Source organism: Dermacentor silvarum, chromosome 1, assembly GCF_013339745.2.
Source record: "Dermacentor silvarum isolate Dsil-2018 chromosome 1, BIME_Dsil_1.4, whole genome shotgun sequence".
In the NCBI taxonomy this organism is placed as follows: Eukaryota; Metazoa; Arthropoda; class Arachnida; order Ixodida; family Ixodidae; genus Dermacentor; species Dermacentor silvarum.
Window position 1 is genome coordinate 53142495 of NC_051154.1, and position 144179 is coordinate 53286673.

At 45.9% G+C, this 144179-nt stretch overlaps 3 protein-coding genes and 1 long non-coding RNA gene across 4 annotated transcripts in view; 2 read left to right on the forward strand and 2 right to left on the reverse strand.

Moving 5' to 3' along the window:
- The window catches only part of LOC119438598 (low-density lipoprotein receptor-related protein 6), a 79737-nt gene extending 39794 nt beyond the window's left edge, over positions 1–39943 (reverse strand). The window contains exons 1-3 of the mRNA XM_049661083.1: positions 39629–39943; positions 38276–38410; positions 14060–14263 (exon numbers count right to left, since the gene is read on the reverse strand). Coding sequence (XP_049517040.1) covers positions 14060–14263; positions 38276–38410; positions 39629–39716 — 427 coding nt within the window. The 5' untranslated portion in view covers positions 39717–39943. The remainder of the gene's footprint in view (positions 1–14059; positions 14264–38275; positions 38411–39628) is intronic.
- Positions 39944–57250: 17307 nt separating this feature from the next.
- Positions 57251–112811, reverse strand: LOC119463304 (non-structural maintenance of chromosomes element 4 homolog A-like). Its single transcript, XM_037724125.2, has 2 exons — positions 111285–112811; positions 57251–59261 (listed from the first exon to the last, which is right to left on the reverse strand). Exons 1-2 carry the CDS (start codon positions 111345–111347, stop codon positions 58902–58904), a joined length of 423 nt encoding a protein of 140 aa, XP_037580053.1. The 5' UTR covers positions 111348–112811; the 3' UTR covers positions 57251–58901.
- A 15128-nt stretch (positions 112812–127939) lies between these two features.
- LOC119438757 (E3 ubiquitin-protein ligase Topors) overlaps positions 127940–144179 on the forward strand; it is a 17401-nt gene continuing 1161 nt past the window's right edge. The window contains exons 1-3 of the mRNA XM_049668148.1: positions 127940–128202; positions 137916–138196; positions 143706–144179. The exon at positions 143706–144179 is cut by the window's right edge and continues 1161 nt beyond it. Coding sequence (XP_049524105.1) covers positions 127957–128202; positions 137916–138196; positions 143706–144179 — 1001 coding nt within the window. The 5' untranslated portion in view covers positions 127940–127956. The remainder of the gene's footprint in view (positions 128203–137915; positions 138197–143705) is intronic.
- On the forward strand, positions 129998–132090 carry LOC125945843 (uncharacterized). Its single transcript, XR_007467157.1, has 2 exons — positions 129998–131494; positions 131946–132090. It is a non-coding gene; the product is annotated as an uncharacterized LOC125945843 (long non-coding RNA).

The following is a 144179-nucleotide window of genomic DNA, read 5'->3' on the forward strand; positions in this document are numbered from 1 at the left end:
TTTCCCACGTGGCAACTGTGTCTAACCGGCTGCTTTGCTTTCCTCTGCTGCTGATGGGCGACATAAGTCTATGCGTTGGAAGCAGCTGGCAACTTCGCATAATTTTTTTTCTTAAAAACGAAGCTAATGATAGTACTGCTAAGTGTTGTATTGAACCATCCGTACAATAAAATGCGATCTTTCTGCAAAGTTCCAATCCAGTAAGAACAGAGCAGAGGTAAGTCCAAAAAATGCACGAGCACTTCACGGACAGCGTTCCGCCACGAGCTACAGCTGAGGAAGACTATAGCAGCGAAGCCTGCGTAGCGGCACAATACGGTAGTCCCGGAACGTGAAAAAGAACAAGCAGCACGGTCTGCTTGATGCATCGTTGGCAAAAGCACGCGACGCAAATGTTTTGGCTTCAAATGAGCAGAAAACAACCCACGTTGATGTAGAAAACCGTGCCGTGCTGCAGGGTGCTGCACGGTGCGGTTGATTGCCCGCACGAACTTAAAATTCAATATAAACGTGTTTAAAGCTACACGCACTATTAATATTTTGAAGATATGTGCGTGTTCAGAGAAATCGCCCTTAAAATTTATTTTGACTTCAAAATTGTGTGTCGGTACTTAAAGAAAGCTGAAATGAGCATCTGGAACAAAACAATGATGCCCCCCCCCCCCCGCATGCTTTCACACTGAAAAAAACTCAGACTTGGCAGCTGAACCGTCTCGCATTGTATGGTGGTCTGTAAACTAGTCAGCATTGCAGAGATGGCATTATTCATTTACGCCTGAACAATTTAATGCAGCCGCACGAGTTCCTTGGAGTACGTGATCACTTTCGTTCCAAGCAGCACGCGTAAAGTGCTCTTTTTCGAGTCAGATATGGCAACATGCCGACGCATTTTTGCTGATGATGTCCAAATGACTATTTCTGGCGCATAAAGGTCCCGTTTGGATTTACGAGCTAAGGGCCACTACAATGTAGAGATGCCACTTCCCGATGCCAATGCCTTTCGGCACTTTTCGCGTTCGTGACATATAGATATTGTGGTTAAGAAAAGGAAGAGGCGCTTGCTATTTGTTCGTGAGTGCTCAAGCAATACGGCGCATCAATGTGTACCTCCTCCCCCGCTGAGGAGGACATCGTGGCACCCTAGGCCACTCGTGAAAGCGAAAAGTGCCAAAAACCATTAGCATAGAAAAAGGCATCGCTACCAAATAGCGGTTCAGATCCAGTATGTCAGGAAATCAAGCTAGAAGAGGTAAAAAATATATAAAAACAATTTCATATGAAACGCCACTTTCTGTAAAAACTTTACTTGGAAATATCTTGATGCTTTTGTTTAAATTCTCGCGCAGGGAGTGGCGTGCGCTGTCACATAGGCTCCCTCAATGTTTCACGCCATGCACAGGCTTTTTTTTTTTTTCTAATTTCGCATCTTTTGGATTTAGCGATGCGGGCTTGCATGGCTATTGCATAAATGCAGGTGCCAAAGCCGCCCGTCAGCAAAACCAATATGTTAATACCAACTTTGACATCATCTCATCTATTTGAGGGTAAAGTATGGGCGACAGTTTGTCGTCATTATCGACATCGGACGCTTGCTCTGTCATTCCCAGGAGTGCGATCATTTATAAGTTACAAGGGTTTGGAAAGCGAACCGTTCGCTTGCCGTCGCGTGATCAGTCATAATCGCGTTTTAATGATGAAAGCGCAATTCTGACCACTCACACGAAGAAACGGAGAGCGATCAATTTGCTTTCCGAACCGTTCTAAGATCGCATCCAGGCCTAACAAAAGACACCGCTTTTGCCACAAAATTGCTTTCATTTCTATGCCAGATAGAGTCCCACTACACTAAAAGTCTCACCGAGCAGAGAGAGAGAGAGAGAATCATAGAGGACGTGACCGTATAGCTGCTTTGCGTGCGTATATAATGTTTATTGACAAACTTATCCCTACCCTTCAGATGCATCATGTCGCATAGCAAAAAATTGCTTATAAAAGCGAGAGCACGCCATTTTTCCCTATATGCTTTTCTCGTGATGTCTAGCGGGCTTGAGACGCTATGTGACACTGTACCGCCATCAGCATCGTCCCCAGGTCATAACGGAACAAGTGTTTCTTCTATTGTCGGCATCTCCTTGCTGCTGTCATCATACACACGCTCGCGTCACACAATTGCTCGCCTTACATAAACATGTTGGTCCATCTGGTGACGCTTTTGCAGAACCTTAAACGATGCTGCATAGTCAACGAATAACATTGATTGCCACAGTGCGAGGGATCGTAATTTTTGTTTGACAGCCGCATATAGTCCGTACACAAACACATACAGAAAAAAGAGCGACCATTATAGCGGCCAAATTGTATGGCGTCAACTTCCATATCCAAGAAAGAAAGCTTTTTTTTTCAGACATCTTATTTGATGCCTGGAAAAATACCTATCGGTTATAGCTGACGTAGCCGAACACGATATACTTGAAATATCGAAATGTTTATAGTATGGCCGGGTGATCCCCTGCAGTGCGTAGAGTAAAAGGGAAAATTTCCAAGATGTGTGACAATGTAACTTCGAAGCATGATGCATGGGACTAGTTCCTAATTTTCTATAGTTACGTTACAGTACGAAAGGAGGACAAAGGACAAGATTACAGCGCTTGTCCTCGTAGGTTGTAATCTTGTCCTGCGTCCTACTTCCGGGCTGAAATCCTAGTACCAGTGTGATGATATCACAACTGAGATGTAGGTGACTATAGTTCTTTTTTTTTATGCTACAATACCTCACCTTCAGCAAACGACACAACAAGACAGTGTGAAAACACGAGAGAGGAAGTAGACAAAACAAGCGTTGAACCTGAGAACACAGATATACAACACCACAGCAGAGGTATACACCGTTCGACAGAAGCTCCAAACAGACCCAGTCAAGCTACAATAACCAGGAAAACATGAAACCGCACGCGCAACTTAAAAGCAGCTGCCCACCATTCTTTGAAGCCTCATGCAATACCTGCGCCAGTTCTCGGGCGGCATGCGTTCGGGCGACGAACGAGCTGCGTCGTGGGCTACAAGATAATAAGCCTTTTCGAAGAAATGCAAAGCCCCCATCTTCATTATCGCTATGATCTATATCGCGGTGATACTACACATGAAAGGAACTGGTAGCTGCGGATGCGATTTATTCGTTCCAAGATGCAAAAATAAATAAGTAAATAAATAAAATTCTGTGGTTTTACATATGTAAAACCACAGAATTTAATTGCATATATATATGCAATAACCACAACCTTTAGTTTACGAGACACTAAAGGAACTAAAAAAAAAAAAAAAGAAGAGAATCGGACAATAATGTTTCAGTGGATACCTGCAGCCACTGATATATCCCTGGAATGTTGCAGCAGACAAGGCAGCTGGACAAGTGCATGTTAACGTCACATCTGGTCTCCCTCTGACACATTGCGAATTGCGACACATACTAAGACAGATCTCAGGCCATGGTTGCAGATTGACATGGTTTGATCAGAACTCGGAATCTTAGATTTATTTCACATGGACCCTTCGCTTTAATATAAAATGCCGTAAACATTGGATACAACCAGAGCCTTTGAAACGCTCATTCCCCGTCAGCGGCTCGGTACCGCATATACAGAACACTTTCTACAAAACATTTCAAGAGCTGACAATCCGGAATGCACTTGTGGCCACGCGGGTGAGGATATACAGCATCTTCTGCTAGAATGTCCGCGACCTGACACACAAGAGACAACGTTTAGCCCTGATTTAATGAAATTGGACCGCAGGCCCTTCAGCCTCAGGAAGCGTTACGGGCCCTACGAGGATTACCGGCCCTCCAAAGATTTCTAGAAGCGAGCAATATTCTCGGCAACTATTGAGTAGTGTTCAGGCAGCATAGATTTAGAGGTGCTTCCATGAAAAATTTTGCTTTTGAGATACGAGCACATATGCGTCTCGAAAGGTTCACAAGAGTGGACGTTTTTGATGCCGAAACTTGCAAAAACATTAAAAAAAAAAAAGAAAAACACGCCCATTACCGCTTTTTGGATGTGATGCATGACCCCGAACGCGTGGCTCCTTGGCATGACCTCCGAGATGTGCCGAATATCGAAGGCGACGTGCCGGTACTTACGTCATATCTGCTAACCACCAGGTGCACGCGTCATCTGCTTAGGTGCTAAGTATGCTAATAAGAAAAATAGACAATTACTAGCCCTGCAGCTTTGCTTTCTTCTATGGTACATATTACTCACTTATTACCAATTTAGCCAAAGTGGAATTTTATTGCGGTTGGCCTTTAAATGGCAACTGCGGCGATTTTTCAAAGTCAACAGATCTCAATGAAATTTGCCGACTCAGTAAATTTCATTGGGGTTTCATTAGGAATGAATTTCATATCAGTGAGCGCGTTCTTCTGCATACTTCTGTCATATCTCGAAAAAATCAGGCTTGAGATATACGTAGATTTTTTTACAAACGACCTTCTCAGCTACTGGCCACATTGTGTTATGATGTAAAAGGTGGTACACAAAGATCGTGCTGGGAAATAATGGCAGACGACAGGGCCTAGGAGTGGGCTTAGTGTTTGGCGTGAAAAGTTGCTCTCCCGAAAAGTTACGTTCTGTGTGGACGGGCAAGAGATGGGTGGCAAGTGGTGTTGTGCTATTGGCTGCACGAACTTTAGCCCTTGGAATGGAATTGAGCATTGTGCCAGCACTTTCATCAACGCGATCTTAGCCACGAAAACACAGGCAGGGTGGACTCTGCCCTCGCCGCAGATGGTTTTCAAGATACAGCAGCGCGGGCGGACGGCCACAGCGCAGAATAGTCACAGCACAGCGTTGTGCATGACTGGAAGACTGCATACTTCCTTCCCGCTTATCACCCTTGCGTGCACGAGCCGCGATTGCCAGCTTACCGTCGCATACTTTCACTCGCACATACTGCGTACGGCGCGTGGCAATTTTATTGCCAGTGGACTTTATACGGAACCTCACGGCGGCGACGGCAGAAATGCGCCTGAAGTGTCCATATAATTGATATCTTAATAAAATGACAGTCTGGAGCAGCATGCAGCAGCATTTCTCCTTTGGAGCAGTTTGGAGCAACATTTCCATTACTGTGACTCATTATTTAGCTTCCGAGGTGCACTCTTTCTTTCATATCCCAAATGGGCAGCAGGCATAAACTGCCTCGTTCTGCTGCCAACGGTGTCAAGCAGCACGTTTAAAATCAGTGGTTAGGGCTACCCTTGGTCTTCATTTGGCAGTGCCATACACGTATCTACCTGAGGGGGGGGGGGTGCCTTGCCCCCCCCCCCCCACACACACACTTTTGAAAGCGGGCACTTTCGACAGCACACTAGGAAGTCCAACAAAACTACAGCTCAAGTTAAATTTTCTTACTAGAGTGGCCACGTAAGTGATGCTTTTCTTTATTACGTATCCCCTGCTTGAGCAACGAGGGTGGTTTTTTTGTGCCTCCTCGTGACGCGCTGTAGCGGGCGACGTGCGGGATTTGCCATACACCCTCTCACATAGCGGAGAAGGCCTGGCACTGGACAGTTCCCGTCCTATCCAACTGCCGCTTGCGCTACTTGCACCATGCCCAGTTTTCTGGGATTGCCTAAGTATATCTGAAAACGCAATCGGCTTACCATATTTAACCTGCAGGCTAGGGAATGGAGAGGTCCGGATAGAGTATTATAATCAGCCATGCCCAACGATTGGTGTGCCTTTTACGGCATGAAATCGTTGGATTATCAAATGCACGAACTATTGAATCTCCGTCCAGAGATAGTCTACATAGTGTTGCAGTCTCAGTATCTTATCACCATAAAAAATCTAATCAAACCATTTACAGGTCTAACTGTCAAATTATCAATCTCATCGCAGATATTTTCATGAAAATGACCTTGGTCGAACGTGCAGAGCCATTTCAATTCCAATAGAACACTGAACTGAAGATTTTCTAAAGGCATGCATCACTTCTGATTTTGTCGATTTCGTTTTCAGGCCGTTTCTAAGTAAGAGCTACACTATTACTCGTTTTTCAGCAGGAGCAAGAACAGCAAATTTCATATTTTGAAGAAATGAAAGCCTCTTTATGGTGACGTGTACCAAAATTTTGAACTGTGTAGGTTGCTTATGTGCTCGAAAAACAGTTACTGAATACTCGCCTTCTCCAAATTTTTATGCTTTATACATGGCATTTAGTTGTTTACCGCTGGTATCCTCGGATAAACTATACGTGGCATGGTGCTTATATTTATTCGAAGTATGAAGCATTGTTACGAGTGACGAGCGACATATGATTATTCTGTGTAGGCTCATTACAGCCTTTGTAAAAGTTTACTCATTTATGTGTTCCAGGGTGTCATACTGTCGCTAGTCGAAATGTTTCCCAGACTCCTAAAGCAACTGCACGAGATGAGGACTTGAAATTCCGTCACAATAGGCAGAATTTTAAGTGCAGTGCTTTGCGAAAGTTTACTTTTCTGCTTAGATGCAAGTGTTGCAGATAGTTACTAAGCTCTTGCCATGTGTCTGCATGCATCAGGTGAGATCCGTACTTTGTTCTAGCCGTGGAGTTCGCAAGGCGGATCCACTTGGAACGAATTCTCAGGATGACAAAAGTTTCGATATAATTATTCCCGAACTTTGTGGGTAATGGACTGGTGTTTCAGTTACTTTTGTGCTTCAATGCATAAAACGACGTTTTGGAGGTGGGGGGCCGCTATGCTCCGAGTTTGTCGAATGTAATGCCTGCATCAAGGGGTGTCGTATAGTACTCCTGCTACGCATGCCACTTTAGGGTTGCAATGCGTGCGAAGCTTATATTTTGCTAAGCTATTTGTGAAAGCTAGTATACTAGTTACTAGTATACTAGCTTTCACAAATAGCTTAGCAAAATAACTAGTATATGCACTATCTTGCAACACGCATTAAAGTGGACCAACTGGGAACTGTGTTAACGAGAAGGTGAATGAGCATAAAGGCAACCTTCGAAAAAAAAAACTTGGAACCCCTCCCCTACCGGGAACAGGGGTGCATGCGAAGCTTGTTCAACCCTAGAGGAGGCGTTCGCGAGTTTTCTGAGCGTTTCAGACACATGAAAGAGACATGGTTGTTGGTGGATGAGAAACGATGGATTCGCCCGGTGAGCACGGGCACGTTCACAGGCCCGCTCCCACTGCCGTTCCTTCAACCAGGGATGGAAGCGGCCAAGGAAGTTTTGGAGCAGCTCTGGGAGCAACAAATTTGGCACATTGAAGCAGGTTTGGAGCATGAGTTGTCCTTTTTACAGCAGTGAATATGCATTTGGGAGCAGCATGGTAAAGCTCAGAATGAGTGAAATACAGGCATATGAAGGTGTCACTAATTTGACTTTGCAGAACACTATTAGGTTATGGCAGATCAGTTCTGCAGAAGCCCGCTAGGCGAGCAATATTTATGACGGGAAAAAATTGTCATCCACCTGACTGTATAGCATGAAGCTACAACGAAAATCTATATAGGTGTCTCAGAAACCACCTTTAAATTACATACGGGAAGTGCCAACTAAATATGGCCTAGAAAAGAATAACTGAGGGCTTTCCCTGAACAATGTCCACTCTATGTTGATAGACTTGTGTTATTGCTAGTCGAGTTTCTTTTTCATTGTGAACAAGCAACTAATATTTAATTTTAATGAACTAACATTTATTACCCTACTTATTTGATAAGGTGCCAATGCAAAAGGTTGTGGAGAAATGACCAATAAGAGCATATATATGGCGACCTAGGTCTTGTGTGATCCTTTTTTTCCGAAAAAAAGAAAAAAGAAACAATAGAAAGCGAGCAAACTTTTTTTTTTTTTTAACTCCACGTGACAACATGTTTCCGCACCAGTAATATAAGGGGTCTCATATGTAAATGTCGTCATCAGTGCATTGTGTATATTACGAACGTGCTAACCTGGGGCACGGTCTTGTAACGGTTCGGAAAGCGAACTGTTATAAGATCGCGCTACTTCGCGTTTGATAGGAACCGAAGATGCACGCCATAAACTGCTGACGCCACGAGAAAAAAGCGCGGCCGGCTGCCCGTTCCCAGTATTTGACGAGGTTTGCGTAAAGATTGGTGCAATCTTTGGTGCGCAGAAGCGCTGTCACGGTCACTGCGTTTTTTTTTTTTTTTTTTCATTTTATTTAGTGACCCTCTTGTTTCTTGTGCAGCCCTTCCAGTTCACCTCCTGAGATGGCCGGGGACAAAATTCAAAATAAATCAGAAAAAAAATTGAAAAACAATAGTACAATTCATTAGTTTCATTATAGATGATATCAAAGCATAAGTTCAGTTACAAGTTGATTTACTGAAGTGTCTGTAATGATTAGAATGAATTAGAAATCACTGATTACCGCACACCAAAGCACAGAATTGTAGACTTTAGAGACCCGCCACGTCAGCACGACATTGGCGAAATTCCTGGAAACCCGGAAGTAGAAAGTGGGAGTAATGACGTCACTAATGACGTCACACACATGAAGGTGGCATGATATTTAACCAGCTAATTGATAGAAAACAGTTGCCAGGCATAGACTAAACATCTACCTAGCAGAGCAGGTGTGACGTCACTCCCTCCTCTATCGTTTCTCCTCTCCCAGCGCGCACCTGCTCGCTCGCAACAGTTGCACGCAAGTTACATGCTCTGACATCAGAGAGGGTGCATAAGGTGCACTTTGTGCGCGCTCGCTAGGGGGCTACGCCTCACGAGGCGGCGGCGTGCCAGGGGAAAGACGTTCGCTCGCTTGCTCCTCCGAGTTCGGTTCCTGCGTTGAGTTCGCCATGGAGGTGGTCAACGAGGAAGCCCCCGGGCCAAGCACAGCCTACCTACACGAAGACCTACAGATGATGGTTCTCCGTGTGTGTCGTTCTTTCAAAACATACACACACAAAGCTAACCTAAGAACACCAACGCCGAGGTGTGAGTGCCACTGAGAGACACCCAAGTCAAAGATTAGGGTCACCTATCGTTTTTTAAATTTATTTCACAGGATTTGTTTCTCGTTAAAAATGTCTTGACAAATCCTAGGCTGTTCTAAATGCTGTTATTGGTGATTTGTCAACGTCATCCACAACGTTTTCACTGATATCCCATCGATTAGCTAAATTTACAAATTCAGCTAATTAATTGTATTCATGCACAATGAACGAGAAATAGTCTCAATGGCCACCGTCAACAACACCAATCAAGGTACAGTGAACGCCGTTCGCTTAGTGCCCTCAGGCAATTTTTAATTCTTGGCGAACTTCAGTTAAGATTGCAGTAGTATACCATAGAATAAACAAGAAGTAACGTACTGCTCACTTCACATTTGCCAGTATTTCACATCGGTTGCCAATAAAAAGTTTTAAGACATTTTTTAAAACAATAAAGAGATGAAAATGCTCGCTTCCTTTCCAGTGCCGTCGACCAATATTTAGAATAAGCTTGATTATCGGGCTTATTCACGGTTCCTCCACAGGCACCATTAAGCCAGTGTAAAATGGCAACCGATATTCCGTGTGGCGAACGATGGTCAATCAAAAATGTTTTGACTCGATCTGCACAAGTCGAGTCGTTAACATCGTTGCCACGACCACAACTTCTGAGGTTTCCGCTTTCGTCGAACGTCTAATTACGACCACAATTTGGCTGCAAAGGTTGACTAAATATGAAACTTTACATCCTTGGCTTGCGTTCTGCGGTGGCAAAAGCCTAATTTTGTGTGGTGGTGCCGGGCAGAAAATAATGGAGACTGAGCGCAATATTGAGTGTCATTTGCGGCTGCCATCGGATATTTCCGACGAACAAGTTCTAACACTATCACCCCGGTAACCGGACGTGGTCCCTGTGCGAAATTGATTTAGAACGTCACACGCACGGCGTTCGCCCATTAATCAACACAGATGTACCAATAGGCATGAAATCGAGTGCTAAAATGCATAACGAAACTGATGAGCTAAACATGCACTGAGCAAACTGTATGACCTTTATTCATTCAACGCAGCTTCCCTTCCCGACTGCACCATGAAATGAGCGCTAGTTCAAATCATCCTTAGCTGGTGCACGTAAGCGCAAACGCGTAACACTTTCATAAAACACTCATAATGTATAGCATACAACGGTTTTGAATTTCTTGTGGCCTAGTTACAATTATGCCACCAAACACACTCACACTCCAATGACACCGACGCTGAAACAGATTGCTTAGGCTTGGATAGCAGGGCTAAGCGCTAGCCAACACGTCTATGGCTGTGTGGTTGTCAGTAAACCCATACATCCTGCTTAATTTGGCAATTCATTTGAAATGAGCGTTTTGGCGCAGGTTGCACAGCTCGATGGCTTGGCGCAAAATGGCACAGCACTTCCATCCCTGTTCAACGCAGCCTGCTCTTGGCATAACGAACCAAACGCGGCGTTCATGGGCCCGCTCCCGTTGTCGTTCTTTGAAGGCTGCCTCCTCTTCGGCGGAGCAGCCCAAGAGCAGCCTATCCTTAGCGCAGCTGGCCTTGAACTGGTGAGAAACGGTGCGCGCGGTGCGAGCTAACCCTCCTTTCCCTTCTCCGAAGGGAGGGAGTGCTTGTGATTGGCTGGGAGAATGGCATGATCCGGTGCGCCATTTGCGGGTGCGAAAGGCTTCTGGCGCGCCAGCTGCAGGTGAGGAGGACAGTTTTTCACGTACGACAGCCACACCGACCGTGCGAGTCAACTTCGATTGAAAAAGTCACCAGATTGGCAAGTTATTGCCAGTAGTGCGGTCATGGCCCGGATTTAAGGCGCACTCTTCAGTGGAATTGCAATCAGTTGAAAAGAGGAATCCTAATAGCAAGTGCGACTAGTCGCTTGGAGTACCGTGCGTAAGCATGACATCATTGGAACTGTTCAAAAAAAGGGTTACGGTTTATGGACATGAATGGCGTAGTGACATCGCATGATTACATCAGTCTCATTTTTTTTGTGTGTGTGCTGTTTTTATTTTCGTCGGTTCACATGTTTGCTTTTTTGGAATAGAAAAGCACTGGAAGACAGCGCTGTGTGCATCCTCTTCTGTGCCTGCCCCATGTTGCGCAGTTCTAAATTGAACAGATGTTCAATCAACAAGTTCAAATTCTCAGGTTATAAAAACTTATCATACTTTTTTTATTTATTATTGTCAGCACACACAAAAGACAAGCTGCTTCATTTGCTATGCTGAAAGCTCATGAGAATGTCGAGCATTACAAGATAATAACCCTTCAGGCACATAATTCTCATGCCTGTACATCTGCGCTTGCAAAGGTTTTGATACTATTTCCAGGAGATCATTCATAAAGCACATCGAGGACATGCGAGTGGAAGAAAAGGAATAAAGCTCAGCAGAAATTATTCTTGCGTTCTTGCAAAATTATTCTTTAATGTCCCCTCGGGACATTAAAGACATTTTGGCTCATAAATCAAAGTGATAAAATTTTGTTCCAACAACCTTTTTCATTGAACAAAATATTAAGGCAATTCGCAAGTATGTTACAATAAAGTGATATTTTTCTTTCAAAGTGAACTCTTAGCCATTCACACATACACACACGTAGACGCACTCATGGATTCCATATTATACACACTAGCATGACTACAATACAATTTCCTATCAACAAAAAAAATTATCCAGATCCCACGCACAGAGGGAATCAATGTTATGCGAAGGCTTTTGCAGGTACGCTATCCAGCATCGTTTGGGGTTCCGCAAAGCGTTACCAAGTGGGTCAACATGTTGGTTTAAGGCAAGCAGTTTTGTCTGTGATGCGAGCGTGTGTAACTACAGCAGTAAGACCACCACGACGGTGACGACAACCGTGTAGTTGAAATGGTATCATTTCTACTCCGGCTGTTTGAGGCGACTTTAGGACATGCCGGTTGCCGGGTTCTACGTTGGTACTGGACAAGCGTACACGATAGAAATACAGATAGTGAAGTGGTCCGTACGTAGCTATGCCAATGTCGTATGGTCTACGTTAAAATGACGATGGCATTTGTACTCTGAAAAGGAATGTTAAACCTGTTCGAGCTGGGCCGATCACGAAGGTGGTACAATGGCACACAGCTTCCAAGTAGCGTAAGCTGCTACGAGGAAACGAATGGGGAATGTGGGCCGATCTAGAAGGCCGTGTAGTCAGTATAACAGCGTTTCAAGGAACTGGCACGCAACACACGCGCCAAACGTCTCAGAGAGACAGTTGGCATTGACACGCGAAAGGTATGCATGCAATCGTAGTTTAACGGTTAGGCCATCAGGCTCGTGTGCTGGAAGACAGGTTCGATCCCACCATCGGTCACGCTTTCTTTTCATTGGAGAGACCTGAAACTAAGCGAGCCAGACACCTACCTACCTGCCGCAAAGCGCCTAGATTGAGGCAAATGATTTTTCAGATTAAAAAAATTCTTAAGATACTGACATGTGCGATCAGCAAGATTGATCAAAGCTACACAGCTGAATTTTGTTGCATATATAGCTTTAAAACTTACTCATAGCATCATCAAGGCTAAGCACAAAAATATTTCCAGGCCATGCTGTGAAGTGAAACACGAGATCGAGGTCCGTATATATATATAAACATCCCACAAATGAAACCAATGGTACCTTCGACGTCATCTTAAAGGGGCCCTGAAACACTTTTTATCAGTTGAAGGGCATTTGAAGTGAAACTAGGCTATTTCAGAAATACTTTGCCGCAAAAAGTACTTCAATGCGTTCAGCAGATGTGGAGTTATCGGCAATTAAAAACAACCTCCACTATGCTCCCGTTCCTTCTTCAATGTCTTGCACTGTGAAGGCAACGGAGGAGTGGGGCGTGACCACAACGCTTAGCCTTCTACATGTTACCGTGGCGTGCAGTTTAAATTTCATTTTGCATGTTAACGTAGACGCCACGTCTTCCGATTTTGGTGCCTATGGCACGCTAAAGGTAAGTCAAACATAAGCCAAACGCAGTTGTCCTCAGCAAGCCGCAGTGCGCTTAGTCAGTCGATTTGAGACGGCACCACGCGGCGGCCGCGGTATCTACGCTACGTACCGACCGCAGCTACCAATAGCAGCCGCGTATGGGAATCCACTTTATTTCGAAATAAAGCGTCCAGAAGAGGGCGAGGAATATGGCTTCTGTTGAAAATAGAGCATTTGAGAGAAAGGTGACTTCGCACTCGGCTTGCGAGCTCCACGCACCGCTTACAACAGCAAAACTTGGCTGAGATGTTCACAGCATTGTATGCTACCCACAGACTATTTTATTTCACCAAGCCCGAGGGTTGTTCAGGGCCCCTTTAAAGCCTTTCGACTGCAAAAGCTGTGCAAGACAACCAAGGTTTACTGCGAGTACGTATGAGCGGACTTCAATGTTGATAATTTAAATAAAATAATATAGCCTGCCTATCGCTATTTAGCCTGCTAACTCGTGCAGCACACATGGAATGTTGTTGACAGCTTTTTAACACTTCCGGAGTGCTGTGAATTGACTGCAATAGTTGAAGGTTCCACCACAGAAAGCAAAAAAGGGACACTAAAGAAGAATATTAAGTTCAGCTGCATTAGTGAACACACTTTTGCAACAGCCTAACGGCCAATCACTCCATGACAGAAGGCTGCGCAAGCTAGAAAAGAAGTAAAATTGGAAGAATGGTGACTATGCTGCCCAGAAGGTCCTGCACCAGCTGACTATGACGTCATGGACTTTGATACAGCGTCTGCTGGGGTCTAGAGAACTATCAAAAAGAACTACACATTACATTCTACAGGAAACAAAGAGAACTTTGGTAGTTTTGAAAACTTTCCCTGGACTGAAAAATGCCATATACAATACAGCAAAATCCATGATGTCACACTGACATAATAGCGCCGAAGTTTTGGCGTGAAATTCAAAAAAGTTTCGCCTTCATTTTCCCAAGGTTTTCAGCCAAATGAACATAGATATGGTGTTATACAAATGCTTTTAAACTGACTTGGTCTTGCTCTTTAGAGTCCCTTTAAATGGAGAATGGTAAGGACATTGAAGGCACTCACTTCCTTCCACAACTTCCCCTGCGTTGATTTGATCCGTGTTTATGTCGCTCCAAAATACAGTCGTCTTGGGGCCACTTAACAGAAAATCCACGGCCACAGCAAGAGTGTTGCTATTGTACAAGAAGTGGCTCTCACCCTTCGATTCCACAAATGACTGCTGAATACCAACACTAGTGGTTATCAAAAGGTACGATGCTAATGGATCTGCAAAACAAAAAAAGTCAGCAAATGGAGACAAGTGTCAATGTTGGGGCCTAGTGGGTCATAACATACGAACAATGGAAATAACATATGCAATAAAAGAGAGTGAAATACATTACTTTGGAGTCTTTCATTCCATTTTGAATTTATGAATGTCAAACAAATGGACAAGTGGTACAAAGAAATCACTTAGCGAAAGCACCTGACAGGGCTAGTGACGGGGACTAAACATGGGTGCCTAGGTTTTCTTATTTCGAGCTGTACAAGACACAGCACAAACATATGGTATGTTTTATGATTAGTTATGCCATAAATAACTATGTGATGTAGCTAAAGTCTAATCGCATGCAGGAATACAAGCAGTGAAAGAAAATCCAATCTTGTAAAACACACTGCCCCATGAAACTAACAAAGCGTTGAAAAAAAAGCACAATTTACATGCAACTTTTGTGTACTGGCACTTTTTCATAACTTTTCCATACTTCACTTAAAGTAAAACATTAACAGGATGGTCGGACAGCCCAAGGAGCAGGTAACAAATTTTTGAGAAAGACTTACTTCAGAGCATCATTGTAATACTAATAGAAAATAGGGGATATTCAAAATTCATAGTCATCTTCCAACACTGGCCGCGCCAGCCATCTTGCTGGCGGCGCAGTTGCGAGCACCGTGGTTACAGTGGCTAGAGTGTTGGTACCATGGCTGCGAGGTCAGCTGTATGTTGCAAGTAGGATGGCTAGAACTGGTTGCAAGGCTTGACCATCACAAGACACAACAATCGCCTTCATCGTATAGAGATTAATGAACAGTGAACCTTACTGTGCTGCCACGAATCAATGCAGCCACGCCTGCGAGTTTTTGCACCCTTGGATATCTGTCCGAGCAGCATTTACAAGTGGCATACTGCAGTGAAACTGAAACCAAAACAATGCCAGCCTCCATTTGTGCCGACATGTGCTTCAAACCTGAGCTAAGTGGCACTCAAAATCTGTCAAGCCTCTAACACAACCTGTTCTTGCAATACAATACCCCAGATTCGTTGCATTTGCAAGAAAACACGTCGCATGTGAAAAATTTGAAGATGGGGTATAATAGTGCCGTTCGTCGAAGGTGATAAGTCGCAGTTTCGCCCGAAAGGTGAAGCATTTATTGTGATAGCAAAATTATTAGCTACACACAGTAAGGTTAGTAACTTTATCAGGGGCATAAACTACTGCAAAGATTCGCTTACTAACTAAATTAACTTTTTTTTAGCGCAATAACTTGAAGGAGCGAGGACGAGGGAACGACACATGCAGGCGCTTGTCGCCTCTCATTCAAATTTTCGCACTAAAAAGTTGTATAATGGTTAACAACTAGCCCGGTATCTCACACTGCTAAATTAACAAGCACGCTGTCATGCGCGCACAGGCAAACACGAACCCATATAAATCGATGACCACGGACATGCGCTGCGAAAACGCTGGCGTGACGAGCAGCAGCAGCGGCGAGTGAATTCCCCTTAGTGCTGCCTCTTGCTTCGATGCGAACTATGCACACAAGAAAGTCCACCAAATCTACGTGGCCCGAGATTTCGAACCCGTGGCAGACTGCCTCCAAGATAGGGCCCGGGCGGCTGTGCTCAGCCGCCGCAGCTTGAGTAGGAGATGTGCACTATAGAGTCCCTTTAGCTCCCTTTTAGGGAGCTGAAGGGTGCCTATACAGTGACTCTAATGCACACTAACTGCCACCCCCCTCTCCTTGCTTGCGTTACAAGACAGCGAACCTTCCCCGCCTTCCTCTCTTGCGCGTGCGAGAAGCGACTATCCTTCTCGACTCACCCTCAAAAGCTTTCCCTCGCACCTACAGCATACGATGCGCGGTCGCGATGTCATCGCACGTGGAACCTTATGGTGATGCAGACGGCGGCAACGGAAATTCGCTTGGAGTGTCAATATAATTGCTATCTCAATAAAAAGCTCCCTGCGCCCAACTAATCATAACTGTGCTTATTTTGTTCACGTCAGATTCTCGCTTCGAGTATGCGAACTGCAATTGTGCAAGTCAGGTTGCACATGCATGTGCTGTGAAAACGGAGGAATGTCGTGATCACGAAGTTGAATGCCAGGACTGCCAGGTTCGGTGCGCTTTCTTCCGTTCCCTGCTGCATGTATAAAGTTTTTGCATGACATGGAATTGCACTTGTTTTTTCTTGCTCCCAGTCTGTGCACTGCTGAATGCTCGAACTGATCTTTTTAAGGGGAAAGCCTTAGATCTCTATGTTTCAAGGTCGCGTTGTGAGGGAGAAAAACAGAGGGTGCCAGCAAAGAGAAACAATAGCGCCGGAGGAGGGTTCCGAGAAAGGGCGACAGAGCGCAGTCGGACAGTTGAGGGAAAGGGCAACAGCAGCGCAGTAGGAGCGTGGAGAGAAAGGGCAACCTAGGCGCTGTGGAGGAGGAGGGAAATGTCAGCAACGGTGGCCGTAGAACGTTCTGGAAACGGCGGCAGCACGCTCGCGCGCCTTGTATATGTCGCCGCGTGGGCTCAGAGCTTCATTTCCCATTGCTATGGGTGACGACGCACCAGGCCCTAGTCGCGGACGAGGAAGACCGAGATCAGCAGTGCGTTCATCAGAAAGTTCAACAGACAGTTTTGTGTCTAAGTTTAGCACTTGTGTTCACAAACGCTGACTGCAAGCACAGAGCAATTGCGTGAGCAACCATGGAAGTGCGCAGTTTGGCCCACTAGTACGGCATCTGGATACCAAAGCCGAAAACAAATAAGCACAAGCTTATTAAATGCCAAAGTATGGTAAACGAACGCGCATATGATTTAACAGCACGCTGCGTAATGAAGTAGCGACAGCTAAAGGATAGATCATACGGGCCTTTCCTGTCTACCGTTGGTGTGCTGCTGTGAATAAGCGCAGTAGCAATTAATATGCACCGAAGTTGTCACTTTTCCTCCATTCTGTTCCCCCCCAGTTGGCAAAACCTGCTTTGACGAACTTTGTTGAGCTGTCTTAAATTTCGAGTAAAAAATGGCAATAATAAATGCTCCCGGTGCACACTTACACTAACGTGTCAAAGCGTTCTTTTTCACAGTAGAAATTGAAATACAATTTTCGCGAATATCGCGCTGTCTTTCCACATTTTTTTATCCTTACTGGGTCTCGAACCTATTTAAAGCAAAATGCGTGCCACAAATTTTTTATTCCTACTGCAGAAAATATTTTTAGCTGCTAAAATGCTTAAAAATTTCAAGGTGCGCTGTTATAACACAGTAGTAAAAAAAATTGTCAGGGTAGTGGCTGAACAGACATTTTTCACTTCATTGTATGGAAGCTAGCGCGGCCCTTGAACGTAAATTTAAACGAAGCTGACGTTGCAGAAAATAATTATATGTAAAGGCAACAGACAATGAAGCAAGGAAAGCTTCGGGAAAATTAGCTGTGCTTGAAACTGAAATGTAGAAAAAAATAAGGAAAGGGGAAATACATCTAAAGTGCACAAAAGTGATGTTACACACCGCTTTGAAATATACAGCTACTTTGTGTTACGACTTCTGCAAACCCTCATAAACAAAATTAATTCCACGTAATTAAAAAGTAATATAAAATTAATCCACTTTAAATATTCTATGTAAGTTACAGAACCGCGGTAACTGTTTTCGGTGCAGAAATGTGGATTTGTGAACTTCATGCTTCTATTTTTTTTTAACTTGCCAATTTTCGGTCATTTTTGTAAAAATTTTAAGGTCCTAAATAAACATTCTGCTTCCTCGATTAACTTTTTCTCTCAAATGCAACAAATACCCTTCAAATAGGTCAGCCGCTGTCACATGAATGCATTTCTGCATTTTATAGGTATTTTAATAGGGAAATACCTTCCTCTTGACCCCAAAATTTTCCTTCGGAGCGATTTCTGTTCAGGTATTCTTGAAGTGTATACTTTATACAGCGCACTTGTGCTAAGAGCACTGAACAACACTTTTTCTCAGCGGCTGCTGCGGTAAACGGAGGCAGTTGTAGCAAGTAATTCGTAGAAAATGCGTGCTAACTGTTCATTTTAAGCATTATTATAACGTCTATATTTGAATAGAACAAATAATACAAATAGAAGCTTGACGGAAGGATTGCAGGCTGTATTTATATATGCGCATTTAGAATGTTCACACAAAATGACAAGGTTGATGTTCTGCGTGAAATGTAATTTCTTTCGTGATAAAGTGAATCTTCACGGTTTGAAGAAGAAATGGTACCACACACAGAATTTGCGTCCATTCTTTTTCAACAATACGTATTGACATTCACGGTGCGACTCTGCTTCGCAAGAGCAGCAGACCCCTATAACTCTACATTCTTGTTTCCAATGTCTAAGCCTCAATTTTTCACTAGTCGCACAATTTCGAAAAAAAAAATAAAAAAAAACAGAGAGAAGAAAAACTGCACTTCAGGCCAGTGGCGTAGCCAGGTGGAACACAGTCAGCAGACCGCCAACAGTCAGCAGACCAAAATCAGTGTCGTGTCTGCCTAGTGTGAACGAGCCAAGAAGTTTGCACGGCTGCTTTCTATGCACACGTACAGTCAACCACAAAAGTTTATGGGATGCGGTTTCCCTTGCAAATGTGAATTACTGCACTGTTAAGGCATGGCACTTCTAATTTAATGAATCCCCGTATAGGTGGTGAAGGCTACTACACGCTGGAACATTTAATTTGAGGCTGTGTGACCACGCTTCGCTAGAATTCAGCTTCTTGGCAGATCCTGCGTCCCATGAACTTTTGCGGCTGACGGTACGTACGCTTCGTGTGCAGTCAGCCCACGACACTCGATGCAATGAGTGCTGAAGCGTCTTCCGATGACACAAGCCAATGACGTCGTATGTCGCCGAAATCAATTGCTGAAACTCGTGATGCAACAGCGTCGACAAATAGGAACCACGCTGATGACCACATCATTAGGTGCTGCACTTTCCCGATCCGTCACTCGCTGGAACTTCAAAATTAAATTGCGTTCTAAGCTGCATTTGAAATTGATACTTTACATAGATCTATGAGCTCGCAGCAATCGAAGCTACCAGTAATTTCTATATAACATTTTTGCGTCAGTACTCCTTTAAATGGATATACAGTTACGTGCAATTTATAGCAGCAGCATCCAATTCGCCTCGTCGTCAGCGTCCGCCACGGTTTAGCATGCGGGTTAGATTATATTCACTCATTTTGTTGTGCCCACTGGCAAAAAAAAAAAGTTACAGCCCTAGGTTGTTGCCATGGATCTATTCCTTCACTGAACCCCGAGATCTTGAAGTGGCGCCTTCTCGCGTGTGACGTCAGCGGAGAGACTCCATTGCCGGCCGCGCGTGCGCTTGCTATGTGAAGGCAACTTGAATCTGTCGACCCAAGTACTATGCTCGAGTGTTTTATGTTAGTTTGCAGGTTTGTGGAACAGTATGCAGTAAAACCTCATTAATTCGACCCTCGTTAATTCGGAAAATTGGACAATTCGAACTCGTCTTCTGGTCCCGGCAGGTATATGCATTATTTAATGCAATCAAACTCTCCTTAATTTGGACGTATACGGCCACACATCGGTTAATTCGGAAAACTCTCGGAGCTCAGCGCGCGCTACAAATGTGCGATGCAGAAGAGCAAAAACAGCGCTAGCGTCCAACCGAAACGAAGCGGCAGAGTCCGCATCGCCATAGTCATCAGCGGAAATCGTACATGACTGACAGCATTGCCGGAACGCTTCGTCCCTATGCCGAGCATGTGGCATTTGGCGTGTTTTGCGTTCAAGCCATGGGGTGTCGCCACCATCGCATCGACGACAGCATACTGCCGGCGGCGGTAATCGAACCGTGAGCTAAGTCTTTATATTGTAAACTTTATTTGTAACGCTTCAACCAATTCATACACAAAAACAATTATTTTTAAGATTTCAAACTGTTTGAAGCAAATTTCGTTTAAACGATGAAAAAGTTTTATATCGTGACAACTTCTCGAATGGGTAACCATGGTAATGGCAAGAAAGTAGGTGGTCTGGACCAGAAGACGAACAGTTGCAAAAGAATTCGCCTGTGTGAAAGCTACGTGTTTGTGCTCAAATCGAGCTGCAGTTTGTTGAATATTGTGGACGAAGCGGTGCGACATCTTCAGCTACAAAAGTGGAGGAACTTTATCAACATACCAGCCTGCGATGGCTCTATGAGGTCAGATGCATTTCTTCATTCAGGCGGAGGACAGCTTGTATTCACCAGAAATGTTTGGCGGGACTACGTAGTATCTTCTTGCACATAAACAATTATGCATATTACGCACCAGTATATCTTGTGAAACGTTATTCACGCACCTTTTATTTACTATAAACATCGATGCTGTTATAATAAAGCTGTTTTTTTGCGGCAAGTTGGTGTGATTGGCGTTGCGATTTCGCTCGGCCTATGCAGCAGTGCCAACCTTCAAAAGTTCGCGCTACTGCATAGGCCGATCTAATTCTGAGTGCCAAATAAGAAGAAAAATATATATTATGCGAGTGATATAAAACTGGGATATACCTGGCCAAAGCAAGCAGGCCAGCGCAGCAGCAATAGCAGAAGCAGACACCGCCGGCATCAGTCGTCTGCTGTGCGACAAGCGTCATTGCGCTTTCGATACACATTTAACTTTCTAAGCAACTACAAGTTATTCAGACATCGCCTGTCGTTTTTAAACTTAGATTACAAGTGAATAATATTCAAAACTAGTATTAGTAAGCAAACATTTTTCTGGTGTCAGTGCAACTCCGTTATAATCCTGGTGGCGCCAGCGTCGCCTGCGAAAACCGGCCTCATTGGCTCTATGGGAATGTCACGGGCTTGCCTAGGCTGCTGCGTCTGATGCAGCTGTCGCAGCTCGTCACGGACTACCGCTCGGATAATCTCGCGAAGCGACTCGACATCGGTCGTGAGCGCTCCTAGGCCACTGGTAGCAGAGGAGACATTCACTTTCCGATCGTATTGGTGTGAGCGCTGCTGCAGGGCCTTCTCCATGGCGACGGCGTCAGTGAGAAACTCCGCAACCGTTTTGGGCGGACTACGAACGAGTCCACCAAAAAGCTGCTCTTTCACTCCGCGCATCAAGTGACGCAGCTTCTTGTCTTCCGACATGGTAGGGTCAGCTCGCCTGAAGAGACGCACCATGTCTTCCACGTACATAGCCACACTCTCATTGTGTTTCTGAATGCGAGACTGGAGGGCCCATTCTGCTCGTTCTCGGCGATCGGAGCTGGCGTAGGTGTCCAAGAGCCTGCGGCAGAACTCATGCCATGTTGTCAGGACGCCTTCGCGGTTCTGGAACCACGTGCGAGCACCATCCAAAAGATAGAAATAAATGTTTTTGAGCTTCGCCTCGTCGGCCCATCCACTGAACTCTGCTACGCGCTCGAAGTCCGCCAGCCAGTCTTCCACATCTTCTAGAAGGTCGCCATGGAAAGGACTTGGCACACGCGGTTTTTGCAGCGTGTAATGAGGAGGTACCGGAGTAGCCGTCGAAGGGTTAGTCAAGGTAGTAGCGGATGTAGCATCCATACCTGCGGACGTTGTCCTTGTCCTCTCAGGTAGAGGCTCAAACTCAGGGGCCAATCCCTGGATTCTCCGGTTGGCACGATGTACTGGCGTGAGCTCCTATAGCGATCTAGCGTAGATAGGAGGGGTCTGGTTGCATGGGTCGAGAATACCACCCAGCACCTCCACCAGAAAAATGTCACGGTTAATGAACAGGCGACTTCTAAAAGAGGCCGTTAAGGTAAGTGCGAGTCGCCAAAAGGGCAGCGCAGCACCGACAAAAGACCAAGGCGCTAGCTCGTGAACAAGACTGTCCTCGTCTTCTTCTGGGAGCAAGTGGCACAAGCGCGTGGCAATATTATGCTTGTGGCCTTCATCATCCGTGATTTGGCATACATGCTCTGAAGTGTATTAAGTCGATAGCCACGTAGATGGAAAGGCCTGCAAAAATGGCTGCCGAAGGTGATGCCCACGAAATCGACCATGTCCATATTGAAAGTGGCGCACCAAGTGTGAACGACACATTAGCAGCCCCGAAAGACAAAAAGAAACCTGCAGGTTGGAAAGGAGGTAATGCTAAAATGCTGGGTAGTCTTATGTTGCTGTGTTGGGTGTGGCAGCAGATGCCTGCATCACCCGATTGCTTAGGTATGCAAGTTGCTAATCTTCAACAGTGACTGTTGGTGCAAATAGGTAAGACACTGTCCAATCTGCTTGCGCTTCTGGTTGTCGTTCGTTAACAGACCACTAGTGCAACGACAAAAGTGGGCAGTTTACAAGCCCACATTTATCATTTCAGCGTATCTCGACATGCAAATTTTTCTGCTGTTCTTGTACGAGATCTGTTGCAACGTCGGCGATATCAACAGCGGATTTTCTATTCTTGTCTTAATATCTCTCTCCCCTTTTCCCTTCCCCCAGTGTAGGGTAGCCAACCGGGCTCAGTCCTGGTTAACCTCCCTGCCTTTCATTAAATCATTTTCTCTCTCTCTTGTACGAGAAGGTGCACTGTTTGCCTTTGGCTTTGGAATTGATGCATTTATATAATGTATGTCCATGACCTAGCTCGTACATGACTTGGACAAACGAACAGCACTAAAAACGGGGCCAAACAAAATGAAGACAGCGCACTATTGCATGTCTTCTTGCGTGCAGGCCAGACTTGTTGCAGCCCAGGTAACAGTCGAGATAACCGTTCTTTTCCAGCTATATCTTCTAGTGAGTGGTACAGCCACAGGTACGTACGGAAGAGGGTGGGCACTATGTTGCAAGTCGCCTATCACTCAATTACGAGTGTGCTGTATTATTCTAGATTTAAAAATACAGGAATGAAGCTTTGTGCTAGAACAACTTTCTCTCACTTTCGGTGACCTGATGTCCAACTTGTTTCGAGACGGTTGGAAGCAACTTGTGGTCATGGTATTGCAGTCATTACGCGACGCATTTGTTATTTGATAACACTCAGGAAATGATGAGGCAGACAGTCTGAAGCAAGGCTGCTTCCAGTTTAGAAGCCTTTGTGAAAATTAGGGCATCCTAGTTCGCAGTAAATTAAGGGCCAGTACCTCCGAGTGATTTGAAAGTGTCGTGTCTCCTGACACCAGTCTATTCTGAAAATTGCCGAGACGTTAGGACGGACTCTTCACAGCAAGCAGAACATGTTATGACGAGGTAGGTGAGCCTCAGCTAGGCGACTGGTTACGGCCGTCTGGTGTTAAGCAATCGTGAAGTGACGACACGCTCTCCCTATGTCCATAATTATCCACCAACTTCATTTTTGGCACCTTTTATGCCCCCCCCCCCCTCCACTTCTCTCCTCATATCTATCACCCCACACCCTTTGAAATTTTTTTGCATAACTCACCGTCGCACCCGCCGACCCCTAACATTCCTATATTTCCGTTTCTGTGTGGACGCCGAGGTCATTCACCTACCTGCCCTCCAAACTGTTTGTTGTAGAGGTTCTTTAGCTTCCTTGGCCCAGCACCCCCGTCCTTAATATCTTTTTCCCTGCGCTAATCAGTGTTCTGTAGGTCTTTCTTTCTTGTCCCGTTTTTTTTGCCCTGTTTTCATTCTTAACAGTGCGTACAAACTAGCTTAACAGCAAGCTCTTCTGAAGTTTATTAACATAATGAAAGTCAGAGACAAGCGAAAGAAAACAAAACAAAACAAAATGAGGGTAGGGGGGGTGCTTATGAGTTTCCTAGACAAGCAAGTCACAATATAGTCACGGTATGATTCATCTAGAGGAGCATCGATGAAGAAGACGCTGATGATCTGGCGCACGCTCTCGGCCATATGGTTGACGCTTGATCGCCTTGTAAATATACTGTAAATACATTTTCCTGTTGTGTTTGCCTCCCCGTAACAGCGGCCGCCAAGTCACCACTCTAGGCATGTCCACCAGCGGTGAAACTGCGTCAGCGGCGGCCACCATGCCAACCGTTGTCCTGGCTCCACCCCGTGACCCTGGGACCTTTTCCGGCACTGCTGGCGACGACGTCGACAAATGGATTCGACTCTACGAATGCGTAAGCGCACATTACAGGTGGGACCCGACCATGATGTTGGCGAATGTCATATTTTATCTAAAGGGAACGGCGAAGGCTGGTTCGATAACGAGGAGGAGCTCACAAGCTGGAGCGTATGTAAGACTAAACTTCGCGAGTTGTTTGGCCAACCTGCAGGCTGCCAGCGTGCTGCCAAGCAAGAACTTGCCTCGCGTGTACAGACGCCTACCGAGTTGTACTTGACGTACATTCAGGATGTGCTGACCCTTTGCCGGAAGGTTGACACCAAGATAACAGAAGCCGATAAGGTTGCGCACCTGCTGAAAGCGATCGCGGACGATGCGTTTAACCTGATCGTGTTTAAAAACTCTTCGACAGTCAACAAGATTATTACTGAATGCACGCTTCGAAGATGCTAAAAGCCGACATATCGCCCACCAATTCGCCCGCCTTCCGAACATGGCAGCAACATCAACGTGTGAGGATGTTCGTATGCCGACTCAGCCTTCAACATCGGAGACCATCACCAGAATCCCCCTACGCGAAATTCAAGCCGCATCGCCCGCACTTTTATTGCGAGGAGAGCCCTGTGATGCCCCACCTACGATATCCCTCACGTGTTCCGATATCCCTCACGTGCCATCACGTGTTGTCAGTGTGGCCAACGGTGGTACGTCTCCCGTAGCTGGCCTTTGTACCGCACGTGTCAGTGTTGCCGGCCGTCAAACTTCTGTTTTGTTCACCGTCCTCGTCTGCTGTTCCAATGACATCATCCTCGGTCTTGACTTTTTGTCCGCACACTCCGCCCTCATCGATTGTTCCGCTGGTACTGTACAGCTTGACCTACCAAGTGTAATTGATCAACCCGAACCAATCAAGAGTCGGCTCTGTTCTGCTGAGCACGTCCGTTTGCCGCCGCAAGCCGTGACTTGTGTTGCTGTGACGCCCTCTCCACCAGCCCCCGACGGTGATTATATGCTCGCTTCCATCACCACCGTTCTATTGACGCACAGTGTTGGCTTGCCTCACACTGTTATCACTATATGGGGCAATCTTACTTGTCTTCCTGTGATTAATTTCGGACTGTGTTCTCAAGTGTTCCCACAAGGCATTTCACTCGCTATGCCGACGCCCTCCTACGATTACGTTATCTCGACCTTGTCTCCTCCTGATGCTGGTCGCTCGCACACCACCAATATCCCGTATTCTTCGCCAGATCTGTCTCCTCCCGACCTGAAGAAAACGATTGCTCCAGACCTTTCGCCCCATCACGCTGACGATCTCCTTCGCCTCCTCTTCTCTTATAGGGACGTCTTTGACCTTTGCGACCGTCCTCTGGGTCAAACCTGCGCTGTCAAGCACCGCATAAACACGGGCGATGCCCATCCGATCCAACGACAGCCATACCGCGTCTCTCCAGCTGAGCGCCGCATCATTCAAAAGGAGGTGCTTTGACAAGATGCTTGCCAAAGATATAATCGAGCTGTCCTGCAGCCCTTGGGCTTCTACTGTGGTTCTTGTTAAAAAGAAAGATTACAGTTGGCGATTTTGCGTGGACTACCGGCATCTCAACAAGATCACCAAAAAAGACGGGTACCCGCTCCCACGCATAGACGACGCCCTGGATTGCCTTCACGGCACCAAGTATTTTTCTTCAATCGACCTTCGGTCAGGGTACTGGCAGATCGCCGTTGATGACATGGACCATGAGAAGGCCGCTTTTGTTACCCCTGACGGCCTTTATCAGTTTAAACTCATGCCTTTTGGCTTATGCAACGCCCCGGCCACCTTCGAACGCATGATGGACACCCTCTTACATGGTTTTAAATGGTCCATTTGCCTATGTTATCTTGACGGCGTCATTGTATTTTCACCGAACTTTGAAACACATCTCGACCGCCTTTCTTCTATCCTTTCTGTTTTTCGCAAAGACGGCCTGCAACTTAATTCATCTAAGTGCCACTTCGGACATCAGCAACTTATCATGCTTGGTCATCTCGTCAACTCAACTGGTGTTTGCCCCGACCCTGACAAAGTTCGAGCTGTACAGCAGTTCCCCGTTCCGACTTGCACAAAGGAAGTTCGTAGCTTTCTGGGACTGTGCTCCTACTTCCGTCGTTTTGTGAAGAATTTCGCGGAAATCGCACGCCCTCTCACAAACTTACTGAAGAAAGCCGTCTCATTTTTTTCGGGCGCTGCACAGGCTGCCGCCTTCTCTACCCTCATCCCGTTGCTCACTACACCACCTGTTTCGACAGCTCCGCTCCAACAGAACTCCACACCGATGCCAGCGGCTACGGAATCGGCGCTGTTTTAGTCCAGCATCAGAATGGGCATGCCCGTGTTGTCGCCTATGCCAGCCGTCTCCTTTCCTTAGCCGAACAGAACTACTCTATTACAGAACGGAAGTGTCTTGCTCTCGTTTGGGCGGTGGGCAAATTCCGCCCCTATTTACATGGCCAGCATTTCACTGACTACCGATCACCATGCACTTTGCTGGCTTTCATCGCTTAAGGATCCCACTGGGCGTCTTGGTCGCTGGGCACTCCGGCTCCAAGAATACACTTACTCTGTTTCTTATAAATCTGGCCAATTGCACCGGGATGTTGACTGTTCGTCCCGCAATCCCGTGGATCCGCCTGAAGCCTTCGATGACATGCCTGCATGTGTACTCTCGCTCTCCGCTTTAAGCCACATCTGTGATGAACAGCGCTGTGATCCCATTTTAAGTGAGCTTATTCAGAATCTGGATTCCGCAGCGCCCGATCCTTCCCTTCGCATCTTCGTGCTTAAAGATGACACGTTATATCGCTACAACATCCACCCGGACGGACGCGAACTGTTGCTCGTCGTTCCTACGCATCTGCGCTTGAGCGTTTTCGGCCAGCTACATGCCGCCCCGACCGCTGGTCACCTTGGAGTTTCCCGGACCTACGATCGCGTTCGGCGTCGCTTCTTTTGGCCCGGTCTTTACCGCTCTGTTTGTCACTACGTAGCTGCTTGTGAACCCTGCCAACGCCGAAACAAACCACCTAAACCTCCTGCTGGCCTCCTTCAGCCCCTTGACGTCCCATCTGACCCCTTCTTCCGAGTTGGCCTTGACCTCCTCGGTTCTTTCCCGACCTCTACTTCTGGAAACAAATGGATTGCCGTTGCTACGGACCACTCCACCCGCTACGCAATTACACGCGCTCTCCTTACCAGTTGTGCTACGGACGTCGTTGATTTCCTACTACACGATGTCATCTTACATCACGGAGCCCCTTGTCAACTCCTCACTGAACATGGCCGTTACTTTCTCTCCTGAGTTATCGATGACCTGCTTCGCTCCTGCGCGACAAAACACAAATTTACGACAGCTTACCACCCGCAAACTAACAGCTTGACTGAGCGCTTCAACCGGACGCTTACTGACATGCTTTCTATGTATGTCTCATCTGACCATCAAGACTGTTGCCCTTCGTTACATTCACTTACGATTCCTCCCGTCATGATACTGCTGGTTTTTCACTCTTTTATCTTCTGTTTGGCCGCGACCCAACGTTACCTTTTGACACTATCATCCCCAATGCCGTCCATTTGCCAGCTGAGTACGCTCGTGATGCCATTTCCTGAGCTGATGAGGCACGCCAAATTGCTCGCCGTCGCCTTACTACATCGCAAGGCCACCAGAAGCACCACTACGACTCCTGTCATCTCAACTTTATCTGTACTCCGGGTGCCCTTGTGCTTCTATGGACTCCAACTCGGCGCGTTGGATTCTCAAAAAAATTGCTTTCGCGGTACTCCGGACCCTACCGTGTCTTACGCCGTGTAACAGTATGAGATTGGCCCGCTCGAGTCTTCCTTGCCAACCGTTTCATAACCTACTTACGTTGTTCATGTATCCCGCCTGAATCATAGCAAGCACCGTGACGGTGCTTGAGCAGCCGGGGGTCATGTGACGGTATGATTTATCTAGAGGAGCATCGATGAAGAAGACGCTGATGATCTGGCGCGCGCTCTCGGCAATATGGTTGACACTTGATCGCCTTGTAAATATACTGTAAATATGTTTTCCTGTTGTGTTTGCCTCCCCGTAAGAATATTTTCAGAATGCTTTGCTTCCACACAGCGTGGTCAACGATTCGGTCAAGTACCAGAAATGACAAGCTCTTCGACGACGCAAAGGCTTGGTGGGGGCAAACGCCGCCAAGCTTTATGTACACACTAGTGGAATTTTTAGCGCTGATCCCCCCTCAGCAGTTATGGTTAACACAATCCGGAATGAAGTAGAGGCGCGCCATGAATTGGGCCGCAACGTTCTGTGCATGGTTGAGGGGATCAACCCCATGACATCCCCCCCCCCCTTCGAACCGCCCCACTAGCCCTCGCCTTGCTTTCACATTAAAGCGTTCCCTTTTATCAATGTCACTCTTTAGGAGCCCACCTCCTGAAATTTCCTGTTCCATTGGAAAGAATTGAAAGGGGGGAGGGGTTTTTCTCAGAAAACTTCGAGGGGGAGTCCGACCCCCAAACCCCCCCTCTGGCTACGCCAATGCTCTTTGGTCTCCTGGCAATTAGAGCGCACCAGCTATGCGGCAGCTAAGGCACTAAGGCAATGCCCCAAAGCCAGCACAGCGCGGAGCCATATTAAATTTTTCACAAAAAAAAAAAAAAAAACAATTGCACTTCCGCTTCCTGTTAATGCACTGCCGCTTCTTATTTTCGTACTACTGTAGAAGGTACAGTTTCCCTTCTCTAAAGTTGGTTCTTTATTCTATGACTGCGTAGTCGCCATCTATGATCGTGTCGATAGTGACTATGGTTTCGTCCTCAGTTGTTGTAGCAAACGATAGCTTCGTTTTGTCTCGGTGCATGCATCAGCCACGTGCCTTCAGAAACGCAAGGTGGCTGTATATGATTGCGTCAATAGCGGCTGCGGTTTTGTCCGCGGCGGTTGTGGTACAGTAGTTTCATTTTGATTCAGTGCAAAGCTGACGAGGCTGAAGAGCACCGGCTACATCGCGATGGACGGACAATCTTTTGGCGACCAGCTTACTGGCGAAAAAGTAATTGGTATGTGCGCGCAGTAGTGAAAAACACGTCCGATGAAGACAGGCGCTGCAGAGGCGCTGGAAAGGGCGTTGCAAGGCCTTCGGCACTGTGAGCGCTAATCAGTCACGAGATGACGAGAAATGCAGCATCCGCACTGCTTTTATGCCATATGCAACAGAATTTGCCGATTCATAAAAGCACGTTGACGTAGTAAGCATTTGTTTTCTCAATACCCTTGATAATTAACATTTGGTTAATTCGGACATGGTTCCGTGAAATCTTAATTAACGGGGTTTTACGGTATACGGAATGTTCCAGAACACTATTCCATGCGAAATCGAGCGGAGTCGCCATTGTCACCACGCTTAGGGTGCTAGTCAGCAGCGTGTACACATGCTTGTATGGCAGGGGTTTATCGTCATTGCTGTCCTGTCGTCATGGCGCCCTCATAATTATTTGCTGGCCCTTTTTTTGACGATTAATTCCAGCATTTGGCCTTCGGCTACTGTGTCTGCACTGTAATACTGTGTCTGTCTAGCACTTGCGGTGTGTTCGGTCACCTGCTACATTGACCAGACAGAAATTTTGTAGTTGCCCAGCGCATTACGCATATCATGATTGACGCTTGATGCTATTCTCGGGAAATTACGTGGTCGCTGCATTGCGTTAATGCAAGCACTGCTTTAGCAGCATTGCAGCAAAATGCAGTCTGGAGCATCTGATAGCAGGGCGGACAAAATTAGTGGGGTAAATAAACAAAGTTATGTAGTCTTATGCTGCAGTGCTGACCTTCGCAAGATAACTTTAATTACATTTGGTTACCTCCACCGTGACACAGCTCGCCTTTGCATGCAAGTCAGCTCAGCGTAATCCTTTCTTTCTTTGCTCCTCCCATGGGCAGCAAGCACATTTCGTAAGCAAGGTTCGTCCAGCCATGAGAATTAATGCTATCGCATAACAAAACCAAGCGACAACCTTTGCTTAGATCATCGTTTTCAACATATTTGTTCTGTAACCGCGTCATACTTATTAGGAACTAAAACGAGAAAACTGCGAAGCTCGTGTTTACTGGTACTTGACCAAATAAGTAGGTAGAGTGCTACACACACAAAGGCACAATAAAATCGTCACCGGCTTTCCCGCATTTTTCTTTTTACAACATATCTTTATTACGCTCATAAAGTGATGTTTTTGGAATTGTTTCCGGCATTGTAAAAGTGTGCTGAACAGAAATAGCCTTTGCTAATGTAAGCAAATATAAAATTATTGTGTAGGAAAGTTGTAATGAGATTAACTAGCAAAAAAATAGTGTAAAGCATGCTTGATGATTGCGATACATAAGAGACTGTGGTACAACTAATGTTAGAGCTTGTCAGTAAAATATTGAGATTTTACTTGTCAGAAAAAATTTTCTACATGCAACACTAAGTGACTAGAATTAAGAGCGAAATCCAAAATGTGTGTTCGATGGCAATGCCACTTAGTTGACGCATAATTTTGTGAATGAGCCCTGCGATCATGCTTCATTTTCAAATGTGCGTAGACTCACTTACTCCCTTGATGCCATGTTTTATGACTGAGTCACGAGACAGTGGGCCTTGCCATGGCTGTAGTTATATAAAACAACTTATTTTTTTTACAATGAACAAAATTTACTTCAGGGATTTTAAATGTCAAACCCACCATTTTAGGCATGTTGCAGTGGAGGACTGTGGATTAATATTGAACACCTGGGTTTAACATGCATGTAGATATAACACTTAAGTGCTTTTGCATTTCGCCAACATTGAAATGTGGCCGGAGCAGGGGCTCCGGAAGTATATCTAATGTGAGTGGGGGCGAGGTCTGGGGACTCATGTCGCATCGTGTAGTTCACCCGCCTCTCTCTCTCTCTCTCTCTATATACATACATATATATATATATATATATATATAAATGAAATATGAAGAGGGAACCGAGGGGCTCGATTTTGTTAATGTTAAGAAAATAATGATTTTTTTTTTCTACATTCCAATTTCAACCACACTTTATTTCCCCGATGCTTTCTTCGGCTTCATTATCTGTTGGCTTTATGTGGTCATATATATAGAAGACGCCAACAAAGACACCAAGGACAACATAGGGAGGAAAACATGTACTTACTAATTGAGTTAAGAAAATGATCAATTGATGGAAATGAAAATGGATGGATGAAAAAAGAACTTGCCACTGGTGGGGAACGAACCCACGTCTTCGCATGAAGCGTTCGATGCTCTTACCAATTGAGCTACCGTGGCGCCGTTTTCCCTTCCACTTTCTGGGGTATTTATATTTTACAACTACTAGAACTAACCCTGGGAGGGTTAGCCAGCACCACCACTCATAAACCTTGGCAGCGGATGTGGAACATCCTTTCTACAAGCTGCGCCACAGATGTCGCCGATTTTCTTCTACACGACGTGATTTTATTACATGGAGCTGCGCAACAACTTCTCACAGACCGTGGCCGGACATTCCTCTCAAAAGTTATCGCGGACATCCTGCAGTCCTGTGCCACGAGGCAGAAGCTATCCACGTCATACCATCCGCAAACAAAAGGCCTCACGGAGCGTCTCAATCGCACTCTAACAGACCCCCCCCAAGCTCGCGAAGTATCTCTTCAGACCACACAGACTGGGACCTCGCTCTACCGTTTATCACGTTTGCATATAATTTCTCGCGCCACGACACCAGCCGGTTATTCCCCATTTTTCCTTCTGTTCGGCCGAGAACCAGCACTGCCCCTCGACACAACCCTCCCTGTTCACGCCACACTGACCAGTGATTATGCACTTGACACCATCGCCCGCGCTGCCCACACAAGCGAAATTGCCCGTGACCGCCTTCTGAACTCCCAAGAGAGTCAAAGGCGTTTGTACGACCAGTGACACCGAGACGTGCACTTCCCGCCTGGTTCTTTGGTGCTTCTATGGTCTCCGTCACGTCAGGTCGGCCTGTCAGAAAAACTGCTGTCTCGTTACACAAACCCATACCAAGTACTTCGTGCTGTGACTCCCGTCACCTACGAGATAGCCCTGACGCCTCACATCTGCTTCCCAGTCCAGTGATATTGTGCACGTTACACGACTGAAGCAGTATCACCCTCCCAAGTGATGACATTTAGACGCTTCGGGACGTCGCGTCTGCCACTGGGGGATTATGCTACACGCATGTGGTATTTGATTGTTTGAACGAGGCAAGCGGGCGCCATCACTCGAAAAAAGAGGAAGAACTAGCTGGGCTCGCGCGGTGAATCTAACCGTGCAGCGCTGCAACCGTTGTTGAAAATATAACCTGTAAATAGTTGCTCGTCTTACTGACTCGTCCCTCGCATAACAATATTATTTCCCAAAGTGTGGGACGAAATACATGGGCGTTCCAGTTACTTTTGTGCTTCAGTGTATAAAACAGCCCCATTTTGGTAAAAAAGTAAGTGGAACAACAGTGCATTTTTACGGCGAGTTTCATGGCGCATATCTCCAAATTGTTGTCATTCTGGAAATTCATTCCAAGTGGATACGCCTCTGGATACGGAAATTCATGCATATGCCGAAGACTTTCCGCCACCACTAGCCATGCTAGAAGAAAGCTCGTTGAATTCGCAAAAAGATTACCTGGGTCACCGAGCTTCCAGCTGCGGCACAACAAGCTCATTGTTAATAAACGCTACATGTACGACGCTGCCGGCAGCAGCATTAAAGAGCTAAACATGCCTACTTTCCGGTGAATCATCTAGCAGTGCATCGCAACCCTCCACGCCAAACTTGAGTGGCAAAACACCACCGTAGGAGACAGTAGCGCACCCAGGATCTCTGCCAGGGGGGGGTTGACAGTTTGCCGATACCATCTAAACAGCACTAATTTCGATTTCTTAACGGGAAATTGTAAAAAAAAATTCGCTTTTTGCGAGTGTGCAGACGATTGCGCGTCTTACATCTTAGTTGCAGTACTCAAATGCGTAAGGAAAGAAAAGGGGTTAAACAATAGGGGGGGTTAAGACGGCCTCAAGGGGGGGTTACAACCCCCGAATCCCCCCCCGTCGGTGCGCCACTGGTAGGAGAGCACAAGGGGACGTGGTGGTTTCTTGCCGGCACCCGTTGTGTCGTCTGTACTTTTGGCAAATGTCAGGAGTGTACTTAATAAGCGAGAATCACTTAAATCAATTATTGACACGTGCAATGCAGCTATCATTGCGCTCACTGAAACCTGGCTTCACCCAAACATTGCTGACAACGAAATATTTTATGATGCGCCCAGCTTCACCACTTATCGCTGTGACCACGTATCATACGTAGGAGGTGGTGTTATGTTGGCTATTTCGTGAGATATTCCATCCTCTTATATTCCTGTTCAAACTAATCTTGAAACTGTATGGGCACACGATCATATCTGTCATAAAAGCATGGTGTTTGGGGTTTGCTATCGTCCGCCCAATAAATTTTGCTGCCCATTTACATGACGCTATTGATACCATTAATACACGTCACCCTAACGCTCTCATTTTTCGCCTGGGTGACTAACTTTCCCAACATTTCCTGGTCTTCTGATCCTCCGGTTTCGAAACCATTTTCATCAAAAAGCTTTGACTTCATCAATCTTTGCTCAATATTTTCTCTTTACCAACTTGTTTCGCAACCTGCTAGACTATCAAACAATACACCAAATATGCTAGACCTTATACTATCGAACGGTCATGATATAGTCTCCGATTTATCGTATCTGCCTGGTCTAAGCAGTCATTTAGCGCACTGTTTTGAAGTAAAACATAGTCAGTCTATAAACTGGAGAGTCAAAATTCGTAATTTAACACCTTCGTAATTGCAACAAAGTCAACTTTGAAGCTATTAATAATGAACTGTCATAATAATGAACGTTTTCTTAGATAATTTCGAAAGTCTAACAACAGAAACTAACTAGAATATGCTTCTAACAAAAGTGCAAGAACTAATTGACGGGCACGTACCTATGCACACTATTTCTTGAAGCTAAACATTTCGACAGAATTACCTGTCTGGTTGGGAAAATTGATGAAGACTTAGAGATTGACTGCAACCAAATAAGGAAATTTACTAGCCCGACGTTTCGGAACCAATTCGGCTCCTTCTTCAGGGGGTATTCTTCGGAGGTGGCGGTGTGCCGCTTTTAAAAGGTCTGTCGTAACAAAGGAGAGGAAGAGGGAGAGAGCGTATTTTTCTTCGCTTTCAAAAGCACTCTGGTATAACTTGCATATAAAACGACTTTGTAACAAACAAACAAAAAAAAACGGCTGTATCGCCCCCTCAGCCAAGCATTCTCCCTCCCAGGAGCGGTGGGATGCATATGTGAAAGCGAATAATGCTAACGTCTCCACACTAAAAGGTTCTCGTAATAATTTCCTACAACACACTTTGGCAACTATGCTCAGTAATGATCCAAAAACGTTTTGGCAAAACATTAACCCCCCGACCATAACAGCAAAATCACATTACTTGACTCTTCTGGGGAAGCAATCTCTGTTGCCGACTGTCCTATTGTGTTAAATGATGTATTTTGTTGTAATTTTGTTACAAACTCGTGTACAAAATTTCCCAACGTGGAGTGTTTTGATTCTCTAACTGTGGATCCAGTAATTATTCAACCCCATGGCACTGAAAAAATTATTGAATCATTGAAAGTGTCCTCAAGCGCAAAGACTTGATCTCATCAATGCTAAATTCTTAAAAAGTACCGAAATGTATTCTAGTATTACGCTATCTAAGATATTCCAACAATCGACTGATGAATCCACACTGCCATCCGACTAGAAAGTTGGAAAGGTGGTTTCAGTTCATAAATCGGGAAGTAAAAATTCACCCTTAAACAAACACCCGATTTCATTAACTAGTATTCCGTGTAAAATCCTCAAACATGTCCTTTACACAAACAATGTTATTTTCCGTGATGCTAACTATTTTTTTTCGAAGGCTCAACATGGTTTCCAAAGATCCCTTTCTGTGAAACACAGCTGGCTTCCTTCACACACAAACTACATACAATTCTTGATCATAGTTCTATAGCAGACTGTGTTTTCCTAGATTTCACAAAAGCTTTTGAAAAAGTTTGCCACAGTTTACTTCTTTTTAAATTAAGCAAACTGAACATAGATAGGAAACTACTCTCTTGGATCAAATATTTTCTATCCGGACGCTCACAATTCGTGTCTGCTAACACTTTCAATTCCCCGTTGAGGCCAGTTCATTCTGGCGTACTCCAAGGTTCGGTACTCGGCCCTCTCCTGTTTCTCACTTATATTAATGACTTGCCCCAATGCGTGACCTCTAACATTCACTTATTTGCCAATGATTGCGTACGTAGTCTTCCGAGAAATTACTGACCGAAATGATATTAAGATTCTTCAAAACGATATCAACTCTTTATCTAACTGGTGTAAAGTCCAGTTGATGGAACTCAACACAACCAAATGTAAGGTATTACGTGTCTCCTTTCTACTTGGCCCATTTCCTACTTGCTCGAGAACTTGACTCTCGAATCCGTAACGTCCCATTGCTACCTAGGTGTTCACATAACTTCCTCTCTTACTTGGCCTCTTCATATTAGCAAAATAATTAGCAACTGCTAACTGCTTGTTAGATTACCTCTGGCGCAACTTTTCATCTGTTCCTGTTTTTTTTAAAGCTCCTCCTTTACAAAACATTAATCTGAAGTAAACTTGAACATGCCGCTTCCACCTGGGACCCCAGCACTTATATATTAGCCTCTGCCCTCGAGCTAGTCTAAAATAACTTTATTCTTGGAAACTACAGTCGTACTGCCAATATCCCTTTAATGAAAGAGTCTTTAGCTTGCGTCACTCTCCTGTCGTCACAAGTTTTCTTGCCTATGTCTCTTCCACAAAACATACTACATTCCTGCCCTGCACAATGACCTTATTCTTCCTCCATCATACATTCCCCCTCGTTTGAATCATGCACAAAAGGTGGGCATTTTGTGTTTAACGCAAATATGTTATCAATCATTTATACCCCGCACCTCACAGAACTGGAACCACCTTCTGGGATCAGTCCACGTCCACTGTTCAATATTCCCAGTTTCATAACGTTTTAAACACAAGTTAATTACTGTGTAACTAACCAAGTATATAGTTATGTTGTTTTCGGTCTATTGCTTGTATTTTTGTTGTTCCAGTTTGTAGTGCATACTTTCTCATCATTTCAGCTAACATTGTATTAACAGAACAAAGCCTGTATCGTGTTTTTTCAGTATGTTCCACTCCCCTCTGTAATGCATCTGGCCCTGAGGGTAATATAAATAATATATAAATGTGCAGAATACTTCATCTCAAGAAGTGCATAAAAGGCTTATCAAGAAGTGTATAAAAGGCTTATTGCCCAAATCCAAAAAGCACCTTGGCGACACTGTGATCATATTTGCAGTCAAAAATAATATCTTCCAGGTATAACTTCGTTAATGTCAAAATGCAGAACTTTCTAGCTATCCAAGAAAGTTTTGACTTTACCAAACACGAAACGAACCAATTAATAAAATAAAATAAAAACGCACGAGAAGGGCATTACTGACCCAACTTGCGTAGCAATGGCGTGCAATGAACACTTTTCCTGATTTTTGTGCAGTAGAAATAACGAGATTTCACTCACACCCCTAAGTATTATGTGCCCGATTTACTCATAACAAAAGAAGGTATATTCTTGCTGCCCTGCTCCACTTAGACCAAGAAATCTTCAGGACTAGACGAAATTCCAAACATATTTTCGTGTAGGTACACCAAGTGGTTTGCGAGCACATAAACCTCCTTACAAAAGTGGTGAGGAGGAAAAAAAAAATGTGTGCTTGGAGAGAATACCACCAGCTGCTATATTACAGCGTACCTGTCAACCAGACTTGTAAGAAACAAAGTAAATGTAATGAATTACTTGTAATAAATTATATTTTTGAATTAGAACCAGTTTTTTTCTGTAACATGTGCAAGCCTGCTGTCGGCTTTTCAATGCTCACGAGAGTTCTTGGCCACATAATCAATGCCACTTTCCTCCTACCTCGATAACCATCGGCTGCAGCTCACACAGGCTTCTTTTATTCACCAAAATGAAAATTTTAGATGTGGAGCTGAGCAGCTTTCCTAATCAAGCATTTCAGGAAGTGTTTCTTTCATGCAAAACTCCCGAGTTCAGAAGTTCTGCATGGAAACTTCAACAAAGTTAACCATTACAAGGCTAGTGCAAACAAATTATATTTACAAAGTTTGCCAACTTTCTGGACAGATGTTTTTTTACAAAATTATTTATTTTATTACAATTATTTTATTACAAAATTATTATTTATTACAAATTACATTTATTTTACAAAAGAAAATTAAAAGTATGACTAGAAGAGGGATGCCAAGTACAAATGATAATAAGATTGTGGCTGCTAATGCCTAGTGGTAGCACACTGCATGAAGACAGCTGACAGAACACGTGCTTTTTAAGTCCCAGTACCCATTCACAGTTCTTAAAAACCTTCAATTTGCCACAGAAGAGAGCAATGCTACAACTGTTGGTATGCTTACCAGCATAAAGACGAAACTGAAAAACAAATCTTAGTGTTCATACTCGAGACAAGGAAATCAAGCATTCAAATTAATATTCACATGAAACTGATACGAAACACTGAAAACCTGGTACTAGTTATATTAATGGGATCCTCTTAGGACCTCAAGTGCTATGTTTTATAAGCTCTGCACTACTATCACTAACTGCTTTTAATTTCAAAGTGCACAAGGATGATACAAGGGAGAATCGAGAGATGAATATTCAGGACAGAGCACAACTTCTATAATTGCCTGCTCAGTTACAAAGGCAACAGTGACAGGAGAAACTGGCAGTTAATAGAGTTAATTAAATTCAGCCTGAACATGCAATCAGCAATGCTTGTGCTATGGGTGCCTTACCTACTGGAAGACAGGAAACACGATTGGTGTCTAGGCGAAAGCCCTCAACACAACCACATTCAACAAGAGATTGATTTTTCCAATTTTGAATGCACGTCTGGGCGCAGCGTCCCCATTCATTACATGGGGATTCACCTGGAAGAAAATGGCAGGAGAAGGTTAGAAACATTACAGCCTTGATGGAAGAAAGAATGGTATTAATGAATCCTCAGTGTACAAACGTGCCCGCATAAACATTTTCCATGAAGAATTATAAGTATGAATGATCAATTAGGAAATCTTGAGATAGCGATGTGGTAATTTAAAGCACTTCGGTAGCCTAATAATATCTTTATGCAATTTCTTTCACGCAATAACACTGCACATACTCTATCATAAAGCGGCAGCGTGAATGGACCGATTTCAGGCCATCTGGGATTGTTTAGTATGCGAAAGAAATATTGCAGGTGTTTTACAGCCCTTGCATTCGAATGGTGCCGCAGCGACCGTAATGAGCGCACAGAAACAAACCAGTAGCAGAACATCTATGCCACAGCTCATGGTAGTGCATGAACTCAGAACTAAGGTTATCACCTTAATATCAATAATCTTGCTCTAAACAGTAGCCGCGCGGCTCATTCTTTTAACTGCTTTTGGTAAGGCACACTATCATTTCTTAATAAAGGTCGAAAGTTGAAACTGTCCCAGTCGGCGACAAGTGCAGTTTTGATAAGCCAAGATCCTGCCTTGCGCGAAACGTCGCCCCCCCCCCCCCCCCCCCAAAAAAAAAAAAAAATGTGTGCGTGTGTGAGTGAAGGGGAGAGTTAACGCAACTTTCCTTAAAGCTGTTTTCGCCTTACTTTCCAGCGCTCAGGCATTCACCGATTGCTCTTTTGCATACACCGTGGTAAAATACAGGCTAATATGAAATAAAAGTAAACGGTGCGAACAAGTAGATTAAGATGTGTGAGTGAGTGAGAGAGTGTGTGTGTGTGTGTGTGTGTGTGTGTGTGTGTGTGTGTGTGTGTGTGTGTGTGTGTGTGTGTGAAACTAAGTTTGCGCCGCGCATGGCCCAAGTCACGATATCACGCTACCCTTCTGTTGATATACATTAATATATATATATATAAAGTTATAAGCCGCGGTGGGAGCGAGGTTTTCGTGCTTAGAGTGGCCAAACTGTATGACAATACAAGTTGTTGGCTGCCGCCGCTAGCGAGCAGGAACACGAATGCGCGCAACTTAGTGCGTGACCCTCCATCGTCCTTCTCAGCGAGCGACGATTGCGCCAAACGCACGCCGGAAGCACATAAAACACCCTACTCATGCACTTAGGCAGTTTAAAAACGTTACCGCGACAATATTCATACTTACCATTATTGGCCTGAAGAGATTCCGCAAGGTTGAGGGCGATAGCAAATAAAGACGGGAGTAGACGCGCGAAGAAGCATGCAGAGGGCATGTCAGAGGTTAAGAAACTAAGGAGCAAAAAGCGGTGAGGTGGACTTCAAACGCTTCGGGCAAGCAGTGCAGTGCATCTATCGTCATAGTAGTTCTACAAAGGCGATGAGCCGCATTTGTAGGCGGTAAATTGGTAGCAAAGGGCTGCCGCGCACGGAGCTGATGAGACGAATAGGCAGACGAAGTCGTGTGGTCGTGCCGTGCACCGGTAAGGGACCCTTTTTCCTACAAGGGACAACATTGCGCCACCATACAGTAAAGTTCATTGGCGCTAGCTGTGCGGGTTAAATATACCACATTTTCATTTTTCGTGTATTTTACATAAACCGAAAACCAAACAGCCTTGCACAGTAGCAAATTGTGCATTGTATGCAAAAGAAGCTTCACAGCTCGGCTGAGGGCTCCACGGTGAAAAAGCATGAAAAGACATCTGCGGCTTTTGCACCATGCACGGAGGAAGCGTATTACTTCATACCTTACAACTATAATTCAGAGGCTTAGGCAATCTGTTGATCAGATAATTAGACTACATGGCAGAGTATCACACAAGAGAGGGGGCCTGCGAGAAGGACAACTTCTCCAACTCGTTCAAGCCTTCGTAATCCCTCGTGCCCTACCTCACTCTCACTAAATAGGAGATCCGCAAGGTTCACAAATTCGCCCTAGGGTTACCGATTTCTTGCCATTGGGGCAAGAAATTGCAGACTAATATAATCCACTACCGAATATGCATACTTGACAGCCTTGACATTAACCCTCCTTTCCAATTAACGTACACGCAAAATTCATCTGCGGAGTGAGCCAAATTGTATGTACCACCGCTTCCCCAGAACATGCACCCACACCACATGCGGAAAGTGGCTCGTGTGCGAGCGCTGCACCGTCACCAAAGTTTGTATGGGTGTTCTGTGCCGTCACTACGATAAACTACCCAGCACACGTCGCAGAATACCCCTAAAACCCCCATAAATTCGCCAGCTGGAGGCACAAGAGGCAGCCGGCTGCAGGGGCTCTTGCGTTGCCCAGGGGGCGCTGCAAAAATTGTGCTAAAAAGCGCCCTCAATCCGAAACTGGGTAGTACGTTTGTATGGGTGTTCTGTACGTAGTACCAAGCTCGGTCGTCTGCTTCGGGAAGCACGTTTACAATATGGACCAGCCACTTTCGGTTTTGTTGTACTACGGCTTGCAGTGAATATCGGGCGCCGAATATTTTTCCATGGGTGGCATGCTGCGTAAAGGCAAGAAATTATGCAACGCCGAATACGCGTACGCCGTTCGGCGAAGTTTTAGCGCAGTGTCAATCGCAAGGGAAGCGAGTCACGCACGTGCGAAGTTGAACTTCAGGTAAGGTTTGCACGCTGCTAGATTCAGGCGCACAAACGCGAGGGAATGCTTTCTATAAAAGAATTCACAGCAGTGATAAGCAGACATGTGTACGGAGCTGCTCGAGCGCACGATCGTACGCGCCGCGATGGCAGCGGTCTTTCGACATGCCGCGAAACGGCGGGTCTCCTGCAATCTTTGTTGACTGCATGCCGCTAGACAAGTAATTATGCCTGCGCTGTAGTAGCGGCCATCTGTCCCTTTAGCAATTGATAATTAACTGATGCAATGCATATAAGCTCGCAGTAACGTACGTACGTGCGAATCGCGCTGCAGCGCGAGCTCGTGCGCTGCACGCTTGATGTAGCTTTTAATGACAGCGCTCGAACATCGATGTGCTGTAATCAATACTACCTTGCTGTGCTGCCTCGACGTGTTGGCTTCGGGTCAACGATGAGCACATTCAACTGTGAACATTCAACCTGTTCTGCTCGTAGTGGGGTAGTGAATTGTCACCGAATCAGCCCGATCATTTGTGGTCATTTGCACACACCTGGTCACTTCACCACTTCGCACCGGTCGAATTGTTAATTGTCGCTGTGGCCGGGTCTCGAATCGTGAATCACCAGCCATGCCTGCTGCTATGTCAGTCTTCCATTTCGCTTACCCAGCACGACGAACTGCAGTTATCCAGCGCGCCCGACGCTCCACTTCGTGAGGCCTTGAAGGAAAACGGTAGAATCTGATGTTGGAATTCAGGCCTTCTTGTTCACGGCAGCCCACGAAGCAGCAGTAACGACGGTGACGCTTTTTCGAGGCTGAGCTAGTTCTCTCCGGATCGGCGTCGCCGAAGTCTTCTGCTTCCAGCATTACATCCCACGGCACACGGAGAGTCCGTTTTCGTATAACTATAGGCTGCGGCGAGCTCGCAGCCTGGTCGCCATGGTCTGTGAGAAGTGACGAGCCTTTTCGCACTCGAAACAGGGCAGAAAAAAGTGCGAATCGACGAAAAACGTGGGCTAGAAACGTGCTTCGCCACAGCCAGGGCTCAATACTGCTGGTACTACCCAGATGATGTTTTTCGACGTCACCAGGCGCCGCTACTATACCTTAAGCTCCAGCGCAAGACGCCCGAACTCCTTATGCTAACTATAACCACATACTTCTAGATCCGAGCCTGCATGGTCTGCAGGACGTCGCTAGCTGGGCCGTGGAGGTGATGGGGTTCTGCCACGAGTAGATGTCTCTGTCGCCTCCCACCCCCGCAGATCCTGCAGGGTTTTAATCCTGACAAATAAAGTTCATTCATTTCTTCATTCCTTCCACCATGGTTTGCAGCGCCATGGCCGTCACGTGCCGTTGTCAGATGGGAAGGGGACTTGGCACCCGTAGGTACCGCGCCCCAGAGCGTACATGTACTCATCAACCCAGCATCATTCGGTACATTGACCCCGGCACGCCCCCCTACCCGGGCTGACTGGGTGGGGGGTTTTGCAGGGGCGTAGCCAGAAATTTTTTCGGGGGGGGGGGGGGGGGTTCACCGGCCCGACCGGGGGGGGGGGGGGGGGGGGGGGGCACGCTTCTGCTTTCCTCTAGGTCACGTGATCGATAACAAATGTCGGTAGTTTAAGCAGACTTTATACATGTATATCAAAGACATGGGACCCCCCCTCCCCCCCCTCCTCCCCCCCCCCCTTCGCGTGTGCGTGTGAAGAAATTAAGTAAAAAGTAAAGTAAGCTCAGTAAATACAGTAAGTACGACAGGTACAGTGGGCGTTTGGAACAACGGTCTGTCATCGCGCCACTGAATGGATCAGTCTTCGAAAACGCATCATTGAGACGACCCGTGCCGTCGGAGAAGACATCATTAATTGTTCATTTCCGTTAAGCGTAGATAGCGTCGTCCTCGTCGGGGCGAAGTGCGTTTCACAAGTCAAGGACCGCTATACGCGTGAAAATGCACGTGTGACCAGGCTATACCTACTCCCATAGCAATAGCTTGTTCGCTGCGTCTTTGCGCTAGAAAACTTAAATACGCGCAAGAACGCGTAAGGCTTTTTTTTTTTTTTTTTTTTTTTCGAAGCTTTCGTCGCCCTGCTCCCTCATACGAGAGGGTTGCATTTCCTGCGGCAAGTGCATGGGCCGCTGTGTCTTCCGCTGTGTGCGAGCGTGCAGCCGTCATTTGCCTTTACGTCAACAGATTCAGAATTGTACAGAATATTTCACCGCACAGCATAGATATGGCTTGTGTACGCATTTTAAGTAGTGCGTGCAACTCACTTCTGCTTCACTTACGCCGGTGCAAACAGGAAGCGGCTTTGTACCTCACAGAATCTCGACTGATTGGTGTACTAGTGATGCAGGATTGAACTCCGGTATTGTTCAGTACATAGTGCACATAATCAATTTCTCAGGACGCGTGAACTCCGACGAGAACTGTCAGCGCCTGCAACAAGAGTTTACTTACGCTGTACTGCGCACAGCAGTAATTCATGGTTGTCGGCTGTCTGTTTCGTGCATTCTGTTGCGAGTCGGTGGAATTTCACTGCTGTCATCAACCCCTACGTGTGTACATTGCTGGTTTGGGATTCCACAACAAAACAGCAACTACCAGCCTTCCGTAATTGCTGGTTTGGGATTCAGCAACACAACAGTAATTACCAGCCTTCCGTATAGGGGCGCAATCGCAAACAAGAGACGTTTCTCGCGCAGACTAAGCCTACGTTCACACTTGGGAAGCGGCAAGCGGGCGGAAAGGCCAAAGCGGCCTGAAAATTTTTTCCGCGCCTGTCCAAGTTCACATTTGTTTTGCTACCGCCGCTGCCGTTTTCGTCCAGATCCATCTCGTCTGCGTACGTTTGTCGGCGTGGGGGCGCTCATTATCGCATTATTTCGAGCGGTATGTTCATTCTTTGACCCACGTACCGTCATCAAAAGTGATCATTTTACGCAACTTCGCGTTTCATCTGCGACCTTGGGTAAATTCCTCGTTGGCGTTCCGTAATTCTCCGCACACGGGCGCGGTAGCGCTGAGTCACAGGTTGGTGCCTAGGCGTGAGAATATTTCTTTAATAGCTTTTATTTACAAGTTGTAATAACATTTCATCATTTCGTATATTGTCGGCGCCTCCAGGACACCAAAGGGGCAACGGGAACACCACAGCTAAAACCCGGGCTGGCCCTTGTGTTGGGGCTCGCCAAAGCCAGCGCGTCCTACTTGAGACCTACGCTCTCAATCTATCGTCGCGACGAGAAAAGCACCCCGCGACTTCTGCAACATACCGTACACGTGCGAGGAGAATTATGGAGCGCCAACGAGGAATCTGCGCCTAATTATTGTCTGCCGTGCAAGAAGAAATGGCTTTTATACTTCTACCTACTTGTTTTCTAGAAATGGACAATGAATAAACGGAAGACGCGGACACCTCGGAAACGGCGGTGGTGGGTTCGCCTGGCTTTGCAAAAGCGCGAGAAGTTGGGTCACGCCAAGGCTTCGTTGCGGCACCTCCGGTCGCGCGACGTTGAATACACTATCGCGAGTATTGCTGACAGTACGTTTTAGTGCCACTCTTGTCGTAGAGCAAGGGCTGGTTCTTGATCGCGTCGATCAGCATTACAGCCTACACTTCTGGTGCCATGTTCAATTTTACGGCCGGTTGTTTACATGCTATAGAGTGTAGCTTCCAGTGAAGCAGAACAACTTTCCGCCGCGTTTCCGCTTCGCCATGGCGAAAAAATCGGCCCGAGACTGGTTTGGCTAGCAGCCTGTTTTTCTGCCTGTTTTGCCGCCTAGGCAGGCGGATTTTTGCAAGATTTTGCCGCTTCCTACAGCTTCGAGACCAAGTGTGAACGTAGCCTAAGATCCTGCACGAGCACGGCCTAACCGGCACCTGAAGGGAAGCGGCGAAAATGTATACCGGAGATTTCGACCACCTGGGGTTAAGGCGGCGGTCCCACTCCGGCGGCACGAGCACCCCGTTTTCAGTACTTTTGGAGCAACCGTGGCGGCTCTTCTACTTAAGATATGAAGTTGTCGTATAAACCATAAAAAGCTTAATTCTTGTAAATTCCAACTATATATAATATAAGAAAATTGATTGGTGTGATTTAGAAATAAATGTTCAAGAACAAGCATGAGATACATGGTTTTTGCGAACTCTGTCTCAGTTGTGACCATATTTAGAAGAAACTACCGCACTTACTGCATTGCGGCTTGCTCTGTAGCTTTAGGACATATTTATCTAGTTCCTAGACGTAGCAAATTAATTTTTAATTTTTACTTTTTGGATAATTTGCTTTTGAAAATTGCCAAATATTGCAATCTTCTGTTGTAAACAGCCAGACAACTACATGCTCAAGGAAGCTAAATTGTGGGTAAAATAGAGATCAAAGTATTTCCATTTAGGAGGCAAAATTTCATTCGTGTAACTTTATTAGTTTTCCTAATAATGCGGCTGAAAGTAAGCAATATTTAGAATTCTGGTTTTATTTTTGGGCAGTTTTGCGGGAAGGTAATAAAGCTGTGAAGCTGCGCTTTAAAACTAATAAAGTTACATGAATGAAATTTTGTGTCCTAAATGGAAATTCCTTGAACTCTACTTTACCCAACATTTAGCTTCCTTGAGCATGTAGTTGCCGGGTTGTTTACAACAAAAGATTGCAATATTTGGCAATTTTCAAAAGCAAATTATCCATAAAGTAAAAACTAAAAATTAATTTGCTACGTCTAGGAACTAGATAAATATGTCCTAAAGCTACAGAGCAAGCCGCAATGCAGTAAGTGCGGTAGCTTCTTCTAAATATGGTCACAACTGAGACACAGTTCGCAAAAACCATGTATCTCATGCTTGTTCTTGAACATATATTTCTAAATCACACCAATCAGTTTCTTTATATTATATATAGTTGGAATCTACAAGAACTAAGCTTTTTATGGTTTATACGACAACTTCATATCTTAAGTAGAAGAGCCGCCACGGTTGCTCCAAAAGTACTGAAAACGGGGGGCTCGTGCCGCCGGAGTGGGACCGCCGCCTTAACGTGCACCTAAATCACGCGTCTTGTCTGCCTCGTCCTTGTCAGTGTGTGTTAGCGCAGTTAAAAAAAATTATACCATGCTAAGTAAATGGGCCTCGAGCGTTTTCGCCATCATCTAAAATGCGGCTGCCGCATTTGTTGCTTCAGAATGCGGCCGCCACATTCTCGCCCAAAAGTTCACAGAGTGTCAAAGCCTTGACAAACACCGTGACAGTTTTTTCCATATGCAGACATGATTCGCTGTAAATTACCAACCAAATGGAAGCGCCCAGGAATGAAATTGTGATAGTAGCACCGCTTTCATGAATTATGTCAGCGCGAAGCGACGAAAACAAAGGGCGGGTAAGTGGGGGGGGGGGGGGGGGGTTGCGGAAAAAATTTCGGGGGGGGGGTTTGAACCCCCCCAACCCCCCCCCCCCCCCTGGCTACGCCCCTGGGGTTTTGGTTTGGGCCAACGGTCCTTCCCGGACAAGGGGGCCGCTGTGGAGCGGCACACACTGTGCTATTTCACGCTTCACACAAACAGCCATGTCGGTCGTCAGGGACACGAGCCCATCAGATCCCTGGATTGCCTCGACGGGTAGTAAGTGGTTCGCATGGAAAGGGTTGGCGCTATCTTCTGCAGCCCTTGAGGGAGCACGGCTCAGCGCCGATCGTTCATAGAGGAAGGGAACGAGAGAGAGAGAGAGAGAACACATTTGATTATATATACGTATTTAATTCTATGTGCGTGCATATATATATATATATATATATATATATATATACCTCTCCTCAGTTCGTTCCTGTTCCTTCCTCATTGGTCCCAATGCTTTGTACAAGCGTTTCCTTTGGTTCTTTCGCCCGTTTTCGTACAGAGGCGCCGGTGCAAAGAGCGCGTGATCTCGCACTACCGAGTCGCAGGCGCTTTCGCCGCCGATTTTCTGAGGTTTTACGTGCCGAAACCAACGTGCACCTAAAATCTAGTACGGGGGCGTGTCTGCACTTCATTGAAGAGCAGCACACACCCAGTGACCCAAGTCGGCGTCAAAGATGTTCATTGAAGAACGGCACATATAGTCTCCCTTTTGTAACTCCATTCAACCTTCTAATGCCGTTTTTTAGCCATGTATTTCTTCATATACTCGCTACATTCATTTAGTTGCCGGTAATATCGGTCGGCTCCCCAATGACTAATTTGCACAGGAGTACTTGCCTGTGCACCATTGATATGGGAAATACGTGCGTCTATGAGGACAAAATGACAGCCCACGAAACACACAAGCAGCTATTTGATGTCTAAAAGATGTTGTGAACGGATAATCCAAAAGTCTAATAGCTGTCCTGGTCAAGACATTTTCTAGCCGTGGACGTCTACAGGTACTTCAGTAAGCCCTGCTAACGTTACACTAAAAGTTGGCTAATAAACACCTCGACAAGAACAACTTCAAGAATTGTATTAGACGTCCTCAGAATTCTGTAATAATGGCTTTGGAAACATTATGCAGGCTTTTATAAAACATCTTAATTGACAAGAACAAGTTAAGAATTTTATTAGACGTTCCCAGAATTCTGCTATAAATTACAACAGAATTCTGGGGACGTCTAACAAAACTCTTAATTAAGCCTGCATATTGTTTCCGAAGTCATAACGTATAATGGCTTCAGAAACAATATACAGGCTTTCAGGGGCGTAGCCAGAAATTTTTTTCGGGGGGGGGGGGGGGGGGGGGCAAGCGTCCACTTTCCTCTACGTGACGTGATCGATAATAAATATCGGTAGTTTAAGCACCCTCTATGTATGTATATCAAAGACATGGGACCCCCCCTCCCCCCTCGCGTGTGTGTGTGCTAGAGCACTGCACGGGCTCGGGCTTACCCGAAAGCCCGGGCCCGTGGGCCGGGCCGGGCCGGGTAGAACTGTTTTTTCACGGGCTCGGGCTGGGCTCGGACACGGCGTGTGCTTTTTGACCCGGGCCCGGGCCGGGCTCAGGCTTTCTGGTGGTGTGCATGTAACGTGCAGTGAGTTATTCTCGGGCGACTCAACTCTGAAAAACATTATTTTTCGGTCTCGGGCCGGGTTCGGGCCAGTTTAGAGTCGGGCTCGGGCCAGGCTCGGGCCTAAGGTAAAGGGGTGGCCGGCCGGGCCGGGCGGGTAACGTAGATTATTTCCGGGCCCGGGCCGGGCCCGGGTCTCGCCATAAACGTTTTGATCGGGCTCGGGCGGGCCACCCAACGTAATAACGGGCCCGGGCCGGGCCCGGGCTGAAAAAATCGGCCCGTGCAGTGCTCTAGTGTGTGCTTGTGAAGAAATTAAGTAAAAAGTAATGTAAGCTCAGTAAAATACAGTAAGTACGACAGGTACAGTGGGCGTTTGGAGCAACCGTCTCTCATCGCGCCACTGAATGGACCAGTCTTCGAAAACGCATCATTGAGACGACCCGCCCGATCGGAGAAGACATCATTAATTGTTAATCTCCGTTAAGCGTGGATGGCGTCGTCCTCGTCGGGGCGAAGTGCGTTTCACAGGTCAAGGACGGCTATACATGTGAAAATGCACGTGTTACCAGGCTATACCTACTCCCATAGCAATAGCTTGTTCGCTGCGTCTTTGCGCTAGAAAACTTAAATACGCGCAAAAACGAGTAATGCTTTTTTTTTTTACGAAGCTTTCGTCGCCTTGCATTTCCTGTGGCAAGTGCATGGGCTGCTGTGTCTTCCGCTGTGTGCGAGCGTGCAGCCGTCATTTGCCTTTACGTCATGGCATGTGTACGCATTTTAAGTAGTGCGTGCGAGTCATTTCTGCTTCACTTAGGCCGGTGCAAATAGGAAGCGGCCTTGTACCTCACAGAATCTCGACTGATTGGTGTACTAGTGATGCAGGAATGAACTCCGGTCTTGTTCAGTGCATAGTGCAGATAATCAATTTCTGAGGACGCGTGAACTCCCACGAGAACTGTCAGCGCCTGCAACAAGAGTTTACTTACGCTGTACTGCGCACATGTAATCCATGCTTGTCGGCTGTCTGTTTCGTGCATTCTGTTGCGAGTCGGTGGAATTTCACTGCTGGCATCAACCCTTTGGTGGGCACATTGCTGGTTTGGGATTCCACAACACAACAGCAACTACCAGCCTTTCGCAATTGCTGGTTGGGGATTCAGCAACACAACAGTAACTACCAGCCTTCCGTAGGGGCGCAATCGCAAACGAGAGACGTTCTGCGCTGCAGACTATGGCTACGTTCACAGTTGGGAAGCGGCAAGCGGGTGGAGAGGCCAAAGCTGCCGGAAAGGCCAAAGCGGCCGCAAAATCTTTTCCGCGCATGTCCAAGTTCACATTTGTTTTGCTACCACCGCGGCCGCCGCTGCCGCTTTCGTCCACATCCATCTAGTCTGCGTACGTTTGTCGGCGTGGTGGCGCTCATTATCGCATTATTTCGAGCGGTATGTTCATTCACTGACCCACCCGTCATCAAAAGTGATCATCTTGCGCAATTTCGCGTGTCATCTGCGACCTTCGGTAAATTCCTCGTTGGCGTTCTGTAATTCTCCTCACACGGGCGCGGTAGCGCTGTGTCACAGGTTGCTGCCTGGGCGTGATTATATTTCTTTAATAGCTTTTATTTACAAGTTGTAATAACATTTCATCAATTCGTATTATATTCGGCGCCTCCAGGACACGAAAGTGGCAACGGGAACACCAAAGCTAAAACCCGGGCTGGCCCTTTGTGTTGAGGCTCGCCAAAGCCTGCGCGTCCTTCGTGAGACCTACGCTCCCAATCTATCGTCGCGACGAGAAAAGCACCCCGCGACTTCTGCAACATACCGTGCACGTGCGAGGAGAATTATGGAGCGCCAACGAGGAATCTGCCTAACTATTGTCTGTCATGGAAGTGGAAGAAGAAATGGCTTTTATACTTCTACCTACTTGTTTTCTAGAAATGGACAATGAATAAACGGAAGACAAGAAAACCTCGGAAACGGCGGTGGTGGGTTCGCCTGGCTTTGCAAAAGCGCGAGAAGTTGGGTCACGCGACTCCGTTGGCTTCGTTGCCGCGCCTCCGGTCGCGCGACGTTGAATACTATCGCGAGTATTGCTGACAGTACGTTTTAGTACTTCTCTTGTCGTAGAGCAAGGGGTGGTTCTTGATCGCGTCGATCAGCATTGCAGCCTACACTTTTGGTGCCATGTTCAATGTTACGACCTGAAGTTTACATGCTAGTGTAGCTTCCGGTCGAGCAGAACGACTTTCCGCCACGTTTCCGCTTCGCCATGGCGAAAAAATCGGTCCGAGACCAATTTGGCTCGCCGCCTGTTTTTCTGCCTGTTTTGCCGCCTAGGCGGGCGGATTTTTGCAAGATTTTGCCGCTTCCGCCAGCTTCGAGACCAAGTTCCTACGCGAACGCGGCCTAACCGGCACCTGAAGGGAAGCGGTGGAAATGTATGCCGGAAATTTCGACCACCTGGAGACTTTAACGTGCACCTAAATCTAAGTAAACGGGCCTCGAGCATTTTCGCCTTCATCTAAAATGCGGCTGCCGCATTTGTTTTGTTGCTTCATTTGTTGCGCATTTGTTGTTTCAGAATGCGGCCGCCACATTCGCGCCCAAAACCTCACAGAGTGTCAAGGCCTTGACAAACACCGTGACAGTTTTTTTCCATATGCAGATATGATTCGCTGTAAATTACCAACCCAAACGGAAGCGCCCAGGAACGAAAGTGTGAAAGTAGCACCGGTTTCTTGAAATATGTCAGCGCGAAGCGACGAGAGCAAAGGGTGGGTTAGTGGGGGGGTTTGAACCCCCCCTTGGCTACGCCACTGCAGGCTTTTATAGCTGTCTTTAAAGCTGCATTTATAGATTGTCATTCTACAGCGACGTGGTAAGTAAAATTAATGGCCACTTCTTCAGCATACCATGCATCCGTATGCTAGCTTCATAGTACACATGTTACTATATAGAACTGAAAATTAAATTGAAGCATTACATTATATTATTTATAATAACTTGCATAAAATTGTTTAACATATATCAAATGTGCAATACACATCCAAAGCAAATGAGCATAACATGCAGAAAAAAATTACCTGACCTTGTGAGAAAGCGGCTTTATTGACTAATAAATTAAAGGACATGCAGAATTATTTTACAAAATTTTTGAATACAGTAGAAAAGGTGACCACAGAAAATAAGACGTAGCCGCAGTAACCACATCAATCCAGGTCCCTTCCCTCTTGGATACCGCTGGCTGCCCACAGAAGTTTGCTCTGTAATACAACAGTGAAGAAAAAAAGTGAGTAAGCCACACTTGATTTACAATAAAGATGTGCAATTGGGTATTTCAAATAGCACCATATGTGCCGTTGTTTTGCCTCGGTCCCATTTACTTTATAAATTTAAGCAATACTTTCAAAATATTATGCTGTACGATGACGTTCAGAATTATGTTGCAGGTATGACATGAAAAATTCAACTGACAAATGGTTTGATCCACACGCGACTTGCAGTAGGTCATTAGCAGTTAGATGGTTTACAAACGAATCTTTTACAAGAGTATGCTACTTTTATTTAAGTAGTGGTCTTGGTGGGTTGTAGCAACATGTGGGCTTAGCCTGACAATCAAGGCTGGCAACTGCTCCTTCCGAGTGTCTCTTACATTATCACTGTGGTATTGTACCACATGTCAATAAAACCATTCTCTTCCTAAAGGGACCCTAAACACTTAACTAATCATAGAATGACCTCGACTATTAAAGGACGTCGTCTCACGAATCTCATGCCGCAAATAGTTTTCCAATCCTTCAACTATAAGTGAAGTTACCACACCAATACAAGACTATTTTCCTGCCTGCTAGCGTGCTGGAAGCTACACAGAGGAGAAGCCAAGAGAGCAAAGCCCCGGTATATTACGCAATGCAGCACGCTGCTAGCTGCCATCTTAAAGGCCACACGCAGCTATAGAATTTCTGTAATAATTCAACCAATTATGTGAAACTCCAGCTTTACCTCCCAGATCACAAAAGAACGTTCTGCTACATACCGTGCATGCAAATATATTCGAGTCTAAACTTCGCGCCAGCACGGGCCCGCCAAAACAAAAGTGGCGTGCAAGTTGTAGCAGGTAAACGTATACGTACCGTAAGGAACTGCACCGTATCTGCAGGCGCTGGTAAAGGCTTGAACGTGAGCAAAATTCTTGGGAAGAGAAGCATAAGCACTGGCGAGCGAACGCTTGCGAGCATGAGCACGGCCCCTTTGAATCGCTCGCGGAAACTTCAGCGCTAAAATCCCTATATAAGAAAAGTACCGTCATCTACTCTTTCCTCCGCCGCCTCCTCTCCTAAAGCGCTTGCTTTTTCTTTACTTTTCGCTTGCGAAAGCCAATTCGACGGTGGCGCACCTAGAAAGTCCACGTTGAAGCTCGGGCGCGCGCCGCCGCCGCCGCCGGCGACTGCACAGAGGACTTTCAACATGGCTCTGAGGCGGAAAAAAAGAAAATATAAAGAAGTGAAAAGCGCGCGCTATCATCGTCCAATCGGAGATACAGGAGAGAGAGAGAGAGAGAAGCGGCGTTTATCAAAGGATGGCGGTACTTTGATTTTATTCAGCGCGTCCCTATGGCGCCCCCGTGGTGCGGTCCAAGAGCAGATAGCAGTTCGCTCAAACGGAGCGCACGTTTGCGACTGCGAGATCTGTTTAGTGACGATAGCTGGTATCGCAATGCCGGCTTTTTCACCGCTTGTCACGCAAAAGGAAAGGAAGGCACGGCTCTCATACTCTGATAAGCACGCTGAACGGGCGCACACGTGTGCGCCCGGCCGTTTTCTTTTTTCTAAACTTTGACTGTCGTGACAGACTCATCGAGTGAAAAAATCGGAAAGGAATCAAATAACCCCGCAGGCTTTTTCTGCTTGTTCGCCCAAAGGGGGAAATCAGCGAAAGGCTTTATGATGCGATGTTAACGGATTGCATATGGCTTGTTAAAGTCGCACGGAATGTAACGCTGCGCGTCGGGCACGCGTATTGTAAATCTTTTTCACTTCCACGCGCACGCCCATGGCTTGTCGCACATTTTCCGACAAAAACATCTAAAAAGTTCTCGAGTTATACGCTCTCAAGACGTTCACCAAAGTATACTCCGGTGACGCCAGAGGTGGGCTGTTACCACAGCTGAAACACAATAGCATATTTGATTAACCGTACTACCTGCTACATAATGTTTCCAAGAACATCTGTTTAACGTCTTCGTGTAGACCAAGACGTCTATAGCCGTTTGTAGCCGTTCCGAGAAGTTTTCAATACGTTTTGTGTTTAGTGGGAGGTCATTGTTGTTCACCACTAAGGCATGTTGATACTCCATCAACAGCAAAATTTTTAAGAATCACATTTTTTGTCCTTTTTTTTTAAACTTTACAATTGCTACATGCACAACCCCCACAAGACCCCCATATATCTTTTTGCACATGCTGTCAGTGTGTCACGTATTTGTATAATTTCAGGCCCAAGTATTAGAACCTGGATTGTAATGGTCGTGCAGTCATTTTTTATCTAGCTTCGGATGCGCAAGAACAAATTGACGTCATCTGCATAGATTTTGCGAAGGCCTTTGATAAGGTACCGCATCGTAAATTGATTTTAAAAATTCAGAATGCAGGTATTGCTCCAGACATTGTGAACTGGATTGCAGCCTATTTGAGTGGTCGTGTGCAATCCGTCCGCATTGAAAACTGCGTGTCTCATTCACTAGGAGTCTTATCTGGGGTTCCACAAGGGTCAGTATTGGGGCCGCTATTGTTCTTGATTTACATCAATGATATTTCCAGTTTTCTGGAATCACCTGTTCAAACAAAACCTTTTGCCGACGATTGCTTAATTTATTCCACCGTGGCAGATAAAACCGATCAAAGGAAAATTAACCGATGCCTCCAAGGTTTATATGACTGGTGCATAAAATGGGAAAAGGAAATAAATTATTTGAAATCGACGTTTGCTCATATAACAAGAAAGAAAACCACTTTAACTATAAAATTGGTGACTTAACCCTTTGCTGAATGTACGTAGCTTTAAATATTTAGGGGTGATCATTCATCATGGTCTGTGCTGGCGCCTCCAGGTGGAGGAGGTCTGCTCTAGGGCTTACCAAAAACTGTGCTTCTTGAGAAAAAAGTTGCAGCATGCACCAAAAAGCTTAAAGTTAATTGCGTACAAAACATTTGTTCGCCCGGTTTTGGAGTACGCCTCCTCCGTTTGGAGCCCTCGTCAACTGTACTTGCGAGATAAACTCGAAAAAATTCAGAGAACTGCTGTGCGTTGTTTGTTCGCGTTATCGGAGAACCGATTCTGTAACAGACATGTTGAAATGTTGCGAGCTGGAACTGGTAGAAACACGGCGAGAAAAACAACGAATGAAATTGTTTTTCCAGATAACCAGAAATCAAATAAAGATAAAGAAACGTACATTCGTCCCCCTCTAAAACAAAGTGCGCCTTTAAACCACAGTGCCAGCCATACAACCTTATAAAACATGCCTTGATGGTTTCCAACACTCGTTCTTTCCCTCATGTATTGACATATGGAATGGCCTTCCAGACTGCACTGTAACAGCAGAAAATGTTAGAGTTTTATGCACAACTAGAATTGTATTACAGGCAACGGGAAACACAAGAATTGATCATGCTTTCTGTTATTTCCTGCATTTCTAACAGTCCTTACACGTGTATACCTTGTTCATTTTCCCTGTAATTTGTGTTTCACAAAGCTATATGTTGTTGTATTGTCGGTGATGATATTCATATTTTTCTTTGACAATCCCTCTCCTGTAATGGCCCTCAAGTGAGGGCTACAGTATTCCTAAATAATTTCTCTACACTCCTGCTGGTCGTCGTTAGACCAGCTCTATTCTTGTGCATTTAAGGCGTTACAAAAATATATTGGGAAAAGGATGCATGGTCAAAGAAAGACGACCAAGGAATGTGCCCCACGTGCTTGGCTCCTTTAACAACCAGATTCTCAACACCTGCTTTGGATGTGTCCTGGAACACAGGCAATCAGAATTTAAGAAAGGCTGGACTGAAGGCAGACCTACCTGAAAACTATGACCATTGGGTGATGGACAAGTTTCCAAAGGCACTGCTGCAGTTCTTGCACGATGCAGAGTTGGAAGCTTTCATTCAACATTTTTTTATTCTTTACGCCTTACGGCAAATCCCTCCAAACACACACACACACACAAAAAAAAAGGGGGGGGGGGGGGGTCCTACGTACGTCAGTATATTGAATTACATCAGCTCCTTACCGAGACTACAATAAGCTCAAGATCTTGCAAGTTAGCCATTTTCTACGCTCGTGTGGCACGGGTGTAAGCATGAGTCCCAGTCAACCAGAAACTGTAAGCTTCGGCATCTTTATGAATTTTTGTTGAATAAACATGTTCTGAGCCGAAATTGCACGTGTCGTCTTTTTGAGAGCCTGAATAAAGCTTGTGCTCCTCTTCCTGCAGTACAGTTGTACATGCAGTGTGAAAGGAAATGCTAGTGTCCACCTTGTAGTTGTTATGAGTATTAGTTTTTACTAATTAGCTAATCAATGAAAACATAAAATTTCACCTGTGTGCACAAGGCGACAGCTAACAAAACACTGTTGGTCCCATCGCCATATCTCGAAGCCCTTTTTTTTTAAACGGTATGACCCGCATTAGCTGGGACACATGGTATTTCTCGCAGACAGCATTGAGTGGGTTGGGTGTTGGACGATGGAGCTCAGTTCATTGTGTTGCAAACTTTTTATGCGCGGTTCTAAACCCTGCAGCTACAGTTGAGGTGGATAATCAAAACATAAACGTTAAAAATGGTATCGGATGTCTAAGGTACCAGAGAAGTACGTGCTGCAGTGCAACAAATGCTTGTTACATATATGACTTCTACAACACCTTACCTTGATTTTAAACTCGTTAAAACTTGCTTTGTCACGACCATGCAGTTTCTCGTACTATACTATCTAAGAGCTGTGAGCGACGTTTACGGGTGGCTGTTGCAGGAGAACGGAGACAGTATAGTAGCAAGTAACTTAATTAAGAATGCACATCTAAGTGGTAAAAATGTTCTGCAACATGGTAATTCACCCAGTTTTCCCATTTGTCGATTAAAATTCCAGCAGCAGCATGAGGACTGAACAATGGAATCGATATTCTGTTGGCGCCGTTTGGGCAACGCTTTCACTCCAGCCGTGATGCACAGAGGCGGACGGCTCCTGTTCAGCGTACTGAGGTGCTGTATCCTGTTCGACGACCTCTGCCGGCTGAGCGCTTTGAGCGGCATTTCGTCAAGCATCGTCTGCCCTTGTGCTACAACTGTGGTATCCAGGGCTACATTGTCAGGTACTGTAATGTGGCCCCACAATGCTGCCAGCCGCCGAGGTACGACCGATCAACAACATCGGGCCAGCAACGCGTTGGCCGTGCGTACACATATCCACGCAGAATGTCCAACGAGAACCTGGGAACACTGCGAAACCGTTCACCGGCCTGACACCACCTTCTGCCCCTCACGTAAGCCAGTCACCGTCTCCCCGGTGCCGCTACCCGTCTCCTTCGCCGAAAAACTAGTCAGCGCGGCCGTTGGAGGTGAGGCCGCTGGACAGTCTTCGATTATGACAGAAATACCTCCACCACTCTGTTACGGATAACTCTCTGTGAAGAGCATTATTGGGATGCAACAGAGGGTCTTGATTTCGTAGTGTTTAGACGCAACCAAGGACGGGGGGGAAACAATCAGGACAGGAAGGTCTTGAGCGCCAGCCGAGGTTGTTGTTGTTGTTGTTGCCTCAAAACATGGCTCGTACCCACGAGGGAGATCGTACCCCGAGGGGGAACCTCGGCTCGTACCGACGAGCCGACGAGCCGAGGTTCCCCCTCGGCTCGTCGGTTCCACTATTGTTCCACTATTGGTTCCACTATTGCTAGGCGAACGTCTTCTTCTGCCCTCTTACCCCTTGTCCCACTACTGCTCGCGGCACATACCCAAATCATACAAAGCTTTCACGCTTGTAACAATATTAAATGGATAAAAATCGTTGGTGACGTAAATTTTAGGCGTATTTAATAGAGGTGCTCTTCTTGGTATTTATGGTTAGAAAAAAAGAAAAATATGGCATCACATACCATTGCAATAACCTATACAGACATCGCAAGCAGGCGAAGTGGACCTTCTAGATGTTGTTTACTTTGAATTGTAAACCTATTACATTCTACAAAGAAAAGTTCTACACTGCAATAACATACAAAGAAAGGAGCCAAAGCAAACCAGTGTGAATAAAAATGAAGCAGCGGCATTCAACAATGCAATCTAGTAAATGTAATTTGCAAATTTTTCTTTTGCAACACCATCCACTGTGCCAGGGGAATCTCAAGTGCTGACAATAAGTGTTGTTTAGGATGTATGATTCTGCACGTTTCTCATGAGCAGAAAATTTTCTAAATCTTGCAGCAGTGATATATCCTGGAAGTTGTAGGACCCTCAGGACCTTAAGGGATGCCATCACGAGTTAAGGTTAAGCCTGTGTACCCATACCAAACGGACAAAACACAAGTGTTGGGGAATAGATGAATAAAATTAGCCGAGAATGGTAGATGAATTTGCCATTAACAGAACAAACGGACAGGGAGTCAGTTAACATATCAGCTGAATAGACGTGGGAAGTTCTTGCAGTGCTAGAATGGTCATCAATAACTCTACCTGGAATATCGGCGTGAAGTCAGGCAGTTGAAGAGAAAAGACCCATTTTATGGTTAAAAAATGCTTACTCCTGCCTTATCTTCACTGACAGAAGCATCTGTGGCTATCACAGCATTTATTTGAAGGCTCTCAAGGTGGTCTTCTAACAAGCCATTTAGTTATCTAATAGCAAGTTTAGCATTTTTATGAAATACATCAAATTGAACACTTACTGTAGGAGCCACTGCATTTGGGAAAACCACATCACAGATCATTATTTGTAACAGTTCCGAGAGCTTCTACATAAAAATTACCTGGGGACAGTGTAGTCGAGACCACTGATTATCAAAACATGTGGCCGGCTCACGAATGAGCACATTGAAGTAGGAGCATCTCCGGGGAGAAACAGATGTTCAGAAATGTTTGGACTATCACTATACGAAACCAAATGTAGTTCACTACAAAATTTAAACGACCAAGACAAATGTGATGCCTCGTGTTCTAACAGAAGAGGGCGCAATTAGCAAGCAGGACCCTCGGAGAATTACCTGCAACAAAACTAAAAAAATGGGGCAGACATAGGTGCAATAAATCATCACAGAGTCCCTGTGCATTCCGAAAAGACTGCTGCTGACTTTTCACAACAATCCAACAACACATGCTCCTTTTGACATGGTATACTGTGTGTGAATGCCAATTAAGCTTTTCTGTATAAATTACAGATATTTTAGCAATTCTACCTATGGAATTATCTCTTGACCGTACATTAAAGAGATTCGAATAGAAAAAGTTAAAGGAAAAACAAGGAATGCACTTTTGTTGACATTGCGAGAGATGTGTAGTCCATTAAACCACACTTAAAACTAGTTCAAAAAACTACTGCAAAGTTTCATAGAGTGAATCTATCACAGTTTCCTTTGCACTGCTTGGCGTGAACAAGTCGTATACATTTGCTTATTCCATTGCCTACTGCTGGTTTTTGGCACATGTGTGCATTATTTTCTACTTTACACTTGCTTTACTGCCATACGTTGAGAAAAATTGTTCTTTAAACATATTTCATAATTCAATGTTTCCATTAATTACAAGGAATAAACACACAACTTTATTTAAAATGTAAGTTACCAATAAATAACATCAATTCAGAATCACTGGCTTAGTGATCTTCAATGCCTCGACTGCGCCTTGCCACTTTTTGAAATCCAAGGTCATTACGAAGACATTTTCATTGGCCTCACGCTGGGTGCTAGTGTTTTTAAAGATGGGCTCCACCACCAGCAGGTTGCTCTCATCGTTTTTTATGCGGGCGTGGCCCTCGATTAAGAGCGACAGGCGAAATATATTTTCACATGTCTTGCCGAATGACTGCGGGTGAATTACGAATTCCAAATATGGTAGTGGCTGTCCAAACTGCTTGTACAAGTCGTTCAGAAGCTGGTGGATCACAATGACACGCTCTTTTGTTGTCTCTTGATTTGTCTGCTCCACGGAGCGCACCTGAAATCACAAGAAAGGAACTATTGGCCAGATGAACACTTTCAAAACAACGCCACAAAGACAAGCACATGAAAGAAGACATTTCAAATTCATGGTGGAAATATTAAAACAACCTTGCTTAGTGTAGGCTGTTTTAAAGGGACACTATAAGGAAACAGTAAATCAATTTAGACTGACAAGGTATGACAAGTCTATTTTAACTATTTTGTGGTAACAGGTTTATTGATAAAAAAGAAAATCAAGATCAAACTTAATTTTCAAATTTTGTGCAGAAGCTCCAGCACCGTGATATGTCACTGTGACATCGTGGATGTTTTGTATCTTCTGATATTTAGGCCATTGTGGCATAGTAAGTATCCTCGAAACTTGACAATTTCGGTCCTTGTATCCTTTAGAATACAACGTAGTTCACCTTTACTGATAAACACTTAATTGGGTCTGAGCAGGTACAGATACTTCAAGGCGGTGATGTCATCCGTTATTTCGTTTCTGTATCTTTGGTGGCTTGTCAAGCCTCCTCCCGTGGTAAGAGCAGCTTTTTTTTGCTGTTGCACAAAAACAATCTACTAATACAGCTTAATTTTCTTTTTCTTTTTAGTGTCCCTTTAACAATAATTTTGTTATAACCTAGAAAATCCCATGCACTAGTTCAAAAACTGGTCTCTTACATCAGCGCAAGCACACAGTGGGCTGCGGGGGTAAATATAGTCAGGGAAAAGTGGTGTGTTCGGAAACAGTAAAACAATATCACCAAAGCCTTCACACTCGACAACTTCATGTGCACACTAGTCTATGATGCCCACTCAGGTGCCTGCGTGGAATGATTTGGCTAGCATGAGAAAAGCTGGAAGTACCGGTAACATAGTTCTATCATCCTTATGAATGCCCATTCATTGAATGATGAGTAACATTTCAAAGCAACACATGGACTATTACAGACATCACAAGGACAGGACCCAGATTAATTGTAACCACCTGCAGCTCTTTACAAGATGCTCCCCAATCTTTGGAGTGCATGCATGAACACTTCTGCATTGCGCCCCCATGCGAGTGCACAGCTGGGTCCAAAAATATGCAGAATGACTTAGAAGCGAAGTGCCATATGCCTACCAATCTGCGAACCTTAAGATTTGTAAAGATCCCACAGACATGACAAGAAAACAGTGGCACTTTTTTTTTTTTTTTGGGGGGGGGGGGGGGGGGGGGCCGGGGGGTTAGGTTGGGTTTTTCTTTTAGTCTGTGCCCCCAGCATTTTGTACATGCTATATATAATGTACCATAATGCCGAAATACAATGAATGAACACGCATGTTTTGAGGAAAACAGATGCATAAACTTCGAACAGCAGACTTTTTTATATCACAGTTACTTTATCAGCGACATTACTGTTGCTGATTTGGCTTGCTTCAGGAAGTTGTCTAAATAAACTCGTTTAAAGCATGTACCTGTCTGGCATATGGTGTCTTGCACTGTTACACGAGGGCGGTGAAGGTACCTGTAGAAGTAAAAAAAAATTTCGGTTTTACGTGCCAAAACCACGATCTGATTATGAGGCGCGCCGTAGTGGGGGACTCCAGAAATTTGGACCACCTGGGGTTCTTTACCGTGCACCTAAATCTAAGTACATGGGTGTTTTCGCATTTTGCACCCATCGAAATGCGGCCGCCTTGGCATGGATTCGATCCCGTGACCTCGTGCTCAGCAGCCCAACACTATAACCACTACCTGTAGAAGTTTTACTTTATATGCTTTTTTTTTGCAATTGTGTAGGGGTGTGCAAATATGTAGCAACTTTTGAGACCGAATTGAATATGAATTGAATAGAGCCCAGAAACGAATCAACTACTTTTCGAATAGTTTTCGAATAATGAATAGCCATTATCACAATGACCCTAAAATCATGTTCACATCCCAGTTTTCTTAAAGTTAGCACGTTGCTGTCATTACATAATGCATTATGAAGCATTGTTTATTAAAAGCACAAATGGAGCATTAGGAGCAAACAAGTAGTTTCTTCATGCACAGGGCTCTTAAGATATTGCAAATGATTGCTGTACAGCCTGTAAAGTATTGCTACCTAAGTGACGCAGCTTGCTCCACTATGCAAGTTCTCATGTTTGATGCCTATAGACCCTTTTACAAACATAGGACCTGCACTGCTTCCGGTTTTGCCCACTGACGTAGCTGCTAAATGTAACTGGCAAAGAAGCTACCATGCGTTAACACATAGCAGACTGATAAGGCACATGACCGGAAGTTTCTTGGAGGAGGCACGTTCGCTGCTGTTATCGCGAGCATGAAACCGTCTATACTATGCTTGTGGAGGTAAACATTTACTATACTTCTGCTCGAACTTTATGTTTACTTGGGCGCAGTTGACTTTATGAAACGTTTGAAAACTATTCGAAAAATATTCGCATTTAGGAAAGGTGACTATTCAATTCGAAGACTTAATCGAATAAGGACACTATTTGAATCGTTATTCAAAAGTGTCAAATATTTGCACACTCCTACAATCGTGTGCCACTCCCGTCTTACACCTTTAAAACATTTTGCAAACAGAACTTTAAAAAATAAATAAATAAAACATGACGCAATATTAGTAAAATTGTGGAATGAGCCCAAATTCATAAGCTTTTAAGAAACTTTTGAGAGTTGACAGGCATGCCTATAGTACGACACCAAGTAGCTTTACGGAAGACAAACTTTTCTTTAGCAACAGCCCAAACTCCCAATTGCTTCCCACTAAATAACTTTGGCAGTAAGTGGATGCACCAAGAGAACTGTCTCACAGCCTCACCTACATGTGTGAGCTGTATTTTTATACGCTGGCTAACATGTCTTTCGTGTATCTGTACAGGTCTGCAGCATTTGAGACTTTCAGTTTATGTATGGCAAAAATCGCAATTTGGATACAGTTTACAGTGACAGCTTTAGGATAACCAATTTAGCAAGTTGGTCGAAGTTCACGATGAAAATGCTGTGCAAAGCACTTAAGTAAGAGATGAAAATAGGCATGCGGTTAGCAGAAAGAAGTACAAACACAGGTGCTGGCTACCAGCTACTAACACTTAGCAGTCAGTGCTTGTGTTAATACTTCCTCAAACCACACACCTATTTTCTTCTCGCACTTTAGTGCTCTGTGCTGCATTTACGTCATGACGCGCCAGTTTTGCATGACAAGCTGCCACAATTAAATCTGCACACAGTGCATAAATGGTGTGCTTTGAAGAGACAGACTTAAGCACGCTTAGAGTGCATGCATACTTCATCTGTCTTGCCACCATCTTCCTTCTGTACCTTAGCTTAAAGAAACCCTGAAACGATTTTGACGATTTTCCACAAACATACCGAGTCATTAGAGTAGGTCCTTCTGATCATTGACGCATCTAAGCGCTCCACGTAAAGCGTGTAATTTATTATAAGGTTTTAAAAAGGTACATCGCTACCGATCGCAGCACGCCAATTGCCTGAGTTTTGTGACCAAGTGACGCGATTTGACCACAACACGTCACTGGTCCAGCTATCCGATTGGCTGCCCAGGGCGCGTTTTTCCAACATTATGGTGAACAAATGTTCGTAATAGTTTAGATGCCAGTTAATTTGTTTCTATAAAAAGAAAATAACAGAAAGAGAATGACAAGGACATGTATCACTACACTAAAAGCACTTCCGGCCCACAGCAAGTGTCGTCTGCTTGTGTTAAAACGTGCTCCGTGTCGGCGAGAGCTGCGCTGTCGGACAGGGTCTTGTTCTTTCTTTTCGCGAGCACCACGGTTCGCCCTTGTTGCGTTGTGGGCTGCAAACGTAGCGATCGGCGACATGTCAAGCTGCGATATCGTGCCCCGCTGCAAGGCAGCAGACGAACGGAGTGGCTTCAGCGCATCGGACTGTCGGTATCCAAACGGCACCAGCATCTATGCGTTTGCGGCTGTCACTTCACGTCGAAGGATTGCCACAACATAGTGTAGCGTGTCCGGTATTCAGGTAAATGCACACACTAGTGGCCATTTTACCACGTTTTACGTGATGAAAGGAGGTGCAAACATGAACTGCTTGCACGGTGCCAGCCACCTGGTGGCACAAAGCTCAATCAAATACACAGCTAATATAGCAGTAACCAAGTTTTTTCTACTTTGCTGCTGGCTCAAATTTTTGGGAGGAGCGTAATCTTGAACACGTCTTTTTATATTTTTAAAATGTTTTACACTCGGTTACAGGAATATTAGCTCTGTATTTGGCTGGTTAAGCTCTGCGCCACCGGATGGCTGGATCGTGCATGCCGATCAGGACGCTCACGAACGTCTACGAAGTTCCCTCATCACACATGACGCCCGTGTTCCAAAAAACAATGTTCCACATCCGCCGTCAAGGCCGTGAGGTGTGGTGCTGGCTAACACTCCCAGGTTTAGTTCTAGTAGATAAACATACCTCACCTCAGAAGGTGGATGGGAAGACGGTGCTGCGGTACCTTAATTGCCAAGAGCATCACACGCATAATGCCAAGACGTGGGTTCGTGCCTCATCTGTGGCCAGTTTTTTCATCCACATTCATTTACATAATTTATCATTTTTTTATTTAAATCCATAAGTACATGTAATTTCCCCTATGCTGTCCTCGGTGTCTTTTTATGTTGGCTTCTTATGATATATATATATATATATATATACAGGGTGTTTCAGTGAACACTTTGAAAATTTATAAAAGGTTGCCTGTGGCAGATAGCCCGATTCTAGTTAATGAGCTAGTCTACTCGAAGAGGCGGACATTACTTGCGCAAGAAATTAAAATGCATAATCTAATAATTCATAAAAATCACTAATTAAGTTTTTAACTAATTACCTGATGGCCAATATTGCAATTTACAAATTGTAGCCGTGAAGTTTGCAAGGCAGCACTTGGAACGAATTCTTGGGATGACACCAGTTTCGAGATATTAACTCCCGAACTTTGCAGAGAAATGCACTGGCGTTCTAGTAAGTTTCTTAACAAAACGTCGCTTTATCCATTGAAGCACAAAATTAACTGGAATGCCAATGCCACACGCAAAGTTGCTTTGAGTGTACTGAAAAACCACAGCTTTGATTTGTGAAGTTATTTTACTGCACACACAGCACTGGAATAAAGTATGCACAATGGTGAGCAATATAAGGAATGAAAGATTACTTGTGATGTGCGAACTTGAAGAGTACATGTGAATGCATACCTAATTCACCAGTATTGTTTTCTTGTGGAACAATTTTATGTTTGGTAGAGAGGCTCAGCCACTGTGGCATCTTGACTGCAAATTTCAGTGATTTCTTTCACGGTGCTCATGGGGGTACCATTCATTTGGCTACTTGAATAGTGAATAGATTATGGAGCACACGAATCTTGTAGTTTTATGCAGAACACCTTGCACACTATTTACAAAGCTGAACCAAAGGAATTATTTGTTGGTTTGTTATGAAAATAAAAAATAGCAGTATATATTTGCTGACTTATTGTAAGGGCCTGTCTTCCACCATATGAGCCTTCATTTCATTGTCATGTGCATCTTAAAGCAGCTACTAATTAAGAAAGACAAAAACAAGACCACTTACTACATCAACCTTTTCACACCACGAGCGATCACTGAGCTCACTGCAAAGTTAAGCAACTTAATAATCTTGGTTTGCTGTCAAATAAAATACAGGTACTGGACAGCTGTTTGTTATAGTATGCATTTTTTCATTTTCCTAAAATCTGGCTGTACATCAGCTAGCTAGGTTGTTGCTACATAAATACAAAGACAATGCGCAGCCCATGCCCAACTCACTAAAATAACCTGAGTAGAGCTTACAATAGTTCACTTGTCATCTGCATCCAATATATAGAACACGCATGCATGATGCTGGTAGTATCAAACGGTCTCAAGTCGATCATCTTTGTTTGCTGCCATGGTTGAGAGAGGGAGCATGCCTATTATGGTACTGCTTAATTTTTGTGCACTTTGGTAATGTGTTTTACATTGTGGAAATGCTGAATTAGGTATAATTGCAGTATAATAGGTAATGAAAAGGCAGATGGGGCAGCCCCCAAAGGACATGATCACATAAAATTTATAAAAGTTGTCAAGGTGTTTATTGACAGGACTGAGAGGTCGAACTCGGTGCGGCAGTCAGAACCCTGCGAGCAGTCAGGACAAGCCCCGTGCGAAACAGCGCTGGTTTTGCCAGTACTGGTACAACAGTACTGGCACTTCGTCGTATTTCATACGCCGGAGATGCACCTGGCTAACTGGCACTTCTTCGTTACAAAGTGTTTTTCACTAAAAGTGAGGCTTCAGCTATAGCGAAGCAATATGTACTCAATGAACGGCGTTGAAGATGGTCTTCAGCTTTAGGAAATTGCAAGATTTTGTTCAACATCAACACTACCACAATGTTACCAAGGCATCTGGAGACCCTGTTTCACCGGCTTTGACTGAATGCTGCATACATGAACAATCTTCTTTTTCACAATGGCCAGACCACAAATCTATGTTGTCACATCTGTGGCGCCGTGCAATCTCTAGAGCTCATCTTGCTTGAGTGCCCAGCTTATAGAGACAAGCGACATCGATATAAAATGAACATGGAAAAGCTCGACCAAGGCCCCTTGACATTGACACGGATGTTGGGTTCCTGGCCTTGCCCATCAAAACAGCACAAAGCCCTCGACTTATTGCTTTAATGTATTGAGTCAATTTGTTTGCTGTCTAAACTATGACTCACACACATCGTCTCATCAAGACTGATCTTATTTTCTTTTGCATTCGCCGTCCTACCTTCATCACCTCGAACACTTACTTTACTGCTGATAACATGACACGAGCTGCATTTTTTTTTCTTCTGCTCACCCTTTTCTAGGGCCTTCTTCTTTGTCCCATTCGCTGCAGAGTAGCATGTAGGCGAAAATATGCTTGCTTGAACACACTGCATTTTCAATAAAGAGCTTTCTCTCTCTCTAAGTAGTAAAGGGGCAACAGATAGTCCACCCAGGCTGAGAAGAAAGAATGTAATTGTTTGATTTCACCCAAAATAAGTTATCTTGTCAGCAACATAAATTATTATTTGCTTTCAAAAAAATCTGCTTGAAAACATCTCATGAGTATGTATCTGCATAAGGTGACTATGCGTACATAGCTTTTATGCCAGTCATAATGAATTGTACACTTGCTGCTTAACCTTCAATTCCTTGCTGCGTCAAGTTAACCACTTATACACAACCTTTTTACACACGGTGAGAACTTCATCCATGATGGAGCAGATCTTCTAAGGTTTTGTTTTGCTTGGAAAGCTTAGAAGCAGCAAGTGTTATATTTCTAAGAGGCATGTTTCATGCCACACTTCGTATTTGGTGGTTTTATATATGCAAAAAAAAAAGGAAAAGGCATTTCATGCATCCAAGTGCTTTGCACACCATTAAAATTGACAGAGTGAAAAAACAAGCATGAACAAGCAAATGCAAGCATATCAGCAAGCTGTACTCGGAGCCTCACACGCGTGCTGAATAGTAAAGAGGGGTGTCTTGTCGACCTGTGCAGCTGTAATCCGTGACAGTTGTGCGTGTGTTATGTGTAATTGCAAACTGTCACTAGCACTACAAAAACTGCGCCACCACGCCGAACACGGGGATTTCGGTAGAATCGCTAAGCGATACTATCGCTTTCGCATAACGTTGAATGATTCGAGAGGTGTTGCTCAACCAGCCAAGGCAGCGCGCACTGAGAATGATCGTCTGAGAATACGTCCCATGTTGTGACCTGATGCGATTGCAATACATTTTTAAAAGGTGCCGCAGGTAAGATGACTGTGCGGTGCTTCGAACAAGCATGACGACGCCAATGCAACACATGCGGCTGCAGAACAGAATGGGACAGCCTAGAGTTGCATTTTCACCATGACGCGGAAACTTGAAGTCGCATCTGCAAAAATATGCCAGTTTCGTCTTCTGTCAAAGGTAGTTGCCAACCTTGACCACTTTGCTCCGCGGAATGGTTACCAGCTGTCAACAGACCGGGTCATCCAATCAGAGTGCGTGTGCAATCCGCTCGTGTGAATTCAACGTACACCGAGTTTTTCGACGCGATCCCCCTTTTGGCCGTCCACCCCAGTCTGCAAGAGGGCGGATGCGTGCGGAGCGGACGGGCGGATTGAGCGAGTATAGGCCCTAAGGAAATCTATTTCTTTTGAAATGAGGGAAACGGATGGCCTGCCTACGCACAGACTTCCCACACGCGCAATCTCAGTGGCTTTATCTCTCGTGTCATTTGGCTGCCATCTTTGCTCACAATCTTGCATTTTTCAAAGAATGGCCGACATCCGCAATCTCTACGATGTATCCCAAGGTGTCCGGCGACTGCTTTTGAAACATAATCATGCTCCTTTAATCTTTCGTTCAGACATCATTCAGTCTGTCCGATGTACTTTCTGCCGCACTTAAGCGGAACAAATATACCACTCCCTCAGTGCAGTCGACGAATTTCTTTCTGTGTTGTGTTTCACAGCCTCGTTTCTGTGTGGCACCCGGGTTTACCTTCGCACACATGCTCTGCAATTTTTCTGGTGTGGAAAACACCACTTTTACGTTGCATCTTTTACCAATTTTCCTTACACGGTGTGCGATCGAATGAATGTATGGCATCACCACTATTTTTTCATGTGTGCTTGAACCGCAGGGCTCCCTCACAGATAATGGTGCCCTGGTTCCGATTTCCTTGAGCAATTTGAGCAATGATTGTGCCACAGATACCAATACATGGAAAGGATAACCTGCCGCCGTGAGCCTGTGTGTTTGCTCCCAAAAGCTGTCAGCTATGCTATGATGGCACGATTTTTGTAACGTGTTTTTGTAGCAAGACTTAACAATGGCTTTCGAATACGCTGATTCGAATGGCAAAAGAGGTTTATTTGCACGCGGTTCGTATTGCCAACAGCAATGACTCGAGCCCAGACCTAGATTTAGGTCAAGAAACCTAATTGAAATAATAATTATTAAAAAAAAAAGTTGGGACTACACAAATTACACAATTATACCGTGTCACCCCACACATATCTACAATACCCGACGTGGTTTCTTGGTTCATATCATATTGGTTTGGTTTGGTGCATATATGCATAGCACAACCCGCTACGGGGGTTGTTCTATACAGCCTGTTCATGGTGGAACCTGTTCATGGTGGAAAAGGTTCTTTTAACGGCAGCAATTCCTACAGGAAGAAGCAGTATCTTCATTGCAGCTGATGACAAAGCAAGGAACATTCTTTCACTCTCGACCTCGCACGCAAGCATTAGCAGTGCTTTCTTTGAAGCCAGCTCTCCAAGATCCCGTCAGTAAATTCTACTCATTCCCCAGTCTAGTCAGTCAGAGCTTAACGATAACGAGAGCAATATGCCACATTGTCAACTTAACCCACTTACAGTACGAGCACAGGGGTAGTGCTCGTACTGTACGTATTGTGCATACGAGTATGTTGACTTAAAAATGGAAAAACAGAAAGACCAAACATGAATATCGCATCTCATTCACGCGCAAGCATTTACCGCGACTTCAAAGAAAAGATTCTCCGCTCCCTGCAGGTCACAGTGTAGCACAGTCGTCTGCGCGCTGAACATCAAAATTGGACTTCAAAATTAATACCCGTGTCACACGGGCGTTTGGAAGGCCTTCCAACCGATAGTCAGTTGACTCAAAGGTCAAGTTCGAGCTGCTACACGGGCGGTTTCAAAGGCTGCCGAGTCAATAGTCTATCGAGTCAACGGAGCACCCTACAAATTTATCGAAATCTCGATGGCCTTTGAGCAACGGAAGCGGAAACAGCGCGAACATGCCCTCTCGTTCAGTGTGCTCGTACTCACGGTTAAAAAGAACAAATCAAACCAATGCTCTAAAAATGATATTAAAAATAAATAAATAATTGATACTAAAAATAATATTAGTGTTATTAATTATTCAATAAAGTATTTTTGCCACTTCATATGTGCGAACTGTACATACTCTCGACAACAACGACATGCTTGTGTTCATTCCTTCCTCCATGTTGTCATAGTACACTCTCCCTCTACTCCATGTGCTGCCGGCTGCCGTCATATCGCCGTATAAACAAACATAAAAGAAATTATAGTGCTTTTAAGTGGTTTTAATGTTGTTTAACTTTTGGTGACATGAAAACGATAATAGGATCCGCAGCGCCACACAATTTTGCGAGAAACTCCTGAACCACTCAACGGCCTTTCAAAAGTGCCGTGTAGCAGCACGACAACTCCTTTGAGTCGATAGAGTTGCGGCGTTTCGAAGGCCGTCGACTGAAAGGCCTTCCAAACGTGCCCGTGTGACACGGGTATCAGGCCACGTAGCGTCCACCTCAGCAAAGAGTAAATATTTCTTAAAGCAATTAAAACAGTACAGGGGTTCAGCGTAATTTTTTTCCAGGATAAGTGCCTGTCTGAAAGGGGGGAGGGGGGTGGGGGGGTGGGGAGTGTCCAGATCCTCCTGGGGAGGTGTTAGGGGGGTGTGCATAAATCCCTGGTCAACGGCGACTGAGTCCTGTTTTCATCATTTTCCACTAGAACTAAGTAATCGTCAACAAACCTGAACACACAAGCAACCCATGAATTCATGAGGCGCTCTTCCAGGGTTCTGTCAATGTTGGCTAGGAACAAGTCGCTCAGAATTGGTGCAATAGATGAACCTATACATATTCCTTGTTTCTGAAGAAAAATGTCTCTGTTCCAAAACACGTAAGTGGTTCTTAAATACATGGACAACAACTCTAAAAAGGCACCCGCATGCATCTGTGAATCATGTTGAAAAGCAACGTTTCCGTAATTGTCAATACATTGTTCAATGCACAGCAAGAGCTCCTTGTGAGGAATAGAGTAATATAAGTCTTTGACGACAAAAGAGTAGGCCAAATACCCCTAGTCAGAAATTCCTTGAAGGAACGCAATAACTTCCTCAGAATTTTTTATGAAGAAGGGGTCATCGACTTCCAGCAATTTTAACCTGTTCTGCAGGAACGAGGCTACCGGCAACTGCCAGGTGTCTTTAGCAGTGACAATTACCCTAAGCGGGCAGTCCACTTTATGGGTCTTTGCTGTGAAAAACATTTGTAAGCTTAATTTTCTTTTTTTATTAATTGACTTATTCAGATTATCTAGTTTCCATCTGGCACACAACTTTTTAGCTTCATTTTTTACTTTAGACAAGCAGACACTGGTGCGGCAGTCCACAGTCGCTCTGATGGCTTCACCTGCTTTCGATAAATACAATTCCTTAGGTAACACCAAGAAGCCTCCTTGTTTATCCGCAGGAACTAAAGCCAGCGAATGCTCCTTTAGGAAAAACACTGCTTTGTTGCCAGGAACAACATTCTCAGGTGGTTTGCATCTCACCAACACGTCGATGCCTTCGGACAAACAGCGATCCGTTTCACTTTCCGGTGCCAACTTGGAGACGTGCGTGACGATACTCAGAGGTGGTGAGAGCTTAGGTGAATGGCAAACTTTGGTCCCCTCAAGAGAACATCCTGGATGGGTTCCGGTAGTGTCACCTCGCCTCGTATGTCGACGGGAGCCATTGAAGAGGCGGTCTTTCGCTTTATCGATGCTCTTAGCTGTGAAAGCGTCTTCATCCACATGAATTCAGCTGTCGCATCCGCCAAGGTCTGGGCTGGAGTCATTGCTTTCGGCAATACAAACAGCGCGCATTCGAAAGTCTTAAACCGAGCCATTGTTAAGTCTTCCTACAAAAACGCATTACAAAAATCGTGCCATCATAGCATTGCTGACAGCTTTTGGGAGCAAACACGAAGGATCACGGCGGCAGGTTATTCTTTCCATGTATTAGTATCTGTGGCACAATCATTGCTCAAGGAAATCGGAAACAGAGCACCATTATCTGTGAGGGAGCCCTGCGGTTCAAGCACACGTGAAAAAATAGTGATGCCATACATTCATTCGATCGCGCACCGTGTAAGAAAAATTGGTAAAAGATGCAACGTAAAAGTGGTGTTTTCCGCACCAGAAAAATTGCAGAGCATGTGTGCGAAGGTAAACCTGGGTGCCACACAGAAACAAGGCTGTGAAACACAACACAAAGTTCATCGACTGCACTGAGGGAGTGGTATATTCGTTCCACTTAAGTGTGGCAGAAAGTAGATCAGACAGACTGGACGATGACTGAACGAAAGATTTAAGGAGCATGATTACAATTTTTCAAAAGCAGTCGCCGGACACCTTGGGATACATTGTAAAGATTGCGGATGTCAGCCATTTGAAAAATGCAAGATTGTGAGCCAAGATGGCAGCCAAATGACGCGAGAGATAATTGAAGTTGCTGGGATCGCGCGTGTGGGAAGTATGTGCGTAAGCATGCCATCCGTCTCCCTCAGCGCAAAAGAAATAGATTTCCTTATGCGCTAACCTGGAATTTTGTATCCTCATTCCTTTTTTGCGATGTAGAATACAGAAGTTGATCATGTGACAAAGCCGGCTTAGTGTTGGTGGATGGCCCTGTTTATTTTTTTGTTTTTGTCGCTGATTCCCCCCCCCCCCCCCCCCCGAGTATCTTCCAGTATTTATTCCGTTGACAAGGAGATAAATCAATAGTTACAAGTAGCGCTCTGTTGTGTGTGGTTCTGTGTGTCTCGTGAAAAATGTTGTGCAATCCAACCTCTAGTATGCTATACCAACACGCCCAGTCTTCAACCTTGACTGGCAACAGCGCTGCGAAAGGCAGCTGTCAGGGCACTGGCATGTGAAGCAGACGACGGGACGAAGGCGCTCGGTGCTTCCAGTGATTGCGCACTGCGGGTTTTAAGGGCTGACGTACCGGAAAATGCATTTTCGTCTGTCTCCTTTTGAGAAAGGTCGTCGCTTGTACGAGGCAGATCACATTCGTGCTATCAAGTAGTATATAAAGCAGAAAAAGAGCGGAAATTGCGTTGCAAATGCACCACGTGAACACAGCTCACCACGACAAGCTACGACACAGAACTCCAGTAGTTATATTCCAGATGTTATTTTGCTGTGTGCATTAACATTGTCGTGTAAATCATGTAAATAGGCAAAGAACACAAAAATTATGGGGGAAAAAAGGTGACATACAACCGGCCTCAAGAAAGTTCTGTGCTGGCGAACAGGATGTGCTGGCAACAGCGCTGCAAACGGCAGCTGTCAGGGCACTGGCATGTGGAGCAGACGACGGGACGAAGGCGCTCGGTGCTTCCAGTGATTTTGCACTGCAGGTTTTAAGGGCTAACGTACCGGAAAACGCATTTTCGTGTGTCTGCTTTTGAGAATGAGCAAGGAATGAAAATATAACCTATAAAGGAAAGACTGATTGATACACTGATATGGCAAACTAACGACTATAAATCAAAGTTCCCTTTCGGTGGCCAAACTGTGTTGAAGATGGCAACCTAGTAACACTGCACTGCTATGACAAAAAGCGCGGCAATAACTCATGCATCGTTTGGGGCCGCCTCCTCTTCCAACGTCAGGCGCGACGTCGAATGTGTGCAATGTGCGCGATGCGTGTGGACGTGTTACAATGCGTATGTACATTTGGTTGGGGCTGTTGGAACGCGCTGCTAGGCTGAGCTAAGCGAGTATAAGCAACATGCGTCCCCAACAACAACTGAACTTTTATTCACTCTGAAGCTCATGAAGAAAATCCCATGGTTCCTCGTGCATGTTCTCTTGGCATTGCACACGGAAGCGTCGTTTCGCGACGCTACACTACTCCCCCTCCCTCAGTGAATGGGTGAACAATGAGCTGCGGTTTGTAAGTTCACTCGCAATGGAGGTCTTGTGCGCCGTCCACTCTGTGGAATCTTTCGACGACTGGTTGGGCCGGTTCAATCTGGTCTGCTAGTAGTTCTTGTGGCTGTAAGACTCGAGATGATGCACACATTTCACTGTTGCTGTCCACGTGCGCTGGCTTCACGCGGTCAAGCGAAACCATGTCGTGACGGCCACCTCGGTCGATCGTGATGTGCTTTTCTCCTCGTTTCACCCCCTTGAACGGCCCATCATACGTGGGCTGGAGTGGACGCTGTACGGCATCGTGCCTTACAAACACGTGAGAGCAGGAGGAGAGATCACTGTAGACATGGACAAGCCGCGGTGCTGGCAGACGCGGAGGGACAGCGCGTAGCTTGCTCATAATGTCCCAGTCACAGGGCGTAATCGTTGTTGGCCTTGGCGTTTGCGTTTTTACTGTCAGCGCCAAACTTCCCCGGAAGGCGAAGTGTTGTGCCATATACGAGTTCAGCCGAGCAGCAGCCAATGTCCGCTTTCAGAGCTGTCCTAATTCCCAATAAAACCAGGGGTAGTGCCTCTACCCAACTGTGAATTGAAGTTGCCGTCAGGGTAGTCTTCAGCTGGCGATGGAACCTTTCCACCATACCGCTGCGACAAAACGTGCGCGGCGCCCCGCCGGTGGCAAAACGCAGCTGTGGCAGGGCGCGGCCACACCAACCGGCGGCGCGCCGCTGTGGCAGTCACGTGACAGCATAGACCCCCCCCCCCCCTTCTCGGAACTAAGGAGCTGACGCGTGCAGACGATAGTGCGAAACGAGTTTTCTGCTAACACTGGAGTACATACGAAACGAGCGGTCGGGCGGATCCGCGCGCACGTCATGGAAGCGGGTCGCTCTCATTGGTCTCCTTCATCCGCGGCATGCGGCAAACCACAAGAAATCGGTCCAGGAGCGATCCCTCCCGCGGCAAGAGAAAGACCTGTTTCGCGGCGCGCGCGTTTTGCCGCTAGTGTGTACGTGCCATTAGAATCCTAGTAGGATAACGCCAGAAGTAATGCAATGAGCGATCCATGTACCGCACCGACGAGCACGCGAGCGCTCACTGAGGCCAAAACCACATCCGCAGGGGAGGCGCGCGGTAGCGCTCAACGCAAACCATTAGCGAGGTAAAAGTCCAAGCGCCCGCGTTGCAATCCTTCAAGTCCCCACAAAGATGGCGGCGAGCACTCATCGCCTCTTTTTGTCGTCTGCTAGCCAGAGAACTTCTCGAGAGCAGCGAGACCAAAATCGTTCTGGCTGGTTCTGGTAGACCGCGGATAGCCAGAAGCGTCCAGCCTGAGTAAAACGAACGCGCGGCGGAAGTGCGTCACGCATTGGGCGGAGCAACCCGGAGAAAAAAAAATGAAGCTGCTCTGGCTGGCTCTGGCAGCAAGATACGCATTTGGTGCCTCAGCACAGTGTCCCCCACCCCCCTCCTCCCCCTCCCCTCCCCTCCCCTCCCATACCCCCACGGCCTTTCGCGCGACGGAAGAAGTCGCGTTTGCTCTCCGCCATGCGGTGGTGGTAAACATTTATTGTTCGTGAGCCTTAGAACTACTTGTGAGGGGGCTCAGGAGCGCGTAGGGTGGCCGGGAGTTTGTGGCCCTCGGCGACCCTCAAAGCCCAGTCCACCAGCCGTATTTGGTCGGCTGGGTTGGAGCTAGACACCGTGGTCTTTCATCTCTCAACGTCGGTGGATGGGAGACTCAGAGGGCGGCTGGAGCTCAGGGCATATGAACATTATGTGCTGAAAGTTGGCTCTAGGTGCACTGCTGAGCGTACATTCCTGTTGATATAGGCCTGGATGAACCAGGGCAAGAAAAGTTGGAGAGAGGGAGGTTTGTGCCAGAAGCTGGCGCCAGGTAGTTTGCTGGAATTTGGTTAAGGATTTGTGTGGGGGAGTATATGTTAACCGCATTTTGCGGTAGTGGAGGGTGATCTCATGATATGCTACCAATCGGTCTCTGGCGTTATCTAGGTTACCGGATGGCGTGGCTCGGTTGACGGCTACTCGAGCGACGGAATGGGCCAACTCGTTGCCTGGATGGCCCGCGTGCGCGGGCACCCAGATGAGTAATTGGTATGAGGGGGGTCTGACGATTCAGAGTTTTCCTTGCCGGTTCATGAACTCGACCTTTGGAGTAGTTGCGGACTGCAGTTTTGGGTCGCTAAGAATAGCCCCGGCAGCAGTGGTGGATATGGCCAGGGCTATGGCAGCCTCCTCCGCCTCTAGGGACGTGCGTGCCTGTATTATGGCTGCTGTGGTGTTACGAAGCTGATGTGACACTACACTAACAGCATAGGCCGGTTTGTGTGGGTAGCTAGCGGCATCGACACACCGTGAAGCGGTCGTCGTGGTGTTGCTTGTAGAGGGTTCTTGCCCTGGCCTGCCTGCGCGCTTCGTGATGCACGGGGTGCATGTTTTTAGGCAGCGGGAGGATACTGAGGCAGTTCTGTATGTCTGATGGTAAGGAACGTGTCTTATTTTCCTCTGAGGTCGTGCTTAGTCCTAGTTTGTCCAGGATGTGCCGTCCTGTGGTGGTAGAGGTCAACCTCTCCATTTTGGGCTGTGCGGTGGGCTTCCGTGAGCTCATAAAGCGCGTTATGTACCCCCATCCGAAGGAGGCGCTTGTTTGGCGTGTGCCTGGGGAGGTTAAGTGCTGTCTTATACGCTTGGTGTATAAGGGCATCCACATTCGTTTTCGGCCCTGGTGCGTGCGTACGCTCTCCATGAAAGCGCGCGTCCCCCGCTCGATTTCACTCGCACCAGTGGCGCACCGACGGGGGGGGGTTTGGGGGTTGTAACCCCCCCTGAGGCCAACTTAACCGCCCCATTTGTTTAACTCCTTTTCTTTCCTTACGCATTTGAGTGCTGCAACTAAGATATAAGATGCGCAATCGTCTGCACACTCGCAAGAAGCGAATTTTTTTGACAATTTCCCGTGAAGAAATCGAAATTAGTGCTGTTTAGATGGTATTGGCAAACTGTCAACCGCCTCCTGGCAGAGATCCTGGGTGCGCTACTGACTCGCACATACAGCGCGCGACGACGATGTTATCGTCCTTGGACTTTATACGGAACCTCACGGCGACGGCAGAAATCCGCTTGAAGTGTCCATATAATTGCTATCGCAATAAAACTCATCCCTGACCCGATGTACCAGCGCGTGGCGACGGTGTTATCGCCCTCGGACTTTACACGGGACATCACGGCGACAGCGATGACAAAGTCCCAGTTTCGCCCGAAAGGTGAAGCATCGATTCACGGCGACAGCGATGACAAAGTCCCAGTTTCGCCCGAAAGGTGAAGCATCGATTGCGATAGCAAATTAGTAGACAGTTATAGACGGTTTCAGTGTTTACAAACAAACCTCGCTTGCCGCTGATTGGTTGCCCCATCGAAACTTCCGGCAGGAGAGGTAGAAACACTTCCGGCGATGTTGTTTGAAGGCATGCGCGACGCGAGGATGGCGTGTCGATGTTTGCACTGCTTGGTGGAATCTGTGATGAGCTGATTCTACATCGTGAATATTGTCGAGATGACGAGAGACTACTTTAAGGCGCTTAGCACCGAAGCAAAAGATAGGCATCGCCAAAAGCTGATGTTTAGAGGCAGAGAGCTGCCAAATCCGCTGGACGATGATGTCGTGCAATTTTTGTTTTCGCCGGGCTCCAAACACCTTCCCTCAGTTACAACCCCGGAGCAACAAGCGGAGCATATTAGTGAGGACATGCAATAAACGCAGACTGTTGTCTTCAAGGCGGGTAATGGGACTACCGAAAACTAGAAAAAATTTAATAGCACTTTTTTCTTCTTTCTGGGGTTTTATGTGCCAAAACCATTTCTGTTAATGAGGCTCGCCGTAGTGGAGGGTTCTGGATTAATTTTGACCACCTGGGGTTCTTTAACATGCCCTACAACAAAAGCACACGGGCGTTTTTGCATTTCGCAATGGCACTTTTATTGCTACAAGATGGAGGATGAAGTGGTAAGCTGTGCACGTGAACATGCACATGTTTTCTGCGTCATATGCCTTGCTTCTGCTTTTCAGTATGCATTCACAAATAACTGTACATTCTCAAAAGTCATTTAGTGCAAGAAGCCTAGGTCGACTGAAATGGGACTAGCTTAAATGCTCACGAATTTACTACACTTCTAACAAAATGAAACCTGTAGTGTTGGGCACGCGATTGTAATCCATAATTGGCCTCCGTTAATTCGTAAATGCTTTTCGAATGTGGCCGAAGCTTCCTATATGCATGCACGGAAATCGCTAGCTTTTCTGCGATTCTGCTCTGCGATACCGATACGAATGCTCACATGCCGTCGCGATGGCTCAGCGGTTACGGTGCTGCCCGGTTGCTGATCCGAAAGACGCCGTTTGGGCCCCGGCCATCGCATTTCGATCGAGGCGAAATGCTAGAGGTCCGCGTACTGTGCGATGTCAGTGCACGTTAAAGAACCACAGGTGGTCGAAATTATCTGGAGCCCTCCACTGCGGCGTCCGTCAATAGCCGGAGTCGCTTTAGGACGTTAAACATGACAAACCAATGCGCACATGTACCTAGGTAGTAAAGCTGCAGAAGTGCACTTGTGCCCCAGATACGACAAACATTAAAATAAAACGGCCGCAGCATGGCACCCGCTAAACAATAATTTAAACTCATGTCCGTAGCATGGCGATCCACGCCGAGGCAAGAAACTGGACGAGCGGGCAAACTCGGGGCGAGAGTCGAGCTGCTCTCGCGTGAGTTACACGACATACGGCCAGAACAACCGCTCAGTAGCACTTTTATTATTCAACATTATAGCAGTCCGGCTACTCCACGTAGTAACGTACCTTGGATGAAGTGAGCAGAGCAAATCTGGGAGCTCTTGGTAGGCTCCCAGATTTGAAAAACACCGTTGACGAGTAAACGTAATGAAAAAAGTCGATGCTCCAAGAGCTACTCGCCGTCACGCAACACACTGAATGCCACAAGTCGCACTTATGTCGATATACCCGAAAAATAACACAGAATATCAGCAGGACGAGCGCGCGAGCGAACAAATACCAGCAAAAACGAGCAAAAGGAATGGCTACCGGAAGTTTCCTAAGGGCGCCGGATGCCGGCGCACAGCGTTGCCAGAGCGCGGTGGCGCTGGATGAAACCGTCTATACAGTATATACCATAGAGGCTAGCTTTAGAGCCACTTAGAACAGCGTTTTTTCGTGTCTAAACATCCCCTCTCTAGTAGCGAACCTCGTATGGGAGCTCAGGGTGTATCAATCGATCAATCAGTCAATCGATCAATCAGCACGGTGTCACGCGCGCACAGGTAAACATGAACACATCTCACTCGATGACCGCGGAAACTGTTTAAAACGATGGAGTGAGAAAGCGCGCCAGCAGCAGCTATTCTAGGTCACTCTAGCAGCAGCAGGCAAATTGACCTTAGCGCTGGCTCTCGTCTCGCTTCAACGCGAACTAAACGTCGAAAGCACAGCGCATACGACGCTACCGGCACTCAGCGCATGCACTTTTGCACTTTGCACCCATCGCAGATCGCTGTAAAGATGAGGGCCCACGCGGGCGCACCCTTCGGCCACATAGCAGATCGCTTTCAAGATACGGTGTCCACGCGGAAGCTCCGTCAGCAGCAGCCGTACCCCTACCGTCTCCGTGCCCCGCGAGCGAACAACCATCTTCCAGCCACCTTCCTCTCTCGCGTGCACGAGATTAATCTGCGGTGCCGGCTCACCCTCGCACGCTTTCACTCGCACACACAGCGTAGTACGGCGCGCAGCGACGGTTTTATCGCCGTTGGACTTTATACGAAACCTCACGGCGACGACGACGACGGCAACAATGCGCTTGGAGTGTCCATATAATTGCTATCGCAATAAAACGCGCGAGCACGTCCCGGGCAGCATTCCGCCATGAGCGACTGCTGAGGATGACTAGCAGTGCAGCTTGCGTAGCGGCACAACACCGTAGTCCGGGGGCGAGCATAAGCACAAGCAGCACGGTCTGCTCGTAGATCGTAGGCAAAATTGCAACAAATACTCGTACCGTAAAGATGTTTTGGCTACAAATGTGTAGAAGACATCCCATGTTGATGCAGATGCGGCGGGGTGCTGTACGTTGCGGTTGATTGTCCGCACGTATTTAAAATTTTTAAATCTGTTTCAAGTTACACGCGCTATTGATATTTTGTAGATGTGTGCGTGTCCACAGAAATCGCCCTCAAGTTATTTCGACTTCGAAAACTGGTGTCAGTACTCCTTTAAAAAATCTGAAACATGCATCTGGAACAAAGTGCTTTATATCCCGCATGTTGTCACACTGAACAAACTCAACTTTGCAGGTGGAACCGTCTCGCATCGTATGGCGGTCTGTAAAACATTCAGTATTGCAGAGATGGCGTTTTTAATTTATGCGCCTGAACGTATTAATGCAGCCGCACCAGTTTCTTGGAGTGTTCACTCTCGTTCCAAGAAGCATGCGTAAAGCGTTATTTTCCGAGTCAGATATGGCGGCATGGTGGCGCATTTTATTGCGATAGCAATTATATGGACACTCCAAAGCAGATTTCTGCCGTCGGCGTCGTCGTTGCCGTCGCCATCGGCGTGAGGTTCCGAATGACGTCAACGGCGATGAAATCGTCGCCGCGCTCCGGACGCTGTGTGTGCGAGTGAAAGGGTGCGAGGGACGCGCGCTTTCACGGTGTTCGTAGCCGCTCGCGCTGAGCCGTGCTCCCTCAAGGGCTGCAGAAGATAGTGCCAACCTTTCCCTTTCCTCAAGAACCACTTACTACTCGGCTATCGCAAGGTTCCATGGATGGTGCCGTGCGAGGTGCCGAGAGGAGGAGATATCCAGGGAGATTAGAAAACTGGTTTATATACAAATATACATATGGTATTTTACAAGAAGGGCTCCATAATATTGGAGCTGTCTACGTGCTAACATCTTTGCATGTATAGTAGCGTTTACATCTCCGAGCGTTCTACATGGTCGAGCGTCCTCACAACACTCAAGTCCCGCTGTTTTATCCCTTTCGTTTCCCTCTTTCACTCGACGAGGGAATACACTTTAGTTCTTTTAGCCAATCACCATCTTGGACCAGGTCGCCATATCCCGAACATGATGTGCCATCGTTTCCCGTCGGGCTCCACCTCCAATCGTGCCTGGTCGCCCCCGAACACAGGCAGCGGTTGACACCTTGGGAACCGAACGTTGATGTGGCTCCCACGGGATTGCTAGACACTGGCCCTTTTCAAGAGTCGTCTCTCCGTAGCGGTCAGTTCGCGGAAACCACCATATCCAGGGAGGGCGGTGGCTGTTGTCTCGAAAGGGCTCCAGGTTGGCGCGTCACAGTCGGCGCCGGGCCTCGTCGTAGTCGTAGTTCGGGCGGGCGCTGGTGCTTCCCGGAAACACACCAAGGGCGACGTTGCCGTTTCAGCTACGCACGAGACCGAGGACCCAATGAAGTCTGGGGACTAATTGATCATCCATCAGTCCCAGGTGACTGACAGTGACACTTCCCGGACGCGAGAAGCAAGCGTGAAGTGCACTTGATATGTTCACGCCTGTCGATGAGTCCTTTGTCCAGACACAACGGGGAGCGAGCGCACGTCGGAGAGCAAACGCGCGTTCTCCGCCGTGCTCCCTGAAGGGCTGCGTCTCTTTCCTCCGTTACAATCACCATATATAGAGAGCAAACGCGACTTCTTCCGGGGCGCGAAATGCCGTGGGGGGACAGGAGGGAGGGAGGGGAGGCGACGTTTAGCTGCGGCACCAAATGCGTATTTATATAAAAACGTTGCGAGGCGAGAAGGTAGGTAAGATTTCCGACGCTGCTCGACGACTGTCCCATTCTGATCTCGTCGAAAACCTCTGAGCCGCCCCCACAGGCATCGACAACAGTCACCAACGCCACGCGCGTTCGGTGCGAACGCGGATAAAACGCCGACGGCGTCGACAACAGTTCTGCGCGTTGCTGGTGCTGCTGCATGTCCAAGTTTATACAGCTGATAAAACTACTATCCTTACTCCGTATAGCTCTCTACTAATTTGCTATCGCAATTGATGCTTCGCCTTTCAGGTGAAACTGCGTCAATTTTTTTGCTGATGACGTCAAAATCAGTATTTGCAGCGCTTAAGCGTGTCGTTTAAATTTACGAGATCAAGGCCACTGTTTTGTATCGATGCCATTTCCCGATGCCAATGCCTTTCGGCGCTTGTCGCGTTCGCGCGTGGTCAAGCGGCGATCCGCATCAATGTGTACCTCCTCCCCCGCTGAGGAGGACATCGTGGCACCCTAGGCCACTCATGAAAGCGAGAAGCGCCGAAAAGCATTAGCATAGAAAAAGGCATCGCTACAAAACCGCGGTCCAGATCCAGTATGTCAGAAAATCGCACTAGAAGAGGGAAAAAATATAGAAAAAAATATGAAATGCCGCTTTCTGTAAAAACCTTTATTTGGAAATATCTCGATGCGTTTAAATTCTCGCGCAGGGAGTGGCACGCGCTGTCACATGTAGGCTCCCTCAATGTTTCACGCCTTGCACAGGCTTTTTTTCTTCATTTTTTCCCCCCGATTTCGCATCTTTTGGATTCAGCGATGCGGGCTTGCATAGCTATTGCGTAACATGGTAGTACCGATGCCGCCCGACAGCAAAACAAATGTTAGCACCAACTTTCACATAATATCATCTACTTGAAATCAAAGTATTGGCGACAGTTTGCCGTCATTATAGAGATCGGCGCTTGCTCTGACATTTTCCCAGGGGTGAGATCATTTATAAGTTAGAAGGTTTGAAAAGCGAACCGTTCGCTTGCCGTCGCGGGATCGGTCCTAATCGCGTTTTTGGTGACGAAAGCATGATTCTGACCACTCACGCGAAGAAACGGAGAGCGATCAATTTGCTTTCCGAACCGTTATAAGATTGCATCCAGGCCTGACAAAAGACGCCGCTTTTGTCGCAAAATTGCTTTGATTTCTATACCAGATAGCGCCCCATTTGGCTGGCCATCGTTCACTCCACTAAAGGTCTCACCGAGCAGAGAGAGAGAGACTCATAGAGGACGTGACCGTATAGCTGCTTTGCGTGCGTATATACTGTTTATTGACAAACTTATCCCTGCCCTTCAGATGCATCACGTCGCATAGCAACAAGTTGGTTATAAAAGCGAGAGCACGTCATTTTCCCTATATGCTTCTCTCGTGATGTCTAGCGGGCTTGAGACGCTATATGTGACACTGTACCGCCATCAGGTGGTAACGGAACAGGTGTTTCTTCTATTGTCGGCATCGCCTTGCTGCTGTCGTCATACACACGCTCGCGTCACACAATTGCTCGCCTTACATAAACATGTTGGTGCATCTGGTGACGCTTTGCAGAACCTTAAACGATGCTGGATATTCAACAACCCGCAAAACGCTTCGAATAACATCGATTGCCACAGTGCGAGGAATCTGCGTAATTTTCGTTCGACAGCCGTATATAGGCCGTATACAAGCACATACGAGACAAAGAGTGACCATTGTAGCGGCCAAGCTGTATGGCGTAAACTTCCATATCCAAGAAACCCGCTTTTTCCTCCTGAACATCTTATTTGATGCCTGGAAAAATACGTGTCGGTTGTATCTGACGTAGCCGAACACGGTATACTTGAAATATCCCAGGACGGACAAGTTGGCTACTAGCTAGCTTGATGAAGCTTGAGCAGGCTAGATCTACGACAAGCTATAGACGGTTTTCAGCAGCGGCGCACGGGAGCGGCCATGTTTGATCACGTGAGTGCGCCGGCATGACTGGCCTTGGGTTGAAGGCCAGCGAAGGCGCCGTACTGCTGTAGTCGTGGGCGACGGTGCGGCAAGCGGCGTTGTTTCGGGTCCACCGATGGACAGCGGCTGGATCGACGACACAAAGCTCTGGCCCATGGTTCAACGATCATGTAAGTGAACCATTGTTTGTCATTTTAACGTTGTATGTGCTCGCGCCGGAGCGCTCTGGCGCTCGATCATCGTGCATGCGCGTCGCTCATTCGCGCCGAGCGATTCGAGCTCATGGAGGCTTCTTGTGCGGCGTTCACGTCAGTTCGCTAGTTCTTTTTCTTTTTGTGGCTAGTGCGGTGTACTTGAGCTACGATCTGAGCTGTTTGAAGTGGTTGCCTAGTCTCTCGCGCTTTGCTTGACGGCCTCGAATGTGTATGCTTGAGCGCCGAGTGAAAAATCCGTGTCCGCTGGTGTGTTGACGTCTCGCTCGCTGGTATTTAGCTTCACACATACGTTTAGGTAAACGTTTGCCTCGATACTGGTGCACTGATCTCTGCAGAATTCACCAGTGCGGCGGGCACGCAATAGTTTTGCGTAGTTGACTACAGAGCGGCAGATTCTGTTTGTTGGATGTACTAATTGAATGCCCCCGAACGGGTGTTGTTTCATAGTAAAACCCCTGTCACACGGGCACGTTCGATCGCAATTGAGCCTCGATCCGAATCCAGTCGGTCGTGATCCGCAAATCGTAATCGAATTAAGTGTCCGATTTCGATCGGAGACCGACGTAAGCAGCTTCTAGCTCAGTGTGACAGAAAACGAGGTACAACGAGAAAGAAAGAGATCCGAAGAAATAACCCTCTAAAAAGGCCGTTTTATTTTTTATGCTCGTATAATTTTGAAAATCTGTGTGCTGCGTCGACGCCATGCACGTAGTTCTGAGATTTGCAGACGATCAGAATCGGCGGACGTGGCTCGTCGTTTACCTAAAATACTGAATGAAAAAGTAATTTTTCTGAAAATTGATTTGTACGTACCTTTACTACCTATTAGGCACGTTTATTATTTGCTTCGGACTTAGTTACACTTAAAGCGTTAGAGCCCAAATAACACGATTCTGATCCTTGGACTGTGTAGTAGCGATCATTTTCGATTGCGATTGAAAGTCCGAGCCGGATCGAGGCTCGATCGCGATCGAAAGTGGCCATGTGACAGGGGCATAACTTTGGCTAGCTGTAACTCAAGCGTTTTATAAATGAGAGCTCCCGTTTGAACTTTTCGAACTCTTCATAGGAGAGCAACACCAGCTTAGTAATCAAATATGTATTAATTATTGAAACTCCAGAACTATAATTTATAAATCCAAACGATCAGTTTAATATCAGACTGTATCTGTCGTGTTATTTTAGTTATTTCAAACATCTGCAGATGTCTTGAGGAGTAAATAAAAAATCAGCTTTCTTTCGTTGCCATTATTTTTTTTCATTCCCGCAGTACATACAAATGTTTCTCCCCTATTTCAGTTGTCTACGACTACATGGTCAAGGCAATCGACCAAGATGGGAAGCCTGCACAGGACTACAGGGGGTTTACAGAGGGCATCAACCTTTTTGACAGTGGCAATGTTGGGAAAGCTTTGTGTCAATCCAAGGATGGCATGTGCAGCATAAAGCTGTGTTCCAAGCTGCAGTGTTGGGTAGGGATAGTCCTTGGTTGGACGCCCATCAACAAAGTGAATAGAACATCAGGGTGATTCATGTAATATTTACAATGGTTTGCTTTTATTTGAACGTAAGAATAAAGGAGTCCACATAAATAAAAAGCATGCACATGGGTAACGCATGCAGTTCTTATTGCAAACTGCCACAAATTTGACAAAAAAAAAGGCAATAGCACTGTGCCGCCAATGTCTTTTCCATAATCACAAATAATGTCATAATTTCATAGTGTCAAATAATGCCGCAATTTCGCAATGTCAAAAGAGGCTATGAAAATTAAAGTAAATAATATATATATTCACCATGCGCTTTTGGGGAACCCTGAAAGACACAAGGCAGAAAGAAACAGCTGATTTGTAGTTACCACTACTTTAATACGCAGCTAATCAAATAATGTCAAACTGGTGAGTTTGAAATTATTTACTTTTATTTCCATGGTTTCTCTTGACATCACGAAATTGTGACATTATTGTATATCACTTTACGATAAACACGCAACCAACGCTTCTAGCGTTGTTTGAAACAATAATTTTGTGCTACAGCGTCAACACAGCTAGCTTTCGCGCACCTGTTGCTGGCCACAAACAACGCCAGGTCTACATTCTGATCACACCGTGCATCCGATACAGCAGCGAAACCAACATATGTAAAATCAGACGCGCAGGCAGGAATTCGTCAAGCTTAACGATTTAAAAACGCGATTCAGATAGCACTTCTCCAATTTTTTCTGCAGGAGTTGTCACCGCGACAACTAGTACGCCTTAATTGGCACCGATCCCGGCGCATATACGCACGTGGCGTGTAATTTCGCTTAACGATAAACATGACAGATAGCAGGTGACTGTTCCAATACGATATCGCTAATGATTGTGTTCTGCCACGAAAACACCGCACGGTGACCTTAATGTACAGCAAGCGAAAGACGTGAAAAGTTTATACACTATTCCGCAAGCCGAGCGCGTTCGCTTATTCGGTACTGTGATCTGCCACTTACTCTTGCCGATGTGCCTTAATTGAAGTTCTTTCTCTGTAGGTTCGCTATCCAGCATTGTCGGGTGAGCTTGTTTTTCTCTCCTTGAGGAAATCGGCGCATGGAAAACGGCCTCGGGCACGGGCAGTCTTGATGCAGCTGTGGCGCGTGTATTTCACACACCGACGTGTTCCACAGCTTAATGTCGCCATCACAGTTTTTGCATCCAACCACAGCTTACGTTTTCCCTCTTAATCTCCACATAGAGCAGAATATTCGACGTTTGACAAACTGCGCTTGTTAAACGCCGCTGGCTACGCTTTCGCGACTGAGCAATTGTAGTTTCGTTTGCGCGCCCAAGGCCAGAGATGTCCAACACGCGCGGCGCTCCGGTGGCGCCATCTGATTTCAGTTGCACAAACCGGCTGCTGCAAATCGTCTATAGTTTATAGCCATCTTCAAGATGGCTAGCACTTGATGTCTCCAAGCCACACGCTTCTAGCCATTGTAAAGACAATTACTTAGAAAAAGTGTCAAAATTGCGAAGGCATTGCAAGGAGGGATCCAGGGCAGCCTCAACGAATTTGAGGGGGGGGTCGGCTCGACTATACATACGAGTGAACGGGAAAGGAGTGGGGGCGAAACGGTCAATTTTGTAAGCGCGGAAGCTGCCGGCATACTTTGGAAAAGGTGAGGAGATAGTTGCGTGGATAGGGCATATGAAACCTCTTGTAGTGCAATCAGCACCACAAATGGACCGCGCGGAAGCCGCTTCTTCATAGATTTCCTTCCGCACGTTGTGACGCGCGCACGTTCGCCCGTTCAAATCTGGCGCCACATTGATAGCCTGCTGCGACTTGCAGCCCGCAAAGGGGGGCGCGCAATTTAATATTTTCATAAAGAGAAAGTACAAAAATTAAATTCATGCTGTTAGAAAAACATAGCTGTGCATTAAAGTTGTTTTAATATAAAAATAAGTATGCATGAGAAAATATTAGCGCCAGTAGGTACGGGTGGCGCCACATGCAGCGGTGCTCGAGGCCCAATGTGTAGGGTTGCCAGATTCGGCTATTAATAGCCAAATTGGGCTACTTTTTACGCGGCTTGGCGTCGAAAATTCCGAGTTGGCTACATGGCTACATTTGGGCTATTTTCGTACTAAGGACTTCCGGATCCCGGGGACCACGTCAGCACTGACAAAATTTGGGAACGCCGGTTTTTGAAAACCCAAAGCTCATTGCTGCTAAAAAGTTATGTAGGCAATCTCGAAGGCTGTGTTTTTAGGCAATGTTGGCGCTGAATGGATGGAGTAAAGTCATCGCTGCTGTGTTTACACGGCTTTCCAGGCTAATCCCTCCTTTGTTTTGCTTTCGGCGCCATCTGCTGCCGCTTCACGCGTGGTTCATTAAGAAAACCGTCCTCAAAACTAAGCATGGGCAAGTGGGCGAAATACAGCCGTGCACATATAAGAAGGAATGGGAGAAGGACCACTCTTTCAAAGGTAAATTTTACTTTATGCGCATATTTGGTTTTAAAAGCATCTGGTGGTGCGTTGTTTCGGAATGAAGAAATTCGGCAAATTTCTTACTCTGTTACAAAATGTCCGAAATTCATTCCGCATTCGAAGGCAACTATTGCATCTGCAAAGCATAAAGCCATTCAAATTTTAAAATATTGCAGTTGAGAATGAGGATGTTTTAAGGTAGGGTCAAGAACTTGCGTGAGGCTCCCGCATGATCACGAACTTCGGCACAGGCACGAGCGCACTTTGTACTCGCTCGTCGTCTGCCGTTATTTGGAGATCGGTAGCCATGGCACAGTGCGCGTGGAGGACCGCTGGAGTTCCGTCCCCTCTTGCCCTTCTAGTCTTTGTAAACACACAGATATTGCCGGCCCACCGGCTTTATTAAACAAAGGATAATCTAATGCGCTATAGGATATTTATTGCGTTTCCTTTTTGCAGAAGCAAGAACGCACGTGCGCCATTTTCACTTAGTGTGACGTAGTGACGGTAACGGAGGGTGCGCCAGCCTGGTCGAGCGGTGTGTTGGCGAAGAACGAGTTATCAGAGTGCGCGGGCTCGTTTCCTTTACTGTTGTCTGCCCCGGCGGGCTGACCACCCGTAAAATGAGTATTTTCGGAACGTGAGAATGCTTTCACTAGGTCTAACAAAAGTGGTTGCCTATGATAAAATAACAGGTAAATGAGCAAGAGGTATTTCCTTTTATTGCGATAGCAATTATATGGGCACTCCAAGCGCATTTCTACTGTGATCGTGGTCGTCGCTGTGAGGTTGCGTCTAAGTTCAAACACGGTAACCTCGTCGCCGCGCGCGTATGTGTTCCCTAGTGGAATTACATTTTATTCTTTTCAAGTCCCACTGAAGGTAAGTTACACAGCCCCCCTCGGAAATTTGGCAACACACGCATTCGTGCCTGCATTCACAGAAACTTACGCACACGTTTTCAGATTGCACGAATCTTGCCAGGGAATCCCTGTTTAAAAATTGCACGGTTCAACGCTTCGATACTAATACCACCTGGGTTATTGCCAGTGCCGTAATCCAGGTGGCAATCGAAACTGTAAACTTTAATTCACCTCTTCTGCTACGGGCCAGCAGGTCATTCCGTTTTTGTACTATTGCAGTCACAACTATAGATATATATTCCTTCTTCGCACGAGGAAAATGCGAGAAGGTTTCTAGTTTTCTCCAGAGTCCAGTCTGTCTCTAAGCGGCAGCATTTGCTAACTCAGCGTCAAGCTGCTCTCGAGTAAAAAATACAAAATTGAGAAAGAGAGAGAGAGAGCGGCATAGAAATAACACGCTTAATTTATGAATCAAGCTTAGGAAAGGCATCACTATTCTAAAATGCATTAAGCTCGGGCCGCCTCTTGGGCACTCGATCGTGACCAGTCGACGCTGATCCTAGAGGCTGGGGCTGGCAGTATTTTGCCCGACACTTATAGAAAAATGCCTCGAGTAAAGCGAGGCATGAACTAAAGTTAGCTCACAACGTGCGGCTCAGTAAATACTGATAGCGTCATGAATCAATCGGAAACGAAGTCCTTCGGCTCGTTGTAACAATAAGTGGTGTCCAAATCCACGTCTGAGTGGCAGCTCTTACTAGAATCCTTTTCGCAGATCTTGAGGCCACTGTTGTGGTGGTTGCATGTGGCGGAAGTAATTTTAGAGCCGGAAACACGCGGTAAACCATCTGCACCATAAGACACCTGGAGAGCATAATCAAAGTTTTGGCTATGTTTTTGGCTACTTTTGGGTAACAAAAAAATTGAGTCGGGCTATCTTTGGGCTACATTTTGAGATCATTTGGCTATTTTTTGTTGGGGCCATCTGGCAACCCTACCAATGTGCGGCTTCGCGCTCTTTATGACGCAATTAGAACTTGGCCTGCGGAGACAGCAGCTTCTAATCGTGGTCGCAAGAGTAACGAGAGAGTGTCACTTCATTTCAGTTCGGTAAGTGATTTTATTATATGATTGAAGCGTTCCTAATTTGCTGGAAATCATGTACCACGATTTGAACGGCACTTTGGGCCGTTCAAATCGCCAGTTAACGTTTCGGATTGTCGCATTCATGCAGTTATCGACGGAGCTTGTTTCTGATTGCAAATTCTTTTAGGTTTGTTAACAGCATATTTTACCTTTTCCCGCTTTGCAACTTGAGTATGGTACTGGCCTTGAAACTACGACGGGAGCTGTGTAATTCCGTTACCGACTTGATATGTAGTTCACCATTATGCACTGTATTTAAACATGAGCGCGTAAATACCACCAGCAGGCTGCGACTACAGATGAAAAATAAGTGAAACCGAAAAATATCGCATGAAAGTCGCCTCAACGCCGTTCAATGACGTCTCAAATAATAAAAAAAAAAAAAAGCTAATGGCCTCGCATTCAGCTCATGGAAGTGTGTCCACTCCACGACTAGGCATGAAGGCAATGCATGTAGTACCAACGGCAGGCAGCAAACACGTGTGGTCGCCGAAGGTAACGGCCGCCTGCCGCTGAGGCCTGTTTTGTACAATGATAGTAAAGAGCAGAAATTTATTATGCTGTTTCAAGGGAAGCCACAAGGGAGTTAAAGAAAATCCTCAGTAGCTCATAACCATACATACGCAACTATTCATGAAAATTGGGCACGTATTTTGAAACGTTCCACTTCGGCGATATTTCGCTTTTGGCCTTCAGATGCGCGCTGATTGGCTGGTTGAGCAAATTTGAATGACGTTGGGCTCAACCAGCCAATCAGCTCATCCAATTTTGCTAAAACAGCCAATCAGCGCGCATCTGAAGGCGAAAAGCGAAATATTGCCGAAGTGGAAAGTTTCAGAATACGTCCCCAATTTTCATGAATAGTTACAATTACTTAAAAAAGCGTCAAAATTGCGAAGGCATTGCTAGGGAAAATCCAGGGTAGACTCATTGAATCTGAAAGGGGGGGGGGGGCTCGGGCTCGACTATCCTAGAGTGAACGGGAAAGGAGTGGGGGCGAAACGGTCAATTTTGTAAGCGCTGAAGCTGCCCGGCATGCTTCGGAAAATTGTGAGGGGATAGCTGCGTTGAGCATATGAAACCCCTTGCAGTGCAATCAGCACCACAAATGGACCGCGCGGAAGCCGGTTCTTCATAGATTTCCTACGCACGTTTTGACGCGCGCACGTTCGCCCGTTCTCATCTGGCGCCACATTGATAGCCTGCTGCGACTTGCAGCCGGCAAAGGGGGTGCGCAGTTTAATATTTTCATAAAGAGAAAGTACAAAAATAAAATTCATGCTGTTAGAAAAACATAGCTGTGCATTAAAGTTGTTTTAATATAAAAATATGTATGCATGAGAAAATATTAGCGCCAGTAGGTACGGGTGGTGCCACATGCAGCGGTGCTTACGGGCCAATGTGCCGCTTCGCGCTCTTTATGACGCATTAGGAACTTCGGCTGCGGTGACAGCAGCTTATAATCGTGTTCGTAAGAACAGCATCAAGAACATCGCTTTATTTCGGTTCGGTAAGTGATTTTATTATATGATTGAAGGGCTCCTAATTTGCTGGAAATCATGTACCACGATTTGAACGGCATATTGGGCCGTTCACATCGTTCAAATCGCCAGTTAACGTTTCGGATTGCCGCATTCATGCAGTAATCGACGGAGCTTGTTTGTGATTGGAAGTTATTTTAGGTTTGACAGCATATTTTACCTTTTCCCTCTTTGCAATTTGAATACGGTACTGGCCTTGAGACTACGACGGGAGCTGTGTAAAAAAAAAAGGGGGGGGGGGGGGTTCAAAAATCTGTCGGGCTGCTCTATATTGAGTGCAAAAAATTATCAGCTTTACATATTAGCTAAATGAAACTTGCAATTTCAAGGCTAAGTAATTTAGTACTGTGTGACATTTCCTGAGCGAAATTTATTTTTAAGTTTATAAATTGATTATTTATAAATAAATTTATTTTAAAAAATTGTTTACATAAGATACCTTTAACGTCAGTTGGCCTTCACAGTATTTTTACTCAATGGTTTATGTGCTGCACTAACCCATGTGACTGTCAAGAGAGCTGCGTCGCTTGCAGTGTTGTCATAGTAGCGTGAAGTAAATGTAGTGTGCTTTGTTTGGAGCATATGAATCTATTTATTCATTTACTTATTTTTTGAGAGCGCATGTCTTCACTTGGATGTTGTATTTTAAATTCTGAGTGAACTATCATTGTTCGTGTGACATTCTACCTTTCCCACTGCAAGAGGAAAACTTTGGATGAAGCGATTCACAGCTGTCATTGAATGTGACCATGTAGTAATGCAGGGTTAATTTGGCTGCAGAGAGAAAGCAATGATAATAAATTTGAGACAAGAAACAAGGCTAAAACAAGGTGCATTTTGTTTATTGAATAGTGAGCTATCATATTTAAACTGTTTCCTTGACATAAGCCAGTGCAGTTTAAGGCTGTTAATAGGAAATGTGCTATTATTTTGCTATTTTTATTGTGCTATTGCCATTCTAATTTAGGTAGTTTGTGCTAGCTGCATAAGCTGATCAATGTCTGAATTTTAGAGGCTGCTAGAAACAACTCAACGTGAGCTAATATGCTGTCACACTATCAAAACAGGGGCAGACCGGCTACAAAACTGCTTCTTGAGCATCATCTGCATAAGCCATCATTGTCTTCTTCATTTCACTTTCAACTCATCAATTCCCAAAGCCACTAAACAACGGAAGATTATACACAATTACAATATCGCTGACTTTGATGCCATTAACAGAGAATTAACCTCATTTCTAGACTTCCTCCCTGATTTTGACAACCGTTCAGTTCTAACTAACTGGGACCTTTTCGTGTCTAAAGTAAACAAACTAACCAACAAGCACATACTGACTCACAAAATTGTAAATCCACAAGGCCCCTGGTATGGTGTGCATATCAGGCGGCTTGCCAATCGAAACGCTTTTTTCGCTTGGCTAAAAGCTCACCCACTGAATCGAGGTGGGCTACTTATAAATTAGCATTTGATGCTTAGGTAACTGCATTGAAGGTTGCTAAGCATAAATTTTTGTTTACCACTCTTCCATCAATGCTAACAAATAATGTTAAAAATTTTGGAGAACTATCAATCCACCATCTAGTGACCACATCGCCTTGGATGACTCTTCAGGTTCCCGTCTTCCACGTGACCACATTGTTGGTCTCTTAAACGAAACCTTTGTCTAAAAATGTTCTGCCTGCCACACGTGAATATGACTATATACAAATGCCTGCAATTATTGTTGAAAGGTCTGGTGTCCTAAAACTGATAAATTCTCTCGTAATTAATTCTTCTCCTGGCTATGATTCAATTAACACAAAATTCTTAAAAAGTACTAATGTTGTTAGTTCACTTATTCTTACAAAGCTTTTTCAGCAGTCCCTAGATAAGTCAACACTACCTAAAGAATGGACGGTCGGGAAAGTGGTTCCTCTACATAAGTCAGGTAACAAACATTCACCAAATAACCGTCCCATTTCATTCACTAATACTTGTTGTAAACTACTTGAACATATCATTTTTTCTGACCTTGTTAATTTCCTCGAGTATAATTCATTCTTCACCCCAGCTCAGCACGGCTTTTGCAAAACATTTTCATGTGAAACACAACTTGTTTCATTCAGTCACGAGCTACATCAAATTTTGGATCTTTTTTTGCCAATTGTATTTTTTTTAGATTTCTCTAAAGCATTTGACAAGGTTTGCCACAGACTTCTCTTGTACAAATTAAATGAACTAAATCTACATCCTAACCCTCTCAAGTGGATTAAGTTTTTTTCTAACAAATCACACTCAGTTTGTTACAGCTAATGGTTTTAATTCTTTCAGTGATGTACATTCTAGGGTTCCCCAAGGTTCAGTTCTGGGCCCTCTCCTTTTTCTCATCTATATTAACGAGCTTCCTGCTACACTATCCTCTAACGTACACTTGTTTGCTGACGATTGTGTTATTTTTCGCGAAATAACCATGAAACCGACATTAACAAGTTGCAACTCGATCTTAATGCAATATCCAAATGGTGTGACTTGTGGTTAATGGAACTAAATACTAACAAATGTAAAGTGCTACGTGTTTCCCGTGTTTTTCACCAACAAGCCACTTACCAATTAAACAATGTTCCTTTAGAAACAGTCAACTCTTACAAGTACTTAGGTGTCCATATAACTACAAATCTGTCATGGGCAATTCACACCGAATACGTTATTAACAACGCTAACCGCAGGTTAGGCTACTTGCGCCCTAACTTCTCTAGTTCACCATCTAACCTAAAACATCTACTCTATAAAACTCGAATACGTCCTAAATTAGAATATGCTACTTCTGTATGGGATCCCTGCCATAAAACCTGAAAACGCGCTTAGAACTTGTCCAAAATAACTCGGTTCGATTTATCTTTTGTAATGATAATAGAACTGCGAGCATTCCTTCCAGGAAATCTAATCTTTGTCTTCCCTTGTTGTCTGTTCGACGTAGAATGGCACGTCTAGCACTCTTTCATAGGCTTCATCATCATCGTACACTGCACACGCAATTCTTTACAAGACCCCATTATGTATCACACCGTGTTGATCATTGTCATAAAGTCGGGGCCTATCTATGTAACACAAAGAATTTTTCCCAGTCTTATTTCCATCAAACATGTATAGATTGGAACCACCTTCCCACTGATATTGTAAATATTACTCATCACAGCCTTTTTACCTAACATTGTTTGATAATAGCCTTTTTTGTCAAACTTTACCTAACATTGTATAACCAGGAATTTATTTTTGTGACATTGCAGCATTGTGTTTTGTTCATATTAATCCCTACGTTTTGTTTACTTCCGATGTACCACATTTGTTTTTGTACCATTCCCCTCTATAATGCCTCTGGCCCTGAGGGTATTATAAATAAATAAATAAAAACTCACAAGGTGAATTCCAGTAAAACACGTTGTGGGGCTAGTTGGTGCATAGCTTTCAAAAGATGAAGCGCCAGCAGTGACAGCACACTAAGAAGGAACAAAGACAGGACAAGGCGCTACTTATAACTGTTTATTGTAGTCAAAGTGGTTGAATATATAGCCAGGGGGAGAGGGGGGGGACGAAAAAGGCAGAACACTGATTGTATGAATGCGCACGCGCGAGAACACTGAAGATATGCATGAAAGGATTCGCGAATCTAAAACTTATCTAAAAACATGCTTTCATTTGTGTATATATTCAGAGACGGGGAGAGCTGACACATGTGTCCCCTGTCTTCTTAATCTGGTTGGCTTCGAACAATTCACGCGCCACAGTCTTTACTTTAACAAGATTGTTGTATCGTGAAGCCTCGCTTCACATGCTTGTTTATTTTCATTGCCGCAGGCCTTGCGATGAAGAGGCAAGTTTGAGCCATAACCGTATTTCAATGAAAGCTTATGCTCCTGTAGGTGATCATTCATACATCGGTGGGAAAGAGTACGTCGGCCAAACTGGCCGATGTATTAATGATCGCCTTCAGGAAGGGAGTTTTATGTTGTCCTATTAGTAAGGAAAATGGCCGTTCCCTTTTGAAATTTACCATACACAATGTAAATTTGACATTCAAAATAATGACAATGAGGCTGTTTTGTCATTGTTTGTGCTAACAAGAGAGTACTTGTTTTTTTTTTTTGTATACCACAAAATTTTTGTCTAGGTTTTATGCCAGCAGTGGATAGCTGTCAAATCAGTAATTATGCTATGAAGCCTCAATTACTTGTTTAATAATACAGAAATATTATTAATACCAGAGTCCTTCCATGTTTTTCTGGTCACGAAACTCCGCCGTCACGCTATGGGAGAGGTTCATACGCTGCCCAAAGCTGCCGTGACGCGGCGCCACTGCGCACCGGAGGGCATCGTTCGCGTACCGAAACGCTTGCGCAGTGCGAGGCGACCTGAGTGATCGGGTGCGTTCTGTGCATGTGCTGCGCTATTTTTCGAGTGCTGGACTGTTTAGTTGAAGTGGCGGGGTGGGACAACGATGCCGAACACGTGTTGCGTGCCGGGTTGCCGTTCCGGCTACAAGGGCACGACCGAAAATGTGTCGTTGCTCCGTTTGCCTATTGACAAGGAGCAGCGCGAGAAATGGAAGCGGGCCATACCGCGGCAGGAAGGTAGCGGTTTTAACTTCGAGTCGAAGTATACGCGTGTGTGCGCGAAACATTTCGACGCCTCCGACATCGTCTACATGTGCCCTCCAGTCAGCTAGTCGCTCTCCTCCAAATTGTGGAAGATCATTTGGAAGTGTACACAGTTGACCTAACTGCCTGTTCTGATGTGTACATGAATATTGTGGAGAATGTTTTGATGGACAGTCGTACTGCTACAGCTGCTGTCGGCTGCAAATCGCACTTCGTAAGCACAACTGCAGAAGTAGTTCAGTTTTTTCTTAAGACACGCTTGCATTTTTTCACAAGAGAAAAAAACAAGCAGATGCAAGCAAAGGGACGAGCTTCACGTCCAGCAGGGGGTGGTAGGAAACCAACCAGTTGAAGAGGTACCAGTTAAAGGGGCGCAGTAGGAATCACGATTATCGTGTACAGGCGACCACTTACAAAAAAATTGCAATGCTGATGAAAGAGAACAAGGGTGTTGCAAGGTCTGATGAGGGCATTGATGATAAAACACATTTGTTTCATGCTTTGTTACAACCTCAATTTGTGTTATGCTAGTGTAGCGTAGTTCACATCACAACAATAGCGCCTTCACCACGACAATCTTGTGAAATGTATAACATTAGAATTCCTTTAAATGCAAATGTTAACAGAATAATATGCATTGTTTTATTTTCCATTGTCCTTTAGGCTATTGATGGGCTACAATTCAATTGCATGTACTTTTAAGTATATAAGCAGCTATAAGTAAGGAGGTTATTAGCGCACCGTTGTTAGCTATATTTGCATTATGATTTGTTGAGTAAGTTGTGTGTGCATGATTAAGTAACAGCTGAAGAAGTGGAATGGTGGTATCTCTAACCAGCCATTTTTTAAATTGCTGTATTTGTGATGTGGCTACTTGTGTTCGTTTGAGAGTTGTTTTGCCATGTGTTATGAAATGCCTATGCTTTACACTTTCTTGTTTATAGAAACAATCTTATGCATTGTGCATTTATTGCTATTCGTTTGCTGCAGTGTTTGTTTCCTGCCCCTTAATACATATCTCTCACGTTTGATGTTTTTTCTTTATGCTTATTATATCATATTATTATATCTTTATGCTTATTATATCAGTGCTTTTAACAACTTCTTGCATTGTGAATGGTGGAACATTCATGACCGGACACCTCTTTGTGCTGTTTGTATTTCGCTCCACTTATTTTACATGATAAATAAATGATCATGCTTGTATGTTGTTTTTTCACCAACACGTTTTATTTCTTTTCTTAATCGAATTATAAAGCAGTTTTTTTTTTTATTTTTTCGACCATGATAAGAATATCAGGACCGGTGATTACAACATTTTAACATCCTGTAAATAGTTGTGCATTAAGAACCAAAATACCTATTCTCATCGTTTCTGCGTCGAAACCACGAGCAGCTTGAATAAGTGCTGGGATTACTGACGCTTCCAAAAGACTGCTTGCTAAGGCAATTGCCTAATTACAATACAGCTAGTTTCAACTGTGCAGGTCCTAACACTTCGCGTTCGCCTTAATCCGTTGCTAAAAGCCGCACCGAAGACATTTAGTAGTGAATTTTGTCTTGCATTTATCCTACCTAAATCTCATTCAGAAATGGCATCGTTTTGCAGAGAAATCTGAAGCGCACGGAGCAGCTCAATTTCCTTTTCACTGTCATTAAGTATTCTACAGAAGCAGCCTTTTGCAATAACAATTTCACACTTTTGATCTCCGGATAAGATACTGCCCACAGTTTAACAGAAAGTGAACAGCTGTGGTCGGTGAACAATTTGGCGCTATGCGCAAAGGAGAGTTGGCGCTTACTTACGGGTGAGCGGGGGTGCAACAGCCCATATGTTTGCATCTGGTGATAAGTGGGACCACTGGCGCTTTGTGCGAATGCGCGGTGTCTAATTTCAGGCAAATATTAAACAGCGGAGCCTACCGAAGTGTTGAGGCGAACGGCGATGACGAAGAAATATGGACCGAGACCACCCGGCCGTGCACAGCGGACGCATTTCGACGGGGGCGAAATGCAAAACACCCGTTTATTTACATTTAGGTGCATTTTAAAGGATCCCAGGTGGTCAAAATTAATCCCGAGTCCCCCACTACGGCGTGCCTCATAATCGTATCGCGGTTCTGGCTCAAAATCCCAGAATTTTTTTTTTTTGGTCCGAGACCGCCGCAAGCTCCATGTTATGAGCGACTTTTTTTTCGTCCCGGGCGCTCATATCATGGCAGAAGACGCAATCAGGCAGTTATTTAAGCATGTGGAATGTTAAAAATAGTTACGTGAAAGTAAACCGACGGTTGTGGAAGTTGAGAAAGCTAGAATACCGAAGCTGCCCCACACACAACCACAGCGGTAGCGGCGTTCGCATGCCCTCCCATGCACGGTTGCGCCTCTAGCGGCGGGCGCTGGCTCTATATGAAACTGAGGCGGCAGTTTCTTGACCAGAAAAGCATAGAAGGACTCTGTTAATACATTCCCTTTTAGTGTGACAGCTCAAAACATGTTCGAAGTGTAGTGTGGCTCTGGATGTAAAACAGAAATCTATTCACGTCACCAATACTCACTGTGGTGGTCTCATGGTACCAGGCACAACTGACGCACGCACGTGCACACACACACACACACACACTATGACCATGCTGCGAAAACAGATCATTTAACACTCAACAAGGTAACGGGAAAGAGTCGTCCAGCATTTAAAAAAGAAGCACGCAATGGACAGCTTTTAGCGACAAGGTTATTATAACGCTATCAACTACTGCATTGAGCCAACTGGCTCTTGCTTGAGTTGTTTATGACATCGCATGAATTCCAACTACGGTTTCGGCGATGTGAATAGTCTCCTGCTTCATGTCTAAAATAGTGCTGCACTTGGAGTACATATTAAACTAGCTGCATAAAATGTGATGTAATAATTGTGCTGCTCAAGGAATTGAGGCTCCATGTCATAATTATGGGGTCAGCAAACTACCGAAAAAAAGCACAAAAGTGGGGTACAAAAATTTTTCTGTCAATACTCCCTTCATGCATTTCTCTTAGGTGCATTGATTGATTTTAAAATAAAGTAATAATTTTGATGCACAATTTGTTTTTCATTTCATGTCTCGTGTTAACTCTTGCAAAACACTAGAAACCATTTATCGATCCCTGTGTAAGCAGCTGCATCTTTCCCTGAGGTGGCACGAAGAAGGAAGTTGCGTAGCTGTGATCTCATCAACTATCTTTTTGCATGGGATTCCCGGTTGTCAGTAGAAGATAGCAACAAATTCTTCCAGGGTCAAAATAAACCCTCTTCGTTTAGCAAAAATGGTCAGCCTCCTAATCAAAACATGACTCCAGGGCCCACAACAAGCTTTTTGTGTTAGACCAGCCACAGTTCACTTGTGATTCCAATTGGGAACTTTTGAAAAGACCACAAATCAGTTTTGTGTTTTTGAAAATTGTAGTTTTCGTAGGCATGATTTAAGCAAAACAAATGTTGTTGGTTATTGGAAAGATTTCTTCAAGAGAGCGTTGTGAATGCATCTGTGCTGCCTTTTAAGATTACAATTCTGTTCAAGTCTTAGCCTGTTCTTTCTCTGCACTGTTTGCTTTATTTGAAAATAAAGACTACTACATTTATGTAATGACGCTCTAAAAAAAAAAAAAGCAAATTAGTCGTTGTACCCGTTTTATAAATATTTATTTATAAATATCGCCAAAGTGGAACGTTTCAGAATACGGCCCCTGAGAATACGGCCCCTGGGGCCGTATTCTGAAACGTTTTACTCTGGTGATAGTTCACCTTCAGGTGCGCGCTGATTGGCTGGTTGAATAAAATTGAATAGCGTCGGGCTCAACAAGCCAATCAGCTCATCCAATTTTGCTGAAACAGCCAATCAGCGTGCACCTGAAGGCGTAAGGCAAACTATCGCTGAAGTGGAATGTTTCAGAATACGGCCCCAGAGTAGCAATTGTGTAGTTTGTACAGTGGTGCGCGCCATATCTTGACAGCGATCTGCAGATGCGACGACTTCAGGGTCGGTCGACGCGCGGTCGGCCTGTCGCCGCTTGCGTTGATGTTCAGTCCTCGCATGGCGCTCGGAAACTCGATTACGAGAAGAACCCAGTACCTCGATAGCGTGCACAGAACCCGTAGCAATTAAGTCAACCAGTGCACTTCGCATGGCCATAACATCGAATCAGATTTTCACGGCAGTTTTTCTGGAAAAAACATACATAGCTCACACCGTTCTATAAGATGCACCACCGAAAAGTTATATTGAAAAAAGATGCGTCTAATACAATGGAAAATACGGTACTTGCTTTGGAAATGGCCTATGTGGCTTTTGCATATGGATCCATGCATTTTCATATCAGTGCAAGTCTACTGGCACATAAGGCGCACATGCAGTGCAATCTACTCATGGCCTGTGGAACAAGGGAAATAAAATCGCACATGGTAAGTAGAGCTAACTATAGCACCTGCGAAGCTGAAACAAGCCTGAACATTTAATATCTACACTGCAGCTACAGCAGTGCTTCGCAAGATGGCTACTAGCCGTAAGTGGAGGGAGCATTAGATGAGCTAGAGTACAGCTCTTACAAAAGAAGTCTATTAGTTGTGGCCTTAGCTAGATCAAGCTGGAAGGTAGAGTCTACTAGCTAGCTGCGTGCTTCTTGGGACCTGAATGTTTATGGTACGGTCGGGTGATCCCCTGCAGTGCGTAGAGTAAAAGGGACCACTTACAAGAAAAACAAGTGTGACAATGTAACTTCAAAGCGTGATGTATTGGGATAGTTCCTAATTTTCTATAGCAACATTACAGTACCAAAGGAGGACAAAGGACAAGATTACAGCACTTGTCCTCGTTGGTTTTAGTCTTGTCTTGCGTCCTACTTTCGCGCTGAAATCCTAGTACCAGTGTGACGATATCACAACTGAGGTGTAGGTGAGCTGCGTCATGGGCTATAGGAGAAGTCTTTTCGAAGAAATGCGAAGTGCCCACCTTCATTATCGCTATGATCTCTATTGCAGTGATACTACACGTGAAAGGAACTGGTAGCTGCGGATGCGATTTCATCGTCTTAAAATGCAAAACATAAAGAAGTAAATAAAATTCTGTGGTTTTACATGCAATAACCACAATCTTTAGTTTACGAGATATTAAAGGAACTTGCAAAAGAAAATGAAGAGAATCGCACAATAATATTCCAATGGATGCATGGTCACTGCAATATTCCTGGGAATGCTGCACTAGACAAGGCAGCTGGACAAGCACATGTTGATGTCCCATCTGGTTTCCCTCTTAACACAAAGCAAATTGTGGCACATACTAAGACAGGTCTCAGCCTGTGGTTGCAGTGACATGCATACCTGCCAAGTCTCCCGGATTACCCGGGAGACTCCCGGATTTGGACCATTTCTTCTGGTTGTACGGTTGACAGGAAAATTTTCCGGAAATTGCTGTTGTGCCCTGTTCCCACGTGTAGTGCTTTGTCAGGCCACATTGGCAAAAAAAAAAAAAAATCCAACGTTCATCGCGCAAAATTAAGAAAGTAGTAGGGAAATGCTATACATGCGCTATTTCGTTAACCGCAGAGCCGCTCTTTACGCCGACGGGGTTGTTGGGTGCCCTAGTGGTCCAAGTCTCATTAAGCTAGCCAGCGAATGCCGCCTTTCGCAACTAGCAACACTAGACTCTCCATCGTTCTCGGCGTCAGCCGCTGTGGCATTGTGTAGGCCTACGGTCAGTCATGGCTTTAAAAGCAAGGAGTGCTAGCGCAGAAGTATCTTCAAGTATTTTTAATGTAGTGCTTAGCCGAAGTGACACTGGGTATTTTGTTGATATCAGTGAGCAATGCAGAGTGCGAACGGCAATTTAACATCGTGAAAAATACGAGGACACAGTGCCGCTCCGCTCGTCTATGTGTCGCTCGTTTAAGTCACTGGGAAACTTCAACCTTGCAAAATGTGAAAGAAATGAAATTTCTTACAATCAATCATTATCTGAATAATTTTTGAACACCCGCCGTGATTGCTTAGTGGCTTTGGCATTGCGCTGCTAAGCACGAGCTTGCGGGATCAAATCTCAGCCGCGGCGGCCGCATTTCGTTGGCAGCGAAATGCAAAAGCACCCGTGTGCCGTCCATTAAATGCACGTTAAAGAACCCCAGGTGTTTCAAATTAATCTGGAACCCCCCACTACGGTGTGCCTCATAATCAGATGGTGGTTGTGGGACGCAAGACTGAGAATTTCAATTTAAAAAAATTTTTGAAGGCGAAATTTGCAACTATGAAATGCTTGCAAAAGTGAGACCTTGATGTTTATGTGGTCATTTGTATATTTGTAAATTACATTGTAATGAAGTTCATGTGGCAGTACTTGAAAATATCGACATTTGGGGAGGAGGGGGGCGGGTGTTACCTACTGCCCCCCCTCGGTCGAAAGATATGCCGGATTCAGTTGCTCCGAACTTGGCAGGTATGAACATGGTTTGATCAGAACTCGGAAACTTCACATTTCTTTCGCTTGAATTTAAACTCCCGTCCATATTGGATACAAACAGAGCCTTTGAAACACTGATTTACTCTCAGCAGCTCGGTACAGCATTAACAGAACTTGTTATACAAAAAATTTGAAGAGCTGATAGTCCGGAATGCACTTGAGCTGGCACGCAGATGAGGATATACAGCATCTTCTGTTAGAATGTCGGCGACACGATACACACAAGAGAATGTTTGGCACATGATTCAATGGCATTGGATTGCAAGCCCTTCAGCCTCAGGAAGCATTACTGGTCCTACAAGCATTACTGGCCTTTCAAAGATTTCTAGAAGTGAGCAATATTGTTGGCAACTAATGAGTAGAGTGTTAATCTGTGATAAGCTCACTCTGTGATTAATTTGACCCGACTTTGGCCCATTCAATGGCTGGATTCATCCATCTTCGTTTGAATCTAATCCATGTTGTGTTATCTGCCCTGATTTTAGTGCAGTTTTGTAACCAGACTTTGTGCTGACTTTCGTGCACTCTTGCGAATGGAATTTGTGTTGCTGTATTTCTGAGTTGATTGACCTTTAGTGTGCCATTAGGGTACTTAGGTGGCTGGACTATAGTAGTTTGGAGTTGACTTAGTTTTAATGCTTTTAAGTCTTTCTTTTTTTTTCATATCTCTATGTGAAAAGGAGTAGCCGGCTCCAGTTAAAGGCGACATCTCCTAACAGTGGCGCACCGACGGGGGGGGATTCGGGGGTTGTAACCCCCCCCCCCCCCTGAGGCCAACCTAACCCCCCCTTTTGTTTAACCCCTTTTCTTTCCTTGCGCATTCGAGTACTGCAACTAACATGTATGACGCGCAATCGTCTGCACACTCGCAAAAAGCGCATTTTTTTGACAATTTCCCGTAAAGAAATCGTAATTAGTGCTGTTTAGATGGTATTGGCAAACTGTCAACCCCCCCCTGGCCGAGATCCTGGGTGCGCTACTGTCTCCTAAGCACCATATAATTAAAAACACACAATCTTATTATGAGGCACGCTAGTGGGGGACTCCGGATTAATTTTGACCACCTGGGCATCTTTAACCTGTGCCCAATGCACGGTAAATAAGAGTTTTGCATTTTGCCCTCATCGAAATGCGGCCGCCGTTGCCAGGAATCGAACCCGCAACCTCTTGCGAAGCCCTGCAATGCCATGCCACAAAGCCGGCAGGTGTCTGAAAATTCAGCACAAGAAACAAATCGCAGGAACAGGAATACATTTTAAACTCGATTTAATGATGAAAGGTCAGATTATTTCGTTGAACCAAGAAGTTTGTAAAATCAAGAAAGGGATTTTACAGTCCTTTTGAATGCTAAAATTGTAACATAGTGGCACCCAAAAGCTATCATGGCATTGTATTTGCCGCTAACCCACGCGTGCGCGTGTGAAAAGTCCGCAAGGGCAGCCCTAATTGCTTGTGCGATGTAAAGTAAAGCTATGACAGGCAGCCGATATGCAAAGATGTGGAGAACGAATGCAGTGATTGTGTGAGCAGGTCGAGCAAGGAGGAGAAGGAAACAACTTCATTAAATATAGAAGAGGAATGGAGTGGCTACCTTGGCCACCCATTCCGCCAGCGTTGTTCTTCGTATACTAGGCTCCTTAACGTCTTCTCCGACTCTCGGCCGAGGGGGCTCGTCGCATCAGGTTTTTGGGTGGTTGGTTATTGGCGAACCCCCATGTAATGTGTTCCTGGCTGGCCTACTGTAGGCCACAGTACCTGCAGCTTGAGACGCTATTGTCCTTGAGAATGGCAGCGAGCTGTCTAGGGCTCAAGGTACATCTAGTTTGTGCCCTTCTTATGGCAATTGACTATTCCCTATCAAGCACATTGCAAGGTGTGGAGTACTGGCATCTTTCCTCTCTCAATCAATTAAGACGATCTCCATAGCTTAGGTACTTTTCTTCTTGGTTCCTTAGTGAAGACTGCCCCTCCGCCTGGTTTGTGGGTGCGCAGGCTGCGAGGTGAACGGCTTCATTACCGGGGTTACCCTCATGGCCTGGGACCCATAGTAGTACGACAACCGATTCCGGTTCTGTCAGTCTTATTTTTGCAGGGAGGCCGACGTATCCAGACCATAAGTTAATAATTGCCGACATGGAGTCTGTCACAGTAAGTCTGGTGCCTTTGATGCTATGGTCACCTCCTCGGCTTCAACTATGGATCCAGCCCTTATGGTTGCAGACCATAGGGTGTTGCCGCTGACATATACCACCGTGATCGAATACTTGTCTAGTCCGACGGTTGACGCGTCTATGTGCCGTTGCTTTTTCAGCAAATGATTTTCGTAGGGCTCCTGCATTTGCTTGCCGTCTGCCAGCATTCTGAACATCCATGTTCTTTGGCAGGGGTGGAATTTTGATTTTATTTCTACTTTCCTTGGTATCTTTGATCTTTTGCTTGGGGCAGTGTGTGGGATGAGGTTTACCATCATCAAGACTTCATGCCCCTGTTGCATGCAAGACAATCTTCACCACTGCGTCACCCTTTATGCTTGTACGATTTCTGAAACTGCATTTCTCAGTCCTAGCTGCACGAGCTTGTCATTACCTACTCAGATGGGCAGGCCTATGGCTACCCTGTAGACACTGCGGAGCAGGACGTCCATCTTGCTCATACGAGAATTTTTCAGTTAAGAGGAAGGGGCATGTATATGCAATTCTGCATATGAAGTATGCTTGGATCAGCCTGCATGCCTCTCTCTGAGCTCCTCCTCTCCGAGTCCAAACTTTTCCCCAGTTATTCTTTTCAATAGTCAGGGGTGGGACTCCTGCGCCAATTGTGCCATTTTGAGACAAACCCAGATTCCTGCGCCAAACTGCGCCAATCACAGAAAATTGACCGAAATTGCGCCACCCTGCGCCAGAATGCCTTCGGCATGTGCGCTTCGGCAGTGGTCGTGAACAGCGAGCCGATTTGTTCTCCGAAAAAGAGTGTGGCCATTCACATTCCGCAGAACATGCGACGGCGCTTCCAGCACAGTTTCTCGCGATTTTCCTGCTTTAAACACTGGACTATTTGGCGCTTCCGGCGCTCCGGCCACTCTCGGCTGTTGTCACTGTCGGAACGGCCAGAGTGGCTGTATTTAGAGTGTACTAGAATACGGGGTTGAGTGAGCTGAGTGGCGCGGCGCTCCCTAGCTGAGGCGCAAGATAACAAAAAGCAGGCTTAGGGCACTGCGAGTGCACTATATAGATATTAGGGAGGCGCACGCTGCCGCGGGTTCAGCGGGCGGCCGTCTCTGTCCCCAGGGCCAGTATACCGTAAAAATATTCCAATCTGTTTTTATGCCCACATCGGCGAGGCGCGAGACATTTTGACATATCGCGAAGGGCTAATTGCGGATTTGGAACAAAAAGTCGCAGTTTCGCCCGAAAAGCGAAGCATCGATTGCAATAGCAAATTAGTAGACATCTATACGAAGCAAGTGTAGTAGTTTTATCGGCCGTATAAACTTGTAAACATTCGCTTACTAACTGAATTAACAAGCATGTGTCACGCGAACATGCATGAACACGTCTCACTCAATGACCGCGGAAACTGGCTGTCTAAACGCTGCAGTGAGGAAGCGCGGCAGCAGGAGCGAGCAAATTGACCTTCATGCTGCCTCTCGCTTCAACTCGAGCTAAGCGGCGAAAACACAGCACGCACAAATCTATGAGCACTCGCACTCTATCCCCATCGCAGATCGCTTCCAAAATAGGGCCTGCGATGCCGCGCCATATGCAGCAGCCGTCGGAGAACGCCCTCCCCCCCCTCGCCCGGTGCCTTGCGCGCACGGGACGCCGCGATCGTCGGCTCATCCTTGCACGCTTTCACTCGCATATACAGCATACGGCGCGCGACGACAATGTTATCGCCCCTGGACTTTATACAGAACATCACGGCGACGACGACGGCAGAAATGCGCCTGGAGTGTCCATATAAGTGATATTGCAATAAAGACAAATTGGAATAGTTTTACGTTATACCAATTCAGGGTTGATTGCGGCTCTCTGGGTCTTTGGTGACATATGATGACGCAGAAATTATGTTGGCGCGTCGATTGGACCGCATAATTTGAGAACATTTTCCGCTATCATCATAAGCATCAGCGCGGGAATATCTAGTTTGATTGTAGTTCCATCGATGTTTTTGGCTTCACAGAAAAACAAACACCGTGCCGCCGCTCGACCCACTCTTCCATATTCTAGTATGCTATAGCTACAAAGCACGCTTCTACTACACACTTTGTGTTGCTTGATTCTCTGTTTCGTGGTTTCTAAGTGTGCTGCCATGTTCCGTTATTCCACCAAAATTCAGATTGGCCTGCTCCAAAATGAAATTTACTCTGTTCCAAGCTGCTCCAAAATGCAATTTTACTTGCTCCAAAAATTGCTCCGAAATGACTTTGGGCAGTCCCACCCCTGAGTAGTCCTAACTCTTCTATTAGTAGTCCTAAGACTCTGATGCTGTCAACATGTACAAATTCCCCATTGGCTATGATTTTTAGCTTAGTTTTGTTGCTCGGGGCAACTTTGCTGTCCACATAGAGCTTCGATTTTGTGAATGAGCACTTCAAGTCGTTACCATCAGCGAAAGCTTGTACGGTGTCCGCCACTTTTTGTAACGTGTGTCCGACTTCCTCCGTGTGTCCTTTTCTCGACCAAAGGGTCACATCCGCATAAATGGAATGATGGATGAGTGAAATTTGGTCCAGTTGCTCTGAGAGAGAATTCATAGTGCAGTTAATTAGGAAAAGGGATAACAGCACTCCCTGTGGTGTGCCTCTTGTTCCTAGTTTAATTTTGGGACTATTGATGCCGCCAATGCTTATCGTAGCTGTACTGTCCTTCAGGAAGGCGGTAACATACTTGTGGGCCCAGCTTCCTACTCTGATAGGTTCTTCAGTATTGCTTCATGCTTGAAATTATGGAAGGCTTTTTGCAAGTCTAATCCAAATATAGTTTTTACTGCCCCCCAAATCCCCATGTCGATGACGTCTCTCTTCAGCAGCCAATTATATCCTGTGTAGAGACGGCTTGGCAGAAACCAAAGAGGGTCGGAGAGAAGAGATGGTGCTCCTCTACGTGTTTTATAAGGCGGGTCAGAGCGATTCTTTCCAGCACCTTGCCCAAACACAAGGTCAGGGAAATCGGGCGCAAGTTTTCGAGGTTCACTTTTTTTTTCCAAGCTTCGGAATGAATATAACTTTAGTTTCTTTCCAGGAGTGCGATATTTCCCCGGTGCTCCTGATGCGATTGAATTTCATGACGCTCTAGAGCGATCTGTCATCTAAGTTCTTTAGCATTTTATTACTAATGCCATCTTCACCGGCCGCAGAGGTGGTCTTGAGGCCTGCAAATGCAGCACTGACCTCTGCTTTCGTGATGTTCTCATCGATGTTCATGTTTGTTTCGCCTGTGTACTCAATGTACGCGTTGCGGTCTTTTGTTGTGTTCATATAGCGGTCCGAGAGTTCCTTGACGATTTCCTCGTCCTTGGAGGGGTGTGATCTAAGTAGTTTATCCGCTGGGCAGTTTCCCCTTTGGTGTTTCCGGGTCTGCTAGGTGTCTAAACAGCAGCCAGGGGTTCTTAGTTCCGTGCTGCCCGTTTATGTGGTTGCATAGCTATATCCATTAGGTGGAGCTAAGTGTTTGCAAGTATTTTAGCATCGCCTGCTCGATTACAGCTAGTTGTCATCTAATTTAGCAGTTGTGTCTAATTGTTGATCTATTCTGCCTGGAGTGTTGTTACTGCCATATGTTGGTCAGCTTGGAGTTCGGTTTGGGCCCGTCATCTTTATTGGCGCCTCGACCGTGGCTTCCTCGGTGTTTTGAATTAGCTCTTTGGTCCATTTCTCTAGATTATTTCTTTATTTGCCTGGCGAGTGTTGTTACTGCCACATGTTGGTCAGCTTGGAGTTCGGTTTGGGCCCGTCATCTTTTATTGGCGCCTCAACCGTGGCTTCCTCGGTGTTTTGGATTAGCGCTTTGGTCCATTCCTCTAGATTATTTGCCTGGCGATTTCGTTAACACCTGAATATGTCCAATGTGCTATGTCTGACAAGAGTTTTATTCTTGTATCCAGCGGGTGGTAATGTCCAATATACCGGGTGTTTCAGCGAACACTTTCAAAAATTCTTAAAAGGTTGCCTGTGGCAGATAGTGCAATTCTAGTTCATGAGCTGGTCTACTCAGAGAGGCGGACATTACTTGCACAAGAAATTGAAATGCATAATTGACTTATTAACAAAATTTTACTTATTAAGTTTTTAACTAATTACGTGATGGCTCATATTGCAATTTACAATTTGTAGCCATACAGTTTGCAAGGCCAATGAATTCTCGGGATGACACCAGTTTTGAGATATTAATTCCCGAACTTTGCAGAGAAATGCATTGGCGTTCCAGTTACTTGCTTAACAAAACATCGCTTTATGCATTGAAGCACAAAAGTAACTGGAATGCCAATGCATTTCTCCGCAAAGTTCGGGAATTAATATCTCAAAACTGGTGTCATCCTGAGAATTCGTTCCAAGTGGATCCGCCCTGCGAACTCCACGACTACAATTTGTGAATTGAAATATATGCCATCAGGAAATTAGTCCAAAACTTAATTAGTGGTTTTTTGTTAATTGGTCAATTATGCATTTCAATTTCTTGTGCAAGTAATGTCCACCTCTTCGAGTAGACCAGCTCATTAACCAGATTTAGGCTATCTGCCACAGGCAACCTTTAAAAAAATTTTGAAAGTGTTCGCTGAAACACCCTGTATAATAATCACTGCCGAGACTGAGGCTTCCGTTTGACCATGCTGCTCCCTCAATTAGTCTGGCAATGTGTTCGATGTATTTTTGGATACACTGTTCCCGACCCTTGTTGGCTGTGAAGGGTCCGTGAGCAATATCAACTCATGGTTACTTGCCCCATTCGTCAAGGTGTTTCCCTTCCTTGTACAATCGGCGTCAAATGAAAGCCGAACAGCGGAGCGCGTGCCACAAGCATTAGAAACAGCATAGTGCACGCCGTCCAGTCATCAGCGCAGACAGGCCCACACATCCGGTTTGGTAGTACAGCGCCACCCCACTGAAGTGCGATTTTTTTTTTTTGCCCGTGTTCCCGCTCGGATTTTTGAAAGGAAGAAAAAAAAAAAGAAAACAAGCGAAAATTCAGCAACACTCAGAAGCTCAGGTTTCGCTTCTGTTTTCTTTTTTCTTCTTCCTTTCAAAAATCCGAGTGGGAACGCAGGCAAAAAAAAAAAAAAATCGCACTTCAGTGGGGTGGCGCTGTGCTACCAAACCGGATGTGTGGGCCTGTCTGCGGCGCGCACTGGACGGCGCGCACTATCCTGTTTCTGATGCTTGTGGCACACGCTCCGCTGTTCGGCTTTCATTTGACGCCGACTGTACAACTTGCATAGCCCCACAGAGTGTGGCGGGCATTGAAACCACAAAGCACTAGGAATTACGAGTCTGCCGCCTCCTTTCTCGTTTTCCTCACGATCGAGGCAAATGGTATCGTTTTGCATTGTGGTGCGCTGTATACAATATGTACAGGCACTTGTGCTTCTTGCTTTGTGGTATCAGTTGTATGAATGTGTAATGTAGATTTTTGATTTCCAGGTCAATTTACACCGCGGTTATGTTCTTTGCACTGTCGGGAGCTCCCCAAAACTCGCGAAGCCTGCTAGTTTCACTGCAGTTTCCGTCTCTTGCAATGCAATGATGTCTATTTTGGGGTCAAAATCGGTGATGGTGAACTGTAGAGCTGCGTTTTTCTTTGTGAATGACCTACAGTTCCACGAGAAAGTTTTTCCATCCATGCTATAGTTCTACTGCAGGGCTAATTTGTCTTTTCTGCCATAGGTTTCTGGTCTAGCGTTGGGCGCGTTCGTTTGGTTGTTGCTATGGCCGTCGCTAGACCTCTCTGCATAGTTCAACTCTACTTTTGGTAGAGAAAACTATGATTGTGAGGCCTCCTTGTTGCCCACTTGATACAGTACTTCCGCGATCTTCGCGCTTAACATTTCCCGAAATGCTTTGAGTGTCTTTTGCATCACTACTTGCCTAGAGTTGATTTTCTCGTCCAAGCTTCTGGCTAAGCTTGCTACTGCGATTTCTACCGCCTCGATCCTATGTATGAGGTTGGTGGTGTTCGCATGCTGACAAGAGCCCCCTTCCGTCATCTTTCGTTTTGGTTTGCGCACATGCTGTTTCCATAATTTCCGCCGGGTTTCTACGGACAGTAGCCGCGATCTCCCTTGCCGCAGGTGTCAGATGGGTGGGGCTCGGGTGCTCCAATGCCTTAATTTTGCCATTAGCAGTGATGGAAGCCACATTTTACTTTTTGGAGATTTCGGAGCAGAAAAAAATGCTAGTTTGGAGCAGCTATTACGTGTTTTCGGAGCAGACCAAAAAATATGCCCGACGCCTCCTACAGTTAAAAGCATCACCGAAGCGTCTCAAATATCAATATTTATTACGAAATGTGTTGCACATAAATTAATCAATGCAAATCGCAAGAAACAATTTAGAAGATGGATGGTTATCGAACGTGCAATAAAACAAGCTATATATCTAAAATACCAGTACTTGTGGCAGAAATGAGATGAAACCGGTAAAGCTGAGCACCACATTATACAAAAAACCACAATTGCATAAAGTATAAACCACGTGCAAGCGATCTTGGGCGCGACAGCGACAAGCGACGCGATGGAAATGGCTGTCGCCTACAAGTCGTACCGCACGTGCACGACGACTTTGAGTGACGTCTCTGCACTGGTGTTGCCGGTAGAAGGGTAGCAAATACGCTCCAAAACTGGCGTGACGTGTGCTTTAATAACTTAAGTTGATGTGTTTTACTGTATAGAGCAGCATAAACATTTCTAAAGGTCTTGCACTAGGTTCTTCTTGCAGGTATCAAAATTTTGTCGTGTGACCGTGTGACAATCGGTAGTATCTGACTGATATACATTCTGTTCCGGCTTCGCGCTATTGGCTAGTCGCTCATAGCACTTCCGAGCGACAAATTCTAGATTTTCAGAACCAAGCGATTGAGCGACAAGAACGAGTGATCTGTTCGCGCGATGGCCTGTTGCGTCGGTCGAAGCCGTCGCTCGTCACCGTCGCGCACAAAATCACTCATGCGGTTTGGGCTTAACCGTTGCCAAAGCAGCAGTTGATAATAGAATTGGTATGAGATCGAAGTAATCTCAGTCACTGTCACACTTTGCCAAAATAGTCTGCATGTCAAGTTCGAAAATACAGCTAAATGAGCTATATATTTGAAATGCCAGTTCTTGTGGCAGAAATGAGATCAAATACGACAAAGCTGACCACCACAATGTAAAAGTAATCAGTCGCATATCACAGTTGCCACAGCAGCAGTTGGTAAACAGTACAAGATCGAATTTCTCAGCACCGTTTCAGAGCAGGTTCGTAGCAGTTACTAACAAAAATGACAGTTTGGTGCAGCAAGTAGCAGCGTTTCTCTGGAGCAATTCGAGCAGCATTTCCATCACTGCATTAGCTGCCTTGAGCTGCTTTCGAAGTTCTCCGACCTCCGCAATGAGCCCCCTTACCGTTTCGTTGTTCTCGATGGGTCCTCTGTCGTCTGGTCCGGCTGCAGGGGGCTGCCAGGCCATCCTCTCGCCTAGCCCAGGCTGCCCCTTGGCCCTTGAGGTCAATCCGCTGGTTTCACGACCATGGCTGGCAAAGCGCCCCCGTGTTATGCTCCCGTCTATGCAGGACGACCGTATACCGAGGTTCCTTGCGCCTTATTTCCCAGGGTGGTGTCCCTTTGCTTGTTTTGGTCTACCTGTGAAAGGTGGTTGCTCTGCACGGCGTGTGCTGTGTGTGCTGGGCTGAGACGCTGTGCTGGCATGGATCCTCTCCTTGGGCTGGCTTGTAGTTGCTCTGCCCCCATTTGTCGCGATGTTACTCTTCAGTTGCATTTGGTAATAATACTTGAACTTGCAGTTTCTGCCACCAGTGGGGTGCCTTCGTTTGCAAACAATGCAACGAGCCTCACACGTTGGCTTCGTGCCGCACTCCGGTGTGACATGGGATTCGTCCCCGCATCTTTTACACCTGGCTTTTCTTTCCTGTGGGCAGACGTCTGCTCTATGTCCCGCCCGCTGACAGCCTAAGTGGCTCCCCAGTATCCCATACACTCCGGTTATGTGCCGGCGAAAACGATCACCACATGCCTTGAGGACCCTAGGCGCCTCGCTCCGACAAGCTGGATTCCCTGGATGTCTGGCTTGAAATTCTTTATCGCTACGTCGTTTTCATCAGAACTGCCGTAATACAGTATCCCCTTAAATGAAACCTCAGGCGCCGTTGCGGAAGCGATAACTTGGACATCTTGTTGGTTGACCTTGAGGACCTTCAAGTTGTATATCTCAGCCCTGGCTCTGGACGGCGTGCTACTGAGTGCAGTGTTGCCGCTGGGGTACACCCTGAGTTGACCCACTGCAATGACTTCCTCCGCAGTGCTGACAGCTCTAAAACAGTTTCGCCAGGCCGAATACGAGGAGTTTGCTGTTTGTGGCCGCAAGATGACTTTGTAATCCCCGGGCGGTGGACTCTAGTGGTTTCCTCCTGGGGAGTGGTGGCGGTCGAGCCCTGGGCTTGACTGCGGTTTTCCCGGTTCTTCGTTCGGCGTCTGGCGCGTTCTCTGCGGCCTGCACTGTAGCCTCTTCAACTCGGGGCGGCTGGCGTGCCTCGAGCGCAGTGCAGCCTTAGCCTCCTTCATTCTCCGTGATTTCCTCCCCTTCTACCACCACCTCCATCAGTGGCAGCGCGGTTGGGCGGCAACGCGAACAGCGTTGCGGGGCGAGCTAGCGAGCGTCTCCGACCACTCCGGCGCCATTAGTCTTAGCGCGGCGCATCTGCGTCGCTCGACCTTCCCGGAGCTTGTTAGAAGAACTGCGTCCGACTTGCTTTTTCGTCGATGTTAATACGATGCCGGGCGTCTTCCTTCAGCCCCTTGGACATTCCGAGGACTTGAAACGAGGATGACGCGCGCAAGTCGCAGAAGGAGCGCGAGCGACGCACACCGCACTGAACGATGCTAGAAAGTTCGATGTATGATGATGATGATGCCGCAATCAATGGCACAACGGGAGCGTAAATCCCCACTAGAACACGCCAGTGTTGCCAGATCTAGTCTTGTGCGGTTCCCTAGATTTGCGAGGCGGAGATGTCCCTAGTGAAGTTACGCGACTGCGTGCCGCGCTCCCCTTCTTATCGCCTCCCCCTCCTCGTACGTGCGTGCGCCAGATTTCAACGTGTGTGCACGCCGGAGACGAACGTGGGCGCATGGTTTACACTTGCAGCTTATTCTGAAGAGAAATGAAACTATGTTGCATTTATTTATGAGAAATCTAAGTTAGCACGTGTTACGACAGGATAGGTGAGCCTCAGCTAGGCGACTGGCCACGGCCGTCTGGTGTTGAGCGATCGGGCAGTGACGAGACGCTCTCACGACTCGTTCTTGACGCCTTTTGTGCGGTCCCCCCCCCCCCCCCCTCCCATTCTTAAAACTATTTTCTGTTACGTTAGTCACTGTCGCACTCTTCAACATTCACCTGACTTTTGAACGGCGTGGCGGCGCCTAGCATTCTTTATATATATTTGTTTCTGCGTAGACTTCAAAGCCATTCACCTACCTGCCCTCCCACCTGTTTGTTGTGGCGGTTTCTTGGCCTCCCTGGCCCAGCCCACCCGTCCTTGACATATCTTGCCGTGCGTAAATCAGCGTTCTGTAGGTCGTTCGATCTTGTCGATGCTCAACACATTTAGGAAATGTAATGCTGTCTATTCCGCAAGGCAGTTGCTAAGCTTATGGTGGTGCAGTTTATTTTGCAATCAGCATGTCATTAGCACTGCATGGTTCCAGCTAGCAGGCTGACCTGAACCGATTATTGTAAAAATTTTGCACGTCTGAGAAAACTCGATCTCGGTTCCGTTTGTGCCTTTGCATATTCTGCATCTCATAGCAGCACACCCACTGCGCGATTTATCGATTCACAAGTTCAAATAAACTCAGCCTATAACCTGCGTTGACAAATGCGCTGACGATCTACAGGTGCGTTGCAACGGTCGCCTAACTTTTTCGACCTGCCACGCGGACTTCCCGTAGCTCTAACCGGCAACAGCTTACTGGTTCAAGAAAACGGAAAGATCATGTTTCTAACGAGACTTTTTGGAATCATGAGGTTAGTGGGCGCGCAGATGTGAACATATTGCGCAATTTGAGAACATAGAAAGAGTCTGAAGCTTTACCGTGGAGCGAACTAAATTTCTGGTCAAATAAACACACACACAGGTTAATGCGACTAACGGATTCCTTATCACGCACAATCGACCACTTACATACACAAAAAGGGTCAACAATCGTCGCCACCAAGACGATTCATCCAAATGATCGCACATGCCACACAAGACACTAAGGCATCGCCGAAGATGAAGTTGTTGACAGTCTTAACAATCTACCCATGAATTCGTGTGAGCGCTCGCGAGATAACGCAATCCTGCCTAAAACAAACACAGAAAATATTATAAACAGAACAATGCGCATAGGCGGGTCCATCATTAATCATATGGGCAGCAGCGAAAAATAAGCACAGCGAGTTTCACTTCGCCTGTTCAACTGGTCGACTTCACTAGGGAATTTCGGCCTTCATTCTGGGTACATAAAAGAGCTAATTTTGGTGAGCAGCCCAGAGTTGCCAGCATGATGTTTTCTATACTGCTAACCTTGGGCGATGTTGCGGTCGGTATTTAGTCTCGCGCTGGATCGGCGCGCGGCCGCGCGCGGCGCCGATTCAGGCGGCTTTCTTCTCATTCTTGTAATCTCCATTGTCCTTTTTTTCCATTCTTTCCATTTCCACTGTCTCTATTTCTCTCACTTCTTTTCTGATGACTCCTGGGTGTCTATTTACAGTGTCGATTATCCTGTACTTGGTTGCCAACTTCCTTGACCTCTTCCTAGCGGACGATGATCAGTGCCATCTGTCGCATACACCATGAAATAACGAAAACAACCACCGCCGCCCCTAGCGCCATCTGGTACGCAAGAGCGCTACCGACAGCTGAGGCCGTTGGGTGCGACTGTTTTCACAACAAATCCGTGCAGGGGCGGGGCCTCGCCTCGATGTCGTATAACCATTTTTTGTTTTTCGGTGAAGACGGCGACGTTTGAACGCAATCATATGGTTCGCATGAATGCATGCTCTGAAAGCGTGGCTGTATGGTTTATGGGGATGTACACCGACTCAATATGCTGGTATAGAATGGACAACCGTGCCACCTAAATACCTTGGTGTACCTTTTGATGCATATAAGCTTAGTGCACATTTCTGGCAGGAACGTCCCAAGCAACCACGGATATCCGTCGGACGTCCTATGGATATCCTTTTCCGATATACTGTACCTCCGATGGACGTCCGCAAATCTCCAACAGACTTCCATCGGACGTCCGATGGATATAAAAAAAGAACACACACACAAAAAAAAAACTAATTTGTACATACATCGGACATCCGAAATGGGATCCTGTGGCAGACGTATTTCCAATGATATGTGTGTGTCGTGTATATGTGTATGCACACAGAGTACACACACACACACACACACACACACACACACACACACACACACACACACACACACACACACACACACACACACACACACACACACACACACACACACACACACACACACACACACACACACCTTGAAGCAGCGATAGTGGAATGCATTCAAGCACCCAACTAATGTTTTATAACAACCGGTCAGGTGCTTCAATGCACTCCACTGTCGCCGCTATGCTGCAAATAATTAAAAAAAAATGCGCCCACACCAGCTTCAAAATACAAATTATTTACTGCCACCTTATGTTAAAAAGTCCACAAAGCACACATGTTCATAGCATAAATATACATGCTGATATAAAGGAAATTTGCAGACCTATAGATATCATGACTGAAATTGGAACAGCGCGAAGACATAAAAAACAAAAATAAGAAATTCCTTTCAACATGTTAGTCTAACAAAAGTGGGAAAGACAACTAAGTGAAGTCTCATGTGATTATCATATTTTACTTTTTCGTACTGTCAAACCCTAGGAGGATTCATTATAGGTACATGCTTTAGAATAAAGAAAAAGTCACAAGCAAGAATAAACGTGTGGCGGAAACCACAAAAAGACAGTACAATGCGTAGTGTAAGTGTAAGCATCAAGGCTTACCTAATTCAGTAAGGTAAGAGAATGGGCTAGACAAGGGACGGCAGAAAAAGGTGGGACGAAGACCCACCTTCTTTGTCGTCCTTTGTCTCGTTTTGCGCTGATTAAACAGGATTTCTTAATACAGACATAAACAAGTCTACACAGAATAATGTAAGATATCATTCAAGCACAGTTGTGTACATACAACATGTCAGAAATAAAACGCACTTTCAAAGATATGAAAAACATAAAATGTGGCGCACCTGCAAACTCATTGGGATGGGAAGTTTCAACACAGAAAGCCCTGCAACTTCTGCTAGTTCGAGGAATTTATGCATTGTTTACCAATAATTAAAATTTAATTTTTGCACACAAGGAGCATTTTGTTTTTCACTCAGCAGCATGGAAAGAAAAACATTACGTGCATGACACTTGGAACTGCGAACTTTTCGTGCTTTGGCTACAAGAACGAGGTCGGGGTTCGCGTCATGCTACAATCCGCATTAAATTCTGATGCTGCCTCTGCTGCCTCTGTACAACGGCAAACATCGCAAGGCACACAAACATTCGCACGGATAGGACGGCAACACATGTTAACGCTTGTATGCGACGTACATGCACAGGGTCGTCCACTCTTAGTACGAACACGGCGTCGCGTGGCCATGCTCCGCGGAGCGCCAGCGCACACGGCGCGGCCGCGTATCGAAGCTAAGTGGCGCAGGCGCACAGGGGCGTTGAGGTGGGGCTTCGTGTCGTCTGCTAAAGTGCGCGAGTGCGCTGTGTTTTAGCAGACAACAGACGGAACAAATACGGCTCGCTCGCGCGCTTTAGCAGACGACACGAAGCCCCGCCTCCAAGCCCCTGTGCGCCTGCGCCGCTTAGCTTCGATGCGCGGCCCGCGCCATGTGCGCTGGCGCTCCGCGGAGCGCAGCCATGCGGCGCCGTGTTCGTACTAAGAGTGGACGACCCTGTACATGCACCGCTACATCATTTTGGATTTGCGATTTTTCCGGCTACGCGAGAACCGAGATCCGAAGTCTTTCGCGTGTATGGCTTTCCCCTCACTTTAGGGCTTGATGGCACCTGTGAACAAAACACGTACAGATACTCCAATGGCTCAAATAAAGATAAATGTAGCTGTCACACCTCAATAGCTGTACTTCGGGCAGGCTGTGAAGATGGCAAACGAACCGACACTAGAGTTTACCGACACTGCACCGACACTGCACCGGCGCTTCGCCGCCATTAAAATGATGGCACGATGGCTGCAACTTGGATTGGATCCACTGTCGTCGAACAGCATGCATTGCCAAGGCTTTCAAACAAATCAAAATTAAGCAGTGAAATAACTACTCGTTTTGGGAATAAGTGGCGTCTAAAAACCGAACGTCTATGACGTGATTCGGGCTACAAAATTGCTTACGCTGAATTCAAATAGCAATAATATATCAAAAGCATAGCCTTAGAGATTTTCTACCAGTACGTGGCGTTTATGGTGTGTTCATGCAGCCAGTGAAAGCATAGCCTTTGAGATTTGTTATGCTTCATGCTGCAGTGGTTTGCCCAAATATTAAAATCTGTGCTTAACTGTCGTCTTTAAGTTTGAAGGTGCGTCAGCTATTAGTTTTGCCTTGCAAAAATAACTCGGATTATGAGTGCAGAAACATGAAAATGTAAAATGAATTACGAACCTTTACAATTTCCAACTATATTCTTTTCGTATTAGGACATTGATCCATGTCCTAACTTAAGTCCTATACTGCCCATTTATGTACAGCCAGGGCACGTTCAAAACAGGATATCCCCTGGACATCCCAATGGAATGTTCTCTGGACATCCGAACGGGATATGGACATTTCTTGTACGTCCTATGGACGTCCGTGATGGATATTTAGAAAGATGGACGTTCTATGGCGGACGTCCCACGGATATCCGTGGTTGCTTGGGGTGTACCGGCACTTCAACGCCATGCGGATACCTTTACGCCACACCGCCTTTCTATATTTGGTGGGGCGGTGGCTTGTAACTTGTTCCTGGCTACAAAAATATTTTATGCACTGCAGATACTTTATTGTGCCCGGACTTATATTGAACGATTTCATAGAATATTTGCTACTTTTGTGTGGTCTTCTACCTTTGAGCCTATGAGACGAGATAATATCTTTAGACCCGTATGTGCTGGTGGACTTGGCCTAGTGCATCTATATGTGCGACAGATTGTTTGGCGTTTCTTCTTTTTTCGAGATACTTCACACCCAATACTACGATCATTCATACAAGTGAACTTAGTCGATGCATTACCCAATCTGGTAGTTTCATCCCAATATTCTAAAAGACCTTGTTTGTGGTGTTTTATGAATGAAGTATATTTCGCTGTGCTGTTCCTCTTGGTTCGATTTTCTTCTGGGTATCTCTACACAGTGTCCAGAAAACAATTCGATCTGTACAAAGATTTCATATCAGTGATTTTCCCCCTTCCCTTTACCGTTCTACATTCTCCAGTTTGCCAGGGAATGACGTACTTAAACGAGTCCGCAAGAAGCCTTTATCCCCATGTACAAAAACGGTTTTCTTTAAATTACACAGTGAAAAAATTACACAGTGAAACATTATCTGTCAGAACTTGGTTGCACAAAAAAGGAATTTTTGTATCCACTGTGAATTGTCGCCTTTGTGATGTACCTAAGACTAGAGCATTGCTTCATAAATTGTAAAGATGCAATATTATTTTGGGATGTGCTCCAAAGAACTCTCAGAAAGACTTCATTTTGAATCACCATACCATATCCTGTACTTGCTTGCACCCCACAGAGATGTGCCTTTTGATATGTTTTTTTTTTTTCTTAATTGGACTACACAGCTTATGGAAGACGCGCATGTTAGACAGAAACGCTCAACCTGTTTCGTCGAAATTTCGCTACGCACATATGATTGGTCACTTGAAGGACATGCACGACTTGACAGAGTTTCAACCGGACTGGTACCATCTCTTGTTACCCGCCGTGGTTGCTCAGTGGCTATGGTGTTGGGCTGCTGAGCACGAGGTCGCGGGATCGAATCCCGGCCACGGCGGCCGCATTTCGATGGGAGCGAAATGCGAAAACACCCGTGTACTTAGATTTAGGTGCACGGTAAAGAACCCCAGGTGGTCTAAATTTCTGGAGTCCCCCACTACGGCGTGCCTCATAATCAGAACTGGTTTTGGCACGTAAAACCCCATAATTTAACCATCTCTTGTTACGTTGCTTGTCGTTGCCACCTTTTTAAGATCAAAGCTACTTGTATTTTTATGCGTGCAGGGTGCGCTTAACGAGATTTTAGGTCCTTTCTAGGCTATGGATATGAGATGTGTTGGCTGGTGCTTGCACGTTTTTCGCAGATAGTATTTTTGTCGCATATACATGATGCAATAAATACCATGTAATAAAAAGAAAAACAGTTGTATGGCCTAGTGGTTACGACGCTCGCCTTAGAACCGGTGGTACGCGGGTTCGAATCCCGTCTCGGTAAGGAAGTCAATTTTTTTTCTTTCTGGGTATCACCGTTTTCTTTTGTTTTTCCTCTCTGTTTGGCGGCGCGGTCGGTTGTGCCGCGGCGGAAGCCGCGGTGCCGGGTGCCGACGTGAAGCGGCGGTCGTTGGGTTGTTGCGCAGCGTAGCAACACCCCAAATAAAACAAATACTTCTCCAGTCAGGTAGACTGCTCCCTCCCTGATAGGGAGATTATATTTGGATCATCAAAACAGTGATGCGTTTAGTTAGGAATACCATCGGTCCCTTAACAGCAACCACAGTTGTGCCTAGTCACCATCAGCCCAGCGTGTTCTCCGTCGTTGGAACGCCGCCAAACATAGAGGAAAGAAAAAGAAAATGGTGATACGTCGAGGTGAGGCCCCGCCCCTGCCCAGATTTGTGAAAACAGTCGCACTCGAGGCCGTTCCGTGCATGGCCGCGGCGTGTAACCTCGTCCAACGCTGCCTCGTCATAGTACAGTGCCTAGAGGGCATATCGAAGACTAACTCCGGTGGATATCGTTTGTGAGAAACACTTTAATAATTGCTTCATCGAGCGCTCGTTCGAAATTACAGTCGACGGTGTGTCGCCCATGAAAATTTGCGCTGTTTAATTACCGTCAGTCGCAATAAGTGCCGTTAAGTGATTAAACAGTTAATTAGTAAATTTATGGTAATTAGCTACAAATTGGTGCGAATTTAGCCTTTGTGGACATGTGTCGCATATAATACTTTGAAAAAAGTTATACTTCTCCCTCGGAAACCACGTATTTATTGGCATTTTTCGAAGAAACACTCGCTATCGTGTAGCGTAATAATGATAACTGTGCGTACGATCGTTTGTAAGTGCAACGAAATCATATTCTTTCGATTACGCTTTGCCCCTTGACCAACGTTCCGAAGCACATAACGGGCTGGGACAGCCCATAGGCGTCTCTCGCATGCGCGTGCGTTGGCTACAGACGCCGCTGGTGGCCGCCGGCGGAAGGCATCATTCGTCGTGCTGTACCCGCAAACGGATCAAACGTGTTAGGGTCAAGAACTGCATTGTGATGGCGTGCTGCTGCGCCTTCAGTTGCCGCAAGCGACAAGGCGAGGGCAAAAGGAGTTTTTTTTTTAACCATCCGGCGAGCGCAGACGCTTTCTGCACACTTGGTAACGCGCCTACTCACATCATGGCGTTGCTGCTTCCAAAACGGCATTATTAAGACCAGGTACTGACTGACGAAGCAAGATATCGCCTCAAAAACTGATGTGCAGGGCGCGATCGGAGTTTTCCGCGGATTTACTCTGGTAGCGCGTTAGCCATCGTCTGCTACGGCAAGCTCGACAGGGCGGGGCGGCGCCACTGCCCTGATCGTGCTAAAGCCCCTCTATATAAAAAGTAGCGACACTCTCCTCCTCCGCCTTCCCTCCTCCTCGTTTCTCTCTTTCGCGCTCCTTTTTCGACCGTTGCGCCACCTACACCGCTTGAAACACGTGCACCTGTTTATCTTTCACCGCTGATCAGATTCGACGATCGCCGACTGTGTTCGCCGCTATCGGACGTCGTGCTCCTCGCCAGTCGGTAGACGCTTCTCGGGCGAAAATAGCGATGGAGCGTGATCGTAAACAAACGCAGCCAGCGCCCGGGGGCTCGACGGTCCACGTGATGCCATTAGGCCAATACCGACGCGGCGTCGGCCTCGGACAGGGTGTGCGAGGAGGCGGCGGCATTCTTCAAAGCGTGACGCTACTTTTTATATATAGGGGCTTTAGATCGTGCCGGCCGCGCCAAGCGGGACAGTGGAACGGAGGAGGAGGGAAGTGGTTGAGGGGCTTCAAAGTAGAGTGTACTAGAAGACCATTGTCTATATAGTACACTCTACTTCAAAGTTAATATAACCACAGAACACCTATATATAACCAACTCTAGAGGATAAGCTTCCCATAGCGCTTATGTATTGAAATCTGGAACCGCAAGCGCGCAGGCGCAGGCGACGAGATGCAATTCAGACGAGGCGCGCAATCAACGGGTTCTCGAGCTTGATGATGATGATGATTTAATCATCACCATCATCATCATCATTTATTTGTCACCGGCCCGTTTTAAAGGGGCCGGTGACAAATAGTCACCTAGCCTGCTTGATTTAATCAGCTATACTATACATGTTCTTTAGCATTTTTGTTTACCTCTCATTAATCTTTTTTTATTCATAATCTACCTTGTACCGCTACCTATGTTTATAAGAGATCAGGTCGTATCAATCTCTTCCCTGCTTTTTTTCCACCAGTATTCTAATCGTCTCTTGCTTATCTCTACGGCTGATCGGTTGACGTTTCCTTCCACTTTAAACCCAAGCGCTTCTGGAAGTTGTACATTACCTATGGTTCTCGCTGGGTGAACCCCTTCGCATTCCATTAGGATGTGCTGAGTGGTCTCCGTATCTTTACTGCAGCATACACATGCCTCATCTAGTTCCGAATATTTGCTCCGGTATGTTTTGGTCCTTAGGCAACCGGCTCGAGCCTTTGTGTTATCGTACAGATTTTCCCTTCTAATTTCTTCTCATTCTTCTAAATCTCCATGGTCGTTTTTGTTTCCATTCTTTGCATCCAATTCACTGTCTCTATTTCTCTCACTTTCTGTCTGATAACTCCTGGTTGTCTATATACAGTTTCGATTATCCTGTACTTGGTTGCCAACTTCCTTGACCTCTTCCTCCATTCTGTGTCCACGTTTTTCAGGTACAGATATTTGTGCACTTTATAGCCACCCATTTATTTTCATCCATGTTCCTGAGCCTTTCTTTAAAACTAATTTTGCTCTGTGCTTCTCTGACTTCAAAAGAGGCGCAACCCATATGTCACCTTGCATGTGCCTCATTTGTGGTTTTACTGTAGGCTTCCAAAGCCAACCTGCCTACAGATCTTTGGTTAACTTCCAACCCCGATAAGATATCCGATTTTAATCATAGAATGGCATTTGCGAACGTTAGCGCTGGCACGGCCATTACTCCTTTCCAGATTCCACGCACCACCTCATACTTACTGTGGTCCCACAGTGCTCTGTTTCATTATTGCTGCATTCCGCTTTCCCTTTATTTTCAGATTATCTTGGTGGTTGCTGGAGTAATTCTTTCCTTCGTAATATAAATACCTCGTTCCCGAGGTATTTATATTGCTTCTATGGGTATGACTCGCTGATGAATTGACACCACGTAATTTCTTGTCTCTTCGTTACAGATCATAATTCCCGATTTCTCTGTGCTAAACTTGAGGCCTGGATTTGTCGCTGCGTTGCCGCACATATTCGCAAGGGCCTGTAAACATCTTGCATTGTCCGCTAGGGGCACTACGTCGTCTGCATACATCAGTCTAGGGACCTTCTGTTGCACCATTTGCCCATTAATTACACATGTACGATAAATCAAACCCTAATTCGCTGTTTTCCAGTCGTCCTTAACGTAAAGCGTGAACAACAATGGAGACAGAGAACATCCTTGCTTATATCCTTGGTGAATTCCCACCATTTCATTACATTTTCGACCTTTCCATACAACTTGTACTTTCTTGTCTCTATATATCTCCCCCAGCAGCAGCATCATCAGCGTCCACTGCAGGACGAAGGCCTCTCCCTGTGATCTCTAATTACCCCTGTCTTGCGCTAGCCGATTCCAACTTGCTCCTGCAAATTTCCTAACTTGATCACCCCACCTAGTTTTCTGCCGTCCTCGATTGCGCTTCCCTTCTCTTGGTATCCATTCTGTAACTCTAATGGTCCACCGGTTATTCGTCCTACACATTGCATGGCCTGCCCAGCTCCAGAGACAGGAAGAGAGCGGTGTGGATCAGAGAGCAAACGGGAATAGCCGATATTATAGTTGACATTAAGCGGGAAAAAATGGAGCTGGGCAGGCCATGCAATGTGTAGGACGAATAACCGGTGGACCATTTAACGTCAGGGCTAACATTTTTCGTTCCATTGCTCTTTGGGCGGTCCTTAACTTGTTCTCGAGCTTCTTTGTTAACCTCCAAGTTTCTGCCCCATATGTTAGCATCGGTAGAATGCAATGATTGTACATTTTTCTTTTCAACGACAGTAGTAAGCTTCCAGTCAGGATTTGGCAATGCGTGCCGTATGCACTCCAATCCAGTGGCTGTCCAACTGCGCCGTTTGCGCCATTTTGCTACAATTCTACTCGTCTGCGCCTTGCTGCGCCCACCGAAGTGCAACTTGCGCCAAAGCGCCACCTTTGCCTTGGGCGCTACGCGGACATAGCAGTGGCGTGGCCGATCCCTCTGTTTGTGGACAGACCCGCGCGGATAAGCATTGCGAGCATCGGCGACGCGGGCTTCGCGACCAAGCTTCGCGCACGAAATCCTCGATCGGACACGCGCAGTTAAACCTTTCAACACTCGATGTTTCGGAATTCGCGACTCAGCACATCGAGCGTCGATTCCTCGGGCCCGCGGCTAGGCATTTCGCGCATCGGCACTTGGGACTGCGCGACTAAGCACATCGAGCGTCGACTCCTAGGGCCCGCGGCTAGGCATTTCGCGCATCGGCACTTGGGACTACGCGAAAGCACATCGAGCGTCGAATCCTCCCCAGTAAAAAAAAAAAAAAAAAAAAAAAAAAAAAAAAACCCACCAACAACAATTGACTCCAATGAGCTTTTCAAATAGGAATCAACTGGGACCAATAGGAACCAATTAGAAAATCCTTACTTCCAACCGGTTACGATTTAGTCAGAGGAGAAACCAATTGGAGTTACCAATTGAAATGAACTGGACCCAGTTGGGACCGATTGGAAAATCCCTAGTTCCAACTGGTTACGATTGAGTCAAAGTGAAACCAATTGAGTCCGATTGGACTTGCCAATTGGAATCAACTGGGCCCATTGGGAAATCCTTACCTCCAATTGCATGGTTACAATTGAGTCAGGGATGCAACCAATTGAGTCCAATTCGACTTGCCAGTTTGAACCAGATAGGATCACCTTACATTCCCAACTGAGTCTAATTGGACTACCAATAGGAATAAACTAGCTAGAACATAACCAACTGAAAAATCATACTTTCAGTTTATGAACCCATTCAAGAAAACTGGAATTAGTTATATCTATATATGCATGCAGTACTATCTATAAGGCTATAGCAAACCCGTTTCTAACAGCTGCACATGGAATCCCATTTACGAAGTCTGTTAGAAAAGTATCCGACCTTATTATTATTTTTTTTTTTTTGCGAACACTTGATTGATATCAAACAAGCGCGCTTGCATCAGCCGACCTTGAACCTTCGTGCGCATGCGCGAATTTTTTCCCGCCTGCCGATAGCGTTAGTCGCTTGGACGCAGCGTCTGAGTGAGGTAGTGCGCAGTGCTGTCGTCGTTTTTTTTATTTTATTTTATTATTGCAAGGAAAATGACGGAGTGACTGGAGCAGCATTACTGCATGAAATTTTGCCAGAAACTGGGCGACAGCCAAGTGGAAACCATTCAGAAGATTCAGACGGCTTTCCGTGACGATGCTATGAGCAGCACACAGATCAAGGAGTGGTACAAGCGGTTTAAAGACGGCCGCACATCAGTGGAGAGCGAGCCACGCTCCGGTCGGCTGGAACTAGCTGGTCATTTCGGCAACATGCCGAAATGACCAGCTAGTTCATTACCGAAGTGAACGCTGTGGTGATGCGGGACCGTCGTGTGACTATCCGAGAAATTGCGGAAGAGGTGGGCATTAGCACTTTTTCTGCACATTCCATTATGACCGAAGATTCGGCCATGAAGAGAGTTGCGGCGAAATTCGTGCCGAAGCTGCTCACTGTGGAGGAAAAGCAACTTCGTGTTGAAGTCTCACAGGACATGCTGGATTCCATAAACAGTGACCTCGACTTCATGAACACCTATAATCACTATAGTGACGAGTCGTGGGTGTACGGGTACGACCCGGAAACCAAATCCCAGTCGTCACAGTGGAAGCATTCCACGTCACCAAGACCAAAGAAGGCCCGCCAAGTGCGCAGCAACGTCAAAGTGATGCTGACTGCTTTCTTTGACTCCCGCGATGTGGTACACCACGAGTACGCACCACAGGGTCAAACGATCACCAAAGAATACTACAGGGATGTCTTCGTCGCCTACGTGATGCTGTGCGGCGCAAGAGACCGGAGTTGTGGTCAACAGGAAATTGGCGCATCCATCACGACAATGCTCCTGCACATTCCTCGCACTTGATTCAGACTTTTTTTTTGGCGAAAAAACAGACTCCTGTAGTTCAACAGGCTCCTTACTCTGCGGCTATGGCCCCTGCGACTTCTGGCTGTTTCTCAAAATCAAGAGGCCATTGAAAGGAGCGCGATTTCAGACAAGAGAGGACAGGCTGCAACGACAGCTGAGCTAAACTCCATTCCGAAAGACGCCTTCTCGGAATGCTTCCAACAATGGCAGCACCGCTGGGAGAAGTGTGTGGAGTCCCAAGGAGACAACTTTGAGGGTGATTAGGTTTCCAACGCTCCAGTTACGCCACTATTTTTTCTTCGGCCAAAGCTCGGATACGTTTCTAACAGACCTCGTAGGTTTGCTTTGTGGACTATATACATGTGTAATGGTATTTCTCATTAGTGCAATTTGGTCATTCCAACCAATTGGTTTCAAACCAATTAGCACGTCCCATTGGGTACAATTAGTCACTCCACCAAAAACCATGCAATTCCATGGTCACGTTTCGGTTGGTTCAATGAGTACAGTTCTGTAGTAATTTACGATTGGAAATTTCCCAATTGGTACATTTCCAGTTGGAGTAAATTCCCCCCCCCCCCCCCTTTTTTTTTTTTTTGACTGGGTCGGGCCCGCGACTAAGCATTTCGCGCATCGGCACTTGGGACTGCGCGGCTAAGCACATCGAGCGTCGAATCCTCGGGCCCGCGGCTAGGCATTTCGCGCATCGGCACTTGGGACTGCGCGATTAAGCACATTGAGCGTCGAATCCTCGGGCCCGCGGCTAGGCATGTCGCGCATCGGCACGTGGGACGGCGCGACTTGGCACATCGAGCGTCGAATCCTCGGGCCCGCGGCTGGGCATCTCGCGCATCGGCATGTGGGACTGCGCGACTATATATAAGCACATCGAGCGTGGAATCCTCGGAACCTGTTGGGACGCCGGTTACTACAACATCGACCGGCGTTACTACTAGGTAACGTCGCGTTGTCGGCAGGCTGCAGGCGTCCGGTAGACCATGGCGACCAGGCAGGGCGAGACGATTTTCAGTGCGAAACTTCTGCACTGTTTATTTCATGGTTGGTGAAGGATAAAAAAAGAAGAGAATAATAAGAAAATACATTGCGGGGCCGCTTAGATAGGCCTGCTAAAATCGTAGGCGGAATTTTGCTCACGCCAACGTCACGTGACATGTACTGAGTCCTGTCGGGGATTGGCGGCTGTTCCCCAGCTCTCTCCTAGGCGACGTTGCACGTGCTTGTCGCCGCTATAGCGGCGACTCGTGGGTCCCGTTTGGTACGCGGAAAGGAGTCTCACCCTAAGGTTCACAGTTCGTGGAAGGCGGCCTTCCCTCCTGGTGCGCACGCACACAAAGGGGCCCGTAATCACTGCGGGGCGCCCGCCAGACCAGGGACCACTCGAGACACCCATAGCAAATTAGGGATCCATCCTCCGTTTCGATTAGGCATAGGGCCGTATTCTGAAACGTTCCACTTCGGCGAAATTTCTTTTTCGCTTTCAGGCGCGATGATTGGCTGTTTTAGCAAAATTGTATGAGCTGATTGGATGGTTGAGCGCGACGTCATGAAATTTTGCTCAACCAGCCAATCAGCGCGCGCCTGAAAGCGAAAAAAGAAATTTCGCCGAAGTGGAACGTTTCAGAATACGGCCCATGGTCTTCCGATAATCCTTTTTTGACGGGGTGTCACATGGCAATCGTAACAGCCCGCGGCTAGGCATATCGCGCATCGGCACGTGGGACTGCGCGGCTAAGCACGTCGATCGAGCGTCGAATCCTTGGGCCCGCGGCTAGGCATACCGTGCATCGGCACGTGGGACTGCGCGGCTAAGCACATCGAGCGTCGAATCCTTGGGCCCGCGGCTAGGCATATCGCGCATCGGCACGTGGGACTGCGCGGCTAAGCACATCGAGCGTCGAATCCTTGGGCCCGCGGCTAGGCATATCGCGCATCGGCACGTGGGACTGCGCGGCTAAGCACATCGAGCGTCGAATCCTTGGGCCCGCGGCTAGGCATATCGCGCATCGGCACGTGGGACTGCGCGGCTAAACACATCGAGCGTCGAATCCTTGGGCCCGCGGCTAGGCATATCGCGCATCGGCACGTGGGACTGCGCGAGGACATCGAGCGTCGACTCCTCGAGCCCGCGGCTAGGAATTTTTGTTGCACAAAATTGTTTTTCTGCATTTTTAGTCGCTTTCTTATTATGTGTGATTGCATAAAACTATTCTCTTGTCCTGCTGCAGCTGTGAAGCACGTTTCCATGGCAACCAGTGAGGTGGCGATGCCATCTGCTTGCAGCAGCAGTGGCAGTGTGGCTGCCAGTGAAACTCTGGCCTCGGCGGTCAAGCTGGAAGGTGCGAAAAGGGACAACGCTGCCCCTCCCCGACCGCCATCGTCCAAGTCGCCGGAGCGGTCGTCATCCCCGGAGCAGAGCTGCCCCATCTGCCTCGATCCTCTTGAGGACAAGTCGTTCGCCGGCAGTTGCTTCCATACCTTTTGCTTTTCATGCCTTCTGGAATGGTCAAAGGTTAGTCTAGCACTCGCTGGAGCCACTGTGGCAGTAAAGAAATCTGTCCATTATGGACGCCTTTCTTACTGTTTTAGTTTTTATTAGTTATAACAGTTAGCATGAGTGTAGTCGTAGGCTTGGTTTGAGCGGTGAATTAAATTTTATGCGTAAGTGTCAAATGACCCATAGAGCGAAATGCAGCTCCACCAACGTGAAACCTGGGGAGGTGCGAAGCATGCAGTGATGCACCGTTAATGGGCTCATACTGCCTTAAGGGGGGACGTGGCTTTGAAAATCAACTTCCTGATTTCTTCATGGATTTTGATGAAAATTGGCACAAATGTTTAGAATGTCTCCCTGATACTTCCATAAAAGTTTCAGAGTGATACCTTGAGAACATTTTATTAAGCAGAATTTTTCTCTCTTGAACTTTCTGGAGGGCCTGGAGAGCTTAAAAAACATGATGGAAGGCTCGTTGAGTATTGACTGCATAGCTCAATGCGTGCTGAAGGTCGTGACAGTCTTACTTTTTTTTTTTTCGCAACACAAATTTTTTAGATAGTCATTTTTCAAGTTACCTTCGCACCAAGCACACTTTCGGGGTGAACGAATAGCCACGCCATAAATTTATAAAATGTCAAGATAAAAATGCGAGACTGTCTCGACCTGCACTGTAGTCCAAGGAACGTGACAAAAAAAAAACAGAATCAAAATAGGCTAAACGGTAACGAAGTAATCAGCTCCAGAAACTGAGCAGAAAGGCGAAAAAACAGTTTTGAGAAAACGGCTCTCAAAGTTGCACCTTCTCTTCAGTTCTCTAAAACGCACCAAAGTTGTAATCTTTGATGTGTTTTGTGACGTGGGGCTTCTTGGACATGTGGCCTCTGGTCTGCTGAGCCTTCGTTCTGCCTTTTTCATGTTTGTATGGCATTCTTTACTGCTGCTCTACAAAGAGCATGGTGCCTGGGTGGGGTGCAGAACCAAGTGAGGTGCAGAACTATGTGGGCATAAATATACAGTAGTTCTAGCGTTGTATCTGCAGACTGCCTCATTGATAGCAGCCTATAGTGCAGTCAGTGAGGCATTGTTTTCTTTTGGTAGAATCGACCATGTTACTGAATGAAGGCTCTCAGCAGCCTTCTGAATCATCTTCCATTGAAAATGGCTATGGAGGTTAGGAGAGCCACTGATAGATAGGCAGCAATGCAGCTGCTAGGTGCTTTCCAGCCTGTACTTTTGTATCATGCCTCACTTCTACAGCCAGGTGTCTGTGCCAGCCCAAGTGGCCTAGTGGCCTAGGGAACAGAGCTCATGATGATGAAGGGGTGGTATGATAGGTATTATTACTAGATATCGTGACATTACGATAACAGAGTCGGCGCGCGATGTGCTAAGTCGCGGGTCGATCCGAGGTGCCGATGTGCGAAATGCCTGGTCGCGGGTCCGCGGAAAAGACGCTCGACCAGCTTAGTCGCGCAGTCCGAGGTGCCGATGCGCGAAATGCCTGGTCGCGGGTCCAAACGCTCGGTAAGCTCAACCGCGCAGTCCGAGGTGCCGACGCGCGAAATTCCTAGCCGCGGGTCCGAGGAATAGACCCTCGAGGTGTCGACACTCCATGAGCGATGTGCCGACACGCGAAATGCCTAGCCACGGGCTCGAGGAGTCGACGCTCGAGGTGCCGACGCGCGAAGTGCCTAGTCGCCCCAGGTGAAAATTTCCAACTGGGATCCAACTGGGATCAGCTGGGATGAACTGGTTCCAGCTGGAAACCAACTGGTCCCAGTTACACACCAACTGGTCCCAGTTGGAAAGCAACTGGGTAGCAACTGGTTCCAGTTGGGATCCAACTGGAACAATTTCCAGTTATACTGGGAGTGACTGGACCCAGTTGGGATCCAACTGGAACTTTGACCAGTTGTACTGGAATCAACTGGTTCCAGTAGAGAGGCAACTGGAACTTTCACCATTTGTACTGGAATCAACTGGTTCCAGTTGGATTCCAACTGGAACTTTGACCAGTTGTATCAGTAGCAACTGGAACCAACTTAAACATTGGCCAGTTGTTCTGGTAGCAACTGTTTCCAGTTTGAATCCAAATGAAACGGTGACCAGAAGTTTAAATGAAAGCAAGTAACATCCAGTAACATGCAGCAGCTAGTCCTACTTATACTGAGCAATTAAGTTTGGCAGTTTTAGCAATCCTAGCCAACATTCTAATAGAAGTCTGTAATAATTAGTCTAATACGTCAGTTTTGTATTAGTTGTATAAGTTTTGTATTAGACCAATAGAAATTTCTATTAGTCGTACTGATTTACCTATAAGACCAAGAGGCCGTGTGTATTAGACTTATTAGTCTTTTACAAGCAGTGTAGTAGACACGCGCGTGTCTACTAGTTTCTCTATTAGACTAACAGGTCCTATTGGCCTTATGCAGATTGTTACTGGTCTGATACAACATGTACTGCTAGATTCCACAGCTCTTGTTTGCTGGTGAAAGTTAATTGACAAAAAATTAGAATAGCGGACCGCTTGCTTGCATGGAGGGGTGTTTCTAATTAATCACTGAATAATTTAAAATTCTGCTGTACAATTGTGCAGCAGATTGCGTTCGCACGTTTGCATTAGTTTCAGCACACCACCTCTCAGCGACGTACGCCTACATGGTCTTGCCAATTTTGCTTCACTGAGCCTCGTCGCGATGAGTCGAGGAAACAGCTAGTGTTTACAGCACAGCGAATACTCCCCCGCGAAAAAAAAAGAAAAACGCGAACAACCAGCCGTCAGATCGCGGTGCCCGGTCAGCTTACGAACAACCATATTTGTTTGGCACTGAAGTTTCGTCAGTGTCGTATTTTCTGTTGAAGTGCGCATAAAGTAAATGTTAAACTTTTAATCTAAATTGCTAACTTGATATCGCATATAAAAGGCCGTAATATTTATTGACATCAAAGAGCAGTATCGCAGAGAAGGGAACGCGGCGGGTGGGAAGGATATAAAACTGCGACCATAGTCAGCGGTAGTTGCGCACAGCACGTGTGCAATGGCGGCCGCCATGTCAAGGCGAGGCGTCACGCGAGGCGTGCGTGCGTGTTAGTGAATGAACGATGTGTTTTTAAGGAACCTGTGGTGTTAGCGCCTGCGCAATCTCATTCGTGCAGTAGTATATTTGGATAGTTTTATCTATGGCTGCTGTTGTGACTTCCAAACAACCCAAGGCAACTGTTTTACCCCTGTCCTTCGCGGCTTTGTGGATCTATCAGCGTGCATCGATGTGCAGTGTTCTCCCCGGCGCCGATTTACCATTTCGAGGTAATTATACTTCTTGTTTATGCTTCTATAGTACAGAATGAGGTGTTTTCTTTTTTTTTTTTTATCCTGACGGTGGACGTAAGTACTTCTGAACTGTGCCGTCGGGCCGATTGCTGTGTGCGTTGCAGCAATGATCGACATGCCTGTTTCCGACAACGCTGTGCAAGATTTGTGTCTAGAGTTCTTTATATCTGCCTACTGTTTCGATGGAACACACATCTTATGTTGATTTTGTGTTCTTTATAGTGGTCCTATCGTGTCACGTGGCGTCATTTTTTATTATGATAAACATTTTGAGCTAGCATATATCACACTGTCCTAAAATTAGTTTGGTAATTGCGGAGCCACATTACTCTAATGTGGAAGCAAATATTGCCAGCTTAAACGTTAAGTGGTAGAACTAGCACCCCTGTTTCTAACTGCTTCTATATGTGTGTATTTTTGTGCCCAGGTTTTTTTAACCACTTCCTCAAAAGGACGCCCTTTGGTCGAAGTCAACGAAAAGCTCTCAATCAAGATTGCTGACCTGACGAAGATCTCGAAGGAGGAATCTGTAAAAATACATGCTGTGCTAATAAATGCTTTTAGCAATTTTACCTGTTTTTCGTTATGTATCTGGAACATTACAACATTTTCTTTCACTCCAATAGACCTATTACACTAATACACTAAGAGACCTACTAGACTGTATTAGTGTCGATAACCGAATAGGCTATTAGGGTTTGTATTAGAAATTTTGCTAGGGACTTAAGCAATAATAGCTGAACTGCCTTAGTTGTATGAAATCCATCAGCAGAATACACTTTTGATAGGCTTCTGCACGGGCCAGTTGCAATTGGGACCAACTGGGATCAGTTGTAATGGGCTCCAACTGGGACCAATTACAATGGGGACCAACTGGGACCAATTGCAATGGGGACCAACTGGGACCAATTGCAATGGGGACCAACTGGGACCAATTGCAATGGGGACCAACTGGGACCAGTTGCAACGGGGACCAACTGGGAATTGTTCCATAAACCAGTTTAACTGGAACCAGTTGCATTCCCAGTTGGAAATTTTCACCTGGGGCGCGGGTCCGAGTCGACACTCGATGAGCGATGTGAAGACGCGCGAAATGCCTAGCCGCGGGCTCGAGGAGTCGATCCTCGATTAGACGCGCGAAATGCCTAGCCGCAGCCTCGAGGAGTCGACGCTCGCGGTGCCGACGCGCGAAGTGCGTAGCCGCGGGTCCGAGGAGTCGACACTTGTTGAGCGATGTGCCGACGCGCGAAATGCGTAGCCGCGGGCTCGAGGAGTCGACGCTCGATTTGCTTAGTCGCGCAGTCGGAGGCGCCAACGCACGAAATGCTCTGGCAAGGATCCGAGAAGTCCGCGCGCGATGTGCTTGATTGCCGAGTCGGAGACGCCTACGCGCGAGAGGCTTAGCCGCGTGTCCGAGCATTCCGTGCCCGAAGCTCGGTCGCGAAGTCCGCGTCACCGATGCTCGGAATGCTTAGCCGCGGGTCTGAGACGTCCACAAAAAGCGGGATCGGCCACACTACTGCTATGTCCACGTAGCGCCCGCTTTAACACTCGTCAAAATTACGGAAACTGTCCGGAGCTCGCGAGGACACCGCAACAAGCGGAGCAGACGACGCCATCACGGAGCGAACACCGGACCAATGGCGAACCGCGCTGGAGTCACGTGGCGGGCGCGGCCAATCGGTGGCTCCGGCACGACCTTCAATCATTTGCTTTTTGTGTGCTTGTTTCTGTATGGAGGAGATAGCTGAAGCGGCAGATTTGAAGACGGAGGAATGCGCTTTCCAACGAGACCAAGATGGCGGCGCTCGGCTGCGCCGTTCCGAAGATATCGTGGCTTGAAAAACGCCGTTTTTTCGCGATTTCCGCGCAATTTTTCGGCACCTTGGCTGATACAACAATTTTTTTAGAGCACTTCTACTTGGTTTTCAGTGATGATATTTCGGAATCAGATAGAATAAGAGTTACAGAAACTGAAAATGTGATTTTCAAAAAATCGATTTTTTAGCCATTTTTCGCGATGCGAAAGCCGCGTCCCCCCTTAAGCAATGGCTTGTAACCCCGTAAATGAGGTCTCCCCATTACGACGACAGAAGAAAAGTGAAATTCTACGCTGGAATGATGAGCGCCAACGCAGCCAGCTGTGGAAGACGACGAACGCGGGAGCGAGAGCATGAGCTGCTTGCTTACCGTGACGACGATGATGACAGGAGACGCCGACAGCCCGGGCGCATAAGGTGCTTCGCACCTAAAAAGCTTGAGAGCATCTTGCGATGCATTACACATTAGCAGTTTTCGATTTTTACAGCAACACTGTTAAAGGGGACTTGCACGACTGTTTCTATGCAGCGACAGTGAAAGCCAGCTGTGGCCTGTGGCAGTGTGTTCAGTATCGAAGGTCAAATCAAAGAACAGCTAGAAATGCAACCTGCAATAGAGGCTGCTAAGCCTTCATTGCAGAGGTCGCAGGATCGAATCCCTGGCCACAGCGGCCACATTTGGGTGGGGGCGAAATGTGAAAACACCTGTGTACTTAGATTTAGGTGCGCGTTAAAGATTCCTAGGTGGTCCATATTATTCCGGCGTCCTCCATTATGGCGTGCCTTGTAATCAGATCGTGGTTTTGGCACGTAATACCCCATCATTTTTAATTTAACAACGTGCAATGGAGTCCTGAATATTCACTTTGAAATGCAATTATCAAATGACTATAAAATTGAAGTTAAAAAAGTGTGTATACTTCACTCAAATAGACAACTTCCTTGTGCAATTTTTTTACCAGTAGTCAATTTTTTTTCTCAGGTCACATTTTGTGCTACGTTAAGAGGTCCGCTAGGAGTTTGGTATGGCTGCGGCAGCGAAAGCTACAGCTTGGTCCAGTAATTCAGCATGTTCAGCCTGTGTGGGAGCCACGAAGCGGTTGTATGACCTGGGCATCTGTTAGAACTCGCATGCGGCATCTGTGATGACACTAATGAATTCTCACTGTAAGAACAGCCAACCAACAGACCCCTAGTACTCTTAATCAAGCATACGAGAACTCGCTTCTACAGCTTCACTGTCTGTGATTGATCAGTTGCTCAGATTGCAGACCATTTTCTTGAATACTGTTGTTGCAACCAATACACAGAATAAAGTTTTTGAGAAGCAGTCTACAGCAATGGCAGAACGCCACATGGCAATGTGACTGTGCAGGATTTAACATAATGTATTTGATATTCGAGCACAAATAGATTGATGTTAGCTCCTACGAAATAATATATGATAGAATGGGTAAGCTAAGATCGCAGATGCAACGCAATGCTGCAGTCTAAATGACGCGAAGCTCGTTTGAGTTAGCGAGGTAGCAGCTATACCGGTTGACACACGCATGGCTTCTTCGCCTGTAGCTGTTGGCTGGCTGTCTGTGGTAAGAGGATGAATGCCATGTATGATGCTTGTAGAGGAAAGAACGTTGACAAGTGGTGTATGCACAAAGAACGACGGATAAGGCTTCTATGCCCACTATGTCGTACCCATTCTCAGGAATTGGCCAAAAGAATGTGCAGATATATGGTTAAGAATTTGGCAGAATGAAAATGGTTAGAAAACATTTTTCAGTCTCACTCTTGAATTTTTGTGAGTAGCAAAAGATAGTTTATTTCTGTATTCACCCAATGTGGACCGATGTATTATGTCTGATTTCTTTAATAATACACTAGAAATTTAATACACTGTGACCAGAGGTGCGCGTGTGCAGGGTTACTGTGATTCATTCTCTAAAGCCCACAATGCCCAATGCGTTGAAAACATTTAATTTCGTTAAATTGTATTGGGTGTAAAATAAAGTGCCGTCATGCTTTTCTCTTTCCACCAGCTGGTTCCTGTGTCCACCTCGTGCATTGAGGTATGAGGACCATTGAGGCAATAACTTATGATTTGGCAACGACAGAGGCTTGTGTGACAGGTGTTACCCTTCGAAACGTTCTGTACCAACCTCCAACCGAGCTCAACAAATGCATTTGTGCTGGTTCCGTTATTTCAATGACCTGAAATTTAGATGGTGTCTCGTTTTTACGGCGAAGCTGCTAGCGCAGCTAGCTTTCGAAAACGTTCTATATGCCTGTTCTCACAATTTCATGGAAAAAAGAAAACAAAAAATGGACCACTCACAAAGTTCATACTTTCAGAAAATGTGGGAAATGTTTGGGGTGATACGTAGATAAATTTTGGAGCCTCGAGTTATTTAGGTGGTACATGAAAATTTCTAAACTTCATTTTCAGCTGGCCCAAAGACAGTATGTGAAACACTTACAAATGTTTACTGCTTTCTTGGAAAGACCAAGGACAGCAGCAATTTCCTACTTAGAGAAAATAAGGGCCGTGCTATTTGTGTCATGTGCTGACAGTTTGAAGTGTGCAGAATAATTATGGCTTGAAAATAACTACTGAACACTTGTTTTCTTGAAGTTTTCATGCATTATACAAGGCGTGCAGTTAGCTTTCCTGGTATTCTCAGCGAACTAATAATTATAATTGTACAATATATAATTTGATTGATGTTGAATTGAATAATTGAATTTAATGTTGTTTCCAGTACGTGGAAACAATAAGTTTTACTATATGGAAGAAAAACTGGCACAGAGGGCAAATATCCAGCCGTCTACCTGCCAACTCATTTAGCTAAAACACTTTAAGCTTATTATTGAAACTTGCAGCTCAGTTCCAATCAGAAGTGTTTCAAGATGTTTGCGACGCAGTTTGAATACAACCATAATAATCACTGCTTTTGATTTTGGTTCACCATCTTCGCTTGCACAGTTGTGTGCATAGTGCCAGAAGGGGTCAACTGCAGTGTCTTTCAGGGCGCCAGTCTTGCTTTGGGCCATTGAACCCCATGAATTGCGGGGTCTCACACGTGCTCTTGGGACAAAGGAACAACACAGTGGTGCAAACAATTAAAAGGACACTTATTACGCCTTTCGTACACTAATGCCTGCTAGCCGAATTACTCCCGACGGAACATTCCGATGGGTGTGCGACAAATCAAGGAATTCCGACTTACCGAGCGAATATGTTCACTTTCATGCTGGACACCAATGCCTAATCGTTCACATGTACGGTCACGTGAACGGTGGTGCCTTCGAACCAGCGCCTCCTCTATTTTTTCAATGCCAGTGCAATCGCTCGCTCCGTAATCGGAGCTATTGGTGTACCTTAGTTCATTAAGCTGCCGCGATGTGACGCTAGCCAGAGGGTACGACTGCTTGCGCCACGCGTGCGTCTGAGCACACGCCGCTGCCGTTCCGGAGGAGATGCGGTGGACGCTTCACGCGTCTGTCAGGATTGCTTCCTCCGACTTCCGTCGTGAGGCCCGAACGCTAGTCAACGGGAGAGAGTAGGAAAGGGCGATCGGAGAGGGTGGTGAACGGTTGGGTTGGCTGCATCTGGCTGGTATTGAAAAAATTGAGGAAGTGCTGGTTCAAACTATCGAGTTCGTCCATCCTGGTGGCGCGCTCCGAAGCCCTTGGACGGTCCGGCAAATGGCCGGCAAGTGCACTAAATGCCCTCGCTGCTCAGAATCAATCAATTGATCTCACTTTATCGAACCCTTCCCCCCCCCCCCTCCCCTTCTCTTGTGCAGAGTAGCCAGCCATACAGTTACTCTGGCCAACCTCTCCGCCTTTCATTTCCTATTTCTACCCCAAACAAACCTGGTAAAGTTGCACTGTGAAAGAGCCAACAGCAGCTGCCAGTCTATAATAGTCTCGACCAGGTTGTCATAAAGGTAACCAATAAAAGCTGGAGCAATTTGCACAGTAGCGCATGCGAACTTGGCAGAATGGCTTTCTTGAACTATTAGTTGGTTGGTATTCAACCTTAGACGGAAGCGCAGTCGAGGACGGCGGAAAACTAGGTGGACGACAGAAAACTAGGTGGGGTGATGAAGTTAAGAAATTTGCAGGCAGCAAGTTGGAATCAGCTAGCGCAAGACAGGGGTAATTGGAGATCACAGGGAGAGGCCTTTGTCCTGCAGTGGACATAAATATAGGCTGATGATGATTATACCTTAGACAGCACACACACACACACACACACAACTGGACCCAACTACACACCTCTCTGCTTATGTTATGCCTTTTCTTGTTCTTACATTGCCGACTTGGGTGTTAAAGCAAGCTCAGTGGAGTGGGTGAAACCAATCTCAATAATTTTTGATAAGGCTTCGAAGATGCAAGTTCCTTATTGGTTGCAAGTTCTGGCCGCTCTTATGTGTCACGATATGTTGAATAGACCTCTTACTGTGAGGTGTCGCCGCGGCTGTTGCTGTCCTTTTGATTGAGTGGCTTTCATATTTGTGAATCTGCGAAGTCCACTTGGCAACGTCATTCATTTCCTCATGGTGTTTTCGTTGCAGGTGAAGGCTGAGTGCCCGATGTGCAAGCAGTGCTTCAAGAGCATTTTCCACAACGTGCGCTCTTTAGAAGACTACGACCAATACTTTGTGCACAACAATGCTCCGCAGGCATCTTTGACGGTGAGAGCTGCCACAGCAGGGGCAGTGACGATGGCATCTACATCACGAAGCTCGCCACTAAGCGGCACTGTGCTGCTGGCCCACCACCTTGCCGACTCGCCGATGCTGCTGACGCGGCAGTTCTCTACAGGTGCCACAAGGAGTAGCGGCATATGGACTAGGTCAGTGTGGCAATATTGTTCTTATGACCCTTCAAGCAAGTCGTCTTAGGGTGGTGATAGCCTTTGTAAGGGTGTCTACTGCTGCAAGTTGGGATGAGGAGAACTTTTCACTAAATTTAGCTACATGGGATACAAAATGTTGAGAGACCACTCACACAAGCCACGTTGCTCACAGTTAGTGATGTGGAAGTAATTGTCGGTGAACTTTGCTCTCCGCCACCAGAGAAATATGTGAGCTCTGTAAGGGACATACTTACAGCATGGTAGTTTAGCACACTATGCTAAGTACACGCAGTAAAACCTTGATAATTCTACCATGGTTAATTTTAGAAAATCTGATCATTTGGACTCGTCCTCTGGTCTAATTGGCAGGCTTGTGCATTATGTAATGCAATTGAACTCTAGCTAATTTGGAGACACATCGGTTATTTCTGACAACTCTCAAAGCTCGGTGAGTGCAGAGCGGCACAAATGTGCAATGCAGAAGAGCAAAGGCGGTGCTAAAGTCCAACTGAAACAAAGCAGCGGAGTGGAAATGATGCGTTAATGAGAGGAATGCCGGAATACTTCATACCTATATGTGCCTTTGTAGCATTCTCGCGTTTACGCCATACATAACGCCTCGTTGGTCGCTTGCCTTCATAACTGCGTAGTTGTCATCCATGATTGCGTAGATAGCGGCCATGATTGTTTTGTCTGCAGCTGTTGCGGCAAACAGTAGTTTTGTTTCGGCTTGGTGTGCGTGTCGGCTGTGTGCTACGGAACTGTGACGAAACCTTCTTTCTCTAAAGTGCCCAACACTTGTGTGCATGCGTAAGTTGGACTGTTGCGGCAAACACTAGTTTCATTCTGGTTCGGTGCTCACATCGGCCGCCTCATCCTACTTGATTTCTCGATAGTGTTCCATCAGGTATCACGCAAAAAGCTTATAAGGAAACTTGAGGTTAGACTAGGTACACGCCCCATAGTTGACTGGATTTGCGACTACCTTGCTAACAGTACTCAATATGTGCACAGAACGTAACATTGGGGGTACCCCAATGAAGCGCTCTGGCTCCCATTTTATTTCTAATTTTTATTAGTGACCTACCAGAAAAAATCGCAGGAAACATGACTGCATTCTTTATCGAAATATTAACTCCCATGATGACCACATAGCAATAAACGACGACGTAAAAGCAGTGTCTAACTGGCGTGCCGACTGTCAGATGACTATCAATACTAAGAAATCTGCTGTTCTATCTATCACTAGAAGAAAAAAAAAAGTGCGAACTTTATGCATACCGTCCAAGACGTACCGCTGGTACGAGTTCAAGAACACACGTACCTTGGATTAACATTAACACACAACTTCAGATGGAACTATGGTTTTAGAACGGCGCAACAAGGAAGACGACAGACGAAAGAACACACGTACACAAGCGCCGACTCACAACTAAGGTTTATTCCACATCACAGAGCAGATTTATACACACACGTGGCCACACACAACGCAAAAAGAACCAAAAAACCAGAACACGTTAACCATTCAGGTACAGGATTTCTTTATCCTGTAGCGCAATAGAGGGACAGCTGATACAAGACTGTTTTTTATTTTGAATGTTCCATGCTTCGATTACTTCCCGAGTCGTCTTATCATGATGCCTTGAAATAATGCTTGTGAGGTTAAACTGAGGCGCGCAGCCGCACTTCTGACAGTGCTGAGAAATGTGCGAAAAACCATCACAACGTAGGTTGGCCGCATGTTCCCTTAATCGCACGTTGACACATCGGCCCGTCTGGCCTATATAAGCAGAGCCGCAAGACAACGGCAGACTGTAAACCACATTCGTGGCACAACTGATTGCCGGATTCTTGTGCTTGACACCACAACCTTCTTTCTTTTCCTTTTTGGCCTCTGCCTGTCTCCCTACACGTTCGCAAATATCCCCTAATTTGTTTGGTACAGAAAAAACCACTTCTACCCCATATCTACCTGCTACGTTTTTCAAGCCATGGGACAAGGCATGAACATACGGTACAACTGCAACGCGTTTCTTTTCCTTTCCGATTAGTTCTTTTTTTGTGTAGCTGCCCTGACCATGTTTTACTGCTTGAATTAACTTCTTACAAGTTCGTGTCAAGACGTGATCCGGGAACCCTGCATTTTTTAACCTACCCACCTGTCTTGACACACTCTCCTTTATTCTATGAAGGCACGTCTTATTGATAGCTGACCGAAGAACAGAGCTAGCAATGCCATCGTTTACAATTTTTGAATGGCCAGAAGAATAGTTCAAAATTTCTTTTTTTGAGCGTGGCCAAAACTCCCAACAAATGTGATCGGGAGAGGCAGAATCAAATCAAGAAACCGCAGCTCGTTCTGCTGAGGAACCTCATACGTGAATTTTAGACCCTTGCCTACCCTCCTGAAAACGTCAAGTATATCATCCAAAGTTCCAGAGTTTCTACTTTCATCTATGATTACAAGATAGTCATCTACATACCTGAATATTTTTACACCACACCCACCAAGCTCCTGTTCGATATCTTCATCAATGCAACCCAAAAATATATTGCTCAGAACCGGGGCAATCCTCGACCCGATACAAATACCCTCTCTTTGCAAGTACAGCTTACCCTCAAAACCTATAACCGTGGATCCTAAATAGCACATTAATAAATCTAGGAAGGAACTGACAGAAACACAGCACTTATTGACAAATTCACACTCATCATTGTACAAATCAAAACATCTTTGCACACATCCTATCAATTCCCTCTGCGGTATAGAATAATACAAATCTTCTGCATCAATACTAAACAAGCGGTATTTTCCTGGTTTGCAGTTTTCCAAGTAATGCACAACTTCCTCTGAATTAGATACCATGAACGGATCCTGAACGTTTAGGTAGTTTAAGCATTTCTGAAGAAACTGAGACAAGCACAACTGCCATGAACCTTTTTCAGAAACTATGGTTCTGAGCGGCAAACTTTCTTTATGTGTCTTTACTGTGAAAAAAACCTTCAAGTGAAAACCTTTTGCATTTCTCACACTAGAGGCTACTTTTTCAATACCATTAGCTTCCAACAATTCAACAGCCTTCTTCTTAACCCCCTCCAATTTGACAGATACCTCCTTAAAGTTCTTGTCTATAGCCGCAAACGTTTTTTCAAAAAACATGCTTTCAGGTAACACAACAAAAAAGCCTTCCTTGTCCGATACAAGCACTCTAAGATCATGTTTGACCAGGAAATCAACAACGGGCCTAGTGTTCACTTTTCTACGGCGACTTTTTCCTGAATTGGCAATAAGATCAACACTTTCATCGATAAACCGAGGTCTAACATCTTCTGGCACAAGTCGAGCAATCGACCTGGAAATTGTGACCTTTTCAGCCGGGGACAGCGAAGGCTCCGTAGCAAACTTAGGGCCTTTTTTCAGAACTTCTAAAATGGAATCGGGAACAGCCTCACCCCCAAGCACCAGGACATCTTTTTCTGGACCAGGATGTCTTCTCCTAGAGGGTAGACCCGGACGGATAGCATTCCATAATTGGTCGGCTATTCTGTCGGCGATAAGGCACCACTCTCGATACCGTCGGTACCCTGGCCCAGTCCCTGTATCACCACACGCCACACGAAGGAAATCCTTGAACAAGCGGCTTTGATGCCACCACTCGGAGACGGCGATCTTGGTAACCCTCCTGATATGACCTCTTGACGGCACGTAGAATTTGCCGTCAAGAGGTCATATCAGGAGGGTTGTCTTGCGGCTCTGCTTATATAGGCCAGACGGGCCGATGTGTCAACGTGCGATTAAGGGAACATGCGGCCAACCTACGCTGTGATGGTTTTTCGCACATTTCTCAGCACTGTCAGAAGTGCGGCTGCGCGCCTCAGTTTAACCTCACAAGCATTATTTCAAGGCATCATGATAAGACGACTCGGGAAGTAATCGAAGCATGGAACATTCAAAATAAAAAACAGTCTTGTATCAGCTGTCCCTCTATTGCGCTACAGGATAAAGAAATCCTGTACCTGAATGGTTAACGTGTTCTGGTTTTTTTGGTTCTTTTTGCGTTGTGTGTGGCCACGTGTGTGTATAAATCTGCTCTGTGATGTGGAATAAACCTTAGTTGTGAGTCGGCGCTTGTGTACGTGTGTTCTTTCGTCTGTCGTCTTCCTTGTTGCGCCGTTCTAAAACCATGCATCCGTACCAACTCGCCCAATTGTCAGTGCTACTCAGATGGAACTCCCATATTAAAAACGTTCCAGCCACTGCAGTGAAATGCCTTTTCTTTCTTGGAAGACACCTCCAACTAGCACCACCCGATACAAAAATTCTAGCTTACAGAGCTTTTGTCAGGCCAGTCTTTGATTACGCAGATGTTGTTTGGTTCCCATACACTTAGCAACTAATTAACAAACTAGAAGGTGTACAAAGGAAGACACTGCAGTATGTATACGATAAAAAAAACTAACAGACTCACCCGCCAAACTATTTAACTAAGCCGGAATCTTAACAGTACAAAACCAAGCAGTCATAGCCCGTTCTAAGCTTATGTACCAGCTCCTACACAACCGGTTTAACATTGATACCTCTAGGTACATCTCCTGAACTGAAACACTGCCAATGCGACATAAACGCACACAAACACTCAGTGAGAGTATTTCCTTCGTACTGACTGCTCTAAGAATTTGTTCTTTCCTTTAGCAATAAGAGAGTGGAATAATCTGAGCAAGTCCATTAGTAGCAGCTGCTCATTTGATACATTTGCTAGTTCAGTGGAAGAAAATCTACTTGCCTTATAGCTTTGATTTGCTTGCTGTGTGTGCTTTGTCACTTATCTTCATATGCTAGCACCTCTTTTTTTAATATTTTAGCTTGCTTCTCTGTTAGCACCATTTTTAGTTATACCCCTTGTAAACATACACACTCGTGTAATGCATGATTTGTTAGCTACCTAATATTACTATTTTTTTTTTCCATTCTTGATGTTCTAGTCTTTAAAATGTACACCCTTTCATCCAAAAGTGAATTTCCACCGACACTGAGGTTTTGCATAATGCATTATGTGCATGATTGCATTGTTTATCATGTCCATCACATATTTTTTATCACATGTGTTTACTAGTTTTTTCTTGAATCTGTTTGTTTTATTTTTACATCAAGTTCTGCTTGGTAACCGTAAATTGTGCCCATGTCTTGAATCTGTGATGGTGTACTATATTCTGTTGTTTTAACCAAGCAAAAACTTTTGCAAGAACACCCTTGTAATTATATACTGTATTTATATTCGATATGTTGTTCGCAACTCCTACTGTTCTACTGGTCGTTTTTGTTATAATCCCTTGAGGATTGATGGTATGTGGAATAAATAAGTATAGGTTTTGACAAATTTTTTTCCGGTCCCGTGAAATCTGGATGAACATGGTTTTACTGCAAATTCTTCGTTAACATTCACTTCGAAAAATGCTATTTGTTTGGCACAACAAGAGAGCTCAATGCACTCCACATTCTCCACAGCACCGAACGCCAGCTCCTGTACGATCTGGACCTGTGGGTGTACCCGTCCAACAACCGGCGCTCGTCGCATCACTTCACGCCTGCCTACATCCGTGACAATCCCGCATGCACCCACCGCCTCATCCCGTGGCTCAACAGGGAACTCGTGGCCCTCCTGGGTGACGACGAGGCGCAGATCACCTCCACCACTGAGCTCGTGCTGGAGCTCATTACACACTACGAGGTCTGCAGCTTGGAGTTCGCCGAGCACGTGCGATCCTTCTTAGGCACCCGGACGGAGCACTTCGTGCACGAGCTGGCCGCGTTCGTTGCATCGCCGCTCGACATGGTCCCCTACGACCGAGTCGCCGTGTACAACCTCCGTGCCCATGTCCTGGCACACGGAACGCCCGCCACCGCGTTCCTCCGGACGCCGGAGTCATCGCTGGAGGATACCTCTCCTGTGGCGCCGGTAACGTTCGGGGTGCACTCGGA

Bases quoted from the DNA above. Each gene is read 5' to 3' on its own strand.
- LOC119463304 (XM_037724125.2), bottom strand. From the start codon at position 111,347: ATGGCCTGGCAGCCCCCTGCAGCCGGACCAGACGACAGAGGACCCATC. The intron at 59,262-111,284 runs GTAAGGGGGCTC...TTGTGATTTCAG, and splicing joins CCATCGAGAACAACGAAACG to GTGCGCTCCGTGGAGCAGAC.